This window comes from Juglans regia, chromosome 11, assembly GCF_001411555.2.
Source record: "Juglans regia cultivar Chandler chromosome 11, Walnut 2.0, whole genome shotgun sequence".
NCBI classification, from domain to species: domain Eukaryota; kingdom Viridiplantae; phylum Streptophyta; class Magnoliopsida; order Fagales; family Juglandaceae; genus Juglans; species Juglans regia.
The window spans coordinates 1,843,118-1,968,427 of NC_049911.1; the positions used below are offsets into that span (position 1 = coordinate 1,843,118).

At 35.1% G+C, this 125,310-nt stretch overlaps 15 protein-coding genes, 1 long non-coding RNA gene and 1 other non-coding gene across 25 annotated transcripts; 5 read left to right on the forward strand and 12 right to left on the reverse strand.

Annotated features, from left to right (window-relative positions):
- The first annotated feature begins 1,094 nt into the window (after window positions 1–1,094).
- LOC109015318 (putative UDP-glucuronate:xylan alpha-glucuronosyltransferase 5) lies at window positions 1,095–4,707 on the forward strand. Its single transcript, XM_018997795.2, has 2 exons — window positions 1,095–2,025; window positions 3,579–4,707. The coding sequence occupies exons 1-2, from the start codon at window positions 1,170–1,172 to the stop codon at window positions 4,541–4,543; spliced, it is 1,821 nt and encodes a 606-aa protein (XP_018853340.2). The 5' UTR covers window positions 1,095–1,169; the 3' UTR covers window positions 4,544–4,707.
- Window positions 4,708–5,962: 1,255 nt separating this feature from the next.
- LOC109008064 (mitogen-activated protein kinase kinase kinase 2-like) lies at window positions 5,963–12,832 on the forward strand. Of its 4 annotated transcripts, none has more exons than XM_018988011.2 (17): window positions 5,963–6,332; window positions 6,821–6,862; window positions 7,693–7,758; window positions 7,835–7,945; window positions 8,019–8,099; window positions 8,178–8,255; window positions 8,366–8,448; window positions 9,629–9,710; window positions 9,973–10,076; window positions 10,277–10,316; window positions 10,482–10,541; window positions 10,652–10,701; window positions 10,785–11,007; window positions 11,099–11,335; window positions 11,425–11,759; window positions 11,851–11,918; window positions 12,327–12,832. In XM_018988011.2, the coding sequence occupies exons 1-17, from the start codon at window positions 6,054–6,056 to the stop codon at window positions 12,428–12,430; spliced, it is 2,043 nt and encodes a 680-aa protein (XP_018843556.2). In that variant the 5' UTR covers window positions 5,963–6,053; the 3' UTR covers window positions 12,431–12,832. The 4 variants fall into 4 exon arrangements, with proteins under 4 accessions (XP_018843556.2, XP_018843558.2, XP_018843559.2 ...); XM_018988013.2 differs by having other exon boundaries at window positions 10,803–11,007; XM_018988014.2 differs by having other exon boundaries at window positions 10,863–11,007.
- Window positions 7,418–7,520, reverse strand: LOC118343886. The gene has a single exon (XR_004797673.1). It is a non-coding gene; the product is annotated as a U6 spliceosomal RNA (small nuclear RNA).
- An 826-nt stretch (window positions 12,833–13,658) lies between the features above and the next one.
- Window positions 13,659–15,613, reverse strand: LOC109008066 (probable microtubule-binding protein TANGLED). The gene is made up of 4 exons (XM_018988015.2): window positions 15,396–15,613; window positions 14,990–15,132; window positions 14,805–14,860; window positions 13,659–14,649 (listed from the first exon to the last, which is right to left on the reverse strand). The coding sequence occupies exons 1-4, from the start codon at window positions 15,474–15,476 to the stop codon at window positions 13,877–13,879; spliced, it is 1,053 nt and encodes a 350-aa protein (XP_018843560.2). The 5' UTR covers window positions 15,477–15,613; the 3' UTR covers window positions 13,659–13,876.
- Window positions 15,614–16,339: 726 nt separating this feature from the next.
- LOC109008067 (kinesin-like protein KIN-14S) lies at window positions 16,340–21,268 on the reverse strand. 2 transcript variants are annotated; one of them, XM_035695458.1, is made up of 14 exons: window positions 21,180–21,268; window positions 20,952–21,035; window positions 20,622–20,657; window positions 20,323–20,391; window positions 19,902–20,026; window positions 19,716–19,812; window positions 19,356–19,619; window positions 18,980–19,259; window positions 18,436–18,597; window positions 18,019–18,234; window positions 17,901–17,938; window positions 17,644–17,807; window positions 17,447–17,560; window positions 16,340–17,353 (listed from the first exon to the last, which is right to left on the reverse strand). In XM_035695458.1, exons 1-14 carry the CDS (start codon window positions 21,184–21,186, stop codon window positions 16,589–16,591), a joined length of 2,421 nt encoding a protein of 806 aa, XP_035551351.1. In that variant the 5' UTR covers window positions 21,187–21,268; the 3' UTR covers window positions 16,340–16,588. The 2 variants fall into 2 exon arrangements, with proteins under 2 accessions (XP_035551351.1, XP_035551350.1); XM_035695457.1 differs by having other exon boundaries at window positions 19,902–20,032.
- Window positions 21,269–27,259: 5,991 nt separating this feature from the next.
- LOC109008070 lies at window positions 27,260–32,960 on the forward strand. The gene is made up of 9 exons (XM_018988020.2): window positions 27,260–27,601; window positions 28,573–28,660; window positions 29,319–29,432; window positions 29,768–29,850; window positions 30,074–30,188; window positions 31,269–31,360; window positions 31,804–31,869; window positions 32,115–32,208; window positions 32,639–32,960. Exons 1-9 carry the CDS (start codon window positions 27,324–27,326, stop codon window positions 32,747–32,749), a joined length of 1,041 nt encoding a protein of 346 aa, XP_018843565.2. The 5' UTR covers window positions 27,260–27,323; the 3' UTR covers window positions 32,750–32,960.
- A 189-nt stretch (window positions 32,961–33,149) lies between these two features.
- LOC109008071 lies at window positions 33,150–36,692 on the reverse strand. Of its 4 annotated transcripts, none has more exons than XM_018988022.2 (7): window positions 36,320–36,692; window positions 35,846–35,926; window positions 35,455–35,492; window positions 34,913–34,992; window positions 34,340–34,420; window positions 33,939–34,047; window positions 33,150–33,608 (listed from the first exon to the last, which is right to left on the reverse strand). In XM_018988022.2, the coding sequence occupies exons 1-7, from the start codon at window positions 36,578–36,580 to the stop codon at window positions 33,467–33,469; spliced, it is 792 nt and encodes a 263-aa protein (XP_018843567.2). In that variant the 5' UTR covers window positions 36,581–36,692; the 3' UTR covers window positions 33,150–33,466. The 4 variants fall into 4 exon arrangements, with proteins under 4 accessions (XP_018843567.2, XP_018843566.2, XP_035538990.1 ...); XM_018988021.2 differs by having other exon boundaries at window positions 35,455–35,507; XM_035683097.1 differs by lacking the exon at window positions 36,320–36,692 and adding an exon at window positions 36,083–36,189 and having other exon boundaries at window positions 35,455–35,507.
- Window positions 36,693–37,499: 807 nt separating this feature from the next.
- LOC109008055 (probable LRR receptor-like serine/threonine-protein kinase At3g47570) lies at window positions 37,500–40,037 on the reverse strand. The gene is made up of 3 exons (XM_018988002.2): window positions 39,854–40,037; window positions 38,935–39,794; window positions 37,500–37,862 (listed from the first exon to the last, which is right to left on the reverse strand). Exons 1-3 carry the CDS (start codon window positions 40,035–40,037, stop codon window positions 37,500–37,502), a joined length of 1,407 nt encoding a protein of 468 aa, XP_018843547.2.
- LOC109008068 (pentatricopeptide repeat-containing protein At3g05340) lies at window positions 37,798–53,362 on the reverse strand. The gene is made up of 2 exons (XM_018988017.2): window positions 51,228–53,362; window positions 37,798–37,873 (listed from the first exon to the last, which is right to left on the reverse strand). Exon 1 carries the CDS (start codon window positions 53,223–53,225, stop codon window positions 51,261–51,263), a length of 1,965 nt encoding a protein of 654 aa, XP_018843562.2. The 5' UTR covers window positions 53,226–53,362; the 3' UTR covers window positions 37,798–37,873; window positions 51,228–51,260.
- LOC118343854 (putative receptor-like protein kinase At3g47110) lies at window positions 40,183–40,783 on the reverse strand. Its single transcript, XM_035683100.1, has one exon. It carries the CDS (start codon window positions 40,766–40,768, stop codon window positions 40,190–40,192), a length of 579 nt encoding a protein of 192 aa, XP_035538993.1. The 5' UTR covers window positions 40,769–40,783; the 3' UTR covers window positions 40,183–40,189.
- On the reverse strand, window positions 41,053–41,680 carry LOC118343853 (putative receptor-like protein kinase At3g47110). Its single transcript, XM_035683099.1, has one exon. The coding sequence runs from the start codon at window positions 41,664–41,666 to the stop codon at window positions 41,067–41,069; it is 600 nt and encodes a 199-aa protein (XP_035538992.1). The 5' UTR covers window positions 41,667–41,680; the 3' UTR covers window positions 41,053–41,066.
- A 643-nt stretch (window positions 53,363–54,005) lies between the features above and the next one.
- On the reverse strand, window positions 54,006–63,028 carry LOC109008073 (mannosylglycoprotein endo-beta-mannosidase). The gene is made up of 11 exons (XM_018988025.2): window positions 62,798–63,028; window positions 61,761–61,899; window positions 61,197–61,424; window positions 60,969–61,027; window positions 60,575–60,623; window positions 60,047–60,277; window positions 57,767–57,936; window positions 57,452–57,656; window positions 55,781–56,452; window positions 55,459–55,686; window positions 54,006–55,140 (listed from the first exon to the last, which is right to left on the reverse strand). The coding sequence occupies exons 1-11, from the start codon at window positions 62,941–62,943 to the stop codon at window positions 54,343–54,345; spliced, it is 2,925 nt and encodes a 974-aa protein (XP_018843570.2). The 5' UTR covers window positions 62,944–63,028; the 3' UTR covers window positions 54,006–54,342.
- A 5,110-nt stretch (window positions 63,029–68,138) lies between these two features.
- Window positions 68,139–69,391, reverse strand: LOC118349848. The gene is made up of 3 exons (XM_035695597.1): window positions 69,321–69,391; window positions 68,377–68,980; window positions 68,139–68,282 (listed from the first exon to the last, which is right to left on the reverse strand). The coding sequence occupies exons 1-3, from the start codon at window positions 69,389–69,391 to the stop codon at window positions 68,139–68,141; spliced, it is 819 nt and encodes a 272-aa protein (XP_035551490.1).
- A 3,004-nt stretch (window positions 69,392–72,395) lies between these two features.
- Window positions 72,396–74,621, reverse strand: LOC109008056. The gene is made up of 2 exons (XM_035695683.1): window positions 74,475–74,621; window positions 72,396–74,227 (listed from the first exon to the last, which is right to left on the reverse strand). The coding sequence occupies exon 2, from the start codon at window positions 74,213–74,215 to the stop codon at window positions 72,527–72,529; it is 1,689 nt and encodes a 562-aa protein (XP_035551576.1). The 5' UTR covers window positions 74,216–74,227; window positions 74,475–74,621; the 3' UTR covers window positions 72,396–72,526.
- Window positions 74,622–93,875: 19,254 nt separating this feature from the next.
- Window positions 93,876–106,762, reverse strand: LOC109008074. 2 transcript variants are annotated; one of them, XM_035695682.1, is made up of 3 exons: window positions 106,140–106,762; window positions 94,422–95,428; window positions 94,197–94,299 (listed from the first exon to the last, which is right to left on the reverse strand). In XM_035695682.1, coding segments are annotated over exons 1-3 (1,617 nt in total). In that variant the 5' UTR covers window positions 106,749–106,762; the 3' UTR covers window positions 94,197–94,298. The 2 variants fall into 2 exon arrangements, with proteins under 2 accessions (XP_035551574.1, XP_035551575.1); XM_035695681.1 differs by having other exon boundaries at window positions 93,876–95,428; window positions 106,140–106,619.
- Window positions 106,763–111,450: 4,688 nt separating this feature from the next.
- LOC109008820 (protein FAR1-RELATED SEQUENCE 5-like) lies at window positions 111,451–114,233 on the forward strand. Its single transcript, XM_035695598.1, has 5 exons — window positions 111,451–111,519; window positions 111,606–112,331; window positions 112,671–113,739; window positions 113,891–114,078; window positions 114,177–114,233. The coding sequence occupies exons 1-5, from the start codon at window positions 111,451–111,453 to the stop codon at window positions 114,231–114,233; spliced, it is 2,109 nt and encodes a 702-aa protein (XP_035551491.1).
- A 2-nt stretch (window positions 114,234–114,235) lies between these two features.
- LOC109008061 lies at window positions 114,236–114,639 on the forward strand. Its single transcript, XR_001998896.2, has 3 exons — window positions 114,236–114,266; window positions 114,389–114,463; window positions 114,559–114,639. It is a non-coding gene; the product is annotated as an uncharacterized LOC109008061 (long non-coding RNA).
- The last annotated feature ends 10,671 nt before the right edge of the window (window positions 114,640–125,310 follow it).

The following is a 125,310-nucleotide window of genomic DNA, read 5'->3' on the forward strand; positions in this document are numbered from 1 at the left end:
GGCAATTACTGATCTTACTCTAATATTTATCGAGACCCAGTACTTTCACTAAATGTTATTTATTTAAAACTTCTATACCACACACTATCTACATAATTTGCATGCTGGTCTAACTAAATTAAATACAGTTATTGACATCTTGTTGGATAAAAAATAATAATTAATGCTCTTTAAAATTTTTTGTTTCAGTCATGCATGTTTTGATCATGCTCGATCTCATGACAATGGGCATGCGGCCGCGCGCATGCATGACATCATTTAAATTCTTGCAAGTTAAAGGCATGCATGGGGAACCATATATTCTATATATATATATATATGTATATGTATATGCATGATATCATCATCAAGAAATATTAATGCCAAATAGAAAAAATTAAAAAATTACCTTAATTGACTAGCTAATTTGTATATAATATTAAAGTCCTTTTCATGTAACGTACGTAATTAGTACATTACATATGCCTAATCAAGTACACTTCTTTCCATATTCCAACGTACGCGCGTGTGATACACTGACGATATATCGATCTCATACGTTATTTTTCTAATAACTAATGGTTGATAGTCTTTCCGCTAGCTTTATATATATATAGTGCATTTAATTTATTACATATATATAATATTGTTTTAAATATGATCATAAATTATTAAACAATGAGATGATCCCAACCATTAATAAATTTGAAACAACGCTTAGGATAAATGATCAAATATATTAATTAATTAATTTATTAATCGAATTAATTAATATATAGATTAATTAATTATTCGAATTGATTATTTAATATTGATTATTACTGATCTTATATGTATGAAATAAGAGTTGCGTTTTTCGATCGTCATGTCATTCTAATAATACCAGTATTTAATATTTATATTAATAATTTCATACTTCTGATCGTGCCAAATAATTTTCCGTACGTTGAAAATTCTACACGGCGGGAATTAATATATGATCTATACGTACATAATATATATAATATTCTCTTGGCCTATAATTATAAAAAGTTAAAAATGAATTATTAAATTATCACGCACCATATATGAGAGCACTTTGATCAGCACAACATGCATGTACACCAAACCAGAGAGAGAGAGAGAGATGACAAAATCAACGTGCAGCCATGCAAACCTTCCTATTAAACCCTTGAATTCGAGTCCTATAAATGCCTCATCTTCAAAGCTCCCCATTAACAAAACACCCAGACACAATACGTGGGGGTCGAGCTCAATCAATGGCTTCCAAATCCTTCTCTTCTTCTAAATTACCAAAACCTTTCCTCTTGACCTATCTCCTCTTTCTCTGCCTTGCCCTCTTGTTCCTTGTGCTATCTTCCAGGCCCAAGCCAAACCCTTCCGCCAGTCACCGGCTGCTTCAAAACAAGGTCGAAGTCCCCGTCAATGGGTTCGATGATCATAATATTGTTGCAGAAAAAACTAAATTCAAGGTGGGTTTGGTTAATGTAGATCATCATGATGATAGGATGGCGACTGCATATGAACTGCTAGGGTTGAAAGAGTCACAGACGGCAACTGTCCACGTAGGTTTTGAACGTGTGGCTGAGAACTTAAAATGGGAGGACTTCTTCCCTGAGTGGATTGATGAAGACGAGAAGTGGGGTCCACCGAAGTGCCCGGAGATACCGATGCCGAGGCTGGAGGATTACGATGACCTCGACGTGGTTATAGCTAGGGTTCCATGTGGGATGGTCAAGGAGATCATGATCAAGGAAGCTGGGATTAGGGATGTGTTTAGGTTGCAAGTTAATTTGGTTGTGGCTAATATGGTGGTGGGGATCAGTGGTGGCCGGTGGGGGAGGCATGATGTTAATCGGACGGTGCAGGTGATGTTCATAGGAACTTGTGGGCCAATGGTGGAGATTTTCAGATGTGATGATGTTGTGAGGAAGGAAGGGGATTATTGGGTGTATAAGCCTGAGTTGAGGAGGCTGAAGCAGAAGGTGCTCATGCCCTTTGGGTCATGCGAGCTTGCGCCTGCGCCTAATTACACACAGATGACAGGTACGTTTTAGTTCATTCATGAGACTTTCTTTGTTCAAATCGATCTATTATTATAATTGGTAATTGGAACTTATTAGAGAAGAATTATGCTTTCTTTTGGGTTCCTAATTTTAATATTCTTAAATATTTTTGGTTGGTATTCGGTAGAGGCCAGATTTTAGTTTATTCAAAAACTGTGACAAACTTAACATGCATGCCATGATAATCAAGATGTTTATCAAATATTAGGTATTTTGAAACTCTCAGAATATCTCACTAGTACTATTCTTTATTTTATTATTATTTTTCACTTATTTTTTATTACTATTCAATATTTTATTATTATTTTTTTGTTACTGTTGACAAACATTCTCAACACTTATTAGGTATTCTCACTACCCAAACATAACTGGGTGAGAGAATTTAATTCAGGATGCTTGGTATGTATATATATAATTATATATATGGGTGAAAGAAAAGATCAGAACTACTAGCTAATTATATTAGGATTGAATTATATTCCAAGTATTTTAATGAATTGATTGAATAAATTGGAGAATTTAATGAAGGATAAGTCATGGATAGACTCGTTCATGACATGCATAATGTTTCAAACTTCAAAGCATAGACTATATATGCTGCATGCATATTGGGAAAGAATTTTGGGCGAAGGAAAATTCAGGGTTGGCGGCTAGCTGGTTTTAGTCACCATAAATATTTCTAGCATTTCATCACGTACGTTGAAATGACATTCATGAGCAGGTACATGTTGATTTTTGGAAATTTCTTTAATACAAGTTATCAATCGATCGAAGAAGAGACGTGCAAGTTACCATATTTTGGTCTGCTGGTCGACCTGCATGCATGCCTGCTCGCGCAAATCCATTCAAATTCAGTGGTTCGATCTCATGAATCTCATATGTTTATGAATTGATGATAAGAACGGCCAGGCCTTGAACATTCACATTATGTGGGCACTTGAATTGGGCCGACTTGGCCTCATGATTGATGATCAATTACAGCCGTATTTTCACAAGGCCAGCCCCGATCCATATATAGATTAATCTTGGAACATAAATAATTAACTTATATTAATTAGTTTCATGCTTTTAATTAGTTAGAGTTTCGGTATATATCGGATAATATTTAATATTTGTTGAAGTGGTACTGAAAGTCCTTTTTTATCTCATACATATCCATCTTATAATTACCACACCACAAACTCTAAAATTCAGTCATCATGAGTACCAAGAACGCGTCAAGACATTAATTTCATATATTCAAAATTATATATAAAAATATCTATTCGTGTTAAGCTTATTTTTGGATGTAACTAACAAATTTTTATAAGAAATGCTACAGTTATAAAGAGATTTTATTAAAGTAAATCTACAAGCTGATATGACTTTATATGATACGTTAGATCTATTTTATAATAAAAATAACTTTACAATCTAACATACTAAATCTAGTTTGTGAGAATATCTAATTTGTGGCTAAAACATAAGGCCCACAATAATGAAAAGGAATTGAGAAGGTGACAAACTGATCATGTAATGCTTTTGATTTTTTAGGTAAAGATCATGTAAGGATGAGGCACTTCATTAATTCACAGTACTCCACACAACGGGAATTACGCAACTCCAACGCGTACCACCAAACGGAGGCCTATGTGACGGTCCTCCATTCTTCAGAAGCATATGTTTGTGGCGCAATTGCCTTGGCCCAAAGCATCATTCAGAGCAACTCCACCAAAGACCTCGTCCTCCTCGCCGACAACTCCATCTCCTCCAACTCGATCAGAGGCCTCAGAGCTGCCGGATGGAAGATCAAACGCATTCAACGCATCCTCAGCCCTTTTGCCAAAAAGGGTTCCTACAATGAGTGGAACTACAGCAAGCTTCGAGTGTGGCAACTCATTGAGTACGACAAAGTCATATTCATCGATGCTGATCTCTTAGTCTTAAAGAACATAGACAAGTTTTTTGCACACCCACAACTATCTGCTGCGCCGAACGACAAGGTGATATTCAACTCCGGGGTGGCCGTAATCGAACCATCGATGTGCATGTTCGAGGACTTGATGCAAAAAAGATTCAAGTTGGGTTCCTATAATGGTGGAGATCAAGGGTTTCTGAATGAAGTTTTTACGTGGTGGCACCGGTTGCCGAAAAAGCTGAATCATCTCAAAGTTTATGGAGGGAAGAAGGCCGGAGAGGAAGATCATGATCAGCATGAGATGCCAAAGGATGTTTATGCCGTGCATTATTTAGGGTTGAAGCCATGGATGTGTTACAAGGACTATGACTGTAATTGGGACATGTTGGATCATCATCCATTTGCGAGTGACTCGGCTCACCGGCGGTGGTGGAAGGTGTACGAGGCCATGCCGAAGAGCCTGCAACCTTACTGCGGGCTCACGGCGAAGATGGACGCAAGAATAAGGAAGTGGAGAGGGAGAGCCAGGGAAGCTGGATTCCCTGATGGGCATTGGAGAATCAAGGTTACGGATCGGAGACGACGACATTATGTGCAATAAGCAAGCAGGGCATGGCAATTAAATTCCAATGCCCTTACATACCAAACCATTGATCATGATGTTGGTTTTAAGAACAAAGTTTTTCTTTTTTTCCCCCCATTTTGGAGACCCATAAATGTGGTGGCCGGCTGGTAGCTAATTCTCGTTTTGTTTGAGGAATTTATGTAAATAGTAGCGCGGTTGCCTTATAGGAAAATTATAATATAAACCTTTTTTTCACAACTATTTTATAAATTTATTTTAAATTGAGAATAATCATGTACAATTAAAATTACTTTTAATGGAATGATACACTTATATATGTTAATCAATGATAAAATGAGTTGTAAAATGATTGTAAATAAGTTGTAGATGGTTGAATATCGTACTTTAATAATGTTGTTATTTGTATTGTATTTTTATTTTTGATATAATTTCTTTTAGACAACTTGTGGAGCTAGTAGTGATTAGTTTAGGGTGGTAGATCCATCCCATTAGCAAAGTTAGGAACAAAGTTAGGAACAAGTAGGAGGTGCATAAATTTTCATTGAAGTGTTTTTGGCTAGCTAGTGTGCTTTGGGTGGTTCAGAAGAGGTTTGAATTCAAAATTCATTTCATCCCATCTCAACTCATCTCATCTTATAATTACAAATTTTTTAAATTTTCACACAAAATATAATAAACAATTCAACTTTTTCAAATTCTAAAACAACTTTTCTAAATTTCTGCATAAAATATAATAAATAATTTAACTTTTATTCTATTATTCACAAATCATTTCAATTCATTTCTGAATCCAAACCTCAATTTTAATGAATACTAATTTGATGATTCCTAAAAATTATCAAAATAGTTTGAATCTTGGATCCGAAAAGAGTATACCACCAACATCAAGACCATTTTGCTTACGGGTCTCGTTTGTTTTCGTAGATATGAGGTGAGATGAGTTGAAATTAAAGTTAAAAGTTAGATAAAATATTGTTAGAATATATTTTTTAATATTATTTTTGTTTTAAAATTTGAAAAAATTGAATTTTTTTATTTTATTTTGTGTGAAAATTTTAAAAAATTATAATGATTAGATGATATAAGATTAATTTAAAAGAATTGTAAAAACAAACAAGAGATTTTATAAGTAATGTTTTAAGTTGGTAAGATTGCAAAGTGTGATATACTTTTTTATATATATAAAATGTAATATTAAGATTTTATTATTTACAAGTTAGGCGTCTCGAGTTTTAAAAGACATGACAATATTTGTTTCTATTAAAATAATTTTCCATTGGAATAAAAATTATAATTTGTGTTAGAAGATGCTTATAAATTATTTTTCATTGTAGAGAGAGAAGAAAAGATTATTCCATTCATTACTATATTTCATATTTTTTTTCTTTTATTTTATTTTTTGAAAAATAATCTCCTCTACCTTTTTCCCTCCACTGCTTCTTTCTTTCTTCTCGCTTTCTCACTCTTCCCCACTGACTGAAACCACAGGAATCCAAGAATCTCTCCCTCTCTCTCCACCTCTCAAATGCAAGACATATTTGGATCAGTCCGCCGATCACTTGTATTCCGAACAGCCCCACCAGAAAATGATGAATCACCGTCACCGTCGCCATCACCATTGGCTCCAACCACCCTTGTCGACAAGATCAATTCTTGCATTCGCAAATCCAGAGTCTTTTACAAACCCTCTCCGCCACCGCCACCGATCCGATGGCGGAAGGGCGAGTTGATCGGCTGCGGCGCGTTCGGTCACGTCTACATGGGCATGAATCTTGATTCCGGAGAGCTACTAGCAGTGAAGCAGGTCATCTTTCTTGTTCTTTTTTAAGTTTTTGGTATGTTAATTTTCTTCAAAGAGTGTGATTCATGGTTTCTTTGTCGATATTGGATTTTGCCTCATTTTTGTTTTGGTGGGTGGTTTTGGGTTTTTTCCCAATTATTTTATCTGGCTTTTGGTTGATTTTAGATCTGGGAGTTCGATTCTGACTTCTATTTCTTCGTGGCTCTGTATTGGTTTATAATTAATTTTCAGTTTTTGAGCTTGGTTGGGTTTTCTTCTAGTTTGCCGACATGGGTTTTGGTCTATTTTAGTTTTGAATTTCGATTTCGTGTTTTTTTCATCTTCGATTCTAATGGATTTTATCAATTTGGCTTTTCCCCATGTAGATTCTAATCTTTGGTTAATTTTTCTTTGAAGTTAAGAGTATAAAATGGTTCTTGGTGGTCTTTCTGTGTTTTAAATACTTTTGGGTTTAGGATCCTGATATAGCTGTGGTGTTTGTTCTTTTCCAGGTTTTGATCCCAGCAAATAGTGCTTCAAAGGAGAGAGCCCAGGTTTGGATTTTAAGATTCTATGTTTATCTTGCTAAATATAATATCGAGTGCTTAGATTATGACTATGACATCAATTTTGTCGTGTTTGTGACTTATTTCTTTTTGCCCTTTGTTTCAAATAAAACATTTTTTGAAACTTTATGCCTCATATTGTTTTCTTCCAAAATATGAGAGTTCTATCAACTAAGGAGTTGTTAATTTATATTGCATAACCCTTTTGTTTTCAAAATTTGAATTGAAGACAAGAGTTCAGCATAGGATTATTTTCTTTTATCCTAATAAATGTCAGTGATGCTATGTACCTCTTAACTCTTTGAATAGCGTTGAGAAGTTTTCCAAGTATTTTACTGATAAAAAAAACAAAATAGCGGAGAGAAGCAGAAAAATATAGGAGTGAAAATATGAGATACAAATTACATCTGAAAATAAAATATTGATATTGAGTAATACCTTATGTCGTCTTCTGTGATATTTTTTTATTTCATCGATTGAGAAACCTTCATTTTTCTTGGTCCAGCTTGTTGAGGAGTACAGATTTCTCATTTCTTTGATTGGTAAAAGTTGGACTATTTCTTGATTTGTGCGTGTCATCCTTGCACAGGGGCCATGCTAATCTTCTCTATATCATTCAAATTTTTATTGGAGTCCCCAAAGGGCCCAGATTTCTCATTTCTAGTTTCCTTTTATCAATTAAATATTTCAGCAGCCAAATGGAGTTCGAGATATAAGGTCTTTTTATGTTGTGAATATGTTGAAACTTGTGATGACTGATCTTCTTATTTGGTTATCCAATATTGATTTATGAATACCAGTTTTAATGTTACAAGTAGGCCCACATCAGGGAGCTTGAGGAAGAAGTGAAGCTCCTCAAAAACCTCTCTCATCAAAACATTGTTGTGAGTATGATATGCTGTTATTCATTAAATATATGATGCCTGTCACTCTTCTGACACTGTACTTTGTGTTCATTAGAGATATTTGGGTACGGTGAGGGAGGAAGAGACTTTGAATATTCTGTTGGAATTTGTGCCTGGTGGTTCTATCTCTTCGCTTCTGGGGAAATTTGGGCCTTTCCCTGAGGCTGTAAGTTCTTTCTGACTCAGATTATACAATTAGGTGTTTAAAATGCAAACCTTAGGGTCAAATTTGTGAGCAGGTTATAAGAACATACACAAAGCAGTTGTTATTAGGACTGGAGTATTTGCACAAAAATGGAATCATGCACAGGGACATTAAGGTGCCTTTCTTACCCTGCTAGGGAAATACATGTGAAAAAGCATCAATTTTCCTCAACTCATTATTTCCTTTATTCCAGGGTGCGAATATTCTTGTAGATAATAAAGGATGCATTAAACTTGCAGATTTTGGTGCATCCAAACAGGTTGTTGAGCTGGTACTAATACTGTCTTTCCTTTCAATCTCCATTTAGATATACTCTTGTTATTTGTGGAAACACTCATACTTTGTATATACCATCTAAGCGAGAGATGTACCCTAGTGTAGGCTACTGTATCAGGTGCCAAGTCTATGAAGGGTACACCATATTGGATGGCTCCTGAAGTCATTCTCCAGACTGGGCATAGCTTGTAAGGACAACTGGAACCTTCTTGATGTCTAAATGATTAGCAGCATGCTACTTTATTTTCAATATGCTTAGGAAAATGGTGTTTCCTGAAGTTGGTCATGAGAACTTCTTTTATTGCTAAATTACACATGCACCTGGCGTGTCTTGAACCTGCGATTACATCCTTCACCCTGTTAGAACAGGTGAGGAGGTACCATTTTAGCTAAAGCTCATTTGCTGGTCATGTGAATATGATCATGGCAGCCTTCTTTGTTTTGTTTTTTCATTGTCATTTTTAGTTTTTAGCATGAGGGTTTATTGATGTAGAATAATGCATGAGAGCATTACGAGGAAAGGTCCCCCAAGAAAGAAAAAAATTGGATATACCGTGATAAAACTTGTGCCTTCATGAAAACCCCTCAAGTTTAAAGGCATTGATTTACCTGAATACTCCCAAGTCAATGATGCTTTTGTTAAAGTGTCTGCATTTAGAATGGCATATCTAAGAGCATACATGAAAGAGCATCCGAAGTGCTACATTGAGAAGAGTTGTTTAACGCCAAGTGTATTGCTATCACTTCAAATATAACCTTTTATTGACACTATAACTATATCCTCACACAAGAATCCTTTTATTATAAGTAATTTAATAATCTCACCACAAGAGAGCTATGAGGGTGCTTCTCAAGTACACATGGAGTACACAGGAGGTGCACCTAAACAACAAAGGAGAAAAGAGCAAGGAAGTCCTGCTAGAAATAGTACACAAGAAATCTGTTTTTATTAATGGTTTGTCTATCTCACTTTTTCTTTTTCACGCAAAGGAGATAGCAAAAGTTTTACATGATTCATAAAGAGTGGTATAGCAAGGTTTGTAAATGTTCTGTATATTGTCTCCCATAGACTTGATAAACCAATGTTTCGGAAAACCACTTTACCGGTTTAACTATAAGCAGAACTGAAAGTTCATTGTGTAATGCACGCTATCAGGGGAGTTGAGGTTGTTGAGTTAGCCTCTGTTTCCATTCCAAAGAGTTGTTTTATTTGAGTAGTATCCTGTTAGCTTATGCATGCACACTGCCCTGATTTTTGGTCATGCTTACTGCATCTGTAATTCTGTTTTTAGTTTTAGATGGTCCAAATTATGGGTTTTATATTCTTTATTATGGATGTTTTACTGATACTGTATGAGAACACTCTAGCACTGCTGATATATGGAGTGTTGGATGCACTGTAATTGAGATGGCCACCGGAAAGCCTCCTTGGAGCCAACAGTACCAAGAGGTATCCATTCTGTTTGATTTTATAATTTTTGCTTGCTTTGGGCTTCTTCTATTGTATTGAATGGGAGGAATTTTAATGACTTTTATGCTACTTTCCGTAGCGCGTAGTTTGTAATTAGGTTTTTTCTTGTACACTTCCCGTGTACTTGGGCATTGCCTTTTTACGTGGATTAATATAACTTCTTACTTATAAAAAAAAAAAAGATTGTATAATTTTTGCTAGGTGTTCTCCCATACATGGTAGTAACAACATGTTTGTTCAGGTTGCTGCTCTCTTCTATCATATAGGAACTGCCAAGTCTAATCCACCAACCCCTGAACATCTCTCTGTTGAAGCGAAAGACTTCCTACTTAAATGTTTGCAACAGTATGTAATTTTGATTGTGTTCAATTTCTTCTTTCACTCAAATAGTTTTGGTCTGAATCAGGGTTTCCTAAATCTGTGTTGCACTCAAACACTTTCTTTTACTTAGTCAAAATAATTGAGAGGGACAGAATTACAACTAAAGATTTTAGTTTCTTTTTTTTCTTAATAAATAATATCTTTGATGTGTAATCCAATGGCAGGAAACCAAATTTTAGGCCTTCTGCATCTGAGTTGCTGCAGGTGATTTTAACATTTATCATTTCTTGGTAATTAATTGCCAAATTGTAGGCTGCAGTGTATCTCTTGCAAAATTTTCATTTTACTGCAACTTGTGCTTCTGGTGATTGCCAAAAATTTGACCATTGAATGGTTATATATCACTGAGGTTTATACTTTGTTACGCAGCATCCTTTTATAACTGGCAAACAAGTTGAATCTCTTCCTCTTCTTTGTACTTCTGTCGTGGTTAGTACTGCTCAACGCTGACATGTTATTTATACTCACCTATCAAATAAATATTTTATCCATGCATTTCTTTGAACAATTTTCTTAATAACCTTTTTTGCCACCATCAGGAAGGCTCTGAAACCCCTTTGCCGTCATGTGCCACAAATTTTGAAACCTCGTACGTTTTGCAATTTAGTTTTTTTCTGAATTTAAAAGTTTGGATAGCACCCTATATTGGGCTTATAATCTCTTTCACAATAGCATTAACTTTGTTTCCAGTAAAATGCCAACCTGCCCTGGTCCAACAGATCTTTGTAATTTGGATAGTCTGCACTGCAGAGCTGAATATCCTGAGAGGTCCCAAGAAAATAAACGTATTTGGGAAGTGAACAACAGTGATGATGACATGTGTCAGATTGACAAAGATGATTTTATAGTGGGAGAAGTCCAGCCCAGTTCTTCTTTGATGGCTGTGAACTTTAAGGTAACTGCTTTTATGTCTTTATTGTTGGACTTTGTTATGAGCACTTCAGAAATTAGGAATTATTTGTTTACATTTATTTTGTTTTCATTAGAGTTTCAACCCCATATGTGAGCCATCTGATGAATGGGGGTGCAAATTGGATGGAAGGCCAGAATCTGAAAAGAGAGGTACAAGTTTCGACACTGATGAACGAGTTTCTGAGCCTGCTGGCCACCCTGGAGTTTCTGGTGATGGGGACAAAGATTTTTCCTTTCCTTGTGGACATACACTTTCCGTGGATGACGATGAACTTACTGAGTCAAAAATTAGAGCCTTTTTGGATGAGAAGGTACTGTTATTAGTTATAGGTAAAAAATAGCTGTCATGTTTTTATTTTGTACTGAATTGTTGGGTGTTGAACTGGAAATCAAATGTTAGGCTCTTGAACTGAAGAAACTCCAAACGCCACTGTATGAAGAGTTTAATAACAGTTTGTTAGCTTGCTCTCCAAGTTTTGTGGAGACAACGCGTGGTGAGACTACCCCAAAGTACTTGAAATTGCCCCCAAAAAGCAGGTCACCAAGTCAAGGCTCAACTGGTGCTCCATCTCCACCAGTTGATGCTCTTAACACAGGAAGCCCAGGAAATAATAGCAGGTGTGCGTCAAATATTGGCAATGCAAGTGATCGCAGTACACAGGACGTCCCATCACCTCCACTTAGTGATTGGAAAGGGCGTTTAGCTGAAGCTCAGCAAGAGCCAAGTAGCCCAAGGTTTGTTCACCAGTTAGTGGTTTCTTTAGATTGCCTCAGTATGATTCTCAGTTGTGGCCTAATCTGAAATTCTATACTGTGCTACTCACAGTATGAGCTTTTCGGAGATACAGAGGAAGTGGAAAGAAGAGCTTGACCAGGAGCTTGAGAGAAAACGAGGTAACTATTTCTTACCTTGCCTCATAAAGTTTCAAATGTGAGTTAAATATCGTTCCTATAGCAGCCAATCTTTTGTGGACTTTTGATTCTTTGATTTACTGTAATTTCTTAGTAACCTTATTTTCTTCACTAGTACTTGGTGTACCATTTTCACTTTCTGAGACACCATTGCTGAGTTTTATTTTCTTGGTTTTTTAGTATTTAAATAGAACCTTTGGGGTACTGTCTTGACCACTGATAAGTTTTGTTGTGTTTTTTTTTGGGCTGAATGACTCAAAAAATCGGCCTGGTGTTGTGTTTCAATAGATGCACCCTAGTCTGGCTGAAGTTAACCTATTGGATAGATCCATGTGCACAATGCATAACATCTCTTTTACATATTTTATTTGTGATTGCCAAACTTTGCAGAGATTATGCGCCAAGCAGGTGTGGGAGGGAAAACATCGTCACCAAAGGATCGAGCTTTAAATCGGCCTAGAGAGCGGACAAGGTTTGCATCTCCAGGAAAATAAGTTTGTATCATTGTTTGTGTTAACTTTCTCATCAGGAGTTCAACACAAGAGCTGCAGTTTTGGCTGAGTGGTAAACTAACACTTGGTGTTGCCAGTTTGCGAGCTTTTATGAATACAGCAATGACGCATCTCTCATACTATTCAATTACTGGTCATACCATGAATGCGTCCTTGCAGTATCGGTGGCCAGCCTAGTGTCTCTGTTATTGTTATATGTAAAGAGCATTGTTGAAGGTGAGGTTTGGGGGATAAATTTCGTCCTTTGTATTGTTGGTTGGTTGTTGTGGGGATGAGAGAATGGATTCTCTTTTCTGAAGTTCGTCTCAAGTGAATAGAAATTGTAATTTTAATGTAGAATACTCAAGTTTATACACAGAATAGCCTTATATAAATTGAACAATGTTATTCTTTGTCTTAGACTTTATCATCCTAAGCGCATTTAATATTGTTTCATAAGTCAACTACTTAAATAAGTCACTTAAATTTTGCCACAAATTTGTGTGACTGGAGATGATAAAAGAACAATATTCCTTGTAAACATGTCTTGCTACTTTCTTTTGTGATAACGCAGGCTTGACTATGACAACAAGTGATACTTCCATTTTACTTTGTAAATCCTTGTAGTAAAAATACCTGTTGTGTCCCTAATGTTTCTAAAAAGAAAAAAAATTTATTTACCATCCATTTTCTCATCGTCCTCTTATCATCCCATGATGTGATATTGGATGATAGGTTTCATAAGTGAGATAGAATAAATAGTCTTCAATCATATAATGCAACATCATGTGATGATGAATAGTATTACTCTTCTAAAAAACAATGCAATTGTTGGCATAGGTGACATTTTCTTAACATTATCATCCAAAACTAACTCCTCTTCTCTCTCTCTGTTCTCTCGCTGAAGAGATATAAATCCTTTCAATCCATCTCCTCCAAGTGTCCTCACATACATCCAAGCTAACGAGTGCCTCACATACATCCAAGCTAACAAGTGCCTCACATACATAGTTTGCCAATCATCACCTTGATTCTTTTGAATGGCTGGGTCCTGCGGGGACCAGTATAAACTGCTTGGAAAACGTGGGTCCATGTACATATGTACCTTCACATGAAAAATGTTCACTGTTCATATCACAGAAGAGCTCGACCAATTTGTCCCCTTCAACAAATATAATGGTTGTTTTATAAAAATAATAATAATAATAATAAATTACTTTCAAGTTGAGAATGAAAGAGAGAATCCACGATTTATTGAGATCTTGGTAACTCTTTTCACGAACTTGTACAAGAACATCAAATTGGACTAGACAAACTCACACCACACGAAGGAGGAAAAAGAATAATGGAACTATGGACAGCAAGAAAGTGTATCGGTATCACAAACCAAACGCCTCAAAAGAAATCAGTAGCTTTCAAACAAGTTCCCCCCTCATATACCACTCGAGTTCAGAATCGCATTGATGACAAAGTTGGACGGTTTCTCAATCCACTCGTTAGCCCATCACTCTTCTGTACAACTTTTCTGCTCCTCAACGGCGACACCAATCTGGTCGCCAGTCTTGAAGGAGAGAAAGACCGACGCAATTTGGAAGCAGTTGACATCTTTGGTGATCTCTGGCTCAAGCTTTTATCCCTTGTGGGAGAAAGAGACACCACTGTTGGGTTCTTGATCTTGACTTGAAACTTTGAAGAAGCCGATGGAGGGGACTTGATTAAGAACTTATGTGGTGTCTGTTTGTTTCTTGATGTAATGGGAGACCTTGTCTTGCAAAACTTCTGTTGCTGTGCAGAGGCTGTAGATAGGAATAAAGGGTTGGGGAATAGAACAGTCTTTTTAACCCATGGCCTATTCTTGGGGGATACCCTATTTGCTAAGTAATGGTTATTTTCTTTTCCCAGTTCTCTAACCTTTGGAGGTGAAACCTTATAGTTGATTCGGGATCGAGCCCTTTGAAGTGATGGTGAATCAGACTCCAACCGAATCAATTGCAGTCTGTTCTGCTTCTCCCTCTTTCTTCTCGTTCTTAATTCTGTGTTTTCAAGTTGTGGCTTCTGGTTTCTCCGACGACTTACTGGAGTTTTTGGACCGTCATGTGTTGTTTTCTTGGTTTTGTTAGCAACTGCTGCTGCTATTTCCCTAGCAAATTGGCTTGCTTGTAGAATCTCTCCTACTGTCTCTCCTACAAGCATTGCTGGTAATGACATTCTCTGCCACTCACCTGTTTATAAAACATTAAGGTTGTCAAATCGAATTAGTCCTCGCCTGGTTTTATAAAAGACAAATGGCGTCCAAGTTACAATTTTGGGAAAATCCGTGAAAAAAAGAGAACTATTTTTCCCCTTTTGTTATGCAGAGAGAGAGAGAGAGAGAGACCTCCTGAGTGAGCTGGAAACTTCCCCGCGGGAGATTTCGAAGCAACGTTCTTGATCCTTAAATCAAAGAAAAAAAGAAACAGAGAAGATTCATTTGCGTATTACGTAAGAAAATAATGAGAACAACAAAGAAAGCTGAAATTTTCATTACATAAACAAACAAAACCGACGCAGCTCCCAGTGTACCTTACAGACTCTTGCTTGCATCTGAGACTAGTCCTCAGATAACCTCTGGTACTTCGAGGGCTGAGACTCACTCCTGAGACCACCTTTGTCCCACCTGCCACCGTGTACTGTAGCTCCTGCAATCTGGCCATACACATCTCCACCTTCACAAATCAATAAAACACTGAAACCCGTCAGTTTGAAGATGATTGGAAGATGAGAAAATGAAGGAAATGAAAAAAAAAAAAAATTAACTTCCAAACTTATATAGTTTAATGGGGATGAACTTTCCATTGATCCGAATCCCAACGATTACTAAATTTGATAACCAAGATTGAATTTTCTGCTCTTTCCCCCAGGTTTTTCAAGGAACCAAGAAACCACAACGATTTTGTTTTATGATTTATCAGAGAGCACGGTGGAATACCTTCTTTACAGTTTCTCTGAGTAGAACCGGATTGAGAGGAGCTGCCATTTTCTTCTGTTTTGGTGGGGTTCTAGCAACCATTTTGTAGTACTGGAGAAAACCCGAAGTGGGTTCCAAAGATCTCTCTCTCTATCTCTCTAAATACCCATACCCAGAGTTTGGAAATCAATTACTTTCAGTTACACTCTCTCTCTCTCTCTCTCTCTCTCTCTCTCTCCTCTCATAAACTCCATCTATTTTGTTCCGACGGTCGACCGTATCATGGGAAACGTATATGCCCAACGGCTACTAGTTTTAAACTCCGACACTACCTTTTTTTGTCTTTTTAAATTTTATTATGTGTAGGATAACATTTTGACAAACAAGGCTACTTTTATTTTAAATTTCTTCTTCCTATTAGTTACGTGTGAGTTGGTTGCGTTTAGATAAAGAGGTATTTTTAGATATTTTGAAAATAGTAATAAAAAAATAACGATAGAATAATAAAAAATAAATAAATAATAATAATAAAATAATAAATAATAGTGAAATATTATGAGAATTCTATGCTAGGCTTGAAACTAATACTAACTAGTGAACTTAAGGGCCCGTTTGTTTTCAGAGATGAGATGAGATGAGATGAGTTGAGATTAAAGTTAAAAAGTTGAATAAAATATTATTAAAATATATTTTTTAATATTATTGTTGTTTTGGGATTTGAAAAAGTTGAATTGTTTATTTTATTTTGTGTGGGGATTTGAGAAAGTTGTAATGATGAAGTGAGATGAGATGAGATGAGATGAGATGAGATGTTTTTGGAAAACAAACAAAGCCTAAATTGTTTTCCTTTTTTCTTTTTGTGAAGTTCAGAACTTTTACCAACTTGTAATATGGCTTGGTGTCGCAAATTTTAAAGAATTTTTTCATTATATTCTGCCGCCTAAGTGAGCAATAGGGGAGATACATGCCACAATATATCTATTCATGCTTCTGAATTTTCTTTCAACTGAGAAACTCCTGCAAGATTTTGATTAGGTACACAAACACTTGCACGCTAAGTGAGCAATAGGGGGAGATACATAGAAGCATACATCCCAAAAGAAAATGGAAAAAGATAATGGGAAAGGGAAAGGGTTCGTGATTTCAGGGTGTTTTCAGTATGTAATGTGTGGAGGATTACATTGAATATCAGTGGAGGATCAAGAAGGCAACAATCAGGGCTTCCTGTTATTCTTCAAGCTTCTCAACTTGAGCGGACTCCACACTAATGCCTTCCGTTGTAGTGCAACAACTGTTGCATGTCTCAATTTGGATGAACCGGCCTGTGTTGGGGGACTTCCCATGAACTTGCTGCTGCCCCTCATGGCGGTTGGTGTTGTCTCTGCTGCCCTACTCCTCGACTCTGGCAATGGAGAAAACAACCTTGAATACCTTGCCTTCCGTGGGTCCCTCACAAATGACTGCCGGCCCATTGCGCTATCATTTTTGAATCGCGAGGTGGAGGTGTGGAGTGGCGTTGACATCTGAGAGCTGGGTTCTGGGCGGAGGGTGGCAATGGAGACTCGTCTCCTAGGCTGAAGAACCTGAGTTGCTGTTGTTGTTGATGAAAGAGGAGGAGGTGGTCTCACGGCAACAGAGAACCGTCTCGGTTTCATAAGGCCTTTAGCGTTCGTTGCTGCCATTGTTGTTGTATAAATGTTTTCTTTGCCTCCTCCTGACGCTGGGATGATAGAAGTGGTTTTGCTGGTCTTTTTAGGCTGTATGGGAGATGGCTGCGGCAGGAAATTGGTAATTCTTCGAAGTGGCAACCTCAGCTTTGAAGGCCCCAAGGGTGGCTTTTTCTGTGTTATAGACTTCTGTGCTGCTTGTTTTAAAGATGGCAATGCTGAGGGCTGAGCAGAAGCGGCAGAAAAAGCTCTAGCTTCCTGCTTTAGTCGGGTTTTCCTTTCCTCTGCCAGTTGGTTCTCAAGGTCTCGAACCTATTGAAAACTCAGTGTTAAACCAGTCAAGAATCAATAGGAAGTCCAACATTGTCTTGTGCTTAGTTAAATCAGAGGTTACAACATCGATACCTTCTCTTGAAGATTCCTGCAGATATGTTCTCTAGCAGAAAGCCTCAACTGCAAAGACTGCAAGTTATCCTGCAATTTCTTTGTCTCCTTCTCATCGTGCTTGAGCTTTTCTGCCTGTTAGTTGAAAATTTAGTTGCACAAAGTGAAACCACAAAAGAAAATCTTACTGTTTCAAAACGTGACTTACTAATTCATACCATTTGCTTGTACTTGAAGAGCTCGTTAAAGTCCACCTGTTTGCGAGCAGCTCCACTCTCAATTCCTCGGACTCGACTGGCAAAATTCAGGGAACAAAGAGTTTCTCCCAGATCAGCTACATCAGGGCTGATCTGGACAAACATCAGGGTCTTGCAATCTCCCCCTACAATTCAAGCTTTAGTTGGCATGGGGTTGAAATAGAAAGAATGTAGAAATGAAGTCATTAACTTATATGCTATGACAACTGACAAAATACCTAGAGAGCTCTGCAGAATATGAGTAAGCTTGGAGTTCCTATTTTGAACAAAAATACAAGATATCATAAGTACATAAAAGATTGATAAATGTGCGCATGTGTGGGGAGAGAGAGAGACCTGTAAGGAATGTGAGCCGTTTTCGATGCAAGGGCAGAAATAACATCCCCAAGCGCTGAGAGAGATTTGTTAATGAACTGAGATTCCTTCAATCTTTCACCTTCAACTTCAGTTCTCCCCACACGCTCACTACCAGCCAAGTCTACCAGCCAAAGATGACTTTTTGTGCAGTGTCCATTTATTAAATTTTCCCCTTTGACCGTCACTCTTAACAAGCTACAGTAAAGACAGTTTTGGCATTACCACACCACAATACAAGGAGAACTAGGAAATCTCATAATATATATCATTGTATATCACAACTTCAAAATCCACCAAAATTTGTAGAAAAATTCTAATTGAAAACATTTTCCCTCATTTTTTTGTTTTAAATTGTTTGGAAACAGCAGATGAAGTAACAAGGAGTACGCGGCTCACCAGTGAGAACGACTGCTGAGCTCATTAGCATTGGTGGAGCCAACCGATCTGACTCGGCTTCCAGACTTCAGCAGCTCCCAAACATCCTCAGTACCATAAACACGAGCTTCAACTAGTCCTGGGACTTCCTGTGTTCCCTCTGCTGCTTGCTTTATCTCCAACCTTCATCCATGTACGGAAAATAATTAACACCATGCAAATTTTGAATTATTTCTTGGATTAATTTTTGAGAAACAATATAAACATGGGGTACTTAAAGGAAGCTTATTCTGCATTAAAAGCGAATAGAAACATATTATATACTAGGTATATCGCTAGAAAAATATGGCTGCCAATTAAGCGTTGGACATAACTCTCACATCCATTCTTCCGTTCCAATTGCTTGAAGCATGGTAATAGTCTCCCAATTTCTTATCCATAATTTTTTCATCTAGCACTGAAATATATTATTTGGTAGCACCAGAGCTTATAAAAATCAAATTGGCAGTGTGATTCAAATGTTGCAAGGCATAGTCAGTAACTAATAAAGCTGCGAGGAACTCACTTCTTTGCTGGTTGATTGGAGTTTTCAACCAGTAGGTCCCGTATCTTCTCGTTGTAAACTTCTAACATGCTCACAAACAATCCATATCTAATAATTCCACCTCTCTCTTCAGAAATCCGAAACAACTCCGCTAGAGTCCTGTAGTTAACTCCTCTATTTTCAGGTGTGCCCTCCATCGTAAATGTCTTCCCAGTTCCGGTTTGTCCATAGGCAAATATGCAGACATTATACCCGTCCAACACCGAAGTTGCGATAGGCTTAGTTTGAGCGAAAACAGCCTCTGCATATTGTAAAAACCCAAAATTAAAGACTTTAAACAATTAAAATCAATCAACAGATCTTCCAGTAACACCATCTGCCAAGATTTCGCAGGTACCTTGGTTGTCTTCAGGCCTAAAGATATGGTCAAACTTAAATTGTTTTTTTGAAGAATCAGAGCAAACGACCTGAAGCTCATTATCTAAAGTTGAGTCAAATTCAACAACAGGAGCACACCCATTTGTAATTTCAGTTTGGTTTAAAGGTCTACATCTGCAAAAGACCCTGATATTGCCTTTAAGCTCAATTACTTCATTGTAGAGCCTCTTGCGTTCAGATGACTCTTCAACATACTTTTTCTTTAAAAGTTCATATTCAGTACCTAATATACCACAAAAAATAGCAGGATAACCAGTTACAATTGGATCGAGAAAAAGGAATGGGACAAAGATTTCAAGAATCAGTATTGGAGGCTCACTGAGAAGCCCAAGAGTGTTGAGAACTTCAAGGCCAGGGAAGGAATCTGTAGTAAGCTTCACTTGATCAGATAGGACACTGTACTCTTTCTTCAGTTCCTGAAAGAACAGAAGCCATTGATAAAGCAACCAACGCAAATCCTTGATACAAAAATAAAGGCTCAAGTTTTGTAGCGAATAAAACTTACCTGCACTTTGGTGCTCAAATCAATTATTTTCTTCAATATAGGAAGGGTCTGCCCCTGGTCTGGAGAAGTTTCTTGTATTCCATTTGACAAGCTATTCTCATCAGTAAAATTGGAACTTCTCTCAACTTTTTCTAACGCAAAATTACAAAGCCCACATAATCAATAAAACCCACATAAGGAGACCAATTGCTACATCTAGTTGGTCAAGAGATACTAAAAATGATTTAAAGAATTTCAATTAATCCCCACTCAACTTTCATCTAGCACAATAAATTGGAGAAATTCTAAATTTCCGGGCCATATAACATATAATATAGAATTTTGTTTCCCATTCTTTCAGAAATCCCAATTTGACGCACCATCAAATAATAGAAAAAGGAAAAGGGGGGAGAGAGAGAGAGAGAGAGAGAGAGAGAGAAACCTTTATCTATGCCTGATTCGCTAGTTTCAGTCTCTAGAATTTGGCTGGTTTCAGTCTCTTGAGTATGTTCTGAAGAAAATAAAATCTAAACACGTTAATTCTACATTTTCTTGGATTTTCTTGCTAATTAAGCCATTTTCTTGAATAAAAAAATCTGAATCAGATTACGAGAAAAACCCTAACATTTTTCATGGGTTGGAGTTTCTTGGGTTTGATCTGAATTGAAGTGGATCTTGAAGTTAACATATTATTGAACTCTGAAAATATTAAAAAAAAAAAAAAACCAGAGGAGAACGAACCTGAGCGAGAAGTTGAATCCTCCAGGGGGGTTTTAACTGAAACCAAAATTAGATAAACCTCAAATAAAAAATCTTGAATTTCAATAGACTAAACAACCGGGGGGGAGTGGGGGGGGGGGGGGGAGAGAGAGAGAGAGATAGAGAGAGAGAGAGAGAGAGAGAGGAGGTATTAATAAAATGACGAAGGAATCAGAAGAAGGCAGACCCTTGTTTCACACAACGCATCCGCAAGGGCTTTAGTTAAAAATCAACAATTATCTCAGATCCTTTCCTTTGCAAATTTCAAGGAAAAGACAAACGAAAGTGAAAGAAAAGGTAGGATAATTGAACCTGAAACAAATGGCAACGAAGGATTCAAATCATAACTAGGAGCGAAGAAATTACAGTTTTCTGAAGGAGTTTCCACGGTTCGAACTGAGTAGAAAACACCGATTTGGGAAATAAAAAAATTGAATCAAGAAAAAAGATATGAAGAAATAAACCACACTAAGAAAGTACACATACACGTTTATATGTATATACACAAGAGAGACAGAGAGGGAGAGAGAGAGAGAGTACCATCCATGGCTTAGAAATCAGGGCAAAATTTAATCTTGCAGAGAGAGACTGGATAAGAGCGACGATCTGCGAGAGCTAGAAAGAGCGAGGGATAGAGAGGTGGTGTTTTAAGCGCTTGACGAAGACGGAAGGTTACGATTGAATTCAAGTTTGAATTGTGAGGAGCGTGGGCCGTTGGATTGAAATCTATAGGAGCTATTTCTAACGGCTATTAAACTTTCTGGAGCGTTACCATAATTGATCGTTTGGAGAGAGTGGGCAACCCGAGTAGTCAACCAGAGCCCCGACCCGCTCATAGTGTCCATCTCACCTTTTACCTTGGTTGCACTATATATCAATCTAAGGAAAATGATACCTGTCTCATGAATTTGTTTTCTCATTTTGATCTCTCATGTAGTTTTATTTATTTTTTATTTTTTATTTTTATTTAATGGTTAAGAGTGAATATTAGTGTATTGGTGTTTTTTTAAATTTTTTTTTTAAAAAATATCTAAAGATGTTTAAAAAATGTGAAAAAGAAAAAAGAAAAAAAATTAAAAAGTGGCATTTAGCTTATAGGGCACGCCCATCGGTCATTGCTGGGCACCAGACTAGCATTATCCATCAATCTAAAGCTTATTTTTTTCTCTTTAGAAAAGAGTAGATCTAAGGGTTACCAATGTTATATAATACATTACTATCTCTATATGTGTCACTTTATTTCATCATTAAAACATCTCTTTTTTAACTTAAAAAAACCAAAAAATCTTAGATAACATAAACACAAGTAATTTCAAAAAAGTCTAATGCAATCGGCCTGTGCAACTGTTGGGTAGTCGCTAGGCTATTTGAATGAAACAATATGTTTCATTTTAACATTGTAGCAGGAGGGGAGATGAAAATTGCTACACAGCAGGCAGGATTTCATCTTTAATTAAACAATATGTCTCATTTAAAGTCAAAACACACCATTTCATTTCTTCTCGTCCTTACCACTTTCTTCTTCCGTGCGTCTCTCGTCTCCCTTCTCCTTCAAAGCTTTTTCCTTTCCTAAGCTGTGTATCCCCTTCTCCCTAACCCGTATACCATCGACGTCCCTTCTCCTTCCCAACATATGCGACCTTTGTTAATTCTAACCCTAAGACCCATCTCAATCTCACACACCAAAACAAAATCCTAACCCTAAGACCCAAGTGATTTCTATTGCTGAAAAAGTACTCATTATTCATTTCAATTTCCTTATTTGTAACCCTAGTTTTTTTGTGGATGACGACCAATGCGTGGAGACAACCTTTGGGCTAAAGGGAAGGACAACTAGTGAGGCAAGGACCTTGAAAATTTTTTGTTTAGCATGTCTGTAGATTTGGACTAATTTTAATTTTTGTGCCCTATTTAAATCAAGTGTTCTATTTACTATTGGAATTGGTTTTTGCAATTGCATAAGAGATTATTCCCTGTTGGATGTTTATATTATGTACTCTTTAAGGTTGTTTGTGGGTTAGAGCTTACCAATTCTTTACTTGTAATTTTGTTTGGTTTGGTGTTTTTGTTTTGTACTATATACAATTATTTACTTATAAAGCCAAGTACTCTAAAGTTGTTTTGGGTGGGAGGCTCATCGATTCTTTGGTTGCTGAGAAATTTGCTAAATAATCTTGAGCCCAAATCCAAAACACCATACTCTAACATATAAGTTGATAGTTTACTGGATGCTTCTGTTTGCTTGTTTGAACATATGCTTCGTAAACTCAGAAAAAAACACAGACTTAATTGTCTTCTTTCTTGAACCCACTTTTTAAAATGCCATAAACTTTGTGGGGGAACAATCTCTTCAGCTTTTGTCTCTTCAATTAAAGTGTCTCCCAAGTGCAGAAGATATGTAGTTGTTTCTAGGAAGAGTATCAAGGTCGATTTCACAGGGATTAAAGCTTTTCAAAGAACTAAACCTTGGTGTTTTAAAATGAGGATGCTTATTTACTCAAACTTAGAAAGAATGGTGATGAAAAAAAAAGATGGAGACAAGCCTTTAGACTATTGAGTCTGACTTGATCTTCATAGAGATGAAATGATGTGATTTAATCTTCCTTTCCCTTCTATTTGAACAATGCTTCTATTCTACTAAATCTTTTTGGAAAATCTTTCAATAACGCTTGGACTTTGCAGTTTCAATAAGACAAAAAACTAAAAAAACATTTTTTATATCTAAGGGACTTTTTGTCAAACACTTAGGCTGCAGGTTCCTTCTCACGAATTGGTTTCACAAGGAGGGTTAGAATTTTCCAATTTCCTTCAAACATCATTTCGGTCATGAACAAAATGTCTGATTAATATATATGATTCACGCTCAAATTAAACTCTGAAATACCTCCATCAAATTAATACCAAACTATTGTTAGGTGTGCTAACAAAAACCAAAGTCTCACACAAACCAAGAATACACCTTGCCCTTCAGTCAATGATGGATCAAGGATAGGTAAGTAAGATCTGGAATGACATCATATAATAGCTGATAAGAAAACTTTTTGGATACTACTTGCAAAACACAATGGAAATCACAAACCCTAGGAAACTCAAACCGTTCAAAGAAATCCCGAGCCTAAGTTTTAGAAATTACTCACACATAATGTGTTGGTGAACAACAAAAGATAAAAAAGAAAGCATCATCGAATAAAATTCAGAGGAAAAAAAACAACAGCACAAGAGGATTTTCTCGAAATCTGCTTTGCCAAAGGACTCCCCCTCCCACACGAATTTTCCCCTTCTTACGCTCCCGCTCGAACCCTTGCTCCACTTTCTTTCCCTAATATTCCATGAGTTGGTTATCCCTTCCTGTTCCATACAGTTCATCACTGGAGGTTAGGGCTGGAAAAGAAAACAAAGTGAGAGAGAGAGAGAGAGAGAGAGAGAGAGAAGGATCGAGAGAACAAGAGAGGGAGAGAGGTGTCAGTGAACACATATGATAATTTTAAGAATTATTTTTGCTTATGTGTCCTCGTGTAAAAACCCTTTTCCTTTTAGTCATGCATCAAACTTTCCTTTTTCTTTTTTTAATGTATTAAACTAGCATGTAACATGATTTTGTTCTAAAATTGCCTCAACTTTATGCTTATTTAATACATTATTGCCACTCTATCAGCTTCCCTAAAATCACATGTGGCCTCGTTACTTCTTCAACAACTCTTGAGCTTGAAGCATAGGTTGTAGTGTTGAGCGCAATCGGAGGGCTAATTGCATATTGAAATGGATATGAAAATTTGGTTGCAATGAAGAGTGCAAAAGAATCAATTAATCAAATATCTTGATTGAAAAATAAAGCACGACCACACGCTTGCAGTGGAATGCATCACCTGATTGCTCCATGAACATGGGTTCGCATCTGGACAAGGAACAATAGGTGGTAAAGAAGACCTAGGCTGCGATTGAATTTGTAACTGATCTGTAGCAATGATCATCATCGTAAGACTAGATCCACTGTTGAATGGGTGGTTTTGCTGCAATTTAGAAAAAGAAACATTAAAAAATCTCATAACTAGTTGCAAAACTAAGACACAAATATATGCAAATTTACTTCGTACCAGACTGTGGGTTGAATATAGGTCCGCATCTAAACCAGGCAGAGAAGGTGGTAGTCATTCATGTAGTTTGGGAAGTTTGAATAAACATGTCTTAATATGTCCTAATGCCAAAAAATAATAATAACGAACAAAATGATGATGTACTTAAAAAGACGACAAACTCGACATGCATATATTGAATATTTGTAACAATATTGTCATACCTTGGTTGATGGATTTAAGACAGGAGGTGTTAGGGGAGATGCATGCTCTTTTCCTTTCTACATTTACACGATTCCAATAACAACTAGATCACAATGTGGTACATCATACACTGCCAACAATTAAATGTATAAGGACTTCAACAAATATCATCACATATTACAACAATTAAATATTCTTCTTCTCTTTCTTCAAGCATTTCTTTAACTTGAATGAGGACTAAGAGAATGAGATTTTTTTCAAGTTTTTCTTCAAGTCAAAGTTGAACGATGAGATTTCTTATTCTTATAATATGATATCTCTTTTCTATATATTCTAGGCCTTAAAGTTTGGGTAGATCCAAATCCTTGGCCAATAATGGGTTTGGGACTTCGCTTTTTTAAGTTGAAATGCTCTATTGGAAATGGGTTTAGACGTTTCTCTTCTCTGATAATCGAAATGCTTTTAGTCGAAATGTTCGAAATGGGTTTGGGCGTTTTTCTTCTCAAATGGCTTCTCCCTTTCCGTTGAAATGAGTTTGGGTGTTTTTCTTCTCAGATGATCGAAATGCTTTTAGTCGAAATACCACATTTTCTTCTCAGATGTCTTCTTCCCAAGTTTCAGTCCGATGGCTTCTCAAAAATTTTTTTTTTAAAATTTCTGTTAGATGCTCACGTATTGCCACGTCAGTCGGTTGCACAAGCCAGTTGTATGCAGCATAAATGAGTAATTTTATTTGCTACGCTGTAATGGTGTAGTTTTTAGTATGTAGTATTTTCCTATCGGCAAGTCACATAAACACGAGTGATTTATATAATACGCTCTTATTTCATTCTCATTCCACTTTGTAAATATTGCACTTTCTATCAATCTTGGATCATCGATTAAGTTTTTTAACAAATAATTCAAAAGTTAATGACCAATGCCACTTCATCTATAATGAAATAAAAATGGTATTATGGTGCAGTATATAGAATTTTCTTATCAACACTATATAATAAAAGTGAAATGAAAATATAATATATAATATATAATAATTTTATTCTGCTTAAATATATTATATTAGTAATGACACTCATAAAACCCATGTAATATCTACATTGTTGAATGAGAAATATATGGTTATCATGATAAAACTTAAAAATCCAACCCTAGTCTTATAATCAGGCTTGCATGTTAATAATTTTTCACAAGTAGGATATTATGAAATATCTTACTTGATATTGATTATAAGGGAATGCCACAACCACAAATGGATTATATAAAAGAAATTCTACAAACTGACGTAGTTTCATGTGATCTGTCAGATGTATTTTATGATAAAAATAATTTTACAATCTGACAAACCATACCAAGCTATATCAATTTGTGAAATTATTTTTGTGTATTTCAATATGTAGATAAAATATTTCTCTTGGTTCTATTATAAAAGAGAATTGCAACAAACACAAATAAATTACATAAAAGTAAACCTACAAACTAACATAAATTTATATGATCCGTTAGATCTAGATATGAAAAAAAACCGGTGAACCAATAATCCAGACCGGACCGGTGGGTTTGGTACCGGTTCTATTTTTCTCAAAACCGGTTGAAATCTATTCAGTTTTTTTTTCTAACACTGGACCGGACCGGTTCATTTATATATATATATATTAATTTTTTATATAATTTATATATATAATTATATATAAAATATTTTTGTATTATATGATAAATTACTAATTAATATAACATTACAATTTAAAATCATATATAAAAAACTATATATTATTATTATAGTCTATAGTATTAGTAGTTATACTAATACTACATCACAATCTATTAGAATATACTATAATATATCATTATAGTTTATAATACAGTTATAATATATATTATAGTATACTACAAAATATTATAACTATATTATTATATACTTAATATATATAAAATATTATGTATACTATATATATAATATACAAAAAAAAAAAAAATCTAAAATCGGTAAAATCGGAAGTATCGATTTAGGAGTATAACCGATACGGTATCGGTTTTTTAAATCTCAAAACTAGTATATATCAATTTGATTCTAAAATATGTCTAAAACTGAATCGAATTAGATCGGTTATACTCTTAGTTAAATTTATTTTTATATAATCTTTTATAAATAAAATATTTCTCATTATAAAATCCAGTTGATATTTCACAAGCGGAATATTATATATTGTTTCTGTTATAAAATAGGATACTGATGATTATGCGTGCCTTTTGTTGACGTGGAAGATAGTCATTGGTAGGTTAGAATCATGGAATCTGACCGACTCCCTGTCAATGGCAATGAGCGATTAATGAAAAAACAGCTACCAAATTTGATAAAACCAGTGGGATAACTCTATGGCCTGGGCCTTGGAGTAGCTCTAGCAACTTCATGGCTTCTTCATATTCACTTTGCTGCTTCTTGAACTCATGCTCCTCTGCATCAGTACTCAAGCCATCCTCAGCCACACGCTTTTCCTTATCTTTTTCTCACTCTATCTTTAATGGCCACAATGGAGTTTCACTGAACAGAGCTGGCTCTAGCTCAAGTATACGTGCCAAGTTTGATAAGTTCCAAGGTGAGGATAGTCCTAATACCATCACACCTTCTACTTTACCAGCACAGCCAGAAATTATTCAAGAAGATGTAGAAGAGGAAGATGATGACAGGTTCTGTTTCGTATAAACACTCGAGTTATCTCGCTTATCTGGGTTCACTTGTTTAGTTTATCTGGGAATTTCCTTTCTGGGTTTCAAGTTGCTATATATCAGAATATGTGGAGGATATATGATGGAGGGCTATAGTGAAATTGAAGGGAATTTGGTGATATCCCTTGATGAAGAGTCAATTTGGGTTCTTTGGACGGATTGAGTCATTTTCTTCTTGTTTATAAGGCGTTTGAATCTGTTAATTATGTAAATCTTGTTCTTTGGACGGATTGAGTCATTTTCTTCTTGTTTATAAGGCGTTTGAATCTGTTAATTATGTAAATCTTGCCAAATATCTCATTCTATGTGTATAATTTGCACCATGCCTTTGCGTTGAAAAAATAGTAACTTATGTAATGTGTTTGGGAGTTGAAGGGATTGGGAAGGAGAAGGGCGACCTTAAGACGGAATGGAATAGAGGTTTAAGTGCTTTTGGGAGCTTATGTTAAAGAGCAAATGAAAAAGAAATAAACTTGCACCTATGCCCCTTATAATTTAGTTGTGATTCGAAAAGTAAAATGGACACATTTCCATCTTAAGGAGTGGTACTTAACAGGTTAAGCATCTTCTTCTAGCTCAAGTGCCTTATGATAATCCCACTTATATATAAAAAAGTGCCTTATGATAAGCCTAACAAGCTTGTATAGTAGCCTAGGATTTTGTTTAGTCTTATAATAATTTTATGGGTTCGGCTACTGACTGATTACGTGATAATTAAAAATTTTGGTATTTTGTATTCAGGAAGCATGCTAGTAATATCGATAATGTATGGGCCTTGACCTCAAAACATAGCAAAAGACGCAAACTTCTAGTTCATCTCATAACAAATTTTTTTTGGTTGAGTTGATAAACTGTCATTTAGATTACTTGTTTCTTGGCCTTGAATCTGGTAAGTTAAAGGAAAGCCACTCATGATTTATTTTATCTTTCAGCTGCTTGCCTTCTGACTTGGAGGGGGCCGTCCGGCAATCAAGTCAAGCAACTGCCTCATTTTTGTCTTCAGGAGGAATGAGAGCAATAGTACGTGCAAAAAGAAAAATGTAATCTTATTGATTGAAAATGGAAGCTCCTCATTTTTTTGGTTTTTTTCTCCTTAGTTCTATTAGTTTGAAGCTGAAATGAATCTAATAAAGGAAACAAAAGAAGTTTTTGAATTTTTCAAAGCAATCCTATCCCAGGAAGATTTGATGTTTTTTCTTTTCTATTGAAAGCACAGTATCAGAAAGAAAAGGTATAATATCCAAAACTGAAAAAAAAGAAAAATTAAAATAAGAGGTATTAGTGTAATAAAGTCCTCGAAAGGTGAAAAAAATGAAAGAGGTATATTAGGTAATGAGCTATTCTATATTTTAGTTTTCTTAGAAAATTATGCTGAGTTCTACTACTGCCTTATCAATATTTCAACCTATTAAGCCTTTTGCAGTATAATGCTTGCAACAATTGAACTCAAACCTGTCTCGGGAGAGTTTAAATAGTTGTACATTTTGAAATAGAATTTATTATTAAACTTTTGGGCAGTTTGTGTGCGCGCGCGCGCGTGTGAGAGAGAGAGAGAGAGAGAGAGAGGTATTTCATGGTGAGATGCCACCTCTAATGTTCAGTTCTGTAAATCAACTTCACTACTTCAGTCGGTTCTCTGCTCTTTTCTACTGTTTAAAGTCATGCTATCTTTTTACAGGTTGAGCTCCTGATTCCCCAGTTGCAGTTTCTAGATGATGAAGGTGCACAAGCTGAGCTCTGGGAACTGTCAAGAACTTTCTTGGATACACTAATTAAAGAAACAGGATCTCAGGTTATTTGGACATATTTCTTGAAGTTACAAAAGTAGTGTTTGGGATTGACTTAACTATACAGTCTGAGAGAATGAATTAACATGTGAAGGAGGTTCTCTATTAATGTTACCTAACCTTTGCTTTGAAGTTGGCAATTTTAGCCCTATCCATTACAAAGTAAAACAGTTACCAATCCTTGAGCAATCAGTCTTAAGGAATTGATGACAATTCGAACTACTGTAACTTATATTGGTTAATGATGTATACATTTTTCCCTTTTCATAATAAGTAAATTTAGTGTTACTATTTAGCATACATTATCTCAGTTGCTAAGTTCTGTAATTTGAATTTTTAGAGAGTTAAAGCCATATTTCCCGATGCTGGTGCTGCTGCACTTCTAAAGTACCAATGGAAAGATGCTGCTTTTGGATTTTCTAGGTAATGTCCACCATATTGATGGAAGTCCTATAAGCATGTACTATGTCAGCTTGGCTAACCATCCTTTTTCATACTAATCTGGCACTTTGTTGTCCATTTTTTTCTACATATTTATTTTCTGGTACAGGGTCATTGTCTTATGAAGCTCTACTGCATAAACTTGAATATTAGTTAATTGAACTTCATATATGTGATATTTAAAATTTTGTCTTATTTCATACAGCTTAAGTGACAGGAAGCCTGTAGAGAGTGAAGACGAGATCGTGGTTATGGTTGTTCCTGATTATCAGATGTTGGGATATGTAGAGAGAATTGCATCTGATCTCTCAGATGAACCGGTACCATTCTGATCTCCTCAGTCCTTTATTAGAAGCAATGGTCTCTATATACACATTTCTGTTTATTATCATGATTCTCATGATCAGAAGTCTAGACACTATTGTGATGATGAGTAAATTACATCTTAATGTATACCAAACGATAGAATTTCTTTATAAGGTACATTGCATGCATTCATTCATTATATCCCATTTCAAATCACTAACAACCCCATGGTAAATTTGGAGAAGTTTCTTTCTTCAGTAAATTCTAACACGAAACTAATATTTATCTTCCCGCCGCATCATTGTCTATTGGTAATATCTAAGTTAACATTTGCTTACACATATGCCCATAGAAAACACATTTTTGTATAATGGCTTCCGAACAACTGACTAACTAAAATACCTATCTATGTGTATTAGTTGCTGTCTGATGATGTATGTCAAATAAAGTTGGATTGTTTATATTCAAGCTGTAGAAATTACAGTTTGCTACATATTTTGTTTGACTCTTTCATTTCATTCTGGTGACATTGGAGCTTGGATACCACTCCCCTTGGCTAAGTTGTTGATGGTTTCCAGTGGTCAAACTGACATATGTCAGCCATTGTAGACGACTCTTTGTACTGACCAAAACATCCGGACTCCTGAACTGCAATGACACTGGTGGCTGTCGACCTCATACCCTGCCACTAGGTCTGGTGATTGGCGTGAAATATTGCCCACCCCACCACCATATATGCTATGTGCTAGTTGGGTTGGGAGTCGTTGCTTTTTAAACACCCATCACCTGACAGCCAACCCTACTCCCATGGGAAATCCGTTTTTCTTTCCCAGCCCCGTCTGACCAACACCAAAAATTGACTGTTTCCAGTTGGATTGGTTCGTTTGGGTCAAAAGGGTAGGTATTTTGTCCAGCCCTTGCAGATATTCTGTCAAGGTTTCCATTTGTTTTGTACTATGGCCTACTGTATATCTAACCTAAAATTATTTCATTACTTTTTTAGTTCTTTTGATCTAGGAGTGTTAATGTGTATGCTCTAGAATAGAGGGCTTGGTTTAGAACTATTGTCCTCACAGCATCTCATTTATTGGCAGCCGAGGCCTCTCATCATGTGGAACCCGCGTCTAATCAGTGAGGATGTAGGAGTTGGGGTTAACGTTCGAAGGTTAAGGCGGTACTTTCTACGGTATGCTTATCATCACTCTCTCTACATTTTGAACTAGCCTGTTTCTTGTTATTTTAAGCTCATTCATTTGGTTAGCCTTTCCACTTGCTCTAGTTCATTAGGAAAAAAAGTATTTTATATTATCAAGCTGAACTCAAATCACCTCAAGTTTGCAATCTGTACCTTAGTTAAATGATTGGCTATCGTATCTCTTATCATACTCAATAACTGCTGCCCATATGTTAAGATTATGATCATGCCACGTAAAACTTTCCTCACTGATTGTATTGTCTTGGCTCACCATTGACCCTTCTACATTTCCTTCAGTTAATTGTATTTAACTAACATGTCAAGATTTTTTAGACCACCAGTAACATCTTGTGAACTCTTCTCGTTCATGTGTATAATACTAAACATGTTTAGGATCATTACAAACAACCAACTCTATGTTTTTATTTTTGCAGCACTTTTTCAACAGTTTACTCAATGAGACCTCTGCCATCTGGTGCCGTGTTTAGGTGTTATCCAGGGTAAGGTCCAGTTTGCATCTTACCGAGTTCCTAACCTCTCATGGGCACCTGTTGTCTAGTTCTATATCTATAACCAAATGCATCATTATCCATGTATTGATGATATCTGTCTTGTGATCACGTGCATGATACCGTTAACATGGTGAAACAGTCAGGGGCACTTTTAAGATTTTCATTTTTGGTTCTCATGTCAATGATTGCTTCTGATACTCTACCTCTGAATCTGTTTTCTGATCTTTCACAAGATTGTGGAAGGTGTTCTATGATGATAAGGATAGACCAAACAGATACCTCCTTGCCAAAGAACTCATTAGCCGTCCTGATGCGGAGGATCTTGAGGTAAGTTGCTGGTAACTTTTTAGAATGTTTCCTTGGAAGAGGTGTGACGTATTAGAGAAAAGATATTTGCAACCGTGAATTGTACAACAGTTACGTAATCGCTTTGAAAAAGTGAATAAAACATAGGACCCACAGGAAAAAAATTAATTTTTTAATAGTGAGCCCCACTATTTTTCGAAGCGATTACGCTGTGTTTTCGCACTTCATGGTTGTATGTATAATTACTCGACGTGTTATGCAAAGAAATCTGAATTTGCACTAAAAAATGTATTGTGATGGATTCAAAAATGTTTTTCATCTTTTATACATAGATTTATTTATTAGAAATCGTTAAATCTTGCATGTTAAGCCTGACCACACCCACGAACAGAAACAAAGTGTTAGCTCTAAGAACTAGAAGAAGTGAAAAGTTATGTGATGTTATTTGCAGATAATATTTGGAAATGTAGCGGAGGGATCAGAGCAGGGTCCATCTCTGTTTAACAGAGCAGCCAGCGTCTTCTCTTCACTAAATCGGTTTATGAAGGCGATTTCAAAATAATCCTTTTATTTTTATCTGTTCCCACAAATATGTTGAAGATCAATCTATTTCTATCCTGCATCATTTCTTTTTAAATTTTGTAGCTTGAACCCGACTTTATAACGCATAATACATATAGTTGCATTACACAATCTTGAGTCAAGTACCTGTTCGTCTCAATGTAATATCAGGAAATGGCGCAACAAGATGCACCAAAATATAGCATACTTGATTACTTGGTGTCTTCTCTCTCTATTACTTTCCATCTCTAAGCCTAAGGTCCTATGTTTGAATTAAAATATTACTTCTATTCATTTTCCTCAACATTGGTTGAAGTCTCCAATGAGTAATGGCAGATATGTGGGGCTCGGAATTTCCTTCTCAAGAGAAAGAAGGCAGATTGGTAAGAAGGCCGACCAAATAGGGGAGGGGACCAAAATGCTCATCAGCAAGTAAAGAACAGTTTCTTGGAGCATAAGCGTGAGCCCCCGAGTCACAAAAAAACAGAAACTTCCAATATTTACAAACATTTCCTTCAAAAATATGGTGTTATGACTTCATTACACAAACAAAAATATATTTTGTCCCTTGGCTTTTCTTATGTACATGCACTTAACAAGAAGGCTCCTACTAACATCTGTAAGCAGTATCGGCTTCCCTTTTCTCCAATAAGCAGAGTGCTGTTTGGTGAATTTGGTAATAAAAATCAAAGCCACATACAAACCCGCAGTCCAATTGTCAAAACCAATCAACATGTTTGGTTGAAGTTTTGGGTTGCTTCTTTGGCTTTTGGTATCGATTGTTCTCAAACTTGGCTTTAGCCATAAGAGAATAAAGCAATTCTGCCTCGGCTGATGTATCATAAGGCTTGTTCAAGATGCTGCAATATCAAAATAAACCAGAAAGAGAACAATTGTGAACAACCATAAGATATAACCCAAATTGTATGCTTGTATATTTGTGAGTGAGATGTGACAAAATCAAGGCTATTTATATTACAAATCCGTGTGTTTATATTTTAAGCTTTTGGCAGTAAAAGAGATGGAGCATGAGAATGCAATTAATACACTAATCAAGCTGAATTAAGAACACAAGCCTGCTCCATTTCTTTCACAGTTGTGGCTACAGGGTATTAGTTCTATTAGTTCTCTGGATTAATTTTAGCCTCTACGACTATCAACAATGATTTCTGGGGAGTTATGAGATATACCTGTCCAGTAGCTCCTCTAACATAATTCTCTGCGAAGGTGTAACGTAATAAATACAACTTCTTGGGCACTGACCCACTGCCATCTGAACTTGGTAATCGTCACCATGTCCTAATCAAATTACACAGAGGCTTTAAAGTTGAAATAATAAAGCATATCATTGGGCTGATTTTCTGTTCATTTATAGTGTTAAAACCACCAAACTAAACTGGTGAGTGGTAATATGTGCCTTTGTTCTCGTTCTTCTATCCCCTTCTTTTAAAATATCCTTAACCCCATCAAATAAAAATGACTATACTACTATAATAAAAACAACTTGCCTGCACCCCATCTTACTTTCATCTGTTCTTTCTACACACAATGCATGAGAAAATAAGTACAACGTACTAGCAAATTAACCAACCTTGTGAAGATACCCTAGCAGTTCCGGTGGAAGCATACGTGAAGGCATGAGGGGCCCCTTTTACACAAGAATATGGACAGCCTGCAGATGATTTAGAAATAGCAACAGTGAAAGAAAGACCAAAATATCACACTTTGACTAAAATCATTTGCTTGACCTCTTTCCAAGATGCTAAGAAGTGATTTTCACAAATATAGCTGTACCAAGGCTTATCAACTTTGATGCTGTAATTACCTAATTGCATAAGGTTTTAGTATAATAAGATGATTGTACAAGAATTTCTGGGGTTTTTCAAGATGACATACTATCACAAAAGTAAGAAATAGAAAATAAAGAGTCAAATATCTCTAAAACTTGAGATTTTCATCCATTAGTGCAGAGTATCAATGGAACTCAGCATGAACAGGATTTCCACACGGGGATTAGTTCATGACAATGAGACGATTTCCCGAGAGCACTTCATGCATATGATGATAACCAAGGGTACCTTTTTTTATGGCAATCTACGTGCATGCAACAGGGGAAGAATAGACCCAGCAATTGTAACATACAATATAATGAATGCAGCAGTACCTTTGCCAAGACAGAGAACCTCATTAACAAAGAGATCAAATGCTTCACATTCTGGATTTTCGAAGGGATCTAAACATTCCCTACAAATGCAACTTCAATAGTGAGAGTATTATAAGATGTACAACGAATGAAACAGACAACATATAAAACAAATAAATCAAATCATTTAGATCTCAGGGAAAAGGTTATGATTCATAGAAAGTCAAGCAAAAGATGCGGGAAATGTTTGTTTCATATTTATTTTATGTACATCCTGTTAGAAAAACACCATTAACATGCACCAGTAAGTACTTCACACGATGTAGCCAGATACACTATCAAGCGCAGAGAGCAAGACGTTGAATCGTTGATTACTACTGTCATTTTGATAAAGTTGGCAATTTCACTTGGTGCCAGCGTACACAACCAAACAACTAACAGTCCAAATCAACAGTTGTAAGCGTAATTTCAATGTGAGTGATAGGGAAAATGTAAACTAAAAAAAAAAAAGAAACTACAAGCACACCCTGCTATAAAATTCTTGACACATAGGAAAGGTTTACCTCTCGATGATCTCTGATCGACTGTAGTTTGATAACATCTGCACACATATTATCTAACAACAGTTACTAGTTGTAGTTATTACAAGTCTAGAATTAAAAAACAAGTCGGTTCTGCATACAGCTGTAATGTTTTTTAAGCTTAATTATATAAATCAGCATATTTAGACAATGATACCGGATGTATTAAAAAATAGGCAACAAGAAGCCGGAAGAGACGCAAAATGAAACAATACAAAAACTTAAGATTAGTGACATGAATAATAACCACCAGATTAATTCTACATAATGTGAGAGTTTCCCTACAATCTGAATTCAACACTTGGCATCAAACCCATATTTGGCTTTCCCTTTTTAGCCCAGTCCAAATATTTATAACTAGCACTAGCAGTACCTCATATGCCTGGATGACTCGGCGAATCATTGTATCAGAATCTGGCCCATCTCTATTCACGTCAGGATGGAATTGCTTCACCTTTGTTTAAATCACAGGAAAGAAATTAGGTCTACAACCACCAAACAATAAGTAATTATGAATTGTGGAAATCAAATACACTTTATTTGTGTTTTTACATATCCAAGGCCTTGTCTATAATTACAATTCCAGTTCTGTATCTTTTCCAATACCCACCCAAATAAATACTCCACCAAGCTGAGGCCAAATCACCTAAATGGCTTAGCAGAGTTCTTCATCAGCCCCTCAAAAAATAGTTCTTTATTAGCCGCCAAATCCACCCCCGGCGAGAAAAAAAAAAAAGAAACCATAACGCAAAAGTCAAATTTCTCTTATTTTCCTCCATTTTTATCGCAACTAAAAACAAAAAAAAAACAGAGCATACGCTGATTCGAATAGGGTAAATGTATGTACTTTAGCTCGGAAAGCGGCTTTGAGCTCGGCGGCAGAACAGTCAGGCTCAACGCCGAGGACGACGTAAGCCGAAGTACTGGAAAGAGGAGCGTCCACTCCGATTCTCTCTCTGCAATTTGTATAATTCAGACTTGAAAGAGAAGAGGAAAACAATTCTGGGTTTCTAAAATTGGAGGGAAAATGGTGACCGTTGGGAAATGTTACGGCTTTTCGAAACGGAAGAATTGAAGGGGTCGAACTGCAGAGAAGCAAACATTCCATCTCTCTCTCTCTCTCTCTCTGTCTCTCGGTGGCAAGAAGCAGAGCCGTAGACTGTAGTTCACATTAAAGTGCCAGTGGTTCAAACTTCAGACGATAAAGTGCTGTGGTTGTGTATGTTAGGTTCTCACTTTTCTTTCCTTTATGTTTTTTTTTTCTCGTATTTAATTTATTTTTGTGTTGGATCTCTCTCTCTCTCTCTCTCTCTCTCTCAACAATATACAATAAATATTAATTTATTTATTTGTTAGAAATCCTATTTATAATGATCCATGAAAATATTAATTTTATCCTTTTTCTTTTCCAAAAACCATTCATCTTTTATTTTTCTCATCTTTACTTGTTGATATCATTTATAGAAATTTATAAAATCTTTTAAACAAGAACTTTACTCTTATTTGAGAACATGTAGAAAGTCATGGACATAATTTTAAACTAACATAAAAAGGTAAAGCAATACTAGATATAAATTTGAGAAATACTACATACACAAAGAAAGTATACACAAATAAACTCGTAGACTTATAGGTTTTCATGTAATCCGTTAGATCTTTTTTACAATAAAAATAATTTTACAATTTAACGTATTGCATCAAGCCACGTCAATTTATAAGTTTATTTTTATATAATTTCTTTGTGACTTAAGTATTTATCTATAAATTTAGAGTGTGCAAGATCCTTGCACAAATTATTTGTTCAAAAAACTATATCAATAAATATTAGATAATTTTAAAATTTAAAGGTTTAAAATACTACACCACACTTCAATTTATTTTCCCTAGATCTCATATTATAAATTTAGTAATTGAAGAACGTTACACTCAAAACAAACACCGAAAGCAATAATAAAAAAGAACTAGAATTGTATCAAAGCTCAATTACAGAAAAATTTGGAAAATATTCAAGTTTCAACAACTTGAGATTACACCCTTTGTCTTTCATATCTTTGTTCCTTCCATAACTTCTTCAACCTTTGTACGACCAAAGACATAGGTGGTCTTTTATGTGGATTCTCTTCTGTACACATCAACCTTGTGTCTATGATCTGGGAGCAGCAGTGCTCAAGCCTTTGTGCATCACTACTTGAGCCTGCCCCTGAACTTGCCTCCTGCTTTAATGAGGTGTCCAGAACATCCATTATACTGTTAGGAAATGCAGAGGCCACCCATTTCCTTAGATCCAGGCCATCTGAAAACAACTCACTTGTGGGCTTCTTTCGAGTCATCATCTCTAGCAGCATGATACCATAACTGTATACATCCCCTCTTGTTGAAACTTCAATGCCCTGTCCATATTCTGTTCAAAAGCAACTGTGTATGTCAGCAGGAACTGCTGCATGCATATATAATTTGCTTTAATGTAAATGCTTAACAAAGGGAGGAAATGATGAATGGAAAAGGTCAATATAACACCACCATCATACTGAAATTAATTCATAGTTGTATTAGTATTTATCAATGAGGCCCTATCAATTAGTATTGCTCATGCATTCCGAACCACCCCTGATCTCTTTTAAGAGGATTCGTGGCATGTCAAGCTCCGGTAGGATTCTTCACGTTTCATCAAATTGAACCATATTTACATTAATGGATTAAGTTAAAGATATGTTTAGTGTAATATTGATTACATGACTACTACTACTACCAACTCACGCATGGAACTATCTACCACATGATGCTTTCTTTATATGAACACTTAGTTGGCTTAGGTGTTTGATGCATATTTCTGTCTTGTTTGCAATGATTATATCTTGTTTAGGATCTTCTTTGCATGCTGCAGGTATCTTATCGTAATGCTAGTTGAAGAAGCTGCAAGAGTTTTCTCAATTGGCTCTCAATTTCCAATGTTGTCAAAGATTTACTATACGGAGGGTTCCTAAACTTATCATAAATTTTATTACAAAAGTCTTATTAACTGACTTACAGTTCAAATGATTGGTGACACAACAAGATCAATGAAATGAGTACTAGTTTGAATTTATTTTTTATTTTAGTTTTTGATTGATCATGACAATTTTTTCATAAAATCGAAAAAAAGAGATATATTCAAGTTCTTGACGAAACTTGAAAACCTCAAATTGAGAGAGAGATTGATATATGAAATGGGATCAACAATCTTTATGATAATATTTAATGTTGTCTAAACAATTTAATATTGTAGAGTCAGCCACTTCATATGTTTACCGCTCTCCCATTTAGAACCATCAAATTCAAGTAGAAATTTGAAAGAATCGAGATCATATAAGACTAGTAGAACTTGTCGTAACTCTACTATATATTAGTACTCATATATGTTAGACGAGGTAAATAAAGAAACAAAGCATGATCATCATTATAAGCTAATGATCACATGCATACCTGGCGGGCTGGGGCTATATAACCTACTGTTCCTCGTATGACACATGTTGTGCTAACGTATTCTTTTTGTTTGTCAGCTAAGATAAGCTTTCCTATGCCAAAATCTGCTACATGAGCCACCATATCATTGTCGAGAAGGACGTTTTGTGGCTTCAGATCAAAATGCACAACCTGAGCTAGACAATCCTCATGCAGATACTGCAATCCATGTGCAATATCCAACGCTATTCCCAGTCTGCAACGCAGTTTCAATTCACAACTGTCTATCTCCAATCCGTGGGGATAAAGATGCTGTTCCAAGTTCCCATTTCCCACATACTCCAGCACTATAGCCTTGAATTGTGAACTCCAAGCTGATCCAAGCAATCTAACCAGATTGCGGTGCTTGATTCCAGATATTATCTGACACTCCCTTTTGCATATTTTGTAACTCTGAACCGACTCTCCATCTAAAACCTTCACTGCCAAGACAGATTTTCCCTTGTCCATGATTGCTTTATAAACTGATCCAAAGCTACCCCTTCCCAGCAAGTTCTCCTCACTGAACCCATCTGTTGCAATTTCAAGTTCCCTTTGTGTAAAAGTTTGGTTTCCATGGTTGATGGGGAAAGCCAATACTATTGAATGTGATAAGTTAGTAGCTTCTTTCCTGAAGCAGCAGCAGCAGCAGAAAATAAAGACAGCTACCAGCACCAAAAACAATAAAGTACAGCTTACAGCAATTGCAATCACATAGGAACTTTTGTTTCTCCGCTGCTTTTGCTTCTGAACTTCACAGGGAGGAAGACCAAGTTGTTCAGGGTCACCACACAACCCCATGAATGAGCTTCTATTGAACCTTCTAGTATTTGGAACTTCTCCTGTTAAGTTGTTATATGACAAATTAAGATTCTTGAGAGAATGCTCATTAAAGATCCACCTGGAACTTTACCAGTTAATTGATTATGAGCCAAGTCCAGCACTGAAAGATAAGTGATCAGTTTCAAGTCCTCCGGGATTGTACCTTCAAGCATGTTGTTGGACAGGTTCAAATACACCAAAGATATGCAACTTCGAATCGAACTTGGTATGGCACCAGAAAGCCTATTCCCTGACAAGTCCATTCACTGTACATGTATCAGTTTGCCAATGGTTGCAAGCATCTCCCCTTGAAAGTTATTGTTTGAGAAGTTGAGTGAGAGTTCCAAGTTCGAAAAGTTGCTGATCTCTACGGGAATAGATCCTTGCAAGGCATTGAAGGATAAATCAATAAGCATCATGCGAGAACATCGGGTGAGTTCGAGGGGAAGCTTTCCTGATAGGCGGTTTCCAGACAAAGATATCTCAGTTCAGAGAGATTACCAAGTGTAGAGGGAATCGACCCGCTAATCAAGTTATCACTCACATCCAGCAAACCAAGATTATCCATGTTTCCCATGTCCTCGGGAATTGGCCCAGAAAGTCCGTTTGTTCCCAAGTCTAACCTTTGCAACTGCTGAAGCTTTCCGAATGTTGTAGGTATTCTTCCATCCAAAAAGTTGCCCCACAGAGTTAAGTGCACAAGGCTGCTCAAGTTCCCAATACTTCCTGGTATCTCTCCTGTAATACGGTTATTCAAGAGATTGAAGTAATAAAATTCTTTCGAAAGAGCACCAATAGAAGCCGGTAGATTTCCGGCGAACAAACATGAAGCAAAGTTCAGTTTTTTTAGCAATGAACAGTTTGTAAGTGCTGTTAAGAAACTGAGGGAAGAGTTGTCAGAGCCGCCTCCCAGGTCATTGCTATGAAAGTAGAGAATCTCAAGGTTCTCTAACTTCCCCAACTCTTGTGGAACGTCACCCTCTAATTTGTTCATGCTAAGATCAAGGAGTGCCAACTGAGAAAGATTCGAGAGGGATACTGGAATTTTCCCAGAGAAACTGTTATTTAGCAAGTACAACCTGCAACTTTTGGAGCTTGTCACCAAGTTCTGAAGGGATTTCTCCACTTAGAAAATTCTGAATCATTGAAATTTCACATAAAGCAGTACAGTTACTTAACAAGGAAGGTATCGTTCCCTCGAGATAGTTCACATGTAAGTACATGATCTCCAGCTTATCTAGAGCTCCAAGCTCTGAAGGGATCTTTCCGGTGAAGAAATTTGCAGCCAAGTTTCATTCTATTAGCTGTGTCAGCTTTGACAGAAACGACGGCATGTCTCCGGTGAGGTTGTTTACAGCGAGATTCAAGTGCATCAGGTTCTTCATCGAGCAAAGTTCTTCAGGAATTCCAGATAGATAGTTGCTACTCAAGTCTAAGATTTCCAAACTTTGACAGCCTTGTAGTAAGTCTGGGATTTCACTCTCAAGAAGGTTTGTGCTCAGATTCAAATATACTAAATTTGGAAGCCTTCCCAAAGCAGATGGAATTTCTCCATGGAAGCGGTTTCTGTATAAAGAAAGGCTGGTGAGAAGGGAAAGATTGGATAGGAATGATGAAATAACTCCTTGTAAGCCCATGTCAATAAGCTCAAGAGCTATGACCCGGTTTTGGAGATGTGGATGGCATGTAATCCCTGTCCAGTTGCAGAAGGAATTGGCTTTATTCCAAGCTTGGAGATAACCTCTTGGATCACTTGTTATGGCTTCCTTGAATTTTAGAAGAGCTTGGCAATCAGTGACATCTCCACAGACAGATTCAGATGCTGCTGATGTCAGAACATGTGAGATGAGTGAGATGAACAATATTACTGCTGTTACCTTATTGCATTCCATTCTCTCTCTCTCTCTCGTTTATATTTGTATGGTTTGCTTTGAGATACTTTGCAGAAATCACTTATTTATTGTCTATCATGGAACCTGCTAGACAAGATTTAATACTTGGCAAAGCAGGTGAGGAGGATTTTCTTTCCTTATCTTGGTAGTTCTTGGTAGCTCAACGGAATAAATAGATTAGAAGCCTTGGAATCACTATCAATGGTTGTTGGGGGGCTTATAAGTGCATTTAATGCAACACAATATGACCCCTGGCTATAGCTAATAATGCCTGACTGCTCTCTCTGATTCCTACGAGTATAAGTTCATCAAGGGATTGAGTGTCCTGTACTTTTATGTCAATTCTATAAGCAAATGAGGCTATAATATATGTATTACATTGAGAGAAGGGTAGAGAGCATATGCAGTAGTACATTGGGGTGTTAAGATATAAAATAAATAACAAAATCTACTTCTTTTCATCAGTTAATTAAATTTTTGGAATAACTGGTGATTATACATAGTATCAGAGCAGAGATCCTGAATTCAAACCTTGACTCTACACTTTATCTAATTTAATTAAATATTCCACTTGTTAGGCCACCCATTGAGGGAGAGTTTGACCTACATGTAAGTGAAAATGTTAAGATATAAAATAAATAATAAAATCTATTTCATTTCATCAACTTAAACTTTTGGGATAAGCGGTAAAATTACACATTGGGAGAGAGGGATGAGGGTAATTCCCACCAATACTGGAAGTGAGAAGGGCAGGCATAAAATTGAAGAAATTTTCATTAAATTATTATGGCAACAAAATTTGTATATAGTATTCTTCTGCACCAACTGAAGAACCTAATTGATGCAATCTAGTCCCTACATGATACTCGAGAATTAATGATGATCTAGAGTTTCTGCCACTTCTTCTGAGTCTCCTTTCGATCTGCGAGAAAAGTGGCAGAAACTTCAGCAGCAGTGGGGTTTGTTGTATGAAAGCTTACTTCATTAAAATGAGCTCTGCTTTCAATGCATTTATGTGTATCTTAGCATTATATGCTACATGTTTTAAATGTCATCTAACACTAACAGACCAAGTTAGCCGCCTGAAGCCAACATTATAATTGCTGTCATTCTCTTGGTAGTTCAATATATTATTAAATAACCCTTCTTCGAAAGAGGAAATCAATTAGACGTTTTTAACTTCTTTTTTTTTTCAAATTCTAGAGTTTAAAGTAAAGATAAAAATAGACATAAAATGAGTCTTATAATATTTATAACTGCATAAGATCGGGATTTTTAGGAAAACATTAATGCTTAATAAATGTTGTAGAAGTTGATTTATATGTCTATCCTTCTTCTTATTTTAGATCTTATATGTAATTCAGATAAGAATTCAAGGTATCTTAATGCTATTTGCTCTTCTTTCAATAGAAAAAGAAAAAAAAAAGTTTTAAGTAGTGGAACTCCTCCAACTTGTAATTGACACTTTGTCATTTTTATAGATGGGTTCTAGTTTAGAAGAAACTCAGTCGTATCAATAGAATTTCTTCTCCCATCTAAGCTTTCTTGCCTTTAATGGAAAACAAGATCAAGGAAAACCAAGCAAGAAGTTTAATCAATACCATGGGTTCTAAACTCAATTTCTTTTTGGTTTATGTTGTCCATATCTAGAAGAAATTGCGGTCTTCTGTTTACAAATCTTTCCTAAGCCTTCAATTCTTGGGGACAACTTGGGTCTTTTAATCCTCTTCCCAAGCCGTTCTTTTTTTTTGATAAGTAATAATTTTTATTGATGTGAATGAAATTAGGCAGTGCCCAAGTACACAGGAAATATACTAAGAGAGGCACCTAATTACATTCTAATAGACTAGAAAGAAGATAAGAACTCATGAACATTCCCTCCCCTCAATACAATAGCAGAAAACCACTGGAAAATAGAGAATACAAAGAAGTTCCAGATTTCCCCCATTGCACGCTCCTTGTTATTAAAACATCTGTCATTCCTTTCCAACCATAAACACCACATTAAGCACAAAGGAATCATCCGCCACACGGCTGCTAATTGGGCACTACTGTGAGACCTATTCCAGCATGCTAATAGGTCCACCATAACAGATTTCTCTTTGACTGAATAATTCATCCTCTCCCCTCTCATTCATTAAATAGTCAAAATAGATTACATCCAATTAGCCATTCGAAAACTGACTTCCTATCCTATAGGGATTCAAATATTGGATAAGATTTGTTTCCCATACTTATCTACATAATCTAAATATTCAAATTACAAATCATATAAATCCTATACAGCTGTCCAAATATATCTATACCAGAAAATACATAGATAACATAGGAATTAATTCAAATAAATATAATCCACTAATATCCCCCCTCAAATTGATGCTGGTGTATCTACTAGCATCAATTTGCTAACTAGGAATTGATGCCGCTGTCTTGTCATCGCTTTCGTGAATATATCAGCTACTTGAAGATCCGTAGAGATATGAGGAAGAATAATCGACATAGCCTCATAGGCTTGACGAATATAGTGACAATCGACTTCAATATGTTTGGTACGCTCATGAAATACTGGATTGGCAGCAATTTGAATGGCACTAGTGTTGTCACCATGAAGAGGAGTTGGCCGATCTTGTGAAAAACCAATCTCTTGAAGAATGCCCCGCAACCACATCACCTCAGAGCATGCTGCTGACATAGCTCTATATTCAGCTTCAGTAGAGGATTTAGAAACACACTCTTGCTTTTTGCATTTCCAGGAGATGAGTGAATCTCCAAGAAAAATACACCACCCAGTTGTAGAACGCCTAGAATCTGGGCAACCAGCCCAATCGGCATCACTATAAACCATAAGTTGTAGAGAAGTGCCAGCAGGAAAAAATAACCCACGATTAGGGGTCCCAATCAAGTATCTAATAATACGACGAACAGCCACTAAATGCAAGTGCCTAGGAGTGTCCATAAATTTACTGACAATATGGACCGCATATGAGATATCCGGACGTGTGATAGTGAGATAGATTAGACTTCCAACAAGCTTTCTATATAATGTAGAATCAGAAAGTAAATCACCCTCATCCTTCCGATACTTCACATTGACTTCCATAGGAGTATCAACTGAAGTAGTCTCCCCCAACCCAGCCAACTGAACAAGGTCCTGGGTGTATTTATGTTGATTAATAAATAACCCATGTGGCTGATTGTGAACTTCCAGCCCCAAGAAATAAGTCAATAGTCCCAAATCTTTCATATGAAAGACCCTATGAAGATGCATCTGAACCTTTTGAATAAATTCAATATCGGATCCAGTAATAATGATATCATCCACATAGACCAACAGAAAAACAAAGCCAAAATCACTCTTATGAAGGAACAAAGAAGCATCATACGCACTCTGAGTGAATTGAAACTCAAGTAAGGTATTGCGAAACTTCTCAAACCAAGCTCTGGGAGCTTGTTTTAGACCATACAATGACCTTTTCAGCTTACAAACATCATTAGCTGAGGAAAGGGGCATACCAGAAGGAAGTTTCATGTAAATTGTTTCTTTTAAATCACCATGAAGAAAAGCATTCTTCACATCCATCTGATGCAATTTCCAAGACTGAGAAGCGGAAATAGCAAGAAGGAGACGAACAGTCGTCATCTTAGCAACAGGAGCAAACGTCTCGTCATAATCAATCCCATATTCTTGTCTATTTCCCAAAGCTACCAAACGAGCTTTATATCTCTCAAGGGACCCATCTGATCTAAGCTTCACAGAATACACCCACTTACTACCAATAGGTGTCACAGAAGAAGGGCAAGACACAATATCCCAAGTGTCATTGACCGCTAGTGCATCCATTTCTACTTGCATGGCATCCCTCCAACACTCATGTTCCATAGCCTGCTTATAAGAGGAGGGAATAGCAATAGAAGAAAGTGTAGCTGACATAGAAGAATGAGATGAAAAACCATACCGATTCGGGGGTTTGGAGACTCTAGAAGTATGCCGGCGTGGTGGTGGATCATAAGATGTGTCAAGTGATTGATCAGGAGGCACGGGCGGATGCTCAGGAGGGGCAGAAAGAGCGGTCAGATCTTCTGGATGAGATGGTTTGCGCCTGGTGTAAACACAACCAGGTTTAAACCGAGCGGAAGCTAGTGTAGAAGTTGTATCTTTATCTGAGAAATTTGGCAACACACAGAAACTAGGAGGAATAGGGTCTATATGAGTATGAAAAAATTGTTGTTTGTCAAAGAACACCACATTGCGAGAAACTCTAATGCGTTTAGCTTGAGGATCATAACAAACAAAACCCTTCTGAAAAGAATTATACCCTAAAAAAGCACATTTGACTGATTGAGCAGAAAGTTTGTGTCTTTCGTGAGATGGAAGATGCACAAAACAAACACAACCAAAAGAGTGCAACTGAGAATAGTCTGGAGAGTGCCCAAATAGCAAAGAATAAGGAGAAACATTGTCTAATACTAGAGTAGGTAATCTATTAATTAAATATACAGCAGTAGACAAAGTTTCACACCAAAAACGAGAGGGCACACCCGAATCAATTAGGAGAGCCCGGACCATATCAAGAAGATGACGATTCTTTCTTTCAGCTACTCCATTTTGTTGTGGAGTATATGGACAAGAACGTTGAGAAATAATTCCTTGATCTTGAAGAAATATTTGAAACTCAGTAGATATATATTCTCCTCCTGAATCAGAGCGAAGAACCTTAATAGAGGTAGAGAATTGATTAGCAAGATAAGCCAAGAAACGCTTGAATACCGAAAATACTTCATTCTTAGTGCGAAGAAAGTAAATCCATGTAAAACGAGTATAATCATCAATAAACGTCACAAAATATTTATAACGATCATGAGATTCTATCGGGGCAATACCCCACACATCACTATGAATAACATCAAAGGCACGAGTGGCATGAGATCCTTTTGAAGGAAAAGGCAAAACTTTACTCTTAGCTAACTTGCATGTATCACAATCAAAATTTAATTGAGCAAGAGAATAGAGATCTTTATTTCCTATTAAACCAGAAGATGACAACTTATGAAGTATGTGAGAATTGGGATGGCCCAACCGCCTATGCCAATCCTTCACACTCAAAATACCAACATTACAAGAAAACGAAGATAAAGACTTTGACTCAACAGATTTGGAATCTAAACATAAAGGAAACAGCCGACCCTCTTTAGGACCCCTCGCGATCATCTTCCCTGTCACCTGATCCTGTACAAGACAACCAGAAGAAGTGAATGACACTCTACAATTTCTGTCAACTAATTGTCCAATAGAAATCAGATTGGTATTTAATGAAGGAGACACCAAAACATTATTTAAGGAAGGAGAAATGTCACCTACGGCAGTGATAGGTAGGGAACTACCATCTGCCGTGTGAATTTGAAGAGGACCAGAATACCGTGAGACATTAACAAGAGAGTTAGAGGTACTTGTCATATGATTGGTGGCACCGGAATCAAAATACCAAGGTTTAGAGGCAGATTTGGTTTTACCTGAAATACCAAAAGCTGAAAGAGCTGAGATTATCATTTGTTGGACCATTTCTGGTGTAATAGGAATGGAATTTTGAGAAGTGGAAGCTGGAACATGAGAGGAAGGGACCAAGGTAGAACTGGCAGCACTAGTAGCCTCAGCAGCAGCTGAATAGGCAGTTGCTTGGCGACGTGGCGGACGTATTGGGCAATCCTTGATAATATGTCCTTGCTTCTTGCAATAGTTGCAAGTTTTCTTAGAACAATTTGCAGCAAGATGCCCATAACCTTTGCAACTATAGCATTGAGTAGTGCTGAAATCCCTCCCTTTGATTTTTCCTTGAGCTGCATATGCCACAGGAGCTGAAGTAGTTTGTTCCATGGCTGTTTGAGTCATCAATCTTTGCTCCTCTCGAAATATCTCTCCCAAACACATATCAAGTGGAGGCACCGGATCTCGGTTCATCAGATTAGCACGAATAAATTCAAATTCCGGCCTTAGTTTCATAAGAAACTGTGCCCGCATACTTGCTTCATGAACAGCTTGAATATCGGCCAAACTTGTTGCTGGAATTGAAGTGTATACAATATCTGTATACTCAGCCCACAAGTTGCAAAAACCAGAATAAAACTCCTCCACAGAGAGAGCTCCTTGAGAGAAATTCGACATCTCTAGTTCAAGGTGAAATCTCCTTGCTGCATTATTCTGAGTGTACAGCCGCTTGAGATGATTCCACATATCACGAGCATTCTTGAATGAGCGTAAATTCAAGATAATGTGAGGATCAACAGATCCTAGAATCCAAGACATGACTCGGGCATCCTTGCTTTCCCAAGAAGCCCGCTGAACTTTGTCTTCTGGTGCCACACTACTCCCATCAATATGACCCCAAAGTTCCTTTCCTTTCACCAAAATTTGAAACTGAAAAGACCATGCAGCATAATTCTTACCATTGAATCGAACCAGAAGGGAATCTCTAATTTCAGAAGACATGATAGACAAGAAACCCTAGATGTAACAATCCTCACCAAGGACCAAACTGCTGCAGAAAACGTCGATAGTCTGAGAAGTGAGCACCCTCACACAGTACAACGTATCGCAGCCCAGAAAACAGTCACAGAAGGTGCCGATGACCTCAGAAATCCACAGTACACTCTGAAACAGAGTGCCGATAATCACCGAAACAGAGAAAATTGTTTTTTTTTTTTTTTTCCCGAAACAGAAGCCAAAGATCGACGCAGACAGCGCCGATAATGCACAAGGAACACTACGAGGTTGTTGAAAGTCACAAGAAACCCCAACCTTCAACTCAGACAATGCCGATAGTCACGCGGGAGGTCAAGAACAAACAAGGAAGGCACCGAGAAGCACACGGAAGACCAAACACGAACTCAGCCAGCGCCGAGAATGGATAACCCACAAAGAAATCCCCCGAGAAAGGAAAAAAATTCGTAGAAAAAAAATTATGAACCTGCTCTTGATACCATAACAGATTTCTCTTTGACTGAATAATTCATCCTCTCCCCTCTCATTCATTAAATAGTCAAAATAGATTACATCCAATTAGCCATTCGAAAACTGACTTCCTATCCTATAGGGATTCAAATATTGGATAAGATTTGTTTCCCATACTTATCTACATAATCTAAATATTCAAATTACAAATCATATAAATCCTATACAGCTGTCCAAATATATCTATACCAGAAAATACATAGATAACATAGGAATTAATTCAAATAAATATAATCCACTAATACACCACACTCTTGGGCATAGCCCAACTTAGCCCAGCTCTACTAAGAATACCAGCCCAAAGCTCCCCAACCACCTCACAATGTAAGAGCAAGTGATCTACCGATTCTCCACTTTTTTTACACATGTAGCACAACTCCATGATCACCATACCTCGTTTTCTTAAATTGTCAACCGTCAATATCTTCCCATGAGCAGCTGTCCAAGTGAAAAAAGCAACTTTAGAAGACACTAACACCTTCCATATACTCTTCCATGGAAAGAAAGTGGGCTGTAGGACTGTCAAAGCCTTATAGAAAGATTTAACAGTAAACTTCTCTTTCCTCGTGTGAGTCCACAACATACGGTCTCCCCCATTGGCCCCTAGCTTTGCTGAATATAAGTAACTGTAAAACTCTGCCAGCTCTTCTAATTCCCAGTCCTGAGCATTTCTTGTAAAAGTGACATTCCAAGTGACCATCCCATTGGCACGACATAGAACTTTTGAAACTGGAGCTTGCTGATTTCCAGCCAAATTAAAAGCACCTGGGAAAGCCAGGCAAAGAGGACTCTCCCCACTCCATACATCGAACCAAAAGCGGGTACGTGTTCCATCACCCACCTCAAACTTAAGATGTTTTTCAAAGGTATTCCACCCCTTCCTTATGAATTTCCACAAGCTTACTCCGTAAGACCCCCTACCCTCCTTAGAGCACCATTCCCCCCACTCACAACCATACTTATGATCAATAACCTCTCTCCACAGCGAATTCCCTTCCTTATGATACCTCCACAGCCACTTCCCTAAGAGTGCCTTGTTGAAAACACACAAGTTTCGTACCCCTAACCCCCCATTCGCCAATGGACAGCTCACCCTTTGCCAACTCACAAGGTGAAGTTTGGATTCCTCCCCCATACCACCCCACAAAAAAGCTCTAAACAACTTTTCTAACCGGTTTGCTACACCCACCGGTAATGGAAATAGAGAAAGATAGTAAGTGGGAAGGTTGGAAAGAGTGCTTTTAATAAAGGTTAATCTCCCCCCTCTCGATAAATATAGCCGTTTCCATCCTGAAAGTCGTTGCTCAACCTTCTCTACCACCCCATCCCAAATGCTCTTTGCTTTGAAAGTCCTAAAAATTAATTGAATTTTGGACCCTGTAGTAAAGCAGTTTTAATGTGGTTTGAAAAACATAGCAAACCAATTTCTCTAGATCCCCAGCTTTTGTTTCATGTCAAAAGCTTTAGTTTTATATTCAAGAGAAAATCACAGCCCTAGGAAAAGACATTGACCATGTGCAACTCCAACCTCCATCAATGGAAACATTCAGAGAACTTCAAGAACAATACATAAGGGAAGATAAACTCTGGAAGCAACAATAACGGGTTGACTGCCATTATCCTCAGTACCAAAATTTCCAATCCTTCTGCGCTTTAGTGCTTATTTTCAGCAGCTCCATGATGGAGCCTCCATCCATGCTTCCACCCAACCCACTATTCTTGATGACCTCTCAATGGCATTGGCTTGCTTCCTCCTGTCGTAAATCCCGAGGATAGTTAGGCACTCTGTTCTCTTTCTTTGCATCGTGAACTTTTGCTCTGTTTTACAACTCTGGTCATCAAATGCCTTGGTCCAGACAGTATTTATAGCTTTATTTTACAAACGTCAAAGATGAAATGGTTAAAACACTCTGAAACTCTTTCAGGCCATGTCAGTGACTGTCTTCCTTACATAAGGCTGAAAACCATTTTTTATCTCTGATTTGAGGGAATGCTTCCTTCTCTAAGATTGGAAACGCCACACTGAGCAGTTTGCATGTGCCTGGAAAGTGGATATGTGTGTGCTTGTGAACTTGCCTAGGCGCACGGGGATGGAGCGAGAGAAAAAACATGGCATGTAATATGCAGCAGGATCGTGAACAAAGAAATTAACTTGTCAGGTGTAATGTAACTTAATCATTTCCAAGACTTAAAAGATTAAAAGATCACGATCTACTCGTTTTCTGTTAATTTCTTCCCTCTGCATTTTCCTACCAAGTATGCTAAGTGGGCAAAACCAGTTAAACTATGAACCAGCTAACAAATCAAAATTTCAATGAAAAATGTTTAGTCTACACAGAATCTTACACAAGAAAGTCTACATGCTTACATGGTTTAATCTAATTCATTAGAGTATAAAACAATTTTTACGGTAAAGTAGATCTGACGTATTACATTTCATGTCAGTGTAAATTTCTTTGTGTAAGATTTGTATGTAGACCTAAAACATCTCAAAATCATTATATATATGAGAGAGAGAGATTATCAGTATAAAGACTGACTAATAGAAAGTGTACATTTGAGTGTAGAACAGATTAGGCCAATGCTTATCACCCATCCTGATCCATGTAAAATAGAATAAACCTCTTATCTGGAACATATCCTTCGTCTGTCAAGTGTCTAAATAACTCTGTCAAAAGCCCATATATGTTCTCAGCTTGAGGATGCATTCTGCCCCCGACAACAAAGCTGTGGGTTTTATTTTCGATCTCGATCCAACTTATACCTGTTTCTTTTGCCACCCCCATATCCTTCATTCTCTTAATAGTCCTGGCTCTCTCTTTCCACCTGCCTTCAGAAGAATATATATTGGCCAATACAATGTATGGTGCTGAGCTTTCAGGTGCTGCCAAAAGCAACTGATCAGCAGCATATTTTCCCATCTCTGAATCTCCTTGAATGCTACAAGCACCAAGCAATGCTTGCCAAATGTCTAAACCAGGATTCTCAGGTAATCCCTCAATAAACTTTCTAGCTTCATTCAGAAGTCCTGCTCGACCCAACATGTCAACAACACAAGCATAGTGTTCCGATCTTGGACTCAACCCATGATCTTTAGCCATGGATTCCAACAACTGCATGCCCCTTTGAACTAAGCCAACATGGCTGCAAGCATGGAGCAAAGACAGAAATGTCACGTCTGTTGGCTGTATGCCTTCCAACCTCATATGTTCATACATTTGTAGTGCTTTGGAGCCATCCCCATGACGGGCAAAAGCTGCGATTAAGGAGTTCCATGAGACAGAGTTCCTTTTAGGCATTTGAGTGAAGACCTTTACCGAATCCTCCAGATCTCCGCACTTAGAATACATGTTTATAAGCCCATTACTGACAAAAATATTACAACTGAAGTTCTTTTTGATAGCTAAAGAGTGAATTTGCGTACCAAAACCTAATGAAGTATCAACTCCAAATGCCCCAAGAACAGCTGAAACCATGTCAGGGTCAACCTCAATTCCTGCCTTCACAATTTTAGTGAAAATTTGTATAGCCTCTTCCTCAAATCCATTTTGGGCAAAACCCACGAGGATAACAGTCAAGGCAACCTCATCAAATTCTGTTGTAGACTCAAAGATCTTCCATGCATCTTTTACACTACCACACTTTGAATACATGTCCATTAGAGCACTCTCAATGCAAAATTCTGATTGAATTCCCAATTTCCAAAGGAGCCCATGAATTTGAAGCCCTTCCTTTAGTGCCTGCAAACCTGAACATGCCATAAGGGAGCTCAAGTATGTCAAAGAATTAGGATCAACTGAACCACAACGCATCTCTACGAAAAGATTCAAACTTTCTTCATGGAACCCATTCTGTGCAAGGCCTGAGATTACGGCCGTCCAAGTAATAACATTCCTTTCAAGCATTTCATCAAAAACCTGCCTTCCGGAGCTAAAACACCCACATTTATAATAAGTCGTTATCAAAGCATTCCCCACTGCAATTTCCTGCAAGTAGCCACTTGAAATTACTAGACCATGCATCATTTTACTTACATAACAAAACTCAGGTCCATCACAAGCTGATAAAATAGTAGTCAAAGTAGCTTTATCAAATTGATAAAAACCAGATTCGCACATTCTTTTGAATAACCCAAACCCAGTATCAAACTCCCCATTTCTTAAAAACCCAGAAACAATTGTATTCCATGAAACGGTATCTTTCATAGGCATATAACTAAACAGTTTAACTGCATTTGACAACTCTCCGGATTTCGAGTACATAGACAGGAGGGAATTCCAAACAACTAGGGCGCTCCGGATATTAACCCGGTTCTCGGGGTCGAAAAATTCAAAGTTCTTGATGATCGAGGCATGGATGGAAGAACCCAAATGCAGGAGACATTCTTTTCCACAAATGTATAAGAGTAAGCTTATGTCTGAGTGATCGAGGACAAATATTGAGATTTCCGAAACTGGGTTCTGGCGGGTTTGGGTTCTGAAGGGAGAGAGAAAACGGGAAGCCCAAGCGGGAGAGTGGGATCTGAGTTTGTGGAAGATCCATTTGGATTTCATCCATGAAAATGGGACAGTGACACCTGCTGTTTTTGTCTATGAGAAGCAACGGTCTTGCTTGTGCAACGTTCGGTTTCAGTGTAGTGCACGTGCGCGGGAGGCGGGAGAGAGAGAGAGAGAGAGAGAGAGAGAGAGAGAGAGGGCGGATATATTTGGGGTAGATTTTGATGGAAAAGGACTCGGAATGCATAGTATTCCTTTGTGCTTGTTCGTTTAAACAACACAACTCCAACCACTTCATCGATCGAACACAAATGTTTGGGTGAATGAAATTGCTTGATTTTTTTTTGTGTAATTAGTTGAGTTGTGGATCTTGCGTGACTATCCATAAAGAGAAATGATAATTATAATCATAAGTACGCAAGTATTATACAATCACTTTAAAAAAAATAAATAAATACAAGACCTACATAAAAAAAATTAATATTTTAATAATAGATCTCACTCTTTTTCAAAACGATTGTACGACGCTTGCACACTTTACGATTGTATGTAGCAGACCTTCAAGTTTCAGTTTACAAACAGACCTTAATTGTTTTATATTTTTTTGGTTTTGTTTTAATCAGACTTATATTCACCTTCATGTTTTCATTTAACCAAATATCTTCTAGTCGCGCATGAATTGATGTTGCACCAAAGCTTTCCTTCATGTTAGATGTGGCTAATACTCATCAGCAGGACACCCAGTTCTAGTTGGAAAAAAAACCTCTGCCTCAGTGTTTATCTCTTTCGTGTGTATCATTCCCTTAATCAAGATTGGTAGAATTAACAAGGAAAATATAAAACAAAACTCACAAGAGAAACTTATATTATATAAATAAAGTTCATCTCTGCAAGTTGTTTACAATTGGAGTTGAGATCATAACATTATATTATATAAGGCTTATGGAGGTATTCAGCAACGATGTAACCATGGTAGAAAGAATTGAAGCTTCTCTCCCAATTGATTTGGCCGCTTTATTCCAGGTATTACTGCTGGAACTTTCAGTAACAAATGTCTCTCACAGCAAACAATCAAGCGTGTAATTGTGGGTAGTTGATGATTACAATCTACCCATGGCGTTGATGCTTTCCACAACATAGCAATCAACATGAAATAATTATTCTTTACCCAAGCTCAAAGGACAGTATGCCGATTATGGTAGTTCCAGCCACGAAGCGTGACTCGAGGGGTGACACCTGGAGGGACCTCAAAAGTGATCTTGATTGGCATAGCCTCACCGGGTACCAATGAGAAATAGTTGTCTGAGTAATGAACAGGAAGAATTCTTGTGTCCTCACCTTTCTTGGGGTCCTTCTTCACAGCATGAACAGAAAATTGAAGGAAGAATGCAACTCCTACATCAGTCCCATTCACTTCAGCAACCCTCAAGCCATCGTTTTCCTTTGTCAAACATCTGTAAATCCTCTGTAAAATGCTGATCTCAGGCTTTTCATCAGTCCCACTGTGTACAGGTTCCACTGAGGCCATATCAAAATCACCATTGCCTTGCCTAGCCATGAACTTGTTCAAATAGGTTAAAGTTCTACAGTCAGCTTTCTTTGATGTGTTTTGAACATGCATTTCAATTTCATAAGTGGAGCCCTCGATGAAAACCTTAGATGTAATCTTGAGGGGTATTTTTTTACTTTTGTATGGCTCCAGCAGCTTGTAATCTCCACCAGACAGATGCAGCCAGTAAAAGTTCCTAGATAAAATGCCATAGTCTGACATGTGGTAGAGTTTGAGAAGAAGGAAGTAGACTGGCTTTGGGTTTTTAGACTTGGGATACTTCATTTCAACAATGGGCAGTGTTTTTTTGGGTGGAGCGGAGAGTTTTTCAAAAACTTTGTAGTATGGACATGTACCGTCAAGATCCCAGACCGAGACTTCAATAGCTATGTTAGAAAGTTCTTCTGATGTGGTATTGACAACCTGCTCATGTATGGATGAGAAAAAAACTTGAAATTATATACCATCTTTTGATGAGGTACAAAGAATGTATTCTCGTAATATCCATTTTCCCCTTAACATCTCATCTGCTGAAAGAAAATGTTGATTTTTATCAATTGAACTAGAGATTTCCTTTTTCTTTCTGGCTAATACATCTTCCATGGAAAAAGCTCATCAGATACTAAATATGCCTTCCATTTTTCTTAAGATAAAAAGAAAAAACAAATTATTTGCCTTGCATTTTAAATTCAATCCGGTCCAGACACAAAAATAAAATTTTTTTATGAATGTAGAGGATACCTCTATAAAATACGTAGCCAGATTCAGCTGGACATGGACTGGTTCTGCAGCACAGCGACAGCCATAGAAACCTGCTGTTTGGTCAAGAAGATGATCATAAAACTGGCCTCTAAGACCAGTCCATGGATTCTGTGTCTTCCAAATCAGGACGCCAGTGAATTTACTCCACATATGGGAAGTCCAGCCCTCCAGCAGTGCTCTATACTGAATGTAGTTAGCCAGTTGAGCCTGAGATTATGATTTCAACTTTGGTCACTACAAGAACAGAGATGAGAGAATCCAGCAAGTCACCTGGAATAGTCAGAGAAAGATTTTGATTTACCTTCAAACAAAAATCATCAAGATCCTCTGGGGTACCATAGAGTTGAATCTGATCAGGAACAAATTTTTGTGGTTTTGAATAAGGTATATATTTATGGTATTCCCATATAGGGTTTGGAACCTCTTCTGTATACCCTCCAGAAACCTTCCTAAACAGCGGAATCTTCCAGCCTTCTGGAGGCATTGTTGCTCTGATGGTATCTGCCACAGGCATCCCAACAGAACCAACCTCCGGATTGAATCCATAGTTGTAAAAATCATTTTTGAAGAAGTTTTCAGGATTTTGGATTTCATAAGGGCCATCCGTGAAGTCCCCCTTTCCATTTGCAAACCCATCCCACATAGATCCTTGGATGTAGACACGTGTGCCATCAAGATATTGGCTAGGATCCTTGAACGCTGGTAATAGATCTTCAGAAGGTTTGCTCATTTCATTGGGATTTTCGAAATCGGGATGGAGTCTTAGGTCCTTTTTCAAAGCTGCATTGATGTCATCTGGTGGAACTTGTTCATTTCCACCTACCCAGAGAGCAAGACTAGGATGGTTCCTTAGGAGCTTGACAGTGTCTCTTGCACATAGCAAGAATAGATCATGATCGAGAGGACCATTTGGATTTGATTTAGGCTCACCCCGTCCATCAACGTCTCCTGTAATCCAAAACTCTTGCCACACCTACAAAAATCAGATCAGCCATATGGATAAAGTTATACTATCAGTAATTTAATAGCGTATGAACTTAAAATATCAAATCCAAAGTAGCACATTGAATCCAGAGTTGGCAAAGCTCTACATTAGCTTCAGCATAAAGCAAAGCAGATTTTACTCTGTTTTTTTTTTTACTTGAGTATGCAGAATTCACTCTGTTTTCAAAGTTCCATTCACTAAATAAGCAAGAGTACCTAAGAATCTCACTGCAAAATACCAAACAGCGGAAAATTATCAAATAGCTTTTCTTAGAAAAAGGATGCTGAGATAGGTTATTACTGACATTTTAAAAATGCATCTGCACTCAACAAAGCAATTATTCTAAGTAATTCAGTTGGCCACACAAATCCATTATTACCATTTAGCACTATCTAGAGACCATGAATCATTGGTAGTAGCAATAAGAGATAAAATACAAAATGAATGCATACACTAAGGCTAGCTCCAATTGGCTAGAAGACAAAACAAATATGGTTTGGTCATGCAAACAAAGACCACTGACCTCACTTATAATGAGCTACTAAAGTTGGAGAGCATTACAAGATCAACAGGGTGGCTAGAAACATATCGGGCAGAGATAATCCATGTAGCTGGCATGAGAATTTAGAAATTCAATTACTGATGAATTATAGCAATGAAAACAATGAATTTGCTCACAAGCCTGTGGTTGTTCGTGCATTTAATTCTTCGGCAGTGTTTGTTATGAAGTTCTTTTTTTATCAGTAAACAAAATTTTATCAATCATAAGAATAGGCAAAAGCCCAAGTATATGGGACATGCATTTGTCATGCAGTTTAAAACAAGCTTTTCAACAACTGCAAATGGCAAGAACTTTTGTAGACAATTTAGATAAACGAAAGACAAAAACCCCAGTAGTTTTGAAAAGAATTACCAAAATCAACAATGCCAAATTTTTTTATGCTAACTCCCATGGTCATGCCATGCAGTGAGAGAGGCAGAACTTACCAGAAGACCATAAATATCACAATAATGATAAAATTCTGGCCTCTCGGCCAATCCGCCACCCCAACAACGAATCATGTTTAGATTCATATCAGCATGAAACTTGATGTCTGTTTTGTACCGCTTCTTTGAAAGACGTAGTAACCCATCTGACAATATCCAATTACCACCACGGATAAAAATAGGCTGCCCGTTGACCTTGAACAACCTTTAGAGAAAAAAGTGTATAGAATACAGCTCATAGTATCAAAATCGAGGCACTCCCGATGCAGGGACCGAGAAAGCTAGGACATTAATAAAATGTATGTGAAACAATACCTTCCACCAGTGGCACTATCAACATGGCTCTCAATTTTCCGGAATCCAAATAGATGGCTCCATGCATCAGACTTTCCGTATCCCTTCACATCAACAGTAATTTGAACATTGTACAGGGATTGCTTTCCCATACCATTTGGCCACCATAAGTTGGGCTTGTAGAAAAAAAGCTGTGAATTCATATCATTAGCACCTCAACAGGAGTAATGAAAGCCATAAACCAGGCAACGAGACCTATAGGAGTCCACAGTAACAGGATGCTCCAAATGCTTGGTTCATCCCAAATTACAAATATCCAGATTTTGACTTGGGAGAGTTCAAGGCATTGATTAGTAAGAAAGGCTACTTACCTTCCCTTCTTAGGGCCCAATACGTAAAGTTTTACTTCTCTCTCTTTCTTTGTTTTTTATTTTTTATTTTTTTAACATTCAGAGGTATCTTACCCTTTCACCTCCCTTTATATACAATATCAATGTAATGAACTAAGAAGGAAGTTCATTACCTAAGTGATCAATATTGCATTAAGATAATAAGAAATTGACAGAGAAATATAAGTAACTTTACCGAATAAGTAGAAGATATGAAGGTAAAAAATAGTCTACACAGAGACCAGCAAGGATAATTGCAAAAACCAAAGAAATTCATATTTTAGGGCATGACATCTAGGGAAAAGATAAACCTTATATCAAGAATTAGAATAGAAAAGAAGGGTTAAAGACCACAGAGATAGAAGTGTGAGGAAGATTGTCATAGCATGAAAAGAGTTAGGGTGCAAGAAAATAAAGACTTTGTGATGAGTACATTAATGGTTTTCAAACATGCTAGAATAAATAAAGAAGTCTTCTTCGCCTCAATAGGAAGACGACACTAGCTCATATGGCCTATTTCCATAAATCAACTCCAAGCCTATCTAAACTCCAATCCTGCCTAATCTCAGAACTCCTCCGTTACAATACCTCCAGCACAGTCAATCCAATGGTGCATGGACTTCAAATTTTGCTTAAGGTACTAAGAATAAAAGAAGTTTGCCCTGACTGGTCAGTAACTTTCATGGAAAGAAGAGCAACTTAAATATTGATAACAAAGGGGATAAGAGCTTGCTCTCTAATTTGCCTACCTACTTCCTTTCCTTGTTTCCCCTTCCCACTAGCACAGCCAATCGAATAGAGAAGTTACAGCAAGACTTTTCATGAAGCAAGCTAGTTGAAGAGTTCAAATTTCCTAGTAAATTGAGCCAAGGTGCTTTCCAATTTCTGAGAGTCTTTGGAGTTCAAAACTTGCTTTGGTTCAATCGTGTACTTCTAGGAAAGTGGCTTTGGCATTACCAACAGGACAGGGAGGCCCATGAAAAATTATCGTAAATTCTAAACTCAGTTGAGCTTGGTGTGGGAGTGGGCTGTGTTTAGTGAGGTATATAGGCCGCATAGGGTGGATTCTTGGGAAAACACAACAGAAGAGGATGGGGTCTTAGACTTGACAGGAAGTTCGCTGTTCGATCTTTCTACAAAATCCATATGCTTAAAGATAGTAACCCAATCCTTTGAAGGGTTATTTGATGAACCAGGGCACCTCTAGCTTCTTCTTTTTTTTTTCTCTTTGGACAATCTCTTGAAGGAAATCCTCACCATAGATTACCTAAGGAAAATTCATATCAGTGAAATATCAATGTTGTATGTGCAGAAAGAGTGAGGAATCGCTAAACCACCTCTTATTCCATTGTGAAATTGTCAGTGCCTCGTGGAATGACTTTTTTTAGTTAAGTTGGGTTGGTTTGGGCTATGCCTAGAAGAATATTATACTTATTTGCCAATTTCTTTTATAAGTACTTTTTTGCCAATTAAAGAGGGTTATATGAAAACAGCCTACAAATTCTAGCAGAGTGGACGATGATTCCTATCTACTTAGCTTGGTGTATTTGGAGGAAAATGAATAATAGCGATTTTGAGGATCATGAGCAGACAATGGAGGAGCTTAAAACCTTCCATTTTAATACCTTATTCCTTTTGGCAGCATGTACAGTTACTAGGCAGAATTTCATTATTTTATTGTATCTTATTTGTAAAAAAAAAATCCTTGTTAGTTGTTCCTCTTGTACACCCCGTGTGTACTTGGAACAACATCATTTGAGTTCATTAATAAAATTTTGGATTACTTACTAAAAAAATCTTAAATATTAAAATGCTTTAAAAAAAACAGACTGAAAGAAGACTATTTTCGCCAAGACTAATAAGTATGCATAGTCTCACATTTTGTTGAGTAAGAATGCATAGTTTCACTGACCTGAGGAAAAGTATACTGCACTCGTGATCCAGCAGGGATTGATACATGTTGAGTCACAAGATGCTCTACTAAACAAATGTTTCCCTCTAGTTCTGTACTCACTTGGATATTCAAAGAACACTGAGCCACCCAGCTACTTTTATTTTCCAACTCGATTGTAGCATGCAAATATACCCGCTTGTAATTGTCAAAAAACGATGAAACCAAGTGGGGGTCAATTACTTTCACTGGCTGCAGCAATTAGTAATGTATCAGTATCTGAAACTTAATCTGAATGGAAGAATCATGGAATAATTCTGATGCAGGAATTGCATGGCCAAGAATAAATGTTACTAGAAACTAAATTAAGGAAAACAGAATCTACAGCAGAATCTTTATACGCATGCATATCTACAGCTCACGACAGCACTACTTTAGATTGCACCAGTTCATTGATTAGCTTGTGACAATGAAATCCTAATGCCACTAACATGATGGCTAATCACATAACTATTGTTACAAAAGTTGAGCTTTTGCAATGCAACTCACCCCGGTTATAGAAATAGATACCTCATCCCATATGCCAGTGTTCCTATCCCTATAATAGCACCAGCACCAAGGTTAACTTTATTAGAAACATAAATACTTGCTGTGATGATCTATAAATATAAAGTTGCATTCAATTGAGAAGTGAAAAAACTGATGCTGATAATAGGATCACAAAAGGCATAATGCATTGTGTATTCCTTTTAAAGTCCGATTTATACTTAATAAATCATCTTCAGCAAGCATTCCATGCCTACAATTCATGTCTAATAATGTTATCCAATCTCTGCAATCACCTCTCATAATCCAATGAGGGACTTGAGGAAAAAATATCATCAGGTAAAAAAATAACAATCATAATAGCCACTTCCATGATCAAAAGTTACAACATAATCACCTTATAGGAGCAATCCAATCCCATCCCTCAACATACTGTGTGGCGACATCTTTTCCAATCTACCATGAAAACAAATTAATGTTAGACTGCATGTTCTGCAAGCACCGGAGATTCTCTGCTCCATTCCATTTGCATTAGATCCCAAAATATTAATTTAATTCTGATATATCTGTGCTCCAGATATAAGGATATAAGTAAATTGAATAGGTTGTTGATTTAGATATAAACCTCATGATCACCACCTTGCCCCCCCTTAGGAGGAATTCTCCCAGGATGATCGGGAGGGTGAACAAGAACAGCAAGCAAGTTTTGGCCATCAGGATGCAGAATATCAGTAACATCAAGAGAATGCCTCCGAAACATCCCTTTTGGCAAGACTCTTTTATGCCCATTTAAATATACTTCGGCAGAATAATTGATTCCACGAAAATTCAGATCCAGGTGCTGATTTCCTGACTGCAAAAGATCAAGCAATTAGACACGTATATATACTGGGGGAAGATGATCAGATTTGAAATTAAGGAGCACAAAATTTTAGGAATGCCAGGTTCTAAACGAGTTTGATGAATTCCAACTCAATTTGAAATGTCGAAATCAAATAACGGTTCCAAAGAAGAAATAAGTTTGACCGAGTGGCAGTAGCCAACTATCCAAGTACTGAACTAGTTTTAGAAAATAATGTAGACAAAACATTAGCAAGAAAAGGCACCGTCGGGTTAAATCTGTAGGGAATGCAAACCAAAAGTAAGTTTTAACCTCAAAGATTATATTGCAAGTAGATGATTTGCATACCAGCTTACTCTGAAAAGTTGTAAAAAACCAGAATGTGTAGTTCTGTCTTCCAGAATCAGCAATATCTATAATTGTCTCATTTTCCATGCCGTAGAAAGGATCTGGAACAACTTTGTTCTTCACCAAGGTTGCCAAAACGCTGTCAACCAAATCAGTGTCAACCATGGCCCCTTCAAAAATGCAACCATGTTGCCTTTTTTTTACCCTTCTACAAGTCTCCCTAAAGCTTTAATATAAAAATTGGTATATACAGATGCAGCACTTCTTGCCCAGTTTTGCTTTCTAGGAATCATAATGTATGCTAAATTCTACCGGTACGATCACAAATAAGCGTTAAACCACCATGGAGCCTTATTAAGATATGAACTCAAAACAAATGCTAAGATATAACTAGGACAACTCTATATACTCATCAATACCACAAAGGCAATAAGCTTATAAAGTGGGGAAAAATATTGTTAGGAAAAAAAAGATTCCTACAGAAAGTCCATCTATTCTTATTTCCAGTAATAATCAAAAATTAAGTTGATGTTCACAGCTTCACATTTCAAAAGTTCAATGCATTTTGGTTCCTACACAATGCAAAACATTCAGAAGTTCCCACAATACATTTTGGTTCCTAACCAATCCTCGACATTTTTTATAAGACCAATAAGTCGAGCCAGTCCAACTGACTCACTTTTTGGCTTCAATTGGCAAGTTTTACACCATAGTGTGTGCTTTCACCGAAATATATAAAATATCAGAACCTTTTTTTCATTTTCATCTCATTCGTATTATGGTTATTATATTTTATTCCTTTAACCAACTACAATCACCACTAGGATCGATGCTATTTAAATTGATCTCAAATAAAGTAAGACCGAACCCAAAAAAAAAATTAAAAGTCAAATAAAATAAACTAACACCTAAATCGATGTGCCTGTTTATCCAATGGATTGCACATTTTCCGGTTAAGTTTCTAGCTAGAGAAGTCTCACAATTAAATAAGCAGGGAATCGAGGAAGAGAGCAAAATGTGAGATTAGAGGCGTTTACGTTCCCGGGACGACGGCGTTCATCCAAGGGGAGGTGGGTCCGGAGGGAGGGTGAGTGGTGGTGAGCTGGGTCCCACTAAGTTGAACATCCGTGGACCTCGCAGCAAGCCAACCGGAGTCAAGCCGAGTCTTCCCTATCTCCGCCATTGCTAAGAACCCTAGACCAAGTTTAACTCCCTCTCAGAACTGAGAGCTAAGGTCCGTCAGCCATTCGCAAATGTCGGTGACAGAGAAAAGAGATCGAGTGTAGGGGTATATTTGGTATCATGTTTGTCGAAGATGGGGTCCACCGGCTGACTTATTCCATGTGCTATTTGTCCGTGTGTTTTTGTCGGCGGCGATTTCTACACTGGGAGCATTGGAGCATTGCAATGGTAAGAATTAATATTAGTTATTGGGAAGTGTAAATTTTCATTAGAATTTGAAGTTTTGATTATAGTAAGAATTTTTGAAAAGATTAATACATATTAGATTATATTATCTCAAAATAGTAATATAATATTATATATTTTAATAATATTTTAAAAAAATTAATATTTTATAAATATTATATTTAATATTTTGTATTAATATTAAAATTTAATATTTACTCCACATTCAACATAATATCGATTTTGTGAATACCAAATTACAACAAAGTCTAAAGAAAATAATATTTGAATTGAGGTGAAATGTACTTGGAGAAAAATTTTGGATGGAAGCGGAGAGAGAGATAGAGAGAAGAGCGAGGAAAAGAAAGAGGTAGTTGGATGGAAAAATCATAAAATATTGATTTGGTCTTTTTACAGTGAGTCTCTAAATATGACTAAAGATCTTAAATTACTATAACTCAAAATTCCACAAATATACATTTAGCTAGTCTAATGCATGAATTTTAACTTAAAAAAAGCTAATACTTTTAGTAGGGGACTTAACAAAGTTTGGCCAAAATTTAACTAAAGAATTCACTTTTACAAATTTAGTTAGCCACTTTTCAATAACATCAAATAACAGACTCTCCAAATTTATCATTATTCTATTAAAATATTAATTTTGACATTTTCATTTATTTTAATTCTAATTGTAATTTGAATATTTATTCGTTATTAAAAAATACATATTAATTTTCTAATGTTGATATAGATTTTAAAAGAAAAAATTGGCATCAACTAATCATAATATTGCAGAATTAGAACTTGAAGCACTCCAGCAAGATGATATTTTTGAGACGAAGAGGAATTTTTTGGAGTTGTGAGCTCGCGCGAAACGAATAGCACGCAAGAGAATGAATTTTTTATGCTAAAATAATATTTGGCCAGTAACTTGGACTTAACAAATTTGATTAGTGAAAATTATCAAAGTTAAAAGTATTGTAACTTTGTTGAGTCTACTACAATGATTTTTTATGCAATCTAGTTAAAATTTGGCCAAAATATAATTTTGTTGAGTCCATTATTAGTGCTCTTAACTAGAGGTATAATTAGTCCGGTCCAGTCTAGTTTTGGACAAAATTTAGGACCGAACTAGTATGTACTGGTTTTGCATTTTCGAAAACCGATTACGCACATGTTACCCTCATAAACTAGTACCTCCGATTTTACCGATTCTGGTCCGATTCTTTGGTTTTAATAAAATGTAAATTTGTCATAAAAAGTTATAATTTATAGTGATTTAGCATTACTATATTAGTATTAGTATAAATATTAATTAAAGTTATAGTGATTACTAATTAGTATAACTATATATTAGTATTATTTATAGTGGTTTTAATTTAGTATAACTATAAAATAGTATTAGTATAGGAAAATGATAGGGTTACTACCCTCCTATTATCTATTTACTACTCTTTTTATATTTGATTTTTTTTTATTTTTTATTTTACTTAATGGTTAAGGAAGTGACTATTAGTAAACTTATATATTTTTTTCATTTTTTTTCTTAATGATTAAGGATGTTAAAAAAATACTTAAAAGAAAATGATAAAAACAATAAAAAACTTGAAATGAACTATGAGTAGTAAATGAGTAGTAATAAGATAGTAACCCTATCACTACCTATTAGTATAACTATCAATATAACTATATCACTTATATCACTATAGTATCATATAGTGATATAGTATTAGTAGAACTACTAATACTACAATGATTTATATAGTTTTTTATATATAGACATAAAGTGAATTATTAATAGTATTAGTATTAGAGCATAAAATGTAATTAATATACTAATATATACTAATGTATACTAATTAATTAAAGCGAGATATAATTAATATAGTAATGTATATTAGTATTACTAATGTATTATGTATTTATCAAAAGGAATATGTTGAGAGTTTATTAAGCCATAAAATGTTATTAATATATTTTTTATGTTTAAAACATATGATCAAATAAATCTTTATGTTTAAGATTAAAATTTATGTTATAAATTATAATAACATTATCTTATATATAATTATAATTTATATTATTATATATTATATATTTAAATTTTATATAATATAAAATATTATATATTTTATTAAAAAAATAATTTAAAATATACAATATAGTGAACCGTTCCTATCAGATCCTAAAAAATATAAAACCAGAACCAGACCGGTCCCGGCCAGTTTTGGCACTAAGGGAACGGGTCCCAAACCAACCCGGTGGACCGGTTCAGGCTGAATCAGTCCGATTTTCAAGTTAATTTTTACACACATACTCTTAACTGTCTTTCCTTATGGTTTAAAACTCTCATCTTTTTAAGCATAGACCTAAGTTAAATAATCAATAACCCAAATTAATAATAAAATTTGGTTAGATTCAATTGTAAAATGTTTTAAGACTAATTGATTATATTTCAGTTACAAATTTTAAAGATCGAAATAGGATTCTTATCCTCCTAAACCTGATCTCATAAAAAAGAAGAGTAATGTTTGGTTGTGATCTTTTTTTTTTTTTTTTTTTTTTACATATCGGGACTACTCTTAAGTAAATAAATTTTGTTCTGTTTTGTTTGAGAATATAGTTTTTAATGATTAAATTTTTTAAAAAGAGTTCTTAATTGGCATACATATTTTTAAAAAAAAAGGAGTTATTTCTAGAATTTCATAAAATTCTACACACACGTGTGTGTATATATATATATATATATATTAGGTAAAAGTAACATGCAATACACGCTTGCTTAATTTATATTTAATTTTTTTTTGTTAAGAATTAATTTTTTATTAATAAGGACGTAATGTTTTCGGTTAATTAAATAACGAATGATTCAAAACAAATGATTCTAAAAATTTTCGTGTCTCATATGGAAACACCCTGTCGCAAGCTCCATCTTTAATTTTTTTTGTTTCAGATCTCAATACGGTTGCAAAGACGCTTAGAAAAAAAAAAAAAAAAACATTACTGCAAAATATAACAAGATCTTGATAACACAATATTTAATATTTATTGTGACAATAACCAATCATGAACAAGCCTTCAATAAGACATAATCCAAAATCTTCCATGTATGATCATCTTTTCTGTGAAATAGCAACAATAGTGAATGTTTTGTTATTGTCACAATGCGACACCACCGTCAGTAAGCCTGTCTCTCCGTTTACTCTCTCAACTTGGGTGATCCTGTTATATTGTCAGAACGTTTCCCGACTGCTGCCGTAACCCCACTCGTGCCACTGCAACCGTAGTGTGCCATAACACATTGGGTAAGTGCAAACGGGAAGTTTGGATTGTCCCAATTTACATTGAAATTTCTAGATTGAGTGATTTCGATATTTTGAGTGGCGTTGTTTGTAATGTGGTGCACGGAGAGGGGATGAACGTAAAAATGTGGGTTGGTATTGGGAGTTTGTTTGTAAATGGTGATGTGTGTATTATTAATTATTGCACTTCGATATTATACACGAACGGCGTTACCTTTAACAGAAAAATAATAAAAAACCGTAAAAACAAAATTTTCTGTTAAATAGTCACTTTATATATATATAGATAGATATATATATGTGTGTGTGATGTTCATGCATGCATTGAGAACTAGAAAAATCCTAGTGGGTGCAATAAGAGAAATTCTATTTGCAGTCCCTATTTGGGGACTGCATGTGCAAGCCCTTCATTAAATAAAAAAAAGTATCATTTTGATAAAGATAATATTGTAATTTTAAAAAAATTTAAAAATAAAATTAATTAGGCTTACAATGCAGTCCCCATTTGAGGCCTGTATGTAGCATTGCTCGTGCAATAATACCCATTTGGAATAACGTGGCTCCCGTAATAGGAATAAACATTTCACTTTAAAAGTTATATGTTTTATACTCTAAATTGCCGTTTGGATAGTAAGTTGAGATGAAAGTTGAATAAAATATTATTATTGTTTTAATATTTGAAAAAGTTGAATTGTTTATTATATTTTGAATAAAGTTGAATTGTTTATTTTTAATATTGTTGTTGGCATGGCATTTCGATGCTGCCACGTTACAACTACATCGTCAAGTTTTAATCAGAATTGAACGATAGGACTTAATCATAAGAAAAATTCTACTTATCATCGTCATACATCACACACCACACTTTTTTTATTTTTTTTTCTCTTATCAAATATGTGGTGTATGAATGATGAGTAGAAGAATCCAATTAGTTTAAGAAGAACAAAATAATTTTTTTAAAATAAATAAATAAAAATAAGTATGGTGTGTAGGAATGATGAGTAACAAAACTTTAATCATAAATTCTAGAAAACTCAAGAAGTAAAGTAAAAACAAAAAAAAAAAAAAAGAAATCGGGAATTTTTATTTTCCAACCAACTGAAAATCTAAGAAGAGATTTTGTATGTAACCGAAGGATGAAGCAAACGTCTATTTTTCTTTTTGTGTATCACTATCTTTTTTTTTATCTGATTGCATATTTCTTCTGTTCATATAAAATTAGCACTAACTTAAATCCAATAACATTTCATTTTTATTTGAAAAAACGAAAAATAGCTCTAAATAATTACAAAACAAGGTAACTAGCTTATAAGAACATAAATTCTATTAAAAATGAAAGTCGATACAAAAATCTTAAAAACTGAAATTACACTTTAGCAAACTCATAAGCTAAGTACTTTTTAATATAACAGGACCAAAGCAAGGGATCTTGGTCATGTGGATATTGAAAGTACTCTTAAGAAATCTAAACTTGGAGCATTTAGGAATTCCCCAAAAATACAATCTGGATGAGCAGGAAAAATGCAATCTGCACAGTAGTAGTACCAACGCTTCGGATCTCGTTCTTTTTCACAAATATCACAGTAATATTCATCAGATTCATCTTCTGGACTATAACAGAGTGTGAAGGGATGCACATGTTGTTCGTACTTTATCGTATACGGTAGTGTTAAACATTTGAAGTCCAAAGCGAATTCACAATCAGCACAACAGAATTTGAATCCTTGGTCCGAATCACAACAACTGCACTTTTTAGCATCCGATGATCTAGAAAGAATAAGTTGATGTTCGTGACTAGCATGTGTAATGGTGTCTGCGATTAAACTACATTGGACATCAATGTCAAACTTGCATTTTTTACAATTATAAGTGAAGCCACTACAAAGACGACAACAGGTTTTACATACATAAAAACCATGAATGGTTTCTTTTGGGCGGAGGATGAGAGGGTGTTGGTGAAGTGGATGTCGAATTTTTCTTGGTAATTCAACACAAGCTTTGTGAAGAAAGAATCCACATTGAGCACAAATATAAAATGGAGGAAAGATAGACCGCATACATGCATTACATTTTTTGTTGATCCCAACCTTGTCAGTGAGCTTTAAGTCATGCTCATGACTGAAATGTTTGATTTCTTCCGCTATTTCACTTCCCTCAACTCCCAATTTAATCTTTTTAACAACAAATGCTAACGAGTCAATGGATTCATCAAGTCCAAGATCTTCAATACTTGACGATGACTCAATAGATTCTTCATCTTTAGACTTCGGAACAAATGTTTCATCTCTATCTTCCTTGCTTGTAGCACAATGAAGGTGGGCAACAAAATCACAACTCGGGCAATAATAGACCCCATAGTCCATGTCCACTCTGCTAACACATAGCTTGCAAACTTTACGACCGGATCGATTAGTAGAAAGAGAGTAGGTGAGGTTGAGCGGGTGGTTGTGCCGTGTAACTTTGACAATAGAAGGTAAGCAAGCACAATCTAGGTGGGAAACAAAATCCAAACTAAGTTTAAGCCAATTGATGTTAAATTTCAGTCTGAGAGGGATTGGGCATCACTTTTTTCTTCCTCTAGAAGATGAATTTTTGTTCGTGGGATTGATTTATAAAAGTATTAATTTTTACGGCTTGCATGGTTTCTTATTACTGTTATGATTATGATTTTGATTGTTATTTGATAAGCAATATTTTTAAATTCCTAACTTTTATGAATTTGACAATGATGGTAAATATTGTGTTTGTGATTATTTTGTTTTCAGTAATGGGGAACCTTGGAGGAAGAAAAGGCTGAGCTTGTTCTTACAGAAGGATATTAAGAATCATGGAAATCCAACCAGTCACAAACCTGAGCTTATTCTGAATAACTTCACAACACGCTTGGGTTAAAAGATACCACCACTCATGATGGCTTGTCATTTTTGTCTATGGTATGATCACACTCAACCAGCCATAATAGTTAATTGGATTCTAATTTTTCATTTTGGGTTAGTTTTGTTTTTTTTTTTCAACAAAGTGAAATCTCCATTAATTATTTTTAAATATGTAGTAGCGTGCTTTTTGGCTGAAATTTTTGATAAACATAAAAGTTGATGCACTCTATCTAATATCTAAAAAAGAATACATTATTTATGTTTTGATGCCTTTGCAGGTATATGAACACGTAACATTTGAAATGAGAAACATATATCCCCTGGGTGTTTTTGTTAACCAGCCTCCATCAACAAAAAATGTTTATAATTTTTATTATTTTGCTATCCTCTATTCAGAGTGTTTTTGTTAAAAACTCGAGAAACTTGGATGGCTTTTGCAAACGATTTTAGATGGTAAAGACCCAAGGAGCTTTAACTTTAAAATTATGAACATATGTTCTCTACCTTGCTTTTTCCCTTCTATTATTTCTAGATCCCCTTTCCTAATTTCTATTTGTCGTAGAGAATTTGATATTTGCTTCTTCTTAAATCACTTGATAGCTCATATTTTTCTTGGAAATTTTATAATGTGTGTCCTTTTTTTTCATAGTCTCTATTTGTCAGTAGTTAACATTTATTAGCTTTTATATGTGCTACAGATATATTGGCAGAGTATTCTGGTGCTGTTCTTGAAGTATTGTCTGCAGTGTTATTTGGACGGAGAGGCCGTGTTAGAAGAAGGTAGCTCTCTCTAATATGCTTGGTTAATATTAATTTTAGGGTATATGATATATGAATAAAACTCATCTTATCAGTTAAATATCATAATCTTAGAGCATGTAAGCTTTAGTTTTATTTATGACATGTTTCTCTTTTTTTCTGTTTCATCCAATGCTTAACATGAATGCAAGAGTTTTGCTTTTATAGACATATCTAATGTTGGTGAGGTATTATAGTAGACTTGTAAATGTGTTGGTCGACTAGAATGATTTAATAGGAAGAAATTATTTTTATAAGAAATCAACTAATGAGATAACTTTTCCGTTAGTTTTTGTCAATGAGAATGATAATTATTGAAAGAAAATAGATATCATTTCTATAAATACTATTATTTTCTACGTGTAAAAAAAAAAAACACCGTTCTTTTCTACTTATAAAAAAATAAATATTATTAAGTTATTTATTTTACTATGCCTTAAATTATTAAGTAAAATCAATTATTTTTATAAAATATATATTATTTTTTATAAATAACCATTTCATAAATCTAGGCAAACGTGCTTTGCGCGTTGCTCCTGCTTGGTATATGTGTGTGTACGTGCGCATCGGGAACTAGTAAAATCCTAGTGGCTGCATTAATACCCATTTGGAATACAAAAAATCTTCACAACCTCCTCCACACTCCACAATATTTTTAATTATTATTATTTTTTTCTTTTATTAAATATTTATTATATGAATAATGAATAAAAGAGTTGAAATAATTTAAAAAGAATAAACTCAAAAAAAAAAATTTAAAAATATTAAAAATTTAAAAAATTTAAAAAAATGTGGAGTGTGGAGTGTGGTGGAGGTTGTGTAGCAAAACTCGATGGAATAACGTGGCTCCCACAATAGGAATAAACCTTTCACTTTAAAAGTTATATGTTATATAATCTAAAGTGCGGTTTAGATAATGAGTTGGATAAAATATTATTAGAATATTATTTTTTAATAATAATATTATTTTGATATTTGAAAAAGTTGAATTTTTTATTATATTTTGAATAAAATTGCATTGTTTATTTTTAATATTGTTGTTGACATGGCATTTCGATGCTGCCAAGTTGCAACTGCATCGTCAAGTTTTAATCAGAATTGAATGATAGATAGGACTTAATCAGAAGAAAAATTATATTTATCATTCCCACACACCATATATCATACTTATTTTTATTTTTTTTCTCTTACCAAATGTGTGGTGTATGACTGATGAGTAGAAGAATCTAATTAATTTCAGAAAATAAAACAAAAAAAAATTAAATAAATAAATGAAATTAAGTATAGTGTTTGAGAATGATGAGTAACAAAATTCTAATCTTAAATTCTAGAAAACTCAAGAAGTAAAGTAAAAGCAAACAAAAAAGGTTGAGAAATCGGGAATTTTTATTTTCCAACCAATTGAAAACCTAAGAAGAGATTTTGTATGTAACCGAAGGATGAAGCAAACGTCTATTTTTCTTTTTGTGTGTCACAATCTTTCTTTATATGGTTAATTACAGTTTACTCTCTCGAATTTTCATTCAATTTATAATGTGCATTTGAAACTAATAATTGCATCAAAGTGGACCCTCGAACTTTTAAAACTTCCCAATCCCCTCTTCTGTCTACCAACAATGTCAAATCTAACGGAAATTCAATGCAAAAATGTAATTTTCATCTAATTTATTATCTTTAACTATATAAAATATAAAATAATATATGCTATCAATTAATAATAAATCTTTAATCATTAACCATATATAAAATTATTTTATACATAAGTTGCAAGCAAGTACGAATAATCTATATATACAATGAAATTATTTGATATTTATTAACCATATATAAATTAATAAAAAAAATTATTTAATGATTTATTATTTATTATTAATTGATAGCATATATTATTTTATATTTTATATGGTCAATGATAATAAATTAAATAAAAATTACATCTTTACAGTGAATGTTATGCACATAATTAGCATGTGAAGTGAATTTTTGTTAGATTTAACGCTGCTGGTAGACGGAAGGGGGGGTTGAGACGTCTTGAAAGTTCGAGGGTCCACTTTAATGCAATTATTAGTTTCGGAGGTACATTGTGAATTGAGTGAAAATTCAGAAGGACAAAGTGTAATTAACCATTCTTTTTATCTGATTGCATATTTCTTCTGTTCATATAAAATAGCACTAACTTAAATCCAATAACATTTCATTCTTATTTGAAAAAATGAAAAATTAATCACTAAATAATTACATAACAAGGTAACTAGCTTATAAGAACATAAATTCCATTAAAATAGAAAGTCGATACAAAAATCTTAAAAACTAAAATTACACTTTGGCAAACTCATAAGCTAAGTACCTTTTAATATAGCAGGACCAAAGCAAGGGATGTTGGTCATGTGGATATCGAAAGTACTCCTAAGAAATTTAAACTTGGAGCATTTAGGAATATCCCAAGAATACAATCTGGATGAGCAGGAAAAATGCAATCTGCACAGTAGTAGTACCAACGCTTCGGATCTCGTTCTTTTTCACAAATATCACAATAATATTCATCAGATTCATCTTCTGGACTATAACAGAGTGTGAAGGGATGCACATGTTGTTCGTACTTTATCGTATACGGTAGTGTTAAACATTTGAAGTCCAAAGCGAATTCACAATCCGCACAACAGAATTTGAATCCTTGGTCCGAATCACAACAACTGCACTTTTTAGCATCCGATGATCTAGAAAGAATAAGTTGATGTTCGTGACTAGCATGTGTAATGGTGTCTGGGATTAAACTACATTGGACATCAATGTTAAACTTGCATTTTTCACAATTATAAGTGAAGCCACTACAAAGACGACAACAGGTTTTGCATACAGAACAAAAGGTTGCTTTTGAGCGGAGGATGAGAGGGTGTTGGTGAAGTGGATGTCGAATTTTTCTTGGTAATTCAACACAAGCTTTGTGAAGAAAGAATCCACATTGAGTACAATTATAAAATGGAGGAAAGATAGACCGCATACATGCATTACATTTTTTGTTGATCCCAACCTTGTTAGTGAGCTTTAAGTCATGCTCATGACTGAAATGTTTGATTTCTTCCGCTATTTCACTTCCCTCAACTCCCAATTTAATCTTTTTAACAACAAATGCTAACGAGTCAATGGATTCATCAGGTCCAAGATCTTCAATACTTGACGATGACTCAATAGATTCTTCATCTTTAGACTTCGGAACAAATGTTTCATCTCTATCTTCCTTGCTTGTAGCACAATGAAGGTGGGCAACAAAGTCACAACTCGGGCAATAATAGACCCCATAGTCCACGTCCACTCTGCTAACACATAGCTTGCAAACTTTACGACCGGATTGATTAGTAGAAAGAGAGTAGGTGAGGTTGAGCGGATGGTTGTGCCGTATAACTTTGACAATAGAAGGTAAGCAAGCACAATCTAGGTGGGAAACAAAAAAACAAGTGGCACAAAAGTAAAACGTGCCCCCACCTTCCTTCCCACAAGCATCACAAATGAATGAGATGGATTTCAGAACCAGAGTTAATGGATGGTTGTGAATTTCAGCTTCTCTAATAAGTGGTGGTTGAATCAATGGTAAGAAAATACAATGTAGGTGAACTAAGAAGGAACATTTGGCACAAAAGTAAAACATGCCCTTCCCTTCCTTCCCACAAGCGTCACAAATGAATGAGATGGTCAACTTGTGTGCAAGGGTCAATGGGTGGTCGTGAACGTGAGTGTTTTGGGTGAGTGGTAGAGAAGTACATTTAACACAAAGATTAAGCTCACAATCAGAACAATTGTATTTGGAGGTGATTTGTTTTTCTCTGCAACTATCACATTCTTTACGTGATGGTGGTGGAAGGTACATAAGATGTAGAGGATGTTTGGGGTGAGAAGGGTGGTGCAACTCTTGGGGTAATTCGGCACATGATTTATGCATGTATACACCGCACTCATCGCAACCGTAACCGGAACCAAATGCTTTTTCGACGCACAATAGACACAATTGTCCATCCAATTCATCGAAGAACAACCAGGGATCATCATGTTGGGAACAGGAATATTGAATCTCCATGGCTTCCTAGATCTGTAATTTAACAAGTGATCATGATGCACAAGATGTGGGTATATTATTATCAAATTAAATTACTCAATTTGACTTCTCAAATTCAAACACATGCATGCATGATCATGTTTTCGACATATATATATATATATATATATATATAAGCTGGTAGATATATAGCCTTCATGATCTATTTATTTCACAGGAAGAAGAAGATGAAGAAGATTATATACAAATAAGATATAAAGGGGCAATTAATTAGACTCACCTCAATGAAGAAGAAAAATAATTTCTGATCTTGCTTGGGAGAAAGCTAGCTAGTTAAGATGCATCGGCATGAGACTCACATGTATATCTATTACTAGTGCTATGTATATGAAAGGAAAGAGCAAGACTGTGAGAGGTATTTCATGTATGGACGAGATGATCATGATGGAGTTGAGAGGGTGTGGGGTTCACTTTCTACAATTATTGTACGGCTCTTATCCTTTTATCTACCGATTAGATCAAGAATTTGTTTTTTTATGGATTTTTCGTGGATGTGGTTTTTTATGATTTATACTTTTTTGCTTTTGAATTGATTCCCTCGTCTACACTTGACGGTCCAAAAGCGATTCCAAAATCCAACTTGCCGACAGAGCTGGAGCCCACTGACCCAAATGAACAGTGATTGACTTGCTAGAAAGGAATATTGTTACTTACAAGAAATGAATTGATTCCCTCACCTATATCTGAAAATACGGTTTTGATTCTTATTAAAATCAATAGGAAGTTGAAAAAATACCCAATTAATTTTCTGCTCATGAAGTCAGTCTACGTTATCGTTTGTTTATTCAGATGAGATATAGATAAAAATTAAAAATTGAATAAAATATTATTAAAGTGTAATTTTTATTTTAAGATTTGAAAATTTTAAATTATTTATTATATTTTATATGATAATTTGAAAATTTTATAATAACTAGATGAGATTAAATAAGATGATTTGTATAACCAAACGATGAGATTATGTAGAACTGTTATTGCAACTGAGGGTACTAAACTCACAAAAATAATTCACTAAATTAGTAAACTGATAAAAACTGTCATCACTTGGTATAATATTCAGATTCTATTTTTTTTTATTATAACATAGATATAATACATCATGTTAAGACGCATCACGTTAAGACGCATTAGTTTATAAATTCATTATTATAAAATTCTTTTATAGATTAAGCATTTTCTCAAGTTTGAAGATGTCTCCTCTATTGATTTTTTCTAATGTTTGGTTATTAAACTCATCTCGACTCATAATTATAATTTTTTTAAATTTTAATATAAAATATAATAAATAATTTAATCTTTTTAAATTTTAAAATAATAATATTAAAAAATAATATTCTAACAATATTTTATCATCTCAATTCAATTCAATTTAACATCCAAACACAACTTTAAACTTGCCGGACCGAATGCGATTCCAAAAGGTGGGGTAAAAAAACCCCAAAAGTGATTCCAAAATCCAACTTTGTCGATAGAGCTGAAACCCACTGACCCAAATTAACCGTGATTGAGAGTGAACTTCACGGTGTCCTTAAACCTTTTTCTTTTTCTTTTTCTTTTTCTTTTGCTTTTTCTTTTGCCTTTTTCTTTTTCTTTTTCTTTTGGGGTGGGGAAAAAGTGTTTGGGATTTAATTCGTCATAAATAAAAGATAAGAATTCTTACTATTTGGGCCTGGCCCGGTGGAAAATGTTCATGAAATTTTTACTGTACAGAGTTATAACATGTGAAATCTTTAGCCCTGATTTAATGGGTCAATTAATTAAAAGTCATCACAAAATCATGTATATATATATATATATATATTAAACAAAAATAAAACAAGTTTAAGAAAAATAAAACCTAAAATTTTCTGACTATATATATATAGAGAGAGAGAGGACAAGTGAACCAAGTTGACAACAGACATATATATATATATATGTGTGTGTGAAAAATTATAGTTTTCTCGGTAGGGGCTTCCGTTGGGATTGTTTTTTAATTTTTCTTTTTACTTATTGATTAAGAAAATATTTTTAAATAATGTTGTAGATTTTTTTTTTAATATTTAAAAGTGTTAAAACATGCATGCAAACAAAAATATAGATGAAATGCACTAGGGAAAGCCTCCAGCAGGAGCTCCCAACGATAGTTGTAGAGCTACCATATATATATATATATATATATATATAATCCCACCACATTTTTTAATTAAAAAAGGGAAATAAATCTAATAAGAGAAATGTTTTTGTTCAACATGATACATAAATCGTAATTAGGCTCTTCATCATCATGCTTGATTATTAGGTGGCATTTGCCAACTATATATTATATGTCTTTATGTCACTTATTCGAACATGCAAGCACTGTGTGAAAAATGAAATTATAGTACTTCGTGAATAACAGATGTACAAGTTTTATTAAATCTAAGAATCTCTTGAGAATGCATTCGAGATGAGCAGGCTACGTACAATTTGCACAATAGTAGAATCAACATTTCGAGTCGTTCTTCTTTACAAATATCACAATAATATCCACCCGAATCATCTTCTAGAACATAATAAAGTGTGAATGAATGCTCATGTTGTTCATACGTACTATATGAAGTAGTGTTAAACACTTGGAAGTCTAATGCAAATTCATAATCAACATATCAGAATTGAATATTTTCATTTGAATCACAATTATTTCACTTTTTCCCTTCTGGTGATCTAGAAGGAATAAGTTAGTGTTGTTAGAAAACAAAAAACTGGTGTTTTCGCAAGGTGTTTGTCACATGGATTCGTGTTTAGTGGAGGAATGACAAACATTCAAATTCTGCACAAATGGTCTATATTTATAGACCATAAGGCACTCATTGGCCAAAGAGTACAACCGTTGTTAAGGGTCACAACCTTTTGACTCAATCAAATGATTGTCTCTTGACATTTTCTCAACCACGCCCCTCTATTAGAACTATCACCATGGGAGGGTGTAAATCCAAAGGGCCCTCAAATCTCCATATTTAAAAATTCATTCTTCTAACTCTCTAAAGATGCAAAATTACTTATCATCAGTTTTCTTGTCAAAGATTTTGCAAATATTTCTCCATAAATAAAAGATAATAGATTTGGTGTAAATATTTTGAATATAGTACTAGCCATTTTCTATCAATCATGTAATTTCCCATATGATAATTTTTGGATATAATTTTCGTATTGTAAAATTTATATCTTCTATAATTGGATTACTGCATCTACAATTAAACGTCTTCTTGATACAAGTTTTAGACGAAAAATGATATTTATCAACTTTTTAATTATGTTATATGGTACTGAATAATTAAAAGGTTGTAATTGAAACTATATTAAATTAGATAAGTAAAAATGATAAATAATTCGTTTCTTTTTAGATTCAAAGGTGTATGAATAGTTACACCTCTTTGGATCATTCAACCTTCACATCAATACGTCCCAATATTGCTTTTCAACCTCTTTCGACCATTTTTCTTCTTGTTCTCAATGCTGTTTCCTTTTTCCTTTTTCTTTTTTGTCCTCACAACTCCTCTCTTTGTGCATAAAATCCGGTATCTCTTTATCTCTTTATCCTTGTGTCGCCCTGATTGCATGTTTCTCGAAACTTTACTCATATAACTTGAAAGAGTTAAGATAACAAAGAGATGAGCTGCATGATCTGTTTGTTAATTTAATTTTATGATATCTATCTCGTTGTGAACTAGACATTTCTCGACTTGAATTTTTTTTTATATATATATTTTTTATGAAATTCTTGGGGTGATCATAAACTTAGCTTATATACTCACCACATAGCCCAACTTGAGCTTGAGTGAGTATTCTCGGTGAAGGAAGGATTCGAATTCCCAAACTATGAGGACAAGGGGATCATATATATGCCAAAGGTGCCATTGTCAAATTGCCTACCAAAAAGCCTAATCATGTACGTGCAAGCCTTTTTTTGACATATCTAAGTCACCATTGAATTAGTTTAATTTTGTGACTAAACAACGTGTGTTGGGTGACATCAAATGATCTCAAGTACTTTTATGGTATTATTTATGGTGAGAGGAAGATAAGATATCTCCTTATACTTAAAAGTATCTATAAGATATGAACAGTAATGAACAATATTTCATGTTTGACAGTTTATTTTCCATCAATGCCCCTAGTAGTATGTGTTTTTGGTGTCTCATTCCTTTGCATGATTTCTTTGGTCTTTCGGTCATGATTTTAGTTCTTCTTCGTTGAGTCTCAAACATTTGGTTAGTGCTACTATTTTGTGGTGTGACAACCGAGGGAATGTGGCTTGTTGATAGGAGGGATGGAGGGCAGAGACGTGTTGTGGTTTTTCAGCATCTGTAGAGCTTTGAGACTCGTGTGGAGGAAGAAAAAAATTCTCCTGTGTTGTTTAAGGATTGTTTTTCTCGCCGCTGGTATGGAATCTTCTTGTAATTTTACTTCTACATCTTGTTTTTTTTAAAATTTTTTGGCATGTTCGTTTTCTTTCTACATCTTCAACAACAACAACATATTTCTTCTTCGTTTCCGTTTTCCCCCCATACGGTTTCTTCTTTGTTTCAGATTTTCTTGCTTCCTTTTCTACGTTTACAAACTTTATTTGGTTGTGGGTTTTTGGTTTAGAGAGAGAGAGAGAGAGTTGCCATGAGAAATAGGTTATTGTGTGGGGGAAGAGGGAGGAGCTATGGGTGGCTGGAAGAGCATGCGGTAGTCGCCGGAGGAAGGAGAGCTCGATGGTGGTGGTCCGATGGCCTGTGGATGGCATATGGCGGTGCTTTGGTGGAGAAACCGTGTGAGACCCATTCGGCAGAGGGAGTTGCAGGGAGAAGAGCCATCCTGCATTCTCCAACCTAAAAAACTCTAAAAGAAAGACTAAAAAAAAAACTAACTAGTAAGGTAGTTCGTTCCCTAGAGGAACCCAAAACTCCGAAAAAAAACTCTCCTCCTTCGTCTGTCCAAGAGCCCTCTCATATTCTTTGTGTCCCCTCTTTCATGAGCTTTTTGACTATTTAATTACAAATCACGGGGCTAGCTTACACGTTGAAAAGCAAACTGCTACTTTTTCTTCTTTTCTTTCCCGCATTGTTTGCGTCTGTCTGCTGGTCATCTCTTTCTTTCTCCCAGCCTGAGTACATCCTAGCATGCCTTTTTGTTTTTTCTTTCCCTTGAGTTTGGTTCCATGCCCAGTGCCGCACTTCTCCTTTTTCTTTATTGGTTCCCCACGTCCCACGTCCCACACTAAGGGCAAACATGCCTCACACATAAATCCATTGCTAGTGTGTATAATATATATATATATATATTATATGCACACAAACCTCTAAAATTAAGGAGCTAGGTTAACTTCCACTTTCTAGGAGCTATGTCCTAACATATATTTCAAATACTACCTACCAATAATTGATTTATAATCATGTCTCTATATATACAAATTATATCTAGCTGCATGGTGTTATTTATGAACACACACCTACTCTGTTATAATAAGTGGTTATCTAACTGTGCATAGTAATTTTTGTTGTTTTTCTGTTAAGTCCTATTTTACTAAAAGACTCTTAAAACTCTTGATCATTTAACGTGTAGCTCCCTTATAGAATTTAATGAAATATCATGTTTTACCAAAAGGTCCTTAAGACCATTGACCATTTGACGTATAACTTCCTTGTAGAATTTAATGAATGATCATGCTTTACCAAAAGACCCTTAATATCCCTGCAGCGCGCATAAATTGACGTCTATTTTTTATGTTTTTTTTGTTTTGACAATGTAATCATTTTTATTTTCTTTTTTTGTTTCAATTTTTTTAAATAAAAAAATTAAAATAACTTTACTCTTTAAAACAGAAACGCTTTAGCGCATTCTCATTGTAAAATTCAACTTTAAGTAAATTTAACTAATAAAAAACTTAAAACACTCAATATATACTATTAATTATTAATTTAATTAGAATATAATTATTATTAATATTAATATTTAATATTATTAATTTGATTAGAATATAATTATTATTAATATTTTAATTAGTAGAACTATAAAATGTGATAAAAATTAAAATTAAAAAAATTATTAAATTAATGATATTTTATTATTATATAGAGAGTAAATAGATAATCCAATATGGATACAGACCAATGCTCATACTTTCCTGAAATTTAGATTTTTTTGAATCTTGATTTTTTGTCTTTCTTTAACCTTGTATTTTCTTTTCCCTAACAAATAAGCTACTGATTTTTTTTATTTAAATTATTATTTTAGGTGCACCTCTAGACTAACGCACCCGGGGCTATTTCCATATATATATATATATATATATATATGGCCTGACCGATCCCGTTGCGTGTGATAATTACCTCTTCACTCATGATCATAAATATATAATTAACTTTAATTCAACCACTTACACTTCTAATTTTTTTATTTAATAACCACTTATTTCCTGAGAATACATTTATGATGAGCAGGATAATTGCAATCAACACAATAATAGTAACAACACTTTGGATTTTACTTTTCTTCACAAATATTACAATAATATTGACCAAAGTCATCTTTTGAAGTATAACAAAGTGTGAATGGATGATCATGTTCCTCACAGCTCATTGTATGTGGTTGTGTCAAACACTCGAAGTCCATAATGTATTCACAATCAACACAACTAAATTTGCATCTTCTATATGATCTACAAGAACTACAATTTTTGTATTTTGATGAGCTAGCAAGAATTAGTTGGTACTCGTGACAAGGATGTGTAAGGATATTAGGGATTAAACTGCATTGGACATCAAGGTTAAAGTAGCATGTGTGATCATGTGCATGTAATGTTGATTATACATAGCGTGCACAAATTGTAAAGTGGAGGCCTTAAGGCATAAACCTTGGTAGGCTAGTAACCAAGATCTGGACATTACCCGTGGATATGGGATCTCCCTTCCCGATGTTGGCCATATAAAGGAAATCATGTAGTTGTAACCAACTCGATTTCCTTAACTAAATTTGTTGTAATCTATCCTCTGTAAAACTGCTATCCGATAGTATAGGAACCTATTCTTACGTTATTTTGAATGTTTTTTATATTTGAACTTGTAACTGCAATATCCTGTACAGTCCTTATATATAGGACATTCTCGTATCAATGAAATTTAAGTTTTCCCGTATCTTCTATATGGTATCGAGCCATAAAGTTCTCTAAAGAGTTTTTTTTTTTCAATGGCCACATCCCCTGAGTCTGTGATTCTCAATAACTCTGAGCCTACTGGCAATGGTGACACTAACCTTATTGCCATCAATGCCGGCTCTCAGCTTCCTCTAAAGCTGACACCTTCCAACTTTCCTTCATGGCGTGCCCAACTGATGTATTTACTCATTGGCTACGATCTCCAAGGCTATCTTGACGGCACCATTGCCTGCCCGTCATCAACGCTTCCCACTAGCACCTCCTTGTCTGCAACTGTTCCAAATCCAGCTTTCTAGCGCTGGTTTAGGCAAGATAAGCTACTCCTTCATGCTATCTTTGCGTCAGTTACCGAACTAGTAATGCCATTCATTGCTACTTCATCTACTGCTCGTGATGCATGGTCCAAGTTGCAACGGTTGTATGCTAATCGCTCATGTACCCATGTTATGCAACTTAAGGAGGAATTGACTCTCATAAACGAGAGTCTCGCTCGATCTTGGAGTATCTCCATGCCATTAAGGTTCTTGTTGATGAACTTGCAATAATTGACTCTCCCATCTCAATAGATGACAGTACTCTTTATGTCTTCAATGGCCTCGATCCTGAATTTTTTGATATTGTAGCACCTATCTGGGCACGTGAAACTTCTCTTACATTTGAAGAATTCATGACATGTTAGTTGGTCATGAAAACTACTTAAAATGTATTGAAGCCTTTAACTCATCCCTGGTAGCTACTGCAAACTCAACCCAGCGTTGTTTTGTTGTTTCCAAATCCAACCGCAATCAACACTAGTTCCTCTGGCTAGCAACGCACCAACTCTAGTCGCTATGGTCGTAAAGAGCAGTCTGGTAAGCCACAAATTGTGGTGGCCTAGATTGGGTCATGGCAAGATCTGGGCCAGCATAGTGGCTCTCATGAAGCCACATTCATGGTAAAAATGCAGGCCACCAAGTGGATTGCAAGGGCCAACCGTTGGTGGCCCAATTCTTAGCCACCAGCAGAGGGAGAGGTCTTGCCGGCCTCCACAACTTGGGTTTTTTTTTTGTAATATCATTAAAATGCTAACATAAATATCACTTTTCAATTGAATGATATCATGTAATAAATTCACGAGAGTAAATACAACATTAAAATATATACGTGCTTGTGAGTTGTTGGGGACTTCTGTTTATCATGTAATAACAACTCACAAAGCACATCGTTTCAATGGATTAACTTCTTCAGGCTTGACTGAAGGCAATTAAGCACATCTTTTTACTTCTTTGTTCGCATTGTGATCAACCTAAATTGTTCATCTTTATTAATGATTTGTCAGAGCTAGCTCTACATGATCGAGTAAATATTAGATAGTTTATTAAGAATTGTGAGTTGCTGGAAATAATTATTTAGTAGGGTCGGGATTGGGTTCACTTTCCCCAATTAACTAAGAAACTAATTAAGAATAATGGCCTATAATTTTATGCATTCTAGACGATAAACATAAATGATAAAATATCAATATTTTTCTAAGAAATTGTGAATGGGTTGTGAAGATATTGTTGTTGTATCACTTCTCTTCAAATAAATGAGAGAAAATATAATCTAATTCTCCAAAATTAGCACATTTGAGATTTTTTTTCTTTGTAAGAATCACTTGCAATTATGTTCCTCCTAAGAATTCAATTATCACAAGTAGCTGAAGCACAAATGAACAAATTGTACAAAAGTAAAACCTACCCTTATTGTTGAAGTTATCAAGCACACACTTGCACAACAAATTTAACGTGGTTCGGCAATTACCTACGTCTACGTATAGAACTTAACTAATAAATTAGTGGGAAACAAAAGCAGAGGAGATAGATTACTCAACTCTCTTCTATAATATTATGGTAGTATTATAAGTCGAATATTTTGTAATGGTATCTTGATTATATCTTGAATATTTACCTTTTAATTAATAATTTTTACAAGCATTATACCATATGATTTTCGTCAATGTATATATTTTCATAATTTCATTGGTTAGACAAAATGGTGTTGTGACAAACACCAGAGCAACCACACTCACATACACAACGATATTGAGACAGACAATGAAACAATAAAGCGAAAACACAATAATCAAGCACACACACACTACAAAGTATTTTACGTGGTTCGGCAACATGTCTACGCCAGCAGAATTATAGGAAATTTTATTCCAAATGAGATTACAACACTCAGTGAGTTACAAGAGTTTCATTATACTCAAAGGGAGCAGATTAAACTGAATGAGACAAGAGGCGTGTAGAGCATGTTTGAGAGTAAAAAAAGCAATGGAGAGAGAAGAAACCCGAAGGTGGCAAAAATATGGTTCTTTACTCAAGCGGAGTGTTGAGCACACTGCGAGCGAACAATCTGTGCAACATTAGCTCTAGCGAATATCGAGCGAACACAAGGGTTTTCCTTCGCTCGAGCCCACTATTGTCTGAATCTCTAGCGAACTCTCTACCTGAGCTTCGCTCGAGCGCCAAGTTGAGCGAACAATCTGTCTAAGATTAGCTTGAGCCAACTGTCGAGCGCACATTGAGTGAACTCTGTCTTAGTTTCGCTTGAGCCAAGGTCGAGTGACAGTCAAGTGAACTCATTGCCTTGCATTTTCTAGCTAGGGTTCAAAATAAAAACCTCTAAACCAGCCCAAACTGAACCGGATCAATGTATTCGGTCGTCCAGTGCAAAAACTAGTTTGGTCCGGTACCAGTTTTATTTTTTCAAAACAGGTTCCAAACTGGTCTGGTTCCTTTTTTTTTTTTTTTGGGTATCGGACCAGACTTGTTTATATATTAAATATATATATTTTTATATATATAAAGAATTTTTTATATGGTTTATTTACATTATATATATTATATACTAAATTTCTAATTAATATAACAAGAAATTTTAAAATCTTAAAATCCATGTTATTAATTAATCTTATAAATCTTATTATAATATTTGATATAATATATCAATTTTAATTTTATAACATAAAATTAATATAACATAAAATATTTTAATTTTAATTTTATGTAACCATCATATTATCATATATGCATATTATCAATATATCATATTATCACCAACATAAAATTAATATATGACGTATATGATAATATGATTCTTATAAATAATGTACCATGTGACGCCCCCAAATTCCGCTTGGGATCGGACGGACATTTGAAGTGTCGAGACATGCAACACAAGGTTACCTGCCCCCGTTCATGACATATAAGATGCAATATTCCTAACATGCATCTAGCATTATGCAATATTCGCAGCGGATAATTTTTTTCTTTAGCAATACTATGCACCAAACTAAAATATCCCAAATACTTAAAACATACTCCATACTTAACGACATACTAAACAACTAAGATCACAATAATAGTCCATAAGGTTGTGATCAAAAGAGTGCTGGAGATTGAACTCCACCAATACAAGTAGTAATCTGAGGTAACTATTGAAATACCATCTACGTCGCACCGTCGCTTAGTCGGCCGTTTCCAGTTGGTCGATTCTCGGTTCTCCTTCAGATCCTATAACAAAATCTACCATTCGGGGGGAATGGTAGTTAGGACTACCATAGTGAGATTTGATTACAAATCTCAACAAGTTAACGGAAAACTTCCACACAGGTTAATGATGCATGCATGGCAGTAAAAGCATGAATGCACAATCAAATCATAAGTAATCATAGCATAACTTGACATACAACATAACATAACTGGCATAACTTAAACTGAAACTGAAGCTTAGCATGAACGTGACTTGAAACATAGCATGAACGTGAACTTGAAATATAACATGGACTTAAAACATAACATGAACGTGAACATGCATAATTTGAACATGAACTTGAGCATGACATAACATAAATGTGAACTTGGAACATAACGTAAATGTGAACATAACATAACATGAACTTGAAACATATTCTTGTCTCATGGGATTACCATGATTGCGTGAACGTAAACTTGAACGTAACATAACGTGAACTTGAAACATGACTTGAACGTGAAATACATGAACTTGAAATCTTATTCAATAGACTTAATCATTAAAGTGACCATATGGGTGCTACACAGGTCCCCTTGAGCCGTGTGTCCCTGCCGATTACCGCATCACATCACAGGTTTCTATACCAGCTGTGAGTGCGTTAATACGTACTCCACAGTTGTTGTGGCCCCACGTATTCTACGTGTCACAATTGCTGTGTCTCACGTAGTGTATGCTCCACAGTTGTTGTGGCCCCATACTTCATGCTCCACAGTTGTTGTGGCCCCATGACTTATTTGTTTGTGCCACACTTGCTGTGGACACACGTAACGTAATGTGTGGCACCATCGGCGTTAGTGCCTGGCGCGCTCCGGTGACCAGCTAATTAGGCCCCATTCGCAACCTGTTGACTGTACTTTGTCAACCCAGGGAATTTCACACCTATTTAGACACTCCAGCGTGAACAAAGGAGTTCCACTAGGATATTACTCCATCCTAGCGCTTAGGGTCGTGATTGACATGAATAACTTAACTGGCATACATGACATTTCGTAACGTGACGTAACATGATCGTGACATAAAAGACAAAAGTCTTGACGTAGCATAACATGACATGAACATAAGATGACAGACATGACATACTTCAAGACATAAATGTAACAGAATACATTTCATAACATGGCATACATGTAACATGCAACATTTCGTAACATGGCATACCATATAACAGACAACATTTCATAACATGGTGTAACATGTGACAGTGAATCTTACATGACATGAAATACATGTAACAGATGGCATACTTAACTTAACATGACATGCTTGCAATGTATAGGAATACGTGACAGAATATCTTTTGTAACAGATGAATAATTCATGACAGAATAAATTCTGTGTAACAGATAAATATGTAATGACTTGGCATGGCACATATGATAACATGCATACATACAATTTAGTTCCCTTACTTATCACTCATACACATTAAACTGATAGTAAGTTAAAAGCTAACTTACCTCGATCGTCGCGTTCTACTAGAATAAAGCGCGAAACACGAGGAACTGTAAAAGGTTATTCTAAAAGTTAGAAATTAATTACTAACAATTAGAAATGTGAAAAGAGACAACTTAGAGTAAAATTACCATTTTACCCTCTACATGTGGGCAAATGACCATTTTACCCCCTAACTTAAGGATTTGATATCCTAATTCCAAAAAATTACCAAAATTTACATTCCTCATGTAAATTTTGTCCCAAACTCAAATCTCAACTCAGAAAAATTTAAAACCAATCACAACTATGAAAAACTCACTATGGCCGAAACCTACATAGGCCATTTGTCTTATTTTGGTTGCAATTCTTTCAAGTTCCAAAACTCATGAATAAACCAAAATCTTGTAACAAAGATCTTCCTATCCTAAGTTTAAAAACACCCTTAAAACTATCCATTAAGAAAAAGCTAATTATCAATACCAAACTTTTTGTAAAAAGACCCAAACTTTTTAACAAAAAGTAAACCTTAAATCACAAGTTTTGACCTTAATAAAAACATCTCCAAGAATTCCAAAAAATCAAATCTTACTTCTAACATATTCATAACATCATCCTAAGATCAAACATGCTTTAAAACATCAAACAAAACTCACCAAAAAAACACAAAACAACACTTGGAGTTTTTGGTTTTAAACTTAGTCCAAAACAGAAACTGATTTTCCCAACTAACTATGATCAATCTCTTGATCCATGGCTTAAAGACATGTGATCTTCAAACTAACACATCACATGGTTTAAAAATGTGTCCTAAAGAAGATCCAACCATCAAACTTAAAATCACATGGCTAAAATTTAATAAAACATGGATCTAACTCAAAAACATCAAAGTTTAGGCCTAACCGAAATCCTCTTGCATAGAAAATCATATCTTTAAAAATAATACTAAATATCTTCGAAATAACATCCTAACATGTATATAAGAGGCTTAGGATCATCATATAAAAATATCAAAGCCTTTGGAATAAGATTAAACCACGAAATATTCAAACTTTCACCAAACAGAAACTGTTTTTCCACTTCCAGTTTTCAAGTTTCTAACTCTAAGCAAATCTATCATCAAAAGCTTTATTCATGCAACAAAACCTCAATGAAAATTCATAAACACATGTTAACAACACTCCATAAAATTTTCGGACCAAGATAAGTCCATTAGCTTGGTCAAAACTTCCAAAACATAACATACTCTCCAGTTTCATGCCCAGAATGACCTTTCCATGGTTAAAAATACTTTTGACCGACCAAATGAGAATGGAATGAGACTAATAATATATCCACGGAAACTAGACTCAAAGACGAACAACTTATGTGAAGGAATACTCGTGCGAAAATACCTAAAAAGGGTCGTAAATGGCCACGCAAAAAGTCCCAGAAATCTGCCCGAGAGAGCTCTTTTGGGTTTCTCTCTAAGAATGGGAGAAAGAAGTGATAAAATGGAGAGAAGTATGTCTTGCACGACTTTAGACTTCTGGAGGGAGAAGTTATGGGCTTGAATGACCCTTGATTGGAGGTGGATATGTGACATAAAGTGGAGAATAGAGAGGGGCAGAGACTGCTTGCAGCAGCTGTGAAAGATGGAGGTTGATGGAGTGGATTTCTCCTTCACATCAAGGCACTATTGGGTGCAGCCAATGGCAGTGGATGGTCTGCCATGTGGGGGAGGAAACTTCTCCAAGAAGCTTTGCCAAGGTGGCCAATTTCGTGGGCCTTGGTGGGCCCCACCAAGTGGGCTTCAATTTGGGGTTTAAAGGGGGTTTGGTTAGGGTTTGAGATGTTATCAATCCCAAAATCAATTTTTCTTGGCCCAATCAAATTCCCAAGGTTTAAAAGGTTGAATAATGATGTCATAACAAGGAATTGATTAATTAATAGCATGTGGAAGTGATTTAATCAAGTGATTAAACACAATGCTAGAAATCGGATTAAAAAGGGTTTGGAGGCCAACTTTAGGGTTTGGGAAAACCATTTAGGGTTTTGGTTTCAACCAAGCTTTTGGGATTTCAATTGGATTCCAATCATTTAGGATTTTGCTAGGGTTGAAACCCTCTTTGGTCTGGCACAATTTGGTTGAACAGATGAAACACAACTTTGCTTAGGTGGCATGATCTCACACCTTGATTCATTCACAAATCTATCTAATGGTTCTTCTTTGTGTCAAGTGTCTAATACCATTCACTAAGTGTGGCTAAAATCTTGCCAAGTGTCCAAATAAAACTTCTCTAACCTAATTTGGACATTCCACATTGTGATTTTGAAAACACTGCAATGGGTGCGCTTATCGAGGTTACTATTCACTCCAAAAAAATACATAATAAACTTAGTACTAAAAATTTCTAAATATTCATATTAACTTATAGTGAAAATCGTTTAACGAAATTCAACCCCGAAGTGCCCCTAAAAATAATTTCACAATTTTCAACAGACGTTTCGTCCGGAATTATGAAAATAAGTTATTGCGCCATAAAATCCTAAATAATCCTCTGAGTCTAATGGCGTAGACCATAACGCATTCTGACACTTCTAACTACCTCAAATAATTAAACTCATATTACTAGCACCATAGTGAGTGATAACACTGACTATGTTGACAGACTAAAACCTATGCGATTGGTCTATTCGTAAAAACTTATGGGGTTTTCACGAGATTTCTAAAGTCAATAGAAATTCCACCAATGAATTTCTAGCGGGTTGTTACACGTATACTATAATAGTTTTACTATAATTCTTATTTTTTGTTGCATATCTTTTTTTATATTTAGACAATTTTTTTTTTAATTTATTAGTTTGTTGTTTCAAGCTCGACTTCATAAGCGACAGACCTTGCTAGTTCATCGGGAAAATCTATAAAACTAGAGCAAACCAGACCGAAACTGGTAAAACCAGAAGAACAAGTTTCAAAAGTGAATCGATTCGGTATCGATTATTCATTTCTAAAAACTAGTGTATACTAGTTCGGTTCGAAAATACGCCAAAAATCGGACTGGTTACACCCTATTTCCAACTCTCAAACCAGGCATCGTATACAACCCAACAAATGGAACAGAGCCTTGTATTGCAACATTATGATCGGTTTTATACTGTAACAACCATGCGTAACAAATCTTCAACCATGGATGTTTGGTGGTGTAGGGGAATTTATCTTCATTGATTACTGCAGATATTTCCCAGGAAGAAAATATGGAACTTGTTCGGGCTCCTTCTTGCAAGGAGGTGGCAAAAGCTTTAGCAACTATCCCGAAGGATAGTACACCTGGACCATATGGCTTTGGCTCGACATTTTACACTCATTGTTGGGAGTTTGTCAAAGAGGACATAGTCGAGGCAGCAGGAGAATTCTTCTAGGGTATTCCATTACCTCGTTTCTATACTACGTCTTATATTGTGCTGATACCCAAGGTAGAGGAACCAAGAAGTTTTGATAAATTCAGACCAATAAGCTTTTGCTCACTTGCTTATAAAATTTTCTCAAAGATCTTGGTTAAACGATTGACTCATTTTCTTCTCGCTTGATTTCAAGTGAACAAGGGGCCTTTATCCCAGGTATGAGCATTTTTGAAAATATCACTTTGGCATAAGAAATAGTACACTATTTGAACAAGAAAGTAACATGTGGGAATATTATGCTCAAGATTGATATGGCCAAGGCTTATGACTGAGTAGATTGGTCGTTTTTAGATAGTGTACTCAACAGTTTTGGTTTTTCCTCTCTAGTTTGCAGATTGGTGATGAATTGTGTGAAATCACCCTGGTTCTCCATAATGATGAATGAGACTTATAAGGGCTTCTTCCAGCCGGTCCGAGGCTTAAGGCAAGGGGATCCCATCTCGCCGTGTTTATTCATTATAATGAAAGAGGTCCTATCTCGACTTTTAAAAAAGGATTTTATGGATGGAAGGATACATTGTTTCTCTCATCCTGTGGGTGCACCGTTGTTGTCGCACCTTCTTTATGCAGATGATTTATTGATTTTTGCTAATGGTGAGAGGCGTTTGGTTGAAACATTAGGCAAATATGCGAGGTGGTCGGGTCAACTTATTAATGAAGAGAAGTCGGTTTTTTTCTTTTCAAAGCATATTATAACGTCAAGAAGGAGGAGTTTGCTGAGGCTTACTGGTTTTGTTGAGGGGAATTTCCCGTAACATATCTAGGCGTTCCCCTTGTGTCTGGCCGGTTAATCTCAAGAGATGTAGAGCCTCTTGTTCGGAAGATAAAAAATAAAATGACAGGTTAGAGGATGAGATTATTCTCTCAAGGTGCTCAGCTTGTATTACACAGGCATGTGCTCTCTTGCATGGCAACACATCTCTTGGCAGTTCTTCAGGTGCCGATCGTGGTACTAAAAAAATTAAATTCACACTTATCTACATTTCTTTGGGGAGAATTTAATGGTAAACCAAAAAAGAAATGGTGTGCTTGGGATCAGTTATGTAAACCGGTCAGGGAAGGTGGCTTGGGTCTTACAAATTTTTCGGAAGTATAGAGATCACTACATATGAAGTTTGTCTGGCGCCTCTTGATTGCGGATTCCATTTGGACAAGATTTTTCCATGCGAAATATTTACGTACTGGGCACGTGATGCTAGCTGAAGTGCGCCCCACAGCCTCCCGGTTTTGGAGGTCAATAGTTAGTGTTATTCTTGAAGTGGTTGAAAATGTGGCAGTGAAAGTGAGGAATGGAGGTTCTTCATTCTGGTTTGATAAATGGTTGGTGAATGGTCCTCTGTGTAGTAGGTATGAGGTTATCAATGGTGGGCTTAAAATCCAGGATATTTGGATGAATGGATCGTGGGATGAAGATAAGCTAGTGGAACTCGTTGGCCTGGAACAAGTTGGTGAAATCACACGGAAAATAATTGTTGGGCGAGAAGGGTCAGATGTCATGATATGGAAACCTGCAGTAGACGGATGTTTCTCGACTAGTAGTGCATGGAACTTACTTCGGGTAAGGGGTGTCGAAAGACCAGAGTTAGACTGGGTTTGGCATCAATTGCTACCAAAAAATTCTTCGATGTATATGTGGAAAGCAAGATTTGGAGCGTTGTCAGTCAATGTTCGAATTCAAAATCTAGCTATTCCCATGGTTTCACATTGCGATTACTGTGAGCTGGGACAGGTTGAAACAGTTGACCATGTTTTGAGATTGGGTAATATCGCAAGTCAAGTTTGGAACATAGCATCCATTGCTCTAGGAATCACTCACATGGAGGGTCATTCTTGGTGGGAAAAGGTTCAAGGGTGGTTCGGATATGCCAGAAAGTCCAACCATAGAGGAACACTACTTGGCCTACTACCGTCCATCATCACTTGGAGACTTTGGTTGAGGAGGTGTAAAGAAAGGACGGAGGGCCTACTACCGTCCATCATCACTTGGAGACTTTGGTTGAGGAGGTGTAAACAAAGGACGGAGGGGGTGCAAGAGTCGGCAAGGGAGGTTTGGACTGCTATAAAGGTATGGCTTAGGAACTTATCTTCACTTTTGATTTAGAGTTGGGAGATTTCACTTACTCACCAAAACTTTTTAAGGGATCTCGAGGTGCCTTTTAGTAGTATCTCGAAAAGGATGCCATGGTTAATTAGTTGGAAGAAACCAATAAATGGTTGGGTAAAACTGAACGAAGATGGTAGTTGCTGGGGTAATCCGGGTAATTGTGGTGGAGGGGGTCTCATACGAGATTCATTTGGGAATTTTATGGCGGCTCTTTCTTCTCATTTTGGTCATGAGACTAATAATGAAGCTGAACTTCGAGCCTTAATTGTGGGAGTGGGTGTTTGTAAGGAGATGGGCTTTATGAATATAGAGTTAGAATGCGACTCTAGTTTGGTGGTTAATTGGTTAAAATGTCAAAGGTGTTCGGTGTGGTACTTATGGGATTATTGGGAAGAGTTGTTAGTTAATCTACGAGGACTACAATTTACTATTGAGCATCAATTAAGATAAGGCAATTATTCGGCAGATGCCTTGCCCCGTTTAGGTGAACAAGGATTTAATATGAGATTTAATTCTTTTGTTTCTTTACCTCGGCACATAAAAGGTATTATTCGGTTGGACAAGGTAGGACTTCCAAACATACTTCTCTAGTTTTTATTGGGTTTTCTTAGGTTTGTTTAGTTTCTTTATGTGTCACTAGGCATGTTTAGATTTTCCTGATTTTTGTTGGTTGGTCGTTTGAGTTGTTTCTTTGTAATGTTTGGTTATCCTGAATGTTATTACGGTATTCTTCCATTATAAGTTAGGGCTTATTAATAAACTTGGGATGGAGTCGCTATGTGGGTGTGGCTATCGGCTCTTCTCTAAAAAAAAAAAAAACCACTCGTATATATATAGAGTTTTACTAGTCATTATCTCACACACCACACACTTCACCTATTTTTATTTTATTTTTTTAGTTTTATTCTAGTTAAGCTTATAATTGAGTTCATCTACTCATCATCCCTACACTACATACTTGTTAATAGAAAAATAAATAAAAAGATAAAAAAAATTGTGTGACATGTAATAGGGATGATTAGTAGAATTTTTGCGTGTGTATATATATATATATATATATATATTCTTTAGATGAATAAAGTGTGTGCTAGTTAGAAAAAAAATAAAAAAAAATTAAACTCGCACTATAAGAAAATTGTTTATTTGTAGTTAGTTATTTCCTGGGAGAATGAATATTTTCTATCAAAATGAGTGTTTTGTCGCAAATAGTCATTCTCATCATAAATAATCCATCACATGTTCATTTTTCTTATAGTGCCGCAAGGCTTTTCAATTTAAATAAAAGCGCAAGAAAGGGAAATGCGAACTTCCCTTACTTGGATTATAATTAAAACTAATTAAATTACATCACCACCGTTGATGATATAGTTTCCATAACATTTTCTTTGTTTATATTAAAACCGCGTCAGTTATTTTCTCAAGTAATTTAATAATAATCATTCAAATAATTAAATTTTATTTAGATAACCTTTCGATTGTAATTTTCAAAATTAGAGCAGTAGATAATAATAATAAGTGATGTTTTAAGCACTTGTGTTTGTTATTTGAAGGTACGCATGTCATGCAAGACAAAACGCTTGTGATTTTTCTTTAATTAGTTTAATTAATGCAACGTTGATTAAGCTATTCCTTTGAGGACTTCATGTGGAAATACTTGAACAATTAATGCCCCATAAATATTGATGAGTTTCAGCATGATATATTGTAACTGATCATCTCAAATTAATTAAAAGGCCTAGCTACATGGAGGACTTTCCAACGTTAATCACCTTGATCTCCTGATCTTGCATGCTGACGTTATAACATATTCATTCATAAATATCAAGTAATTACTTTATAAATACAATTACCACATTTTTTTAAAAGAAAAAGAATTAGGAAAAATTAACCATTAAATAATTAAACCAACAAAAAAAAAATAACTATCAAAACCAATCTCACTGTTAAACAAGAAAGTGTATACACGAGTAGTAGTCTTAATTAAAACAGTACTTCTTGTTCCTATTATTACAATATGCATGGTAGACCGTAGAAATAAGTAACTTGCGGGGCTATTCAGTTTAAATAAAAGCCCAAGTAAAGAAAAAAGTAACTATCCCTTATTTGTTCCTATTTTTCTATTAATGCACCCTGGGTGAACAATGAAATTACACTCGGCACATTCATAAACAAAATCATATATACGATGAACACAAACATTGCACAAATCACGGCCATCATCCGAAGTACTCTTCTGAACCAAAACAAGAGGATGTTGATGGTTATCACTTGTGCGAGTTTTTCCAAACTTCATATTTGGGGATTTTCCAAGAATACATTCTGGATGAGCAGGATAAATGCAATCTGCACAATAGTAGAACCAATACCTCGGGTCTCGTTCTTTTTCACAAATATCACAATAATATTCTCCCGAATCATCTTCTGGAACATAACAAAGAGTGAATGGATGTTCATGTTGTTCATACCATACTATATGCGGCAGTGTTAAACACTTAAAATCCAATGCGAATCCACAATTTTCAGCACATGAGCAGAATTTGATTTCTTCATTTGAATCATCACAATTATTACACTTTCTGCCTTCTGGTGACCTAGAAAGAATAAGTCCGTGTTCATGACTATCATGTGTGAATTTATTATATGGGAGTAAACTGCACTGAACATCAAGGTGAAATTTGCATTCTTCACAATTATAAGTTAAACCATTACAATCATGGTCACAAGCATCACATCCAAAATAACCACTAGCATAAGTTGTCATTGGGAGGAGCATAAGAGAGTGTTCATGGAGTGGATGTCTCATTCTTCGTCTTAATTCAGCACAAGATTTGTGAAGAAAGAATCTACACTGAGCACAAGCATAATATGGAGTAAAGATGTACCGTATACAGGCATCACACTTTTCCTTGATCCCAAACTTGTCAATGAGTTTTAAGTTATGCTCATGACTAAAATGTTTGATTTCTGCAGCTATTTCAAACCCATCTACTCCTGATTTGAACTTTTTAACAACGTCGTATGGCAACATGTCTGTGGATTCATCAAGCCCATGTCCCAACATACTTGTCGATGACTCAATAGATTCTAATTCATTTCTAGACTTCCGCATAAACGTTTCATCTTTCTCTTCCTTGCTTGTAGCACAATGAAGGTGGGCAACATAATCCTGACAAGTTGAGCAATAATAAACCCCGTAGTCTGTGTCCACCATTTTAACACATAGTTGGCAAATACGTCTATGTAGGCTCGATGGATTAATGGCTGGAAGAGAGTAAATGAGGTTGAGAGGGTGGTCATGCCGTATAACTTTGACAACCGATGGTAAGGAAGCACATTCTAGGTGGACCACAAATGCACAGATGGCACAAAAGTAAAACCTACCCTTAATGTCATTCCCACAAGCATTGCAAGTGAGGGAGATCAGAAATCTTTGCACAAGGGTCAATGGATGGTCTTCATCATGAATCTCAGCCTTTATGATGGGTGGTCGTACAACCAATGGTGAAAGAGTACATTCCAGGTGGACCGTAAACGAACAGGTAGCACAAAAATAAAACATTCCCTTCCCTTCTTCCTCACAATGATCACAAGTGAATTGGGTGGATTTCCGCATAAGGGTCAATGGGTGATCGTGAATATCAACTTTTGTGGTTAGTGAGAGCGAAGCGCATTTAATGCAAAGACTGAACTTACAACCAGAACAATTGTATGTGAACTGCTGGTACCATCGATATCTTCTGCAACTACCACAATATTGATCTCCTTTCGATTCCGTACTTTGACTGAGAGTAAGAGGATCATGTTTGGGGTGGAATGGGTGCTTCAACTGGTGGGGTAATTCGGCACATGATTTATGTATGTAGAAATACTTGCACCCATCTAATTTACATCCGTAACAAGGAGTACTGAATGATACTCTTTCCCAGCACAATCTACAAATATAATATCGATCATGATCTACTATTGATCCATCAAGGCTCAACAACAAGGGATGTGGGTGGCTGAAATGTTGAATTAGCTCCATCGCTCCCTCAGTATATTTAATTATACCGTTCGTATTCGTCATATATATATATATATATATATATATGACCTGAAAAATAGGGTCAATTAATTAATCCAGAGCATGGATGTATTAATTAATTTGAACATTTCATGATCTCCAAATTCGAATGGGGTCCACATCGTATAATATATATTTATCAAAATGAAAATTAAAGAATAAAATAAAATAAAATAAACAATTACCACCACGACCAATTAATCCATCTTACAAGTACATGAATTTTACCAAATCGATCTCAAACACATGTACATTTCTACTAGTACTACTACTTCACAGATCGATCGAAGAAGAAAATATAGATGGAAGGAGGAAAAAAATTTAAAAAAATCATATATATACTCACCTGATCAAAATTAGGGAAAAAAGAAAATAATTCTGATTTTGGGCGGCTTCAGAAGTTAACAAAGCTAGCTAGCTTCCAATTTGTTTCGCCTGTTCATTTGACCATCATCAGAGGTATATGGCCGAGAGTTGAGAGTTGAGAGTTGAGAGTTGAGAGCTGGTAGTACTGTTGTCGACTTTATCATAGATTAGCTTTTTTTGGATTTCTTGCGGATTAGTCTTTTGTGGTTCTCAATTTTTTCTCCTTTTAATAATTAATTAATATATTTTCCTATATATAAATTATAAATTATAAGATAATTTTGTTTTTTTCCCAATAGCTGCGATAAAAACATCACGTTTTGTAGCCCTCCATCATCACCCATGTGTTAATCAATTTCTGATATCATCTTCAAAAAAATAAATATAATGAATTTGTGTCTAATCTTGTATTAGTGCATCTACGATTAAAATGGTGGGTTTGGATATATAAAATATATCATCTCATCATTATAATTTTTTTAAATTTTTATATAAAATTTAATAAACAATTCAATTTTTTTAAATTTTAAAATAAAAATTATATTAAAAAATTATATTCTAATAATATTTTATTTAACTTTTAATAAAATATTTCATCCTAACTGTCTATCCAAACCTACCTTAAACGTCTTCCTGTCATCATTTTTAGGCTAAAAACGCTATTTATCAATCTTTTAAGTATCACTCCTTTATATATGGCACCAACTGATTAAAATATTCGTAGAGAATAATAAATAATGAATTAGGATGATTTTATTTTTTAGTGGATGGCAAAGAATTTCATTTACCCTTCTTTTTTATTGGTAGATGCATGCCAGCCGTCATCTCTAGCTTTCTCTCATTTTCGTAAGCACTATTTGTGAAAATTGAAATTACATTTGCCGCATTCATAAGCCACATCTGTACATGAGGGATTGCTACATTTATCGCATGGAGGATGGTCCTTGGTCTTCTGAACCAAAGTAAGCGGATGTTGGTGGAAATCAAATGTGTAAATTTTTCTAAACTTGAGATTTGGAAATATTCTGAGAATACATTTAGGATGAGCAGGACAATTACAATCCACACAATAGTAGAACCAATGCTTTGGATCTCGTTCATTTTCTTAAATATCATAATAATATTCACCAGAGTCATATTCAGGATTACAACAAAGAATGAAAGCATGTTCAAGATTTTCGTATCTTATTGTATATGGTAGTGTTAAACATTTAAAGTCTAGAGTGAATCCTATACAATCAGCACAACGAAATTTCTATCCTACCCTCGAATCACAATAACTACACTCTTTACCATTAGACAAACTAGAAAGAATAAGTTGATGTTCATGACTAGCATGTGTAATAATATTGGAGAGCAAACTACATTGGACATCAAGGCCAAATTGGCATTGGTCACAATTATAAGTGAAGCCATTACAATCACGACGACAAGTTTTGCAAGTGAACATGTTATTTTTATAAGGTGCTATGAAGGGCGGAGGATAAGGGGGTGTTGGCCATGAAGTGGGTGTCGAATTGTGCTTGGTAATTCAACACAAGCTTTGTGAAGAAAGAATCCACACTGATTGGAAGCATAAAATGGAGGAAAGATAGGTTGCATACACCCATCACACTTTTCATTGTTTTCAAGCTTGTCATCAAGATTTAAGTCATGCTCCTCATGACTAAAATGTTTGATTTTTGCAACTATTTCAATTCCATCCAATGCCAATTTGATCTCTTTAACAACAAATGTTGATGGGCTAACGGATTCATTAGAACAAGGGTCTTCATGTTCTAACACACTTGTAGATGACTCAATTGATTCCTCATCTTTAGAAATTTGCACAAATGTTGCATCTTTATCTTCCTTACTTGTAGCACAATGAAGGTGAGAAACAAAATCACAACTTGAGCAATAATAGACCCCATAGTCCACGTTCACTGCCTTAACACTTAGTTGGCAAACTCTACCATCAAATTGACTGCCAAGAAGAGAATTATAGGCAAGGTTGAGCGGGTGGTAGTGGCGTGTAACTTTGACAATCGATGGTAAAGAAACACAATCTAGGTGGGACACAAATGAACAAGTGGTACAAAAGTAGAACATGCCCATGCATTCCTTCCCACAAGCATCACAAGTGAATGAGATCAATTTTCTTGCAAGGGTCAATGGATGGTCGTGGATTCTGGCCTTGACGATGAGTGACTGTTCAATCCGTGGTGAAAGAGTACATTGCGGGTAGACCATAAATGAACAGGTGAAACATAAGTAAAACATGCCCTTGCCTAGCTTTGCACAATGATCGCAAGTGAATGGGAATGATTTTCTCATAATTAAGGGTCAATAGATGGTCATGAATATCAACTTCTTCAGTGAGTGGTAGAGAAGCGCATTTAATACAAAGATCAAATTCACAATTAGAACAATTGTATTTGAAGCTTAAACTCTTCACTCTACAACTATCACATTTTTTCATTGATGGTAGTTTGATGAGAGTAAGAGGATGTTTGGGGTGCAATGGATGCTGCATTTCATGAGGATGTTTCGTTTAATTAGTTGCGCCACCGATATCTGAACATACAGTTTTAATGGAATGCATGCCCTGCATGTATTGTAACCCTCACAGATTTTTTTTTTTTAATTTTTCCCAAAGGATAAAAATTATACGCTTAGCCTCATATATAATTAAACCTCCATACAATATTTCTTCATTATCACTCCATCTGTTTGATTCCAACTAAACAGAAATAATAAAATAACAATTATTAAAAAATCAATTGACAACACTGTAATAAAACAATAGATTTTTTCAAATTTCTTTTGACTTCTGTTTTAAATTTATGCGTTTACATGATTTAAAAATAACTGTATTTTACTATGAATTTGTGAGTGGTTGTGAATAAATTGTTGCTGTATCACTTCTCCTGAAATAAATGAAAGAAAATACCATAGGAAGCTTCCTTCAGAAAAGCACTCGAGTTCTGTTCGCCTAGTGACATTCTTACTAAAGGACAAAAATTCACATGGTCTAACAATAGAAGAGGTATGGGGTTCACCAAGGAAATGCTTTCCAGGAACAACAGTAGCAAGAGGACTACTCGAATGTAATTAGGGAGGCATGGAGTAAGGAGCCTAAAGGTGAGGAGGAAATCTCAGTGATTAGAGACCAGCTTTGAAATTGCAAAAAGGCTCTCAAGATGTGAAATGCTCCCATGTATAGAAAGGCCCAAGCAGACATAAGAGGGAAACTAATTAAAGAGGATTGTAGATCTACAAAACTCAAGAAGAGGAGTGCAAATCATCACCATCTAGAAGCTTCAAGAGGGAGTGGATTTCATCCTAGAAGAAGAAGGGATCAAATGGAAGTAGCGAGCAAAGCAGAACTAGCTGCATTATGGGGATAAAAACACAAAATTCTACCACATGTATGCAAACCAGATAAGGCAAACCACTCTATCAACCAGATTATGGATTATCAAGGAAGCTTAATTACTGATCAGTCTATGATAGGTGATTTATTCACGGGTTTCTTTTATGAACTCTTTACTTCTTCTAATCTTTCTGATATTTATAGGTGTCTTATTGGTTTGGAAACACGAGTTACAGCTGATATGAATGCAACGCTCCTTCCTGAGTTTATTGCACTGGAAGTTAAAGAAGCTGTTTTTCAAATGTCTCCTCTAAGCTCTCCACGCCCTAATGGTTTCCCATCTCAATTTTATTAAGTTAACTAGGCAACTATTGGAGAGGAAGAAGTGTGTCATTTTGTGCTTAGTACTCTCAAGGAGGGTGGATCTCTCAAAACTGTAATGATACCTTCATAACTCTCATCCCTAAGGTTAAGGATCCCAAGAAGGTATCTGTATTTTGATCAATCATTCTATGTAGTGTTATTTATAAGATAGTTCCTAAGGTGTTAGCCAATCGACTAAGAAAGTCCTTCCTAAGATGATATCCCTCACTCAAAGTGCCTTTGTTACATGCAGGTTAATTACAAGTAATATTCTAGTGGCCTATGAAACTCTCCACATTATGAACTCTCAAATGCAAGGTCAATCAAGCTATATAGCTCTTAAACTTGACATGAGTAAGGCATATGTTTTAGTGGAGTGGAAATTTTTTGACGAAGTTACGAGCAGAATGGGATTAAATCCAGAATGGAAATCACTTTCGATAAACTGTACTACTCGATTTCTTATTCAATATTGATCAATGGCGAACCATAGCACTCTTTTTTCCATCAAGGGGTCTAAGACAATGAGATCCATTTTTCTCATACCTATTTATCTTGTGTGTAGAAACATTAACGTCTCTCCTAAACCAAGCAGAGGCAAGGGGTAGCATTTCAAGAGTCCCTATTGGGAAAGGACCTATTTGTATTAATCATCTTCTTTTTGCAGATGATAACCTTATATTTTGCAAAGGTATCACTTTGGAGTGGAGTCGAGTGATTCGTATTCTGGAGGTCTATGAAAGTGCATCAGGTTAAAAGCTTATCAAAGAGATGACCTCAATTTTATTTATCAGGAACACTCCTCCAGACATACAAAGTACTATAAAAGATTGCAGGGGTGAAGTCTACTGGATCATATGAGAAGTATTTGCATTCCATTCTATCATTGATAAGATATGGACTTGAATAGCCAATTGAAAAACCAAGTTCTTGTCAGTTGCAGGCAAAGAAGTTCTCTTGAAAGCTGTTCTCCAAGCCATTTCCACTTATACCATGAAGACTATTCTGTTCCCTCAATCAATTACTCAGAAACTAAACAGTTGTTGAAAAAGTTCCGGTGGGGCTACAATGATGATCACTAAAAAATTCAATGGGTAAGATGGGACCAAATGGGACTTTCTAAGGAGATGTGAATGTTGGGATTCAAAGATTTAAGAAGTTTCAATCTTGTAATGTTGTCTAAGCAAAGTTTTCGTATATTGCAAAATCCAGACTCCCTTCCTGCTGGATTTTTCAAGCTGAAGTATTTTCTCCAGATTGATTTAATGAATGCCATATTAGAATACATGCCTTCTTTTGTTTGGAGGAGCACTCTAGCATGCCATCAGTATTATTCGGAGAATTGACAATAGCTAGAAAGAAAGTTAGAATTTGGAAGGATAGGTGGATCGATCCCAAGACACATTTCTCACATGATCCAATCTCCTATCACTGGCCTTGAAGATGGTGCAAAAGTGGCAGCTTCTCATAACGCAAGAACGTTTCTAATTTTAGACTTCTAATTATGATTTTTTTTCCGTAATGTCACATTATGTCATTTAGAAAGAATTACAAGAAAAGTTATAACGCAAGAACATTTCTAATTTTAGGGATATATATTAGATTTTTCATTCTTAATTAATTTATCTGAATTGCATTTAGAGACTACCCAAAATAAATTGAGGTAAAAAGTTAAATCAAGGTCTATATGTTTTTCAATACTAATAAAAAAAAATATTATATTGGATTTGATCATATATTTAAAAATTATTCTTCTGACTTTCTAAGATGAAAAATTATTTATCTATCATTTTTTTTTTGTCAAGATTTGCAAATATTTCTCGATAGATAAAAAAAAAAAAAATAGCAAATCCATTTGGTTCATCAAACAAGTTGAATTTTACTAAATGGAAATATTTGACTTGAACAAGACATAAAACTAAATATTTTACAACAAAGATAATATAGTTTGGTCTAAATATTTTGAATGTACTAGCCATTTTTATCAATCGTGTTTTTTCCATATGATAATTTCTGGATAAAATTTTCATGTATAGGAAAATTTGTCTTCTCTAATTGGATTAGTGCATCCACAATTAAAGATAAATAATACTTATAGTACAAGCGCCGCGCACTTGTTTTAAAAAAAATAAATAAATATAAAACCCACAGAAAAAATTAAATACAACATTTTGACTCGATCAAATGATTGTCTCTTGACATTTCCTCCACCAACACTCCCATGAGAACCATCACCATGAGAGGGTATAAATCCAAAGGATACACCACTTTGTGTATGATCACAACCCCTAAAATCTCCATATTTAAAAATTCATTCTTCTAACTTTCTAAGAAGCAAAATTACTTATCATCAGTTTTCTTGTCAAAGATGTTGCAAATATTTCTCCATAAATAAACATGTTTGACTGGTTGACATGAACTAGCTAGACATTCAACTAAATAAAAGATAATAGATTGGGTCTAAATATTTTGAATATAATACTAGCCATTTTCCATCGATCATGTAATTTCCCATATGATAGTTTTTGGATATAATTTTCATATTCGAAAACTTATATCTTCTCTAATTGGATAACTGCAACTACAATTAATTGTCTTTCTCATATTAGTTTTAGACGAGAAATGCTATTTATCAATTTTTTAATCATCATTCTTTTATATGGTACTGAATAATTCGCTGGCCTTGAAAGCATTGGCAATGGTTGTTGATTTAGCTGAAACTAGTACTAAAACTTTCTATCTAAAAGTCAAAATAATAATATAATAATAGATATTTTAATAATAATTTTTTCGGTTTTTTTTATATTTTATAAATAAATTCCATATATTAATTAATAATTTAATTTTTATTTAAAATTATTGTTTCATTCCATTTGCATTAGATCCCAAAATATTAATTTAATTCTGATATATCTGTGCTCCAGATATAATAAGGATATAAGTAAACTGAATAGGTTGTTGATTTAGCTATAGACCTCATGATCACCACCTTGCCCCCCCTTAGGAGGAATTTTCGGCAGAATAATTGATTCCATGAAAATTCAGATCCAGGTGCTGATTTCCTGACTGCAAAAGGTCAAGCAATTAGACACACACACACACACATATATATATATATATATATATATATATATATACATACTGGGGGAAGATGATCAGATTTGAGATTAAGGAGCACAAAATTTTAGGAATGCCAGGTTCTAGACGAGTTTGATGAATTCCAACTCAATTTGAAATGTCGAAACCAAAAACTGGATCGGTGACGCTCTTATTTCCAGCTCTCAAACCAGGCTTCATACACAACCCAACAAATGGAACAAAGCCTTGTACTGCAACATTATGATCGGTTTTATATTGTAACAATCATGGGTAATAAATCTTCAATAATAGGATGTTTGTTGGACACCCAACCCCTCGTATATATAGAGCTTTACTAGTCATCATCCCACACACCACACAAATTTTTATTTTTATATTTTAGTTTTATTCTAGTTAAGCTAATTGAGTTATTCTACTCATCATCTATATACCACATACTTGTTAATGAAAAAATAAATAAAAAAATAAAAAACAATTTATGTGTGGTGTATGGCGTAGGGATGATGAATTTTTTTTTTCATATATATATTCTTTAGATTAATAAAATGTGTGCTTATTAGAAAAAAAAAGAATAAACGAAGTAAGCTCATGAGGCTATTGAATTTAAATAAAGAAAAATGCTAGGGAGCCTAAGAAAATATTGTTTAATAATATTGTGAATTTTTTTCTTTATTAAAAAATATTTAAAAAGTGTTAAAAAAATGATGTGAAACAAATAAATTTAAAGATTTTTTGTTTTTTGTTCACATTATTTTTTTAACACTTTTAAATATTTTTAAAAAAAGAAAAAATTCACAATATTATTAAATAATATTTTCTTAATCACTAAGTAAAAAAAAAACTAAAAATAAAAATAAAAAAATCAATCGAAAAAAAAAAAAAAGCCCAAAACGGAATCCCTAGCATTTCTCTTAAATAAAACTTCCCTTACTTGGATTATAATTAAAACTAATTAAATAACATTCCCCACTATTGATGATATAGTTTCCATAACATTTTCTTTGTTTATATTAAACCGTGTCTGTTATTTTCTCAAGTAATTTAATAATAATCATTCAAATAATTTAATTTTATTTAGATAACCTTTCGATTCTAATTTTCAAAATTAGACCATTAGATAACCTTTGAGGACTTGTGGAAATACTTGAACAATTAATGCCCCATGCATAAATATTGAGTTTCAGCATGATATATTGTAACTGATCATCTCAAATTAATTAATAGGCCTAGCTACATGGAGGACTTTCCAACGTTAATCACCTTGATCTACTGAACCTGTTGACGTTACATCTTCATTCATAAATCTAAAGTAATTACTTTATAAATACAATTACCACATTTTTTTAAAGAAAAAGAAGGAAAAATTAACCATTAAATAATTAAACCAACAAAAAAAATAACTATCAAAACCAATCTCTCTGTTAAACAAGAAAGTGTATACACGAGTAGTCTTAATTAAAACAGTACTTCTTGTTCCTATTATTACAATATGGTAGACCAAAGAAATAAGTAACTTGTGGGGCTATTCAGTTTAAATAAAAGCCCAAGTAAAGAAAAAAGTAACTATCCCTTACTTGCTCCTATTCCGCTTAAGCACCATGTGTGCACAATGAAATTACATTCGACACATTCATAAACAAAATCTGAATATATAAGATCAACACAAACCTTGCACAGATCACGGCCATCATCCGAAGTACTCTTCTGAACAAAAGCAAGAGGATGTTGATGGTTATCACTTGTGCGAGTTTTTCCAAACTTCATATTTGGGAATTTTCCAAGAATACATTCCGGATGAGCAGGATAAATGCAATCTGCATAATAGTAGAACCAACACCTCGGGTCTCGTTCTTTTTCACAAATATCACAATAATATTCTCCCGAATCATCTTCTGGAACATAACAAAGAGTGAATGGATGTTCATGTTGTTCATACCATACTGTATGCGGCAATGTTAAACACTTGAAGTCCAATGCAAATCCACAATTATCAGCACAAGAACAGAATTTGATTCCTTTATTTGAATCACAATTATTACACTTTCTGTCTTCCGATGACCTAGAAAGAATAAGTCCGTGTTTGTGACTATCATGTGTGAAATTATTATATGGGAGTAAACTGCATTGTACATCAAGATCAAAATTACATTCTTCACAATTATAAGTGAAGCCATTACAATCACGGTCACAGACATTACATCCAAAAACACTACCAGCATAAGTTGCCCTAGGGAGGAGCATAAGAGAATGTTCATGGAGTGGATGTCTCATTCTTCGTCTTAATTCAGTACAAGATTTGTGAAGAAAGAATCTACACTAAGCACAAGCAAAATATGGAGTAAAGATGTACCGCGTACATGCATCACACTTTTCCTTGATCCCAAACTTGTCAATTAGTTTTAAGTTATGCTCATGACTAAAATGTTTGATTTCTGCAGCTATTTCAAACCCATCTACTGCTGATTTGAACTTTTTAACAACGTTGTATGGCAACATGTCTGTGGATTCATCAAGCCCATGTTCCAACATACTTGTCGATGACTCAATAGATTCTAATTCATTTCTAGACTTCCGCATAAACGTTTCATCTTTCTCTTCCTTGCTTGTAGCACAATGAAGGTGGGCAACATAATCCTGACAAGTTGAGCAATAATAAACCCCGTAGTCCATGTCCTCCATTTTAACACATAGTTGGCAAACACGTCTATGCAGGCTAAATGGATCAATAGCTGGAAGAGAGTAAATAAGTTTGAGAGGGTGGTCATGCCGTATAACTTTGAGAACCGATGGTAAGGAAGCACAATCTAGGTGGACCACAAATGAACATTTGTCACAAAAATAAAACATGCCTCTGCCTTCCTTCCCACAAGCATCGCAAGTGAATGATATCAATTTTTTTGCAAGGGTCAATGGATGGTCTTCATCATGAATCTCAGCCTTTATGATGGGTGGTCGTTCAACCAATGGTGAAAGAGTACATTCCGGGTGGACCATAAACGAACAGGTAGTAGTAGCACAAAAATAAAACATTCCCTTCCCTTCTTCCTCACAATGATCACAAGTGAATTGGGTGGATTTCCGCATAAGGGTCAATGGGTGGTCGTGAATATCAACTTTTGTGGTTAGTGAAAGCGAAGCGCATTTAATGCAAAGTTTGAACTTACAACCAGAACAATTGTATGTGAACCAGTACCACCTTTGATCTCTTCCGCAACTACCACAATATTTATGTTCTTCTGATTCCGTAGTTGGACTGAGAGTAAGAGGATCATGTTTGGGGTGGAATGGGTGCTTCAACTGGTGGGGTAATTCGGCACATGATTTATGTATGTAGAAATACTTGCACCCATCTAATTTACATCCGTAACAAGGAGTACCTGATGATATGCTTTCCCAGCACAATCTACATTTATGAAAATATCCATCCTGATCTACTATTTCTGATCCATCGAGGCTGATCAACAACAAGGGATGTGGGTGGCTGAAATGTTGAATTAGCTCCATCGCTCCCTCACTATATTTAATTATACCGTTCGTATTCGTCATATCTATATATATATATATATATATATATATATATATGACCTGAAAAATAGGGTCAATTAATTAATCCAGAGCATGGATGTATTAATTAATTTGAACATTTCATGATCTCCAAATTCGAATGGGGTCCACATCATATAATATATATTTATCAAAATGAAAATTAAAGAATAAAATAAAATAAAATAAACAATTACCACCCCGACCAATTAATCCATCTTACACGTACATGAATTTTACCAAATCGATCTCAAACACATGTACATTTCTACTAGTACTACTACTTCACAGATCGATCGAAGAAGAAAATATAGATGGAAGGAGGAAAAAAAATTAAAAAAATCATATATATACTCACCTGATCAAAATTAGGGAAAAAAGAAAATAATTCTGATTTTGGGCGGCTTCAGAAGTTGACAAAGCTAGCTAGCAAGCTTCCAAGTAGTTTCGCCTGGTTCATTTGATCATCATCAGAGATATATTATATATTCGTGAGTAGTACTTATATATGACAATAGTACGGTTAATTTTGACGAATGTCCTATATATAAATTATAATTTAATGTGGCTAGCTAGCCTGGCCTCCAAGATAATTTTGTATTTTTTCCAACGGATGATATTGCTACACCCACAGAAGATTCTTACAAAGAATCCTCACCGGAAGGCAAGTTTTTTTTTTTTCTTTTTTTCAATCATTTTTTTTAAACACTTTAATCATTTGTAAAAAAATATAAAAAAAATCTAAATTTATTTAAAAATACTTCCTTAATTATTAAATAAAAATAAAATAAAATGAAATTCGATACAAGATTTAGGCAGAAATCTTATGTGGAAGTAGTATTTTCCTTTTCCAATAGCTAAGATAAAAACATCATGTTTTGTAGCCCTCCATCATGAAGACCGATGTGTTAATAAATTTCTGATATGATCAAGTACTACTTTTGAACATTTCATATTGATCAAACTACTCAAATGAACATTTCAATATAGGAGAAGAAGAAGAAGAAGAAGGAATGTATAGATCAGAAAACAATCTACGAATGAAATAATTAATACTCACCTCGATCAATTAAGATGAAAAATAATTCTGATGATCTTTGGCTTCCAAGCCGATCGATCTGCATCTTTCTGATCAAAAAGGCCGTAAGATGCGCTCAAAACGTAATATGAAGCTTAATACTGATGCTATATGAAATGAAACAGCAATACTTTATGAACCGTGCTACAACCCCCGCTCCCTGTCCCGCTCTCAGTCCCGCTTAGTGTAAAATGTAGTGTTTTTTTATTTTACTTTTTTATACATGTATTTTTTTAACACTATAAAATATTTTTTAAAAAAATAAAAAAATTATAATATCATTAAAAAACACTTACTTAATCATTAAGTAAAAAAAAAATATATTAAAAAAATAAAAAAAAATATAGCGAGACCGGGACCGGGACCAGGAGTGGTGAGAGTAGCATTATTCATACTTTATATATCCATCATGAGTAGTTTATGGAGAGTTGGCGACAACTTTCATCGGTTGGTGGGTGTATATAATAATTAATATATATATATATATATATATATATATATGTTCTGATTTACGGAAATCGAAAAAGGCAAAAGTCTGCTCTTTTGATTTTGAAAAGATTAAAAACCGAAAAAGTCCCTCCTTTTTAGTTCACCTTTACGAAAAACCCTTATCAGAAAGTTTATTTACCAAGTTACCATGCCACTGATTCATGTTAACTGGGTTTTAAATAACGGTCGAAATTCATATACCGGGCGAAATACCGAAAACGTATTGACCGAAATGGCCGATGTTTGATCCGGTACGAAATGTAATCCTTTCCCATAGGAAAATGCTACATGCCCCGCTGGGGGCTCCCGCTGGGAGCTCCCGCTGGGCATGTAACATTTTTTTATCTATTTATTTTAGTTTTTTTAATATAAATATTATTAATAATTTTAAATATTTTAAAAAATAAAATAAAAATTATAATATTATTAAAAATATTTTTTTAATCAAGAAATAGAATAAAAAATAATATTTATTTTACTTCGTGATTAAGGAAGTATTTTTTAATAATTTTTTTTTACTTTCTGATTAAGAAAGTGTTTTTTAATGATATTTTAAATTTATTTTATTTTTTAAAAGTGTAAAAAAAATCTATATAAAAAATAAATTTAAAAAATACACATAAAATAGTACATATTAAGCCCAACAGGAACCCAGCGAAGCTGTAGCATGTCCATTTTAAGTATTTAAAAAAATCATAATATTATTAAAAATACTTTCTTAATCATGAAGTAAAATAAAAAATTATAAAAAAATATTTTTTATTTTACTTCGTAATTAAGAAAATATATATTTTTTTACTTTCTGATTAAAAAAATATTTTTTTAATAATATTTTAAATTTATTATTTTTTTAAAATATTAAAAAATGTTAAAAAATCTATATAAAAAATTATTTAAATAAAAAATATATAAAATAATCCTACAGACCCCAGCGGGAGCCCCCAGCGGGGCTGTAGCATCACCCCTTTCCCATATCGGTTACTGTACTGGCATGTCAGATACTGAAAATTCTGATTAGTACGGTACAATTTTCAAAACTTATAATTTTTTATTTTTTTTTAGTTTTTTTTCTATTTAGTGATTAATAAACTTTTTTTCATATTATTTTTTTAACATTTTTAAATATTTTTTAAAAAAGAAAAATATGAAAATTAATTCTGATGATCTTTGGCTTCCAAGCCGATCGATCTGCTTCTGATAAAAAAGGCCACAAGATGCGCTCAAAACTTAATATGAAGCTTAGTACTGATGCTATATGAAATGAAACAGCAATACTTTATCACTTCTTCTACACACAAGTGCCGAATGCAAACGGCGAGTAAACGGCATTTTTTTAATGCCACGTCGGTAGTAAATAAATCATTAAATAAATAAAATAAATAAATAAAAAAAAGGGGGAAAACAGAACAAAACTCTGGTTTCGTTCCCGCTCGACCTCTCTCGTCTTCGGCCCGACATTTTCGAAAGCTGCTTTGGTGCTCGAAGCCAATACAGAGATCTTCGACTGGTTCTTTTGCTTCAGATCGTAAGCTTGCGTTGTCTTCGGCGTGGGTGAGCTTCGGCCTGGGTGACCTTCTTCGGCGTGGGTGAGTTTCGGCCTGAGTGAGCTTCGGCCTGGGTGAGCTTCTTCGGCCTGGGTGAGCTTCATCTTCTTGAGTTTGCTCTTACATTTTTGCTTGCAGGAGTTAAGGAAGGACATAAGTGTCTTCGGCTTCAAATCGACTATCGAGAAAGCTCTGGGATTTCGTGGTCCAGTTGAGCTGTGAGGTGAACTGGTCCAGCAAGGTGGATATCATCTGGAACGCATACAATGGTAAAGCAGCTTTTTTCTGTGTGCTTGGAAACCCAGCTCCGTGTTCATGTGTTTAGGCCGTAGAAGTTAGCAGATTCACATGAATGAAATTCATGTTTCTGTGTAAAAATAAAAAAAATAAAAAAAACACATTATATTCGAACTTGTAGTGATTTGAAATTTGAAGGTCATTCACTTTTGTTTCCCATGAATCACGGCATCTTCTGAGCCCGCATTACAATTTTAATTAATTGCTATCTTTAACTTATGGATGCAGTTATTCGTAGTTGGTGATGTTGGTGAATCTGCATGAACTTTTCTGATAAATGAACTTGCATTAGATTTCAGGACCTGGACGAGTGGCTATGTTGTTCCTGGTTCTGTTTGTTTTGGACATGGATGGATAGAAGCTTGAATAAAGTTGCTCAATTTAAGCTTGTATCTAATTTAGTTATTTTTAGATTAGTGTTTTAGGGACTCTTTTTAAGGACTGTTGCGTTATGTTATTAAGATTAGCTTGTATCTAAAGCGCGCACACGCACACAGTGGCTATTAAATCACAACCTCGCCCTTCACCCTATTCTTCTAGTGGGGAGAAGGTGCAGTTTCAGTTAATAGCGTATGTTGGGTTATTTTTTGGGACTTTGCATAAATAAATGACATTACATGAGACATCTTCTCGAGCTTCTTATTCTCACAAGATATTAATAGTATTTCACAAGCTTACCTAATATAAGAATAAACACAAATAGATAGATAGCCATTAAGTACATATCAGGACCCCTGCAACTGAATACAGCTTTGTACTTAAGCAAAGACAAAACTTACACCATAAGTTTCTTCTAGATGCTGCATTGCCTGATCAAATTCTTGCATTCCATGATACCTTAGAAAATCTGCATCTCCCTGGGTGTAATAATCAACAAGAGCAGAGATTATACATATCAATGAATAGAATAAAAATATCTCAGGAATATTAAATGAGATGCACATTTTGTTTTTTGCAAAAAGAAGTATAAACATGTGCATAGTTTGCTGCGGAGTAATCTTTTAAGATTGCGGTGAGAAATAGACCATTCCACTTGTTTGTTCACTTAGAGTATTCTTCCCAGAGACTGACCTTGTTTTTATTGTACAATGTGTACAGGGCATTGGAAAAGGGGAAGAACACTCAAATCCGCTAACACCATCTAGCTCAAACACCCCTACCTCAGTATGTTATTTAATATTTCAAAAACTTATTGGAAATGGTCTACTTAATGGTCTACTTAATGGTCTACTTATTGGAAATGACATCTTTATGCTAGGACATCCCTCAAACGAATCATATAAACTTTCCAAATCACATGCACAGTTACTGGTCACCAGTTTTTCTGCCATATCCAGATGGCAGCCAATATCCCAGTAACATTCAGGTGGTTTTCAACGTCTTTTTGTTTGTTATGTAAGTTGGGGGTTTTTTAGAGTTTAATTGCTCTTGTTTTTATTTATTTGTAAGCAGAATGTTGGTTATCCATTTCAATATGGAATGGGAACTCTGACTCCTCACATCGCTACAAGCTCCGCAACGAGCAGAAGAGGTTGTTCAGAGAATAGTCCCGATTGTAGGGAAACTGCAGTGCCATGTACAAACTCAATTGTTGATGAAGAAAGTAAAGAGGATAGACCCAAATCACCTGAAACCGACGATTGCACTACCGGTTCACTACAATTAGTGCAAACGGATGGTGATAATATAATTGAGGAGCCAAGGTCGGGGATGGAATTCAATTCTTTTGAAGATTTACATAGTTATTATAAGGATTATGCTAAGAAATGCGGGTTTGGGGTGATGACACAAAGGAGTGAGAAGGGAGCTGATCAAAGTATCAGATATGTCACTCTTGGTTGTGCCCGTGGAGGGAAAGCCCGGATTAAGAGTTTGAACGTTGCAAAGCCACACCCGACAGGAAAGACGGATTGTAAGGCAAGGATTAATGCCTTAAAGATTGAAGGAAAGATGCGGTTAACAACAGTCCATAATACACATAATCACGGCCTCAGTCCAAAGAAATCTCGCTTCTTTCGTTGTAACAGAGAAGTGAGTGAGACTGTAAAAAGAGTCTTAGATACAAACGACTTGGCTGGGATCCGGATGAATAAGAGTTTCGGATCTCTTGTCGTTGGTGCAGGAGGTTTCGAGAACCTCCCATTTTTAGAAAAGGATTGTCGCAATTATATAGATAAGGCACGTCATCTACGACTTGGTGCAGGTGGTGCTGGAGCACTTCGAGATTATTTTTTGAGGATGCAGTACAAGAATAATGGTTTTTTTGCATTGATGGACTTAAGAGATGATGGGAGGCTAAAGAATATTTTTTGGGCAGATCCACGCAGTAGGGCGGCCTACCAGTATTTTGGTGATGTCGTCACATTCGACACCACATACCTCACGAATAGATATGGGATGCCGTTTGCACCATTTGTTGGTATAAACCATCACGGACAGTCCATTCTTTTGGGAGCGGGGTTGATTTCAAGTGAAGATACCGACACCTTTACATGGTTATTCCAGACCTGGTTGCAGTGTATGGATGGTATACCTCCAAAAGCTATTATTACTGATCAAGATAGAGCAATGAAAAATGCAATTGCTAAGGTCTTTCCAGAAAGTCGGCATAGATTCTGTTTATGGCATATACTGAAGAAAGTTCCTGAGAAGCTTGGGTCATATGCTGCCTACAAAAGTGGACTAAAAAGTCACCTAATGAAATGTGTGTACGACACTCAAACAGTTGAGGAGTTTGAGAAATGTTGGGATGGGTTACTTAACACATATGATTTACATGAGAATGTCTGGTTGAAAAGTTTATATGATGAGCGTCAGCATTGGGTACCAGTATTCTTAAAAGAGTACTTCTGGGCTGGAATGAGTACAACCCAGCGTAGTGAAAGTATGAATGCTTTTTTTGATGGTTATGTTCATGCGAAGATAAATTTGAAGGAGTTTGTCGACCAGTTTGACAGTGCACTGAGGAAAAAAATTGAGAATGAAAACAATGCCGACTTCCACACATTTAGCGTCACCATTCTCTGTATATCTAGATCTCCAATTGAGAAGAGATTTCAAGAGTTGTACACGAATGCTAAATTTAGGGAAGTCCAGCAGCAAGTAATGGGTGTGCTCGATATGAATCCGTGTCTACTTAGTGAGGATGGTGTAATGAAAAGATATCTGGTGGAAGATGAAGTTCGCGTTGAAGAGTTCACTAAGCTTGTTACGTATTCAGTGAACTTCAATGTGGAAGACTGCGATGGAAAGTGTTCATGTGGGTTATTCGAGATGAGGGGGATACTGTGTAGGCATATTTTAGCCATCTTCAAAGCTAACGGTATAAAGTTATTGCCAGACCGGTACATTTTAGATCGATGGAGGAAGGACATTAAGAGGAGATACACGTTAATCCACAGTAGCTATGATGCTGGGAATCAGAGGCCAGATGGGAATAGATATTCAAGTTTGCTGAATATATGTTATCAGATGATAACTTATGCAGCGGGTTCCAATGAGCAGTTTGAAGATGCAAAAAAGAAGTTATATTCAATGATTGACTTGTACCGTGATAATCAACACCCCCCATCTATGACTCAAACAGGTTTATATGCGAATATTTCTAATAGTTTTTTTTTTTTAAGTAAAGCTTGATAGTTAGTATGTCATATTTGAATTTTTGCATTTTTGTTTTTTTTTTTAAGTAAAGCTTGATACGTAGTATGTCATATTTAATAGTTCTACGCCCCTGGTAGGTTCGAATGCTGGTTGTACAACACTGGACACAAATGCTGTTGGTAGTTCAAAGCCCGTACTAAGTCCAAATGTTGTGCGAGGGAAAGGAAGACCTCCATCTTTGAGGAGAGCATCTAGGATGGAGAAAGAAATGCGGAAGGTTAAAGCCAAGCAGAAAAAAGCACCAGGAACAGGGAAACGTAAACAGGTGCTTGTCTCAATATTTTTAATATTAATGGTATATATTATATACATAGTTATGTATATTAGCTTTATGATATTGTGCGTTGTTGTGGTATATATTAGCGAGATGAAGGAGATACACCACTCCCGGACACGTGTAGAAATTTATTTGGCCCATAAGAAGTAGATATCACCAGTCCTAGTGAACTGCAGGTATATTAATTGTTAAATATTTTGTTATATTGTGCATTGTTGGTTGCCAATGGAAGAAGTAAATGCAAAAAAAATATATATATATAATAATAATAATATATCATTTTGTTAATCATCAACAGCATGTTCGACAGAGCTCGATTTTTAACAATAGTGGAACCCGGCCCCGGGAAACAGTGATCGGAAGTCAAGAAAGTGTAATAACCCAAAATTTTCACTTAAAAAGTTCATATTTAATACTTTTCACTTTCTAATAGTTTCTTTCTACTTGGCTGCTTACAAATCTTTACAGATACAGTTTGGGTTGGATGGATCACAACCGGTGGAGCATGGGTTGGATGGATCACAACCGGTGGAGCATGGGTTCGATGGATCACAACCTGAGAATCATGGATTGGATAGATCACAGCTGGATTAATTGATATGAGCAAATGACCATTTTTGTGTAAGAGTGTGTAAATGTAGAATTAGTAAATGTTATTAGAGAAAAGTGTTGGGATATGGTGCTAATGGTAGAAGAATTAGTGAATGTTCCAGGAGTGTTCAAGTCAATGTTCCAGGAGTAGTTATGAGGACATTAGTGAATGTCATTTTGGTGATATTCTAAACATTATTGGAATTAGTGTGATATTGTAAACATTATTCTTATTTTGGTGAAATTGGAAACATTATTCTCATGTTTGTCATTGTCATATTATTTTCATTTTTGTAATATTGGAATATTGATGCTGGTTGCAGCAGTATGCTGGTTTTAGAAGTATGGTTGTTTTAGCAGTATGCTGGCTGCAGAGGACTTACATATGTTAACTAGTTTTCAAACAGTGATCTAATCTTTGGTAAGATTTATATAGCTTTACTTTTTTTTTTAAAAAAAGAAAGATTTATATAGCTCAGCTATTTGTTTCAGAAAATCATATCCTTCGGGTTTCTGGTTCTGACTTGATAATGGGGAAAAAATGGTCCTAAAAGAGGTTCTAGTTGCTGTGATGGTCTAACGACATGAACATCATGTTAACTTCTAGCTGATGCTGCACATATGAGATGGACCTATGATTCATTGACTGCGATGTGGATACTGAACGTGAACTGCAAGTTCTATATATGAATACTTGAATGCTGGTGTGAATTTTGCTGCAGAATAATGAGGCATGGTAATAAGTTTGTGATTAATAATTATGTTTTAGGGTTATTGGAATTTACAATATTAATCACTGCCCTTTAAGATTATAACTTCTGCTGCTTACTGTAGTGGAGATGTTTTTAGCACATGGGCACATGACCGTAGCTGTGAAGTGGTTGCTAATGCATGTTCTGTTCTCTGATTGGTTGGTGATTAACTTTTGTAGTATTAGGGAATAAATACTGCTACTGGGCTGTTGCTGCCCACTCTATATTAGTTGGGGTTGGCAATTTTACTAGCTGTTGTGAGATTGATTGTTGCTGCCAAGCTGTGTTGCTTGCCAACAATCAATTCTTAAATGCGTGTTCACCCCATCTAGATGCATTCTGGATCTGTGGAAACACGTCAATTCTAGAATTTGATGTCTAGTTTAGGTATAAGTTTCTGTTTTGAACATAATGGTATAAACGAGAAACAAAAAATAGACTAACAATAACACAGAAACAGAAAACAGAAAACTGCTATTTTACTCCAATTTAGCCCGAAACAGTTCCTGTTTCTTGATGTCTGGTATAAGTTTCTGTTTTGAACATAATGGTATAAACGAGAAACAGAAAATAGACTAACAATAACACAGAAACAGAAAACAGAAAACTGCTATTTTACTCCAATTTAAGCAAGTACTTTACAGCAAGTCTTTTACAACAATTTAACCAACAGAGGCAAATCAGAATCTGAATTTACATAGCTTTATGATATCGCACTTGGACTAAACAACCAAAATGACATCTAACACTTAAATTACACCTTCAAACTAAGCAACAACAAACAACCACTACCAAGTCACTAAGCAACAACAAACAACAACTACAACAGCCCAAGACAACCGGAGAAGCGTGCGTGAACGTGTTAGTCCAGCTTCTTTCTCAAAGAGCATCAACTCCTTCTTCAAAAATTCCTCATCTCGACCATCTTGCACCATCTCTCTCTTCTCAATCTCATCCTCCCTCTTACGGAGCTCAATCTCCCTCTTCTTAATATCGCGAAGTCTCTCATCGACCTCTTTCTCCTTCCTTAATAGTTCATTTTTTCTTTCTTGTAATTCCAGCTGCATGTATTGATCACCATCTGCCCATTTGAAAAACTTGCAATAAGGTAATCCCTTGCAAACATATATAAAAAAATGTTAGATGTTTTTAATATTAATCAATTTATTAAACATATATAAACATGTTACCTTCGTGTTGTAATTTGGACACCCAAAGAATGGTCGTCTTGGATTTCTGGGAGTATTTGAGTATCTCAATGTAGCTTGAAGATCGCAAAAGCACAATGGTTGACAAGTACGATTACCAGAGGATGAAGAAGACAGAGTTGATGACGACATTCTAACATAAACCATAAGCACAGTGGAAATGCACACATATCAAAAGATACATATTTCTGAAAGCATCATAACCTAAGTACTATTGAGCCACCACCAATGTCACTGGATTTACATGAGAAAGTTCAGTTCTGATTAAACTTCACAGTCCCAGCCTGCCTGCTCTGCTTATACTTAGACTACCATAGCATTAGAAGGACAACAAAAGGTAACTACATACTTGTTACCTTAGTCTAATGAACAAGTACTTTAGTCTGCCCCATTACGCAGAGTAGTCGCATACTTACAATAGTCACTTTAAACAAAAAATAACTTCATTACAATAGTCTCATACTTGTTCAAATACAATAAACTCTTAAACTAGGTCAAACAATAAATCCACATTAATCCAGGCCATGAGAAATTCGAGAACAATAACTAAATAAATAAATTCAATCTCCCTATATTACTTCTGACCTAGCAATTACCATACCATAGGAACAAAAACAATAAACTGTGATTAACTCATACTTGTTCAATATTTTTTTTTTTATAAGTAATCTCATACTTGTTCAATATTAACTCTCAATAAATCACCTTACCTCTCAATATTATCTCATACTTGTTGAAAAACAATAAACTAAAGAACAACTTCACAGAGTAAATCCACAATCTGCCCCATCAAAAATTCAACAACAAATAATAAATTCAAGTGTAGAAATTTTACCTCTGACCTAACAATTACCATTATTCTTATCATAATCTCATACTTGTTCAAAAACAATAAACTAAAGAACAACTTCACAGAGTAAATCCACAATCTGCCCCATCAAAAATTCGACAACAAATAATAAATTCAAGTGTCTAATTTTACCTCTGACCTAACAATTACCAAAGGAATATCATAATCTCATACTTGTTCAAATAAACTAAAGAACAACTTCACAGAGTAAATCCACAATCTGCCCCATCAAAGATTCGACAACAAATAATAAATTCAATCTCAATATTACCTCTGACCTAACAATATTATCGGAAGGGTTAGGTTTCGAGATGAACAGGAAGGGGCGGGCTAGGATTAGGGTTTCGGGATGAACGGGATTGGGGCGGGCTAGGGCTAGGGTTTCGGGATGAGCTTCATCTTCGGTGGGTTAGGGTTTCGGGATGAGCTTCATCTTCGGTGGGTTAGGGTTTGGGTTTGGGGATGAGAATGATTAGGTCGGGTTAGGGTTAGGGTTTGGGTTTGGGGATGAGAATGATTTGGGGCGGGTTAGGGTTTGGGTTTGGGGATGAGAATGATTTGGGGCGGGTTAGGGTTTGAGATAGGGAAACTGACCATAACGAACCTTCCTTTAGATCTTCGGAAGATGCTTTCGACGAGAGGCCGTGGTGGAAAGGAATCTGCGGGAGATGAACCCTAACCCGCCGCTGAGTCCCAGAGGGGGAGGGACGCTGAGTCCAGGTTGCTGCTTCGCGTCGACGGAGTCGAGGAAGGAAGGTTCGTGCGGAAGAAAGACAGATTCTCGGGAGGGATTTGAGGGAAACTGAGACTTTCTTTCTCTCTGCAAACGAGAGAAGAGATGGAAACTGGGGAGGAAAATGAAGGAAGGTTCGTGAGGAGTCGGGACACTGAGGCGAGTAAAATGATGTGGGTGATTGTTGATAAAAAACAAAACGGTTCGTTTTGTTTTTTAATGCCACATAAGCCGTGTTTGCTCGCCGACTGCATAAGGCGCTTGCAAGAAGCTTTTCTCATATCACTTTATATATCACCATGAGTAGTTTATGGAGAGTTAACGATCGAGCACTTTGATCAGTTGGTGGGTGTATATAATATATATACGTTCTTACCCTTCTACCTACCAATTTCTCTCCCACAGACAAGTGAGTGAGATAATTAGAATGAAATATTTCATTATTAGTATCGTTTTGGTATATTTCAAAAAAACAACAATATAAAGAGAAACTCAATAAATACTTCTCAATATAAATTACCAATAATTTTAATAGAATAAATTACAATCAACTACTAAATTACAACTACCAATCAAGTGTATTTTTAATGACTCATATAGCATTTTAATTTTTAGTGATCCATATGAATTTTAAAATGTGAATATTGTTGTATTGGAGAGGATCTGCAGATGCTTTTTCTATTGTCTGTAGAGAGGTGCTATGTAAAATGACGAGGAAATAACTATTTTGCCTTCCAAGTTGTACCGCTTAATTTGACCGTTTAATAAAATTTTTTTTTATTGGGTGATTAAAGAAGTGATTTTAAATATATTGAAATATTTTTTATTTTTTTAAAATATTTAAATATATTAAAAAATATGAAAAAAAAAATTAAATCTAAAAAATAATAAGCGATCAACTTGAACGAACTATTCTAAACGACAGAGTAGTCCGACTTGTATGGTAATATACCAAAACAATAGTTTGATAGGTGTACTGATGCATTGTAATTTTGAACGAATGAGAAGCAGGTATTGATGAATAAAAAAAAATTGCAAAAATGAAAGATTAAAAGCCGAAAAAGTCCCTTCTTTTTAGTTCCCCTTTACGAAACACCCTTATAAGAAAGTTTATCAAATGAGTTTTGCTACATCACACTCAATACTCTATATTTTTATAAATTTTTAAATTTTTAAATTTTTTTTTTTGAGTTTATTTTTTTAAAATTATTTCAAATTTTCTATTCATTATTCATATAATAAATATTTGATAAAAGAAAAAAATAATAAAAATTAAAAAAAATGTAGAGTGTGAAGTGTGAGGAGATTGTGAAGATTTATTCTTATCAAATTACCATGCCACGGTCAAAATTCATATATCGGGCGAAACACCGAAAACTTATCGATATTGATTGAAATAATCGGTATTTGATCTGATACGAAACGTAATTCTCTCACATATCAGTTACTGTGCCAGCACGACAAATACCCAAAATTTCAGTCGATACGGTACAATTTTCAAAACTTTGAGTAGTTTGCATATGCTTTTTCTATGAGTAATGCTAGGCATCCCACTAGGGTATCCTGCTCTAAGGTCCCGTTCTAATTTTTTTTTAAAAATTAAAAAAAATGATGTGAAAAAAAATAAATAATATTTAAAACTTTTTTTTTTCACACGTGTGTATATATATATATATATACTAGCAGTGGGGCTATGTGCGAGACACGTTTGCCCTGTACTACTATAAAATAAATTACTCTAAAATATAAACATCCAATGTAAAATAAGAAAATATAATTATAAAATCTACAATAAAATATCACGGAATTGTTTTTTGTTATTGAAATAGCGGTTAAAAAGTTTTGGGGTTATGCATTGGTGTTTTCTCCGAATAATATTATACACTTCACTCTAATTCTATTTTAATTATACTAACTAGTATGTGACATATTCATCATCATTAGATGATAAAGAAACATAATAAATGATGATTTAATGATAATAAATGTGTCACATCTTACTTAGTGAGATGAAAGTGAGATAGTAGTATGGTGTATAAAATTTTTCGTGTTCTCTTCATTCACATCATTTATGGAAAGAACACTGAAATTTTGGTGACCCTGCTTAATGGTAATAATAATATTATAAGCACTAAAAAATAATATTCACAATAAAATATATGATATCAAAGACAAGGACGATGCTTGATCAAAATAACCCAGTTTTATAAACAAGATCTGTTTTCAAAAAGAATGGAAGTGGTCTTTGTTCTAAAAGATAACAAAGATGGCCCAAACATAAAAGAATTTTTAATTAATATGGAGACAAAAATTCCATAAGTAACATGGATAAATAGAGGAGAACACAAAAACTTCAACTGGGTATTCAATAAATTTATTTAAAAAAGAAAAAAGAAAAAAGAAAAATCCTACAGTTCAAAAGGGACGTATGCCCAGTTGAATATTTTCTATGTTTTTATCTTAGTGTGGATTGGAAATTATTATGACACATATTATTATTATTATTTATTATTATATATAAGCATTATTTTAAGATTAATTATGAAGAAAAGTAGTCCTACTATATTACTAATTAGCCATTACATGATGATGGATGCTTTATCATTAGTTAATGTGTAGGATCTCATCTTTATGATCAACAACTATTATTGCCATATTTACAAATTGTTCTGTTTATCATGATGAGCCTCAGCATTCTATTCTTTCTTATAATATAAAGAATAGAATCAATATAATACAAATTGGCCGGGTGAGTACTGTTCCCATTAATGTGGTGGATTTTTCTCATTTCTTTAGAGCCGGTTTGAATTGATTGGTGAGTTGAGATCATCTCAATTCATTTCATCTCATCATTACAAATTTTTTAAATTTTTACACAAAATATAATAAATAATTTAATTTTTTTAAATTTTAAAATAATAATAATATTAAAAAATAATATTCTTATAATATTTTATTCAATTCATTTAAAACCATCTCAATTCATCTAAATCCAAACGAGGGTTTAATCTCTCCTTAATCTATCCATATATATTATATAGCCTATCTATGAAGAGACAATGAACAAAAATGAATGGTAACACTTTATTTCTTTCATCTACGGGGCAAGTGGTCATTGATCAGTTTTGAGGGATGATTAGGAAGGAAATATTTAAAAACTGCTCCACCACCGCACCACAACTTGTATCTCTCTCTATCCATCATGGTAATTAGAATAGAATAATTCTACATATAATTATAGAATGTATAAATATCGTATAATCATTTTAAAAAAATATATATAATTTATTATTAAAAAATTAATTTTTTTATATAAATTTTATATTTATTAATTCTTTTAAAAATAATTATACAATACTTTCATACTTACTACTATAAATATTATTTCCCATTAAAATAATAGAAAAATTGTTAGCTGGGTTCACGCACATAGAGATAAAGTTAGTGTTATTTTATGCTACGAGCATGGCATTATCCCTTTCTTTTTTTTGTTTACCAATTTTCAATGGATGTCATTTTCTTTTGCTCTATTAGGTAGAAGCTTTCCCCATTATATATTTATTAAATATTTTTTTTCTTCTCCGTGAAAATGAGGGACCCTCGTCTGGCGTGTAACTTTCGGGCAGGGCGAAAACATTAAGCTTCGTTTGGATCATCAATCTATCTCAATTTATATTAATTTATCATTATAATTTTTTTAAATTTTAATATAAAATATAATAAATAATTTAACTTTTTCAAATCTTTAAATAATAATAATATTAAAAAATAATATTCTAATAATATTTTATCATCTCAATTCATTTCAACGTCTAAACTCAACTTTAGGCTAAATCGATGACCGACACATGGGTCTCAAGGTTACATTCTTGCTTTTCACTTTGCCTTTTGACTCATTCGGCCATATATCCCAATTCCTCAGTGCGGTCCTCTTTTCATCATAGTTTTTTTTCTCACAACCTAAACAAAGAGTAGAAAAACTGAAGTTTTCAGATCAAAAATTTGAGTTTTCTTTCTTTCGATTGTGTAATGAGATGAAAATTGCACATGAGAGGAGGGGAAAAAAAGGGTGCATGCCTACAGAAATGAGCTTGCAGTGTGCGAACACTGAACATAATTTATTTTGCTATTTTGAAAAATGCTATGCTAATCCTTTGAGGTTGTGAGAGACTGAGTTGCAAGGGTGCATCTAAAATGGCTTAGAAGTTTTTTTTTTAGGCCTAAAAACAGCTTCTGGGCTATTTTGAATCTATAAAATTTGAATTTAAAAAAATTAAAACTAAAAAACTAGATTAAAAAATAAAATTACATGAATAAAAATAATATATATATGATATAAATTTATTAATTTAGAGTAAATGAAATACTATTACAGACTACTAGTCTACTGCATAATAAAGTAATAATAATAACTAAACTATTACAAAATTGAAAAGCTAAACAATTACAAAATTACAAACATAAAAGTGTCTAAGGGACATTGTATCAACATTACAAATCATTGAATACATAGTACGTACAAATGATTCAATATTCTAAGAATCTAAAGATAGAGTTATTTGAGTCTTTAACTGTGACATTTAGGGCAGGTATTCTTTTTATTAACAGTTTAACTCATTGAAATTTAAGGTTTGAGCACATATTCATATTGCAGCGGAGGTAGACGTTGTCTAAGTCGTCTCATGTATTGTTACAACAATGAAAATTAAAATTAATACCGATGAAATCAAAATGAATATAAATAAATTAAAATATATTAAAATAAAAACAACAATTACCAGATGGTCTAACTCCGAAACCATCATCATCTTAAAAACAACAACCATTCTAATATATCGAAACCATCATCATCTTGAATAAGATCCCCTGACAAATAGTTGTCTAACTTCGAAACCACCTCTGTAGATTGACGGACTAATATGGGATTCTGTGCGAGAGTCTTAATCCACGCCAATCTACACTTCTTTGTTGGCCCGGTGTCTGGAGAAGGCGTTGGGGTAAGTGTAGGTATAGTAGATGCAGTATCACCCTTAATTGCATTAAGCTCATCAAACAATTCAGCCAGGGTATCTCGGGCCATATCAGCAATAAGATCAGCCCATGCCTGATCGTGCGTAAGTCTCAAACCATATAACATGTCTAAAATTTTCAGACGAGAATCAAGAATAACAGCCACATATAACAAAATATTTAGTCTACTCAAATCTCTCAAATACTTGTCATATTTGACCCTTATGATCAATGTCATCCCCTCATCCTTATATTGGAACCCCTATAAGCTTATTGACTTGCGTACGTACTTACAAAAGTGTGTATATATATATATATATATATATTTATATATATGGCCTGACCGATCCTAGTGTTGCGTATGATAATTACCTCTTCACTCATGATTATAAATATATAATTAACTTTAATTCAACCACCAACACTTCTAATTTTCTTCTTTTAATAACCACTAATTATTTATTAAACAAAACAACTAACTATATATTAAAATCAAGTTTAATTTATGTTCAACAAGAAAGTAAGTGGATAAACAAGTGATCTTTACAACAGTTCTCCATGTAATTTCTATTACATGTCAATGCCAACCATCTCTCTCTCTCATTTTGCTAAGCACCATGGGTGAACAATGAAATTACACCCAGCACATTCATAAGATAAATCTATTAAACCATCATCACCACTATTCGAGCATCCAGCAAAATTTTTCTGAACAAAAGCAAGAGGATGCTGGTGAATATCATATTTGAAAGTTTTTCCAAACTTGATATTTAGGTATTCCTGAGAATACATTTAGGATGAGCAGGATAACTGCAATCAACATGAACCAACACTATGGATCTCACTTTTCTTCACAAATATTACAATAATATTCACCAAAGTCATCTTTTGAAGTATAACAAAGTGTAAATGGATGATCATATTTCTTGCAGCTCATTGTATGCGGTTGTGTCAAACACACGAAGACCATAATGAATTCACAATCAACACAACTAAATTTGCATCTTCCATATGATCCACAAGAACTACAATTTTTGTGTTTTGATGAGCTAGCAAAAATTAGTTGGTACTCGTGACAAGGATGTGTAAGGATATCAGGGATTAAATTGCATTGGACATCAAGGTTAAAGTAGCATGTGTGATCATGTGCATGTCATGCTGATTATACATAGCATGTGCAAATTGTAAAGTGAGCCTTAAAACATAAACCTTGCTAGGCTAGTAACCAAGATTTGGACATTACTCGTGGATATAGGGTCTCCCTTCCTGGTGCTGGCCACACTCGTGTCCACCACCATTGCAAACCAGGATTGTGGCTCACAAAGCCACCCTTGGCTGTTGCAACCTATGGTAATCTAAGCCTTGGGTGGCACTTTGTGGTGGCCTAGATCGGGCCATGGCAATATCTGGGCTAACATAATGGCTCTCATAAAGCCACCTTCATGGTAGCCTAATTGTAGAATGCAGGCCACCAAGTAGTTTGCAAGGGCAAACAGTTGGTGGCTCGATTCTTAGCCACCAATGGGTGATTGGTAGTGGAGGGAGACGTCCTGCCGGCCTCCCCAACTTGGGTTTTCATTTTTTTTTTTTTTCATATTTGTAATATCATTAAAATGTTAACATAAAAATCACTTTTCAATTGAATGATATCATGTAATAAATTAACGAGAGTAAATAAAGCATTGAAAGATATACGTGCTTGTGAGTTGTTGGAGACTTCTGTTTATCTTGTAATAACAACTCACAAAGCACATCTTTTCAATGGATTAACGTCTTCAGGCTTGATTGAAGGCAATTAAGCACATCTTTTTAACATTTCAATATAGAAGAAGAAGAATGTACAGATCAGAAAACAATCTACGAATGAAATAATTAATACTCACCTCGATCAATTAAGATGAAAAATAATTATGATGATATTTGGCTTCCAAGCAGATCGATCTGCTTCTGATCAAAAAGGCCGTAAGATGCGCTCAAAACTTAATATGAAGCTTAGAGCATTGGCATTGGATTGGCTATTTCATTCTTCAAAATTTGAAGAATATGTAACTTTTTCACTTTTAGCTAACTATTCAA

Coding starts and splice junctions, on each gene's coding strand:
- LOC109015318 (XM_018997795.2), top strand. CDS start 1,170: ATGCCTCATCTTCAAAGCTCCCCATTAACAAAACACCCAGACACAATA. Junction 2,026..3,578: donor TAATTACACACAGATGACAG/GTACGTTTTAGT, acceptor TTGATTTTTTAG/GTAAAGATCATGTAAGGATG.
- LOC109008064 (XM_018988011.2), top strand. CDS start 6,054: ATGCAAGACATATTTGGATCAGTCCGCCGATCACTTGTATTCCGAACA. Junction 6,333..6,820: donor AGCTACTAGCAGTGAAGCAG/GTCATCTTTCTT, acceptor GTTCTTTTCCAG/GTTTTGATCCCAGCAAATAG. Junction 6,863..7,692: donor CTTCAAAGGAGAGAGCCCAG/GTTTGGATTTTA, acceptor TGTTACAAGTAG/GCCCACATCAGGGAGCTTGA.
- LOC109008066 (XM_018988015.2), bottom strand. CDS start 15,476: ATGGTTGCTAGAACCCCACCAAAACAGAAGAAAATGGCAGCTCCTCTC. Junction 15,133..15,395: donor TCAGAGAAACTGTAAAGAAG/GTATTCCACCGT, acceptor TGATTTGTGAAG/GTGGAGATGTGTATGGCCAG. Junction 14,861..14,989: donor TGCAAGCAAGAGTCTGTAAG/GTACACTGGGAG, acceptor CTTTGATTTAAG/GATCAAGAACGTTGCTTCGA.
- LOC109008067 (XM_035695457.1), bottom strand. Junction 20,658..20,951: donor TTCGTTGCCATTTGTTTCAG/GTTCAATTATCC, acceptor TTTTGGTTTCAG/TTAAAACCCCCCTGGAGGAT. Junction 20,033..20,322: donor CGAATCAGGCATAGATAAAG/GTTTCTCTCTCT, acceptor ATTTTGCGTTAG/AAAAAGTTGAGAGAAGTTCC.
- LOC109008070 (XM_018988020.2), top strand. CDS start 27,324: ATGGCTTCTTCATATTCACTTTGCTGCTTCTTGAACTCATGCTCCTCT. Junction 27,602..28,572: donor GAAGAGGAAGATGATGACAG/GTTCTGTTTCGT, acceptor TTTATCTTTCAG/CTGCTTGCCTTCTGACTTGG. Junction 31,361..31,803: donor TTAAGGCGGTACTTTCTACG/GTATGCTTATCA, acceptor TTATTTTTGCAG/CACTTTTTCAACAGTTTACT.
- LOC109008071 (XM_018988021.2), bottom strand. CDS start 36,580: ATGGAATGTTTGCTTCTCTGCAGTTCGACCCCTTCAATTCTTCCGTTT. Junction 35,927..36,319: donor AAGCCGCTTTCCGAGCTAAA/GTACATACATTT, acceptor ATTTAAACAAAG/GTGAAGCAATTCCATCCTGA. Junction 34,048..34,339: donor TGCTAGGGTATCTTCACAAG/GTTGGTTAATTT, acceptor TAATTTGATTAG/GACATGGTGACGATTACCAA.
- LOC109008055 (XM_018988002.2), bottom strand. CDS start 40,037: ATGGACTTGTCAGGGAATAGGCTTTCTGGTGCCATACCAAGTTCGATT. Junction 39,795..39,853: donor ATTAACTGGTAAAGTTCCAG/GTGGATCTTTAA, acceptor ACAACTTAACAG/GAGAAGTTCCAAATACTAGA. Junction 37,863..38,934: donor ATATAGCCCCAGCCCGCCAG/GTATGCATGTGA, acceptor GAATATGGACAG/GGCATTGAAGTTTCAACAAG.
- LOC118343854 (XM_035683100.1), bottom strand. CDS start 40,768: ATGAACAAATTAGAGGGTGACGTTCCACAAGAGTTGGGGAAGTTAGAG.
- LOC118343853 (XM_035683099.1), bottom strand. CDS start 41,666: ATGGAATGCAATAAGGTAACAGCAGTAATATTGTTCATCTCACTCATC.
- LOC109008068 (XM_018988017.2), bottom strand. CDS start 53,225: ATGAAATCCAAATGGATCTTCCACAAACTCAGATCCCACTCTCCCGCT.
- LOC109008073 (XM_018988025.2), bottom strand. CDS start 62,943: ATGGCGGAGATAGGGAAGACTCGGCTTGACTCCGGTTGGCTTGCTGCG. Junction 61,900..62,797: donor AACGCCGTCGTCCCGGGAAC/GTAAACGCCTCT, acceptor TTTGGTTGACAG/CGTTTTGGCAACCTTGGTGA. Junction 57,937..60,046: donor TGCAGTATACTTTTCCTCAG/GTCAGTGAAACT, acceptor ATGAATTCACAG/CTTTTTTTCTACAAGCCCAA.
- LOC118349848 (XM_035695597.1), bottom strand. CDS start 69,391: ATGACAAGCCATCATGAGTGGTGGTATCTTTTAACCCAAGCGTGTTGT. Junction 68,981..69,320: donor GTTATTCAGAATAAGCTCAG/GTTTGTGACTGG, acceptor GCTTAAACTTAG/TTTGGATTTTGTTTCCCACC. Junction 68,283..68,376: donor AAACCATTCATGGTTTTTAT/GTATGTAAAACC, acceptor GTTTAATCGCAG/ACACCATTACACATGCTAGT.
- LOC109008056 (XM_035695683.1), bottom strand. CDS start 74,215: ATGGAGATTCAATATTCCTGTTCCCAACATGATGATCCCTGGTTGTTC.
- LOC109008074 (XM_035695682.1), bottom strand. CDS start 106,748: ATGACGAATACGAACGGTATAATTAAATATAGTGAGGGAGCGATGGAG. Junction 95,429..106,139: donor AACGACCACCCATCATAAAG/GCTGAGATTCAT, acceptor CCCATCATAAAG/GCTGAGATTCATGATGAAGA.
- LOC109008820 (XM_035695598.1), top strand. CDS start 111,451: ATGCACAGTTACTGGTCACCAGTTTTTCTGCCATATCCAGATGGCAGC. Junction 112,332..112,670: donor GTCGCAATTATATAGATAAG/GCACGTCATCTA, acceptor ACCTGGTTGCAG/TGTATGGATGGTATACCTCC. Junction 114,079..114,176: donor GAACAGGGAAACGTAAACAG/GTGCTTGTCTCA, acceptor GGTATATATTAG/CGAGATGAAGGAGATACACC.